Genomic DNA, 141513 nt, shown 5'->3' with positions numbered 1-141513 from the left:
CAGCGTCACACAAAAGCTCCTTTCAGGAGGTCGAAGGTATTTCAGAGGGTGAGCTGTCAGATTACAGACGGGAAACGTTTCAGATAAAACTCCATGAATAGTCCTACTATGCAGCCTGAGAAGAAAAAGCAACACGCAGAAGGTATTTCATATAAAACTGACTCCCTCTGGAAATGAAATATGGCAACATACATGTGATTAAACGCCTCGATCTCGCCTCGGATATGATACAGAAAGCTTTACAACACTTTGACGTGTGATCTATATCATGAATCATTGTGACAAGCGCTAGGCTTTGAGGTGAAATCTCCACCGTCTCCTTCAAACTCCAAGACATCATTAACATTTAGAGTTGTGCTGTGTGGACGAGCTCAAGCAGAACTAAACCTCTCCTCCGTGGAAGAGAGAGAGGCGTGCCAGCTGTGCTACAAATGAAGCTGGAGAATGGCTGATGTTTCTCGACTCCTTCAGCTCCTCTAATCCTGAGAGCTTTTGTCTGTGTCTAGGGTGGCACCCTGACGGGATTCAGACACAAAGGAGCACGGAGACGCGAGACAAAGCTCCAGAGAAGCCACGAGTCTGAGGAAGACCTGGCTAAATGGAGCATGAGTCGAAACGCTGTCTGTGCCATCATCTGTATGAATGTAGCTCCTGACGGAATTAAGGTGCAGTCGATCCTGGGATCTCAACACCAATCCGTACTTTATTTCCATGATAGGATTCTGATATGATAGGATAATCCATGACTGGATTCTGATTGGCTGTCAAAGTTTGTATCATTCATCAACTGGGAAAAAAAAATTCTATAAGTAATTCCAGTAAACGGTTATTATGGTTAAATAAAACTAAAATGAAAACAAATAAATAAATAAATGCTTTACTTGTAATAAAACAAGATAACCCTTTAAATGCATTATACAAATATTTGAATGCATGTTTATAGACATGCATTGCATGATCTCATGAATATTTGTAACACAGTTATAATACATTATCATTACACCTTTATAACGTATAATGCATTAAAACACGACAAACAAACCTTCAAATATTATAATGCATTTGGTTACAATGATATATGAAATGATATAATGCATTGCAACACGCATTATAAATATGTTTTTTAATGTAATACACATTAATGTTTTAAGTAATGTTTTACCATTAAGGTTAACTAAAATAAAATAAAATAAAATAAACTTTATTTGCGCTATTTGCCAAAGCAACTTTTTTCAGTTTAACTTGATGTACTAAAACGACTAAAACTGAAAAATAAAAAAAGTCTAAAAAGGATATTGACATGATAGAAAAAAATTAAGTAGAAAAATATTTATAAAATATAACAGTATCTCAGTGACAATATCATTATCAACTATTGAAACATTATGGTTATCATTCTCTTTATAGTTATTGCTCTTGGTTTCAAGAACTGATGTTGAACCTCCACTCACTGAACATTTCACTTTAAAAGTGTCACGAAACGAGCAAGAAGCAACGTAAAGATGAGCAGAAGTGCATGTTTTCCACTAGGTCTGGGTTGCTTGATATTCAACATGGGACTTGATTGGTTCCTTTGGAAGTCATTGGATTGTGAAGAGAAATGGGCATTGCATGCCAGCACACAGACCAGAATACAAGTGTGCTTAACATGAGCTACTGACTGGCACAATCTCTCTGGAGAAGCAAACAGGGCCATTCTGACTTTAACAACATGTTGTTTCATTTGAGCTTGGCAATCCTTTACCAAACAAATCAGGTTTGCTTTCAAACAACAGGAAAGGCTTCAGATGTACTAAAGTTACAGCCGAGCAGACGTGTCTACTAGTGAGTGCTCGGTGACTTCATACTGAGCCGTTTAGAGGAATAATGAGAGCATGACTGTGTACAGCATGTCAACCTCGTCTTTAATGTCTCAAACGACATTAAAAGACTCTGCAAAGCCACAAATGAAGCAGCTGTCTAACAAAACAGCATGTGTGGTTTAACCAGCTCCAAACTCCGGTTTATTCACAAACGAGAGACGTGGACTTCTCAAGAAGACCTTCATAGTGTACTTGAGGAGCTGAAATATAAACGCTTTAACATTGTTATGTTCAGAAGTGTCAGACTGCAATTAAAGTTCAAACATAATGCAAAGTTTGCTGTTAGAAAGCATGAAAAGAGTCTTATAGATAAAGAAGCAGCTGTAGATATTTGATGATGGGCGTTTAAGATGCATCTTTGTGAATCACATCATCTATGAAAGTAACCCACTGCTGTTTACTTCCTGTATGTGTGCAATCTAAATATTTCCCCAAAATGCAATAAAATATTTAGGTATACCGAAATCTGCGTTCACCTTAGTCAGCGTCCCACCCAAGAGCGTTTACAGAAATCACTTCACCTCGTGTTTATGATGCTTAACTTATTGACCTGATACCGATAACATTTAAAAAACCATTCCTTGGGTTAAGAGAGGAAGCCAGCGCTTTAGTTGGATTTGACTTTATTATTTACCTGAACCTCTTTGGGAAAGCTGTGCAACTCAAAACGGATGGTTTGTGTTCTCAAAAGAGCAGGATTTGACCTTTACATCATCCTTGAGAAGGAAAGAAAGATGGAAAGACACTATTTCTGAGTCCAAATAGTGCAATGCCTCGATGTTTGCTGCCTTCAAACTCAAGACATTTTTTGCAATGACATAAAATGACCATAAGTCCTCTATTTCAACATGTCCTGCTGAATGGCTGGTGACGTGGCCAACAATATTATGACATATATATATATATATATACAAAAATGATATTTATCACAACTATAGAACATTTAACATTAATGGTTAAGGAAATGCTTTTCACGTGTTTGTTAGACCTTGAGAACGAATGTAAACAACTTGTTTGTTCACAATAAACTCCACAGAGTTCAATTTAAAGCATCATGAAATCGGTTTTATTTTTTCCCCAAATTGTTTATTTTGCATTAAATTTTTTCTGGATTTTGTGTTTAATGATTGAATGCAAATTTAATACTAAAAACTGTGTCTAATGAAATAAATTAATAAAACTTTAATAATTTAACAAATCTTATTTTAAATGAAAATAGAAAATTTTATTTAAAACAAAACATTGCAGTTTTTTTTTTTAAATAAGATGCTGCACGAAAGAACAGTATAAATTAAAATATGCATAAAAAAAAAAAAACATTGGTAACTCTTTATTTTAAGAAGATTTTTGAGAAGTACCTTTTAATATACACAACAGTATTATAAAACCAAACTTTTATTTTGGTGGTCAGTCATCAAGATCTGTGCGTTCAGTGTGTTTTTCTCAGATGAAGGCGATGAAGTTCATGTCTCATATATGTGTGAGTGTGTTTGAGTTTGTGTCTCAGATGAAGCTAACAGCGTGCAGGCGTTGTGTATGTTCAACCGATTGTGGTGTGTGTGAAGAACACAACTGAACACACTGGTCAGAGACATCCAGCTAGTGCATGCTAACAAAGAAACAATGGAAAATACAAAAACACATTCTGTATGAGCGGCCCCTGAGCAATCGTCATGACACATCTCAAACAGCTGAGCTGAAACACTCACAGACGATGACATGCTGCTAAGCTAAAGACACAACACTCATGCACAACTATTATGCAACCAGCCTCCACTATCTCCAGTTTAAACCAGCTAAAGTTTGATGCAATGCATTCTGGGATCACCATGAAGAGTTACTGCTTTACAACATGAGTTATCGCAAAAAGCAACATGATTTTATCTCCAGCGTCTATAGGTACAGCTCTGTGTTATGTAGGCTGACTGTTCTCTCTCTGAGCTTGCTTCAGCTGGGCGTTTTATCACAAATAAACAGTCTTTGGTGTTTCTGGAGAATTGGGCGTACCAGTGCGCTGTGGGAACGCACAGATCTGGACTGTTAGCGGTCTGTGGCAGGGGTCTTAAGAAGTTCAACCCTCACTATCTGTAAAAACACTGCGCATGAGTCACAGCAGGCAGATGTTCGGCAGACAGTCAACACTATCAGGATGCAGATGTTTCGCTCAAAAACAGACAACTGAGAGTGTAAATACCAAGTATTGTGTAAGTGATCTCTGTGAGAGAGAGAGAGAGGAAGAGCTGCTGGACGCTGATAGACAGAAGCTCTGTAGTCTGTCTCTCTGCTATCACACTCATGCTTACTTTAGCTGGACAGCATGTTTGGACCAACCCTGAGTGCTCTATTACTCATCTCATACTCAAAAAAATAAAAATACAAAAAATGCACAAACAAAAAATATCAAACATGCAACCACCAATTCCAAACAAAAGCAAAAACAGCAATTAAATGAAAGCTACAAGAGTTAAAATTTTGGTGCATTTTGTCTATATTGTTTATTTAACAAATTGACTTTATTTAACAAATCGCAACATGCATCATGATTTTATTTAAACAGTGCACTGCGAGTTATGAAGTGTATGCGTAGATGATAATGTATTCTGTTATTTACAGTCCTAAAATAATACAGGACCATAAGTCTACACACAGTGCGGTCAGTAAAACTGACTGTTAAACTTTACAGTGTGTAGAAATGGTTACTGATCAGATATTTTAAATATTAATCACAAAATAGACTAAAATTACTTTTAACAGAATAATACCGTAAAAATACCATAGAAATGACCATAACATGAAAACAGATCTAAAACAAGACACATTCAATAAGCCCAAATATATATTTTTTTCAATTACACTGTTAGCAATCATTGAATATTAGCATTTGTATAATTCAAAAAAAAAATTAACTGAATTAAACTACGTTAAATGTAAATAAATATTTTTTATAAATAATACAAATTATTTGTTGTGTTATATTAAAATACCTGTTTGTTTATTTTTCTCTTTAATACTTCGCCGGGAACACATGATAGGTAAAAATTGTTAGCCTGAATGCACTGTAAGTCGCTTTGGATAAAAGCGTCTGATAAATCCATACATTTAATTTAATTTAGTTTAATTTTAATTATATATATATATATATATATATATATATATATATATATATATATATATATATATATATATATATATATATATATATATATATATATATAAAACCCCATTTAATTACCATAAAAAAATTTAATATTTAATTTTAATTAAAATATAGTAAATTAAATTAACTAAATTATAGAAAATGTTAATTCATATAAACACATATTTTTTAAATAATAATTCTTTCTATTATATATATATATATATATATATATATATATATATATATATATATATATATATATATATATTATGAAATGACCATATGTGTGTGAGTTTAGTAAACATATGAGACCAGTCTCAGTGTGTATTTGTTTCAGGGTTCAGTACCTGCGGCCAGACACACTGGCAGGAGCAGTCTGAAGATGAGTCCACACACCACCTCCGAGGCCATCCTCCTCCTCATATCACCACAGAAGTCAGAGCAGATGCTGAATGGAGAAGTGTTGGAGCAGAGTGTGGCCCCAGCTCATGATCCGCTGCGGCCCTCAGGAGCCCGACTCAGTTCAGTCTAGTCCTCATATAGTCCCCGGCTGTAGAATCCCGCAGATCTGATTCCTCTCTGAGCAGGATCCTCTCACCTGTTGACAGGAGAGATCATGCTGCTCTTCACATCACTGCATCACATTGACCAGCTGTGAACGCGCTCGTCGCGAGTCCTGTAGAGTTCCTCCGGAGCGCGTGACTCTTATATCCCCGTCCTGCGCGCGCTCCACAGCTGTGCCTCTCTGGCATCTGGACGCACCTCTTCTCCGAGGACCACCCTGCACAACTGACACATGACTCCACCATTCAGGAGTCTAGGGGAAGACGAGGGCAGGAGTTTGGAGGGGAAGGGGTGGAGGCTCGGGGCTTCAGCACAGAACAAGAAAACTATACATCAAACTTTTGGTGATAGTTTATCTGAGGCTGTATCAGTCAAATGTACATTTATATTTTATAGTATATATTTTCAATGACTAAAAATATGTTTTGGTGGCGTTTGTAAAGTAATATTTGATGTAAAGTTAAATCAGTCGTGTAAGAGACTGCAGCGCCACCTGCCGAGCGTCGAAGGAACACACGAGCAGAAACATTTTAAACTAAATTTATAGTGTATAAACTTGTGTATGTGTGTAACTTTTCCATTTCATTATAGCATTTCCATGCATTTAAAAAAACAACAACTTAATAAGTGGATTTGATGTGAGAGACAACAGCAGATGCACTTTTTCACTGGAGGAAGTGTTATTATGATTATAGACTCTATGTGTTTGAGTTAAAATCATCTTAATGCTGGATGTGTTTCAGGTTTAGTCTTCTCCAGATGTTCACTGATGGACTGGAGTGCTGTGGATTATTGTGACTCTCATTCTGACGGCACCCATTCACTGCAGAGACCCTGATGCAATGCTACATTGCTACAAATCAACTAGATCTCAGATGGCACACTTTCATTTATGGTTGTTAATAAGATTAATGTTAATAAGCCAGTGGCTCTGGAGAAGGGGATACTCTGAGGACACCGAGGGGCACTGATGGTTGTTTCTTCATGGTTTAACTATAGAGTAGAGTTGGCAGCTTTAACCGAATTCAGAAAGCCTTTCCAAAGCTGTGGAGCCGAAAGGGAGAGTTTTCTGGATCTGAACAGACACCTGGAGACCGTGGACGGATCGAATTGAGGCTGCGCTGAAGGGGACGATTAAACTCAACTGGATTTGCCAAAATTCAGCTGTAGAGCTCTTGCATGTGAATTTAAACAAAACAATTGGTTGACAGCTGAATCCATGGCTAAGAGATCCAGCATAATAGTGAAATCAAACATGTCTATTCAATGGAAACCAAATGCAGCAGTGCTTGAATAAAGCCCAGATGAGTATTGAAGGAGCCTGAAACCACACAGAATTAATAACTTCATTAATTAAGAGATAAAATAAAAGAAAACCTCTCTCAGATGAAGATGCACAAGACACAAGAATCTGCCAAAGACAGTTATTAGAAACCTGATAAGGCTCATTTTAATTGAATAATGACTGGACGGCATTTATTTAGGTGTATGTTTTTAATATTTGGCTAACTAGAGGATAACATCAAGATCAACACAGCAGGAAAACCGATCAAAACTGGCAGTGAACAACTCAAATCTCCACGCATTTATACAGTTATTAGATCTGCAGATCATCCAGTATTAAAACAATAAAACCCACACATAAAAAGGTAAAATACAGGTTAAAACTGCAGTGTGTCCAGAAACTTTCTATAGATCCACAAGGATTTGTTTCGGTGGAGAAGTGATGAATTTTAGACGACCTGATCTGAGAAATGATCAATTTCAGCTTCTGCATATGATCAAATTACCTATGAACTAGAGATTTATTATTATTATTATTCAATAGTTTTTACATGTATTCCAGCAGAAAGAAAAATCCTACATGTGTAAAACAAGATAAATGTTTACCTTTTTCTTCAAAATCTTTCAAAAGGCCAAAAAAAAAAAAAGAAGTATATATATATATATATATAATTTAATATATAATTTATATAGTTATACTAGTATATAATGTACAATACTTTTAAAAAAATTTGGAAACATTAATGTTTTTAAATGTTTAGATTTAGGCTACATTTATTTGATCAAAAAAATCAGAAAAAAGAGTAATATTGTGAAATATTATTCTAATGTAAATCATCTGTTTTCTGTGTGAATCTGTGTTAAAGTGTAATTTATTTCTGTGATCAAATCTGTATTTTCAGCATCAGTCCTCCAGTCTTCAGTGTCACATGATCTTCAGAAATCATTAATCATTTAACAGTTATTCCAAATTGTAATATTTCACAATATTACTGTTTTTACAGTTTGTTTTTAGATCAAATAAATACAGCCTTGATGAGGCTTCATTAAAAACATTTAATGACGTTAAGATATTTTCCAGGAATACGTTTGATTGATTAGCGAAGGGTTTGATCAGCGTTTGTTCACAGACAGCTAGGTAATCTTCAGCTCCATCTAAACTAACAGTTTAATTCCTGAGTGTTGATCTGATTAGCGGCGAGTATTTCACGACTGTAATATCTGCAGGAATCATAACCAGCTGCTCGTCTTCGATCCAAAGCAGATATTTCCATCTCCTAATGTAAAATCAATCGGGCTGAGCTTGGCATCATCAGCATCCTTGTGATTTCAAGGCATCTGAAGCCACGTCCAGTGTTTCACATGCCAACATTATTTCCACGGATCAAGCTATTTCATAAACTACAAGGTGGACAAAGTTAAATATGGTTCCAGTGATTACAATTAATCTGTGTTTAAACCAATGTTTCCAGTGACGTAACACAGAAATCAGAGGATGTTAACGGATGGAGGTGTTAAAAGGAGACTGCAGCTGTGATGTGGCAGGATTGTGTGCTCCGAGGTAAAAGGCTTGGGATGGGGTCAGAGGTCACTCAGGGGTCAGTGTCGTCACGGCCGTAGTTTATGGGCTGCAGCTGCTTGACCACATAGTCTGCGATCTGACGTGTCCCAGCGGCCACCACCCGTCTGGACATGAGGTCGAGCGGGCCTCCTAACACACACACACACACACACACACACACACACACAAACAGCACTGAACTAATGAAGACCAACTAATAAACACTTTGATAATACATCGGCATTTTAATGACATCTTAATTACAAAACCGAAGCATATGACACTGAATGTCCTGCCTGAACCTGGATTGATCTAAAGCCGGTCTGTGAAAGCAGGCCATTGCATTTGTTTTGATTAGTACATTAAATGCTTTTTCTGAGCAGACTTTCTGAAAAAAAGAGCAGAGGAAAGTTACTAAACTCAAGTAATCTAATGAAATGTGTCACAGATTACTCTTCAAAGCATGTACTTTCTAATCTGTAGAGAGAGACATTGTAAAAGTAATCTTCCAAACGCATATAAGACAAAAATTAATTTTTACCAATAAATAAATAATATATATATATATATATATATATTTAATTTTCATATATAGTTTTGTATTTTTTTTATTTTTTCATATATATTTTTTATCTTTTATTTTAGTTTTAGTATTAGATTTTATATTTATATTATTTTGCATATATATATACATATATGTGTGTATATTTATTTGATTTAATTTTGGTTCTTAATTTAGGTTTCATAGTTTATATTCTTCTTTTTCTTTTTTTTTTTTAAACATCTTTTTGATTTTATTTAGTTTAGTTTATTTTATAGCTGTGTCAGAGGCACTGTTATTTCAGGCACAGCGATGTCCTCTAACCCGCTGATTTCACAGTATGTCATCGTAACTATATGTGTGACCCAGTTCAATCATCACACAAATGTAAGATGACAATCTGGGCATGATTACAATAACATCACTGTAAACAAAACTACATCGGTTGGATAACGAAGAACATCTAGACTGTGAGGAAATCTTTGGCTTTATTTTAGGGCTTTTACGTGGAAGCGATATTCCTCTCCGGACCGCATGGTCATGACCTCACAGCCTCCCAACAAAGACTCTCTGTGTCGCCTCACACACAGGCATGCCATGAACCGTCCCACACACACACACACAGACACACACACACACACACACACACACACACACACACACACACACACACTTTCACAAACACATGCTTGTGGCAGACACACACACACACACTTGCTTTCACAAACACATGCTTGTGGCAGACACACTCACACACACACACACACACTTTCACAAACACATGCATGTGGCATGTTTATTTTATTTTTTATTATTTATTTTTTAATAAAATTTTTAATAAAATAATTATTTTTATTTTTTATTTTTTTATTTAATTTATTTTGGGGATTTAGATTTTTTTTTTTTTTTTTGGTATTTTATTGACTTATTTGTTTATTAGAATTTTTTTTTTTTTTAATTGATATACTTTATATTAGTATCTTATTTTATTCTATGCCAATTTTAGGTATTTATTTACCCATTCATTTATTATGTAGATCAGATTTAGAAACATACTAAATTATGATAATTTACTGATGTAATATGTAAAGGATTTATGCACAGTGGATTTACCAAACTTAAAATATAATTTATAAAATGTAAAAATCATGGTTAACATGATTAAATAGCTATAAAACGAACTAATTTTTAATGTTTTGCAGGTGCAACTTTTATTATAGCACTATTCATATGTATAAAGAACATTATGCTAACACTGAGCTATATTAACATCTTACGGTATAAACATAATTTTATGACTTTTATGACTTTATATACAAATACTAAACTCTGTAAGAAACACAGTGTAAATGTTTACATTCCCCTCATGTTTGGTGAGTTCCACTAAGCCCAACATCTTCAAGATCAACATTGGTAATGAAATAATAATCCCAAATCAATCAGTCAGGTTTAATATCCTACAGTATGGATTAAACAGGGTGTATTTTCTGCCTCCTCACACACTGGACACAGGTGTGACTGACCTGTGGTGTCCATGACGTGTCCGCCGGCCTCTCTGATGATGACCGCGGCCGCTGCGATGTCCCAGCAGTGCAGACCGTACTGGTAATAGGCCTCGGCCGCGCCGCTAGCGATGTGACAGAGCGCTAGCGTCGAGCTGCCGATGATCCTCACACTGCGGGTCAAAGGTGAAATCCTGACCTTTAGGTGCAGTAACACACTGAGGATACGAGCCACATCGCTAGCTCCTAACATTACAGCTGACACATCTACGCTGCACATAAGTGGATCAGACGAGGGGTTTTCAGACGTACCCGTGAGTAGGGGCGCTCAACATCTTCTTCATATTTCCTAAAAAGATGTCCAGGGTTGCAGGGTCTCTCTTGGCGCCGATCTCTGTGAGAATGAGGGCCTTCGACACGTCTGAGAAAATAACGTCACATGAGAGTCTGACATTTGTTTTAATTTGTGTCATGTGGACTTTAAATATTAAAGATAACACAGGTGAATAAACTGATTAAATCTATAAAGATATTATTTAAGTACACTACCACCAATCAAATGTTTAAGGGTTTGATACTTTTTTGATACATATTATTGTTATCCTTCTGGTAACTATTAATTTGTAAGTTAAATAGTTTGATTGTAGCATTATAAATGAAAACAATGATTACTGTTATTTGCAAAAAAATAATTTAAAACACGCTGACCTTTTTCTTTTGACACCTGTAGGCGCACACCGTTGCAAAAGGCTCCGTGTCCTCTCCTGGCCGTATACAGAGTCCCATCGAAACAGTGATAGATGACGCCGAGCTCCAGCTGAGGGGCAGAAGTGATTGAGCATCAACACATGACACCAGTCAAAGAACCCTGCACAGGTTTCTCAGTGTTTACCTCTCTCCTTACAGCGAAGCCGATGCTCACTGCCACCATGGGGAAACTGAAAATAAAGCATTGTGTGTGAGATCTCAGGAATATATTTCTATGATGACTGGAACACAATGAGATGGTGAAGGAACCTGTGCACAAAGTTACACGTCCCGTCGATGGGATCGATTATCCACGTAGGGTGGTCTGTCAGTTCACACTTCACTCCAGCAGCAGACGATTCCTCACCGATAAACCTGAGATTAAAATCAACATTACACCAACATCTGACACAGAGGATCATACGAGCAGTTATTACAGAAATCAGATCAATCAGTAAACACTTTACACACTCTCTGTAGTGGCCTTTTATGGAAAGGAAAGCTGAAAAGGAAAGTAGGTTAATGGGGCAGGGTTCATGAAATAAATCTGTGTAAAACACTTCTAAGGCGGTACAGTCATGCTGTTAGATCTTAATACTGAATGATTATCATATTCATGAGGTTTACATTGTACTTCAAAGTATCACAGTTGACTTCATTGTTACCATGGTATTACTTATTGAATTTGTTAATATTTTGAAAAAGGGGTATTTGTGCATGTGTTTGAGGGGTATTTGTGCGTGTGCGAGCGGTAGTTGTGTGTGTGTGTGAGGGGAATTTGTGCATGTGTGTGAGGGGTATTTGTGCATGTGTGTGAGGGGTATTTGTGTGTGTGTTTGAGGGGAATTTGTGCGTGTGAGCGAGGGGTATTTGTGCGTGTGTGCGAGGGGCATTTGTGCGTGTGTTTGAGGGGCATTTGTACGTGTGTTTGAGGGGTATTTGTGCGTGTGTGTGAGGGTTAGTTGTGTGTGTGTGTGAGGGGTATTTGTGCGTGTGTGAAGGGTATTTGTGCGTGTGTTTGAGGGGAATTTGTGCGTGTGCGCGAGGGGTATTTGTGAGTGTGTGCGAGGGGTATTTGTGCGTGTGTGTGAGGGGTATTTGTGCGTGTGCGAGCGGTAGTTGTGTGTGTGTGTGAGGGGAATTTGTGCATGTGTGTGAGGGGAATTTGTGCATGTGTGTGAGGGGTATTTGTGCGTGTGTGAGGGGTATTTGTGTGTGTGTTTGAGGGGAATTTGTGCGTGTGAGCGAGGGGTATTTGTGCGTGTGTTTGAGGGGTATTTGTGCGTGTGTTTGAGGGGTATTTGTGCGTGTGTGTGAGGGTTAGTTGTGTGTGTGTGTGAGGGGTATTTGTGCGTGTGTGAAGGGTATTTGTGCGTGTGTTTGAGGGGAATTTGTGCGTGTGCGCGAGGGGTATTTGTGAGTGTGTGCGAGGGGTATTTGTGCGTGTGTGTGAGGGGTATTTGTGCGTGTGTGAGGGGTATTTGTGCATGTGTGTGAGGGGTATTTGTGCGTGTGCGCGAGGGGTATTTGTGTGTGTGAGCGAGGGGTATTTGTGTGTGTGCGCGAGGGGTATTTGTGCGTGTGTGTGAGGGGTATTTGTGCATGTGTGAGGGGTATTTGTGCATGTGTGTGAGGGGTATTTGTGCATGTGTGTGAGGGGTATTTGTGCGTGTGCGCGAGGGGTATTTGTGTGTGTGTGTGGGGTATTTGTGCGTGTGTGTGAGGGGTATTTGTGTGTGTGCGCGAGGGGTATTTGTGCGTGTGTGTGAGGGGAATTTGTGCGTGTGCGCGAGGGGTATTTGTGTGTGTGCGCGAGGGGTATTTGTGCGTGTGCGCGAGGGGTATTTGTGCGTGTGTGCGAGGGCTATTTGTGCGTGTGTTTGAGGGGTATTTGTGCGTGTGGTTGAGGGGTATTTGTGCGTGTGTTTGAGGGGTATTTGTGCGTGTGTGCGAGGGGTATTTGTGCGTGTGTGAGGGGTATTTGTGCGTGTGCGCGAGGGGTATTTGTGCATGTGTGTGAGGGGTATTTGTGCATGTGTTTGAGGGGAATTTGTGTGTGTGTGAGGGGTATTTGTGCGTGTGTGCGAGGGCTATTTGTGCGTGTGTTTGAGGGGTATTTGTGCGTGTGGTTGAGGGGTATTTGTGTGTGTGTTTGAGGGGTATTTGTGCGTGTGTGTGAGGGGTATTTGTGTGTGTGCGAGGGGTATTTGTGCGTGTGTGTGAGGGGTATTTGTGCGTGCGTGAGGGGTATTTGTGCATGTGCGCGAGGGGTATTTGTGCGTGTGTGAGGGGTATTTGTGCATGTGTGCGAGCGGTATTTGTGCGTGTGTGTGAGGGGTATTTGTGCATGTGTGTGAGTGGTATTTGTGCGTGTGTGTGAGGGGTATTTGTGCGTGCGTGAGGGGTATTTGTGCGTGTGTGCGAGGGGTATTTGTGCGTGTGTGCGAGGGGTATTTGTGCGTGTGTGTGAGGGGTATTTGTGCGTGTGTGTGAGGGGTATTTGTGCGGTGTGAGGGGTATTTGTGCGTGTGTGAGGGGTATTTGTGCGTGTGTTTGAGGGGAATTTGTGCGTGTGCGCGAGGGGTATTTGTGCGTGTGTGCGAGGGGTATTTGTGCGTGTGTGTGAGTGGTATTTGTGTGTGTGTGCGAGTGCTATTTGTGCGTGCGCGAGGGGTATTTGTGCGTGTGTGCGAGGGGTATTTGTGCGTGTGTGCGAGGGGTATTTGTGTGTGTGTGCGAGTGCTATTTGTGCGTGTGTGAGGGGTATTTGTGCGTGTGTGCGAGGGGTATTTGTGCGTGTGTGAGGGGTATTTGTGCGTGTGTGCGAGGGGTATTTGTGCGTGTGTGCGAGGGGTATTTGTGCATGTGTGTGAGGGGTATTTGTGCGTGCGTGAGGGGTATTTGTGCGTGTGTGCGAGGGGTATTTGTGCGTGTGTTTGAGGGGTATTTGTGCATGTGCGAGCGGTAGTTGTGTGTGTGTGTGAGGGGAATTTGTGCGTGTGTGCGAGGGGTATTTGTGCGTGCGTGAGGGGTATTTGTGCGTGTGTGCGAGGGGTATTTGTGCGTGTGTTTGAGGGGTATTTGTGCGTGTGCGAGCGGTAGTTGTGTGTGTGTTTGAGGGGAATTTGTGCGTGTGTTTGAGGGGTATTTGTGCGTGTGTTTGAGGGGTATTTGTGCGTGTGTTTGAGGGGTATTTGTGTGTGTGTTTGAGGGGTATTTGTGCGTGTGTTTGAGGGGTATTTGTGCGTGTGTGTGAGGGGAATTTGTGCGTGTGCGCGAGGGGTATTTGTGCGTGTGTGCGAGGGGTATTTGTGCGTGTGTTTGAGGGGTATTTGTGCGTGTGCGAGCGGTAGTTGTGTGTGTGTTTGAGGGGAATTTGTGCGTGTGTTTGAGGGGTATTTGTGCGTGTGTTTGAGGGGTATTTGTGCGTGTGTTTGAGGGGTATTTGTGTGTGTGTTTGAGGGGTATTTGTGCGTGTGTGTGAGGGGAATTTGTGCGTGTGCGCGAGGGGTATTTGTGCGTGTGTGCGAGGGGTATTTGTGCATGTGTGTGAGTGGTATTTGTGCGTGTGTGAAGGGTATTTGTGCGTGTGTTTGAGGGGTATTTGTGCATGTGTGTGAGTGGTATTTGTGCGTGTGTGAGGGGAATTTGTGCATGTGTGTGAGGGGTATTTGTGCGTGCGTGAGGGGTATTTGTGCGTGTGTGCGAGGGGTATTTGTGCGTGTGTTTGAGGGGTATTTGTGCGTGTGCGAGCGGTAGTTGTGTGTGTGTTTGAGGGGAATTTGTGCGTGTGTTTGAGGGGTATTTGTGCGTGTGTTTGAGGGGTATTTGTGCGTGTGTTTGAGGGGTATTTGTGTGTGTGTTTGAGGGGTATTTGTGCGTGTGTGTGAGGGGAATTTGTGCGTGTGCGCGAGGGGTATTTGTGCGTGTGTGCGAGGGGTATTTGTGCATGTGTGTGAGTGGTATTTGTGCGTGTGTGAAGGGTATTTGTGCGTGTGTTTGAGGGGTATTTGTGCATGTGTGTGAGTGGTATTTGTGCGTGTGTGAAGGGTATTTGTGCGTGTGTGCGAGGGGTATTTGTGCGTGTGTGCGAGGGGTATTTGTGCGTGTGTGCGAGGGGTATTTGTGTGTGTGTGCGAGTGCTATTTGTGCGTGTGTGAGGGGTATTTGTGTGTGTGTGTGCGAGGGGTATTTGTGCGTGTGTGAGGGGTATTTGTGCGTGTGTGCGAGGGGTATTTGTGCGTGTGTGCGAGGGGTATTTGTGCATGTGCGTGAGGGGTATTTGTGCGTGCGTGAGGGGTATTTGTGCGTGTGTGCGAGGGGTATTTGTGCGTGTGTTTGAGGGGTATTTGTGCGTGTGCGAGCGGTAGTTGTGTGTGTGTGTGAGGGGAATTTGTGCGTGTGTGCAAGGGGTATTTCTGTGTGTGTGCAAGGGCTATTTGTGCGTGTGTTTGAGGGGTATTTGTGCGTGTGTTTGAGGGGTATTTGTGTGTGTGTTTGAGGGGTATTTGTGCGTGTGTGTGAGGGGTATTTGTGCGTGTGTGAGGGGTATTTGTGCGTGTGTTTGAGGGGTATTTGTGTGTGTGTTTGAGGGGTATTTGTGCGTGTGTGCGAGGGGTATTTGTGCGTGTGTGCGAGGGGTATTTGTGCGTGTTTGAGGGGTATTTGTTTATGTGTGTGAGGGTTAGTTGTGCTTGTGTGAGGGTTAGTTGTGCTTGTGTGAGGGGTATTTGTGCGTGTGTGAGGGTTAGTTGTGCGTGTGTGGGGGGTATTTGTGCGTGTGTTTGAGGGGTATTTGTGCGTGTGTGTGAGGGTTAGTTGTGCGTGTGTGAGGGTAAGTTGTGCGTGTGTGAGGGGTATTTGTGCGTCTGTTTGAGGGGTATTTGTGTGTGTGTTTGAGGGGTATTTGTGCGTGTGTGCGAGGGGTATTTGTGCGTGTGTGCGAGGGGTATTTGTGCGTGTTTGAGGGGTATTTGTTTATGTGTGTGAGGGTTAGTTGTGCGTGTGTGAGGGTTAGTTGTGCTTGTGTGAGGGGTATTTGTGCGTCTGTTTGAGGGGTATTTGTGCATGTGTTTGAGGGGTATTTGTGCAAGTGTGTGAGGGGTATTTGTGCATGTGTTTGAGGGGTATTTGTGCAAGTGTGTGAGGGTTAGTTGTGCGTGTGTAAGGGGTATTTGTGCGTGTGTTTGAGGGGTATTTGTGCAAGTGTGTGAGGGTTAGTTGTGCGTGTGCGAGGGGTATTTGTGCGTGTGTTTGAGGGGTATTTGTGCGTGTGTTTGAGGGTATTTGTGCGTGTGTGTGAGGGGTATTTGTGCGTGTGTTTGAGGGGTATTTGTGCGTGTGTGCGAGGGGTATTTGTGCGTGTGTGCGAGGGGTATTTGTGCGTGTGTGCGAGGGGTATTTGTGCGTGTGTTTGAGGGGTATTTGTGCGTGTGTTTGAGGGTATTTGTGCGTGTGTGTGAGGGGTATTTGTGCGTGTGTTTGAGGGGTATTTGTGCGTGTGTGTGAGGGGTATTTGTGCGTGTGTGCGAGGGGTATTTGTGCGTGTGTGCGAGGGCTATTTGTGCGTGTGTTTGAGGGGTATTTGTGCGTATGTGCGAGGGGTATTTGTGCGTGTGTTTGAGGGGTATTTGTGCGTGTGTGTGAGGGGTATTTGTGCGTGTGTTTGAGGGTATTTGTTCGTGTGTTTGAGGGGTATTTGTGCGTGTGTGCGAGGGGTATTTGTGCGTGTGTGCGAGGGGTATTTGTGCGTGTGTGCGAGGGCTATTTGTGTGTGTGCGCGAGGGGTATTTGTGCGTGTGTTTGAGGGGTATTTGTGCGTGTGTGTGAGGGGTATTTGTGCGTGTGTGCGAGGGGTATTTGTGCGTGTGTGCGAGGGGTATTTTTTGTGTGTGTGCGAGGGCTATTTGTGTGTGTGTTTGAGGGGTATTTGTGCATGTGGTTGAGGGGTATTTGTGTGTGTGTTTGAGGGGTATTTGTGCGTGTGTGTGAGGGGTATTTGTGCGTGTTTGAGGGGTATTTGTTTTTTGTGTGTGAGGGTTAGTTGTGCTTGTGTGAGGGGTATTTGTGCGTGTGTGAGGGGTATTTGTGCGTGTGTTTGAGGGGTATTTGTGCGTGTGTTTGAGGGGTATTTGTGCGTGTGTGTGAGGGGGATTTGTGCGAGTGTGTGAGGGGTATTTGTGCGTGTGTGTGTGCGAGGAGTATTTGTGCGTGTGTGTGTGTGAGGGGTATTTGTGCGTGTATGTGAGGAGTATTTGTGCGTGTGTGTGTGTGAGGGGTATTTGTGCGTGTGTGCGAGGAGTATTTGTGCGTGTGTGTGTGCGAGGGGTATTTGTGCATGTGTGAGGGGTATTTGTGCGTGTATGTGAGGAGTATTTGTGCGTGTGTGTTCGATGTATTGTCTAGCCCTGATATATGGCCTTGCTTACAATATCGCAATGTATCGCAACATATCACATCGCAACCCCTGTATCGTGATACCAATTGTATCGCCAGATTCTTGGCAAAACAGACCTAGTCTGTGAGGAGCATTAGTGCGTGCTTTAGGGGTATCTGTGTGTGTGTATGAGGCTATTTGTGCGTGTGTGTGTGTGTTTTTCTTCACCTGTGTGAGGGGTATTTCTCCCTGAGGGTGGAGATGATGAGCTCCTCCACCTGATGGTCTGCCTCCGTCACCAGGTCTGTTGGTGTGCTCTTGCTGCTCACCTGCTTCTCCTGCTTCACCGCTGACTGAACCACCTGATGGAGAAAACACAGACACTCATTAAAACTAACCACGCTAACACATGGTAATACTACGGTATTTTCTGGTGCTAGTACAGTGATTGTTTATATATATATATATATATATATATATATATATATATATATATATATATATTAGGAACATTAACTATTACCATGACCAGAAATCTTGCCTTAGCAGCTAATTAAAATAAAATCAGTTAAAGCTAACATTCTAAGATTACTGAAAATAGAATAAAAATATATTAAATCTGTGAGAAAAGACAATAAAATGCAAAAAAGACAACAAAAAGATCAACAAAATATTAATGCTAAATTAAAAACCCAAACAAATCAAATTAAAACTTAGCAGCTAATTGAAATTTACTATACAGCTACATAGAAATATAAAAACTAATAAATTGACAAAAGCACATAGCAAAATTACATAAAATATAAATAAAAAAGACAAAGATAATAAAAATATTTTAAAAATGAACAAAATGTTTAAATCTTGCCTTAGCCACTAACTAAAATAAAGTTTGCTTTTATGTACTAAATTAAGATTTCCAAAAATAAATCAACGGTATGTAGAAATTATTAAATGATAATAATAACAACAAATTCTTATCAAAAAAATTACTGTCTTAAACTAAAATGTAGATACAAATATATTTATATATAAAAAGATAATTCAAAAAGTTAATGAAAAATACATTTGCAGATAAATAGTACTTAAATAGCTCTAACCACGCGCAGTACTTTGTGTAAGGATTATGGAGTATGGAATTACTATAGTGCATGACACTGTATACATTTTATACAATATTATTTAAAGAGTGAATTTATAATGATCAATTATAATAAATATCAATCATAGAGCTAACAACAGTTTAATAATTATTATAACATGCTTTGTCCTAACGCGATTCCACAGGCTCCATCCTGAGCAAGATATGTAGCGATTAAACACAGCGACAACACGAAGAGGCCGATGGTACAGAGAGTGAAGATCAGTGCTGACTCATATATAACAGATGTGTTATATCATGCTGCAAGGATCTGTATAGAAGAACAGTGTGTCAACACAGCGATCCAGCATCAGACAGCGCTCTGTGTTGATCTGTTTGTGACGCCACGTTACGTCCGGTCGTGATCCAGCGTTAGTTTGTTAAGAATGAAGCGGTGGACGTTACCTGTCCGGCCCTGAGCGCGATCTGCACGGCCACATCCAAACAGTCGCTCCAGTCCTCCATCACGAGTCGCGTCTCATCCTCTCCGGTAACGGTGCTCCCACTGACGTCCGCTTCCGTCCTGACGGAGCGTGTTCACGGGCCGCGGCCTACAGCACACATCAATGACCTCTAATCGATCAAATCAATCACGGCGACCGGATCCGTGCCGCAGAGATCACCGGCGGCTGCTGAACTCAACACCGAGATGCGCTAATATAACGCGGATCATAAGCCGGTTTAATACAGCTTACCTCATTCTTTACGTTTTTAAAGTTCTGTAACATTTTAAAAAACCTTTACCGATAGTTTAATGTTTTAATATGTGTGTATATATTCATATATATATATAAATAATACAATAAAAAAATAAATAATAATAAAATAAATAAATATGCGGTTTAATACAATTACATAGTCACCCAGCAGAGGGCGCCAAAACCCTGAAATAGCGTCAGTTGAAAAAATAAAATAAATACATTTATACGTTTATATTTTTCAGAAACAAATGCCTTAAATACTTAAATTGACAATTAGATTAATTGAGGACCGAGATAAAAAATATATAAATCTCCAATAATTATTAAAAAAAAAAGTTTCTTAGGTATTGTTAAGTGCTTAAATTCAAAGCACAGCCTAATGAATCAAGATAAGAGTTAAACAGCATGCCATATTTTAGTTTCTGTTTACATACTTAAGTAATAATAACAACAATAATAAAGAGAGAGCAACAGTTAAGACAAACTTTTATTTACAGCATCAAGACAGTCACTTTGAAATGTGTTGCCATTAAAAATATTCTTTACAGTGACAAATCAATATACAGTTATATCTCTAACATGAGCTGAACACACAGAAAGACAGACACAGTTCTTCATAAACGTGTAAACGGGAGTGTTATTGACCGCAGCGGCTGCTCACAACATCAACGCACACATGGCTTTTTTTTAAATCAAGACTCGGAGATACTAAAAATAAAACTGATTAATTTACATTTAATTCTTCTTTTCCCTCAATATCGAAGAAAAACAACAACTTTAATTTTGTACAAACCTGGCAAAGAAGAAAACAAAAAGTTTTGACCCTTATCAGATATTTAAGCAAGGCACCAAAAAAAACTAAAAGAAAGAGAGAAATGCGAGAGAACCACAGCAAGGCTTCAGTAACAGAAGCATGAAAACACAGCAGCACACAGAGACGAGAGCACATCCTGAGCAGACATCAGTAGATGAACTCTCCAGGGACCTCCTGCAGGGCGCAGAACGGCTCCTCAAACTTGAAGCGTTTGGAGATGGCTTTCTGATCCGGGGTCCGGCCGTCTGTCTCAGAGGACTGGCGGCACCCACTGAGGGTGTAGGAGGCCATCACGATCAGCTCCTCCTCATCTTCATCTTCATCAGGGCTCTCGTCCGTCTGGAGCCAGCGGTGTCTGAGACAGTCTTCAGCCGTGGCTCGGCTCCTGAGGACAGCAGATCATCATCAGAACACATATGATCACAGACACTTACATATTAAATATTAAATGTTCTCTTGAAGGGATAGTTCATCCAAAAATGGAAATTCTGTTATCTCTTACTTATCCGCAAGTGTGTTCAGTTGAGCTCAAAAGAAGATGTTTTAAGAATTTTGGGAACCAAACAGTTGACGGTAGCCATTGACTTCCATAGTATGATTTTTTTTTTTTTTTTTATAGATGGGTGCCGTCAACTGTTTGGCCGTCAACATTCTTCAAAACATCATCTTCAGTGATCAGCAGAAAAAAAAAAAAAACGTACAGGTTTGGAACAACATGAGGGCGAGTGAAATTTTACATTTCAGGTGAACTACCCCTTTAAGAGAAAACCTGCCAATAATCTAAGAAATATTCTATGAGCTTTTTTTTTTTTTTACTGTGTGTGTGATAAAGACTTCTTAATGACATCATAATCCAAGATGTGTTATCATTTGAGGAAAAACATCAGTGGAGACATTAGTAAATACTAACAAAACTAATTAAAAGATTTAATACAGCAACAATAATAATACAAATTATAATAATATTCATCATAACTACTGTTCAAAAGTTTGGGGTTAGTAAGATTTTATCAATGCCTCTGAAAGAAGTCTCTCATGTTCAATCAAGGCTGCTATTAAAAATACAGCATAAACAGTAAAACAGTGAAATTTTACTCCAGTGTGAATAATCTGTTTTCTGTGTGAATCTGTGTTAAAGTGTAATGTATTTCTGTGATGCTCCGCTGTATTTTCAGCATCATTCCTCCAGTCTTCAGTGTCACATGATCTTCAGAAATCAGAATAATATGATGATTTACTGCTCAAGAAACATTTCTGATTATTATCAATGTTGAACACAGTTGTGCTGCTCAATATTTCTGTGGTATATTATATCTGTCCGGATGAATAGAGTTGAGTGTTTGTATGAGGGTCTCTGTCGGTCTTACTCCGGCTCTTTGATGAGCAGGCTCTTGATGAAGCTGATGGCGTCTCCGTCCAGACGCTGCAGCTCCTCCTCACTGTAGCTGATGTTGATCTGAGAGATGTTGAGGAAGGTCTCCTGCTTGTCGTCCCCCAGGAACGGAGAGATCCCCGTCAGCATCACGTACGCCAGGACACCGATGCTCCTGTCACACACACACACACCAAGAGCTCGTTTAGAGGAAATCACACCGAAACATGATCAGATGACCAGAGAAGGATTCACGGAGGAATAATGAGCTTCATGAGGAGGGAAAATAACTCACCACATGTCAGTCGCTGTGCTTATTGGCTCATAATTCAGGATTTCTGGTGCTGGAATGAGAAAATAAACTGGTTAAACAAGGTCAGTGTGTCCAAGTGTTTGACTGGCGGTGTGTGTGCAGCATTATCTGATCAGGGTCTGCAACTAACACTCGCCAAACACCAGTGAAGACCAGGATGCAAAACATCTAAATCCTGGAAAATGACCTTTAAAGTGGTTCAAATTAAGTTCTTAGCAATGCATATTAATAATAAAAAATTACATTTTGATATATGTACGATAGGAAATTTACAAAATGTTTTCATGGAACATGATCTTTACTTATTATCCTAATGATTTTTGGCATAAAAGAAAAATCAATCATTTTGACCCAGACAATGTATTTTTGGCTATTGCTACAAATACACCCCAGAGACTTAAGACTGGGTTTGTGCTCCAGAGACACAAATAAAGATGTAATTGGATGCCCTGCGTTCTGATGTGTGTGTATCGCACTCAATGCAATAATAAAGAGACACTTATAACATGCATTTAAAAAATACAATATATGCCCAAGTTTATAATGAGACACTAAAAACATTTCAAAAGAGCAGCAAAGCCGTTTTCAACCACAATAAAAGTTGTATGGTTTAATGTTTTAAATAAAATATCAATATCAACAGTACAATACTACTATTTAGTACGGTTTTAATTGATTTGTTTGCCTTCAAACATTAACCCATAGAGCTTTTATTATATATATATATGTTGGAGCTTGATCATCAGATAATGCACAGTGGGCTTGTTGTTTCAGTAAAGCGTGCTCATGGCAGCTGTGTTCATGTTGTTTCTGGTCTTACCCACATACTCCGGTGTGCCCATGATCTCCCTGAGCTCCTGACCGCTGCTGACCAGCCTGGACAGGCCGAAGTCCACCACCTTTATATCCCCGACAGGACACTCGCTGGTCAGGAGGATATTCTGAGGCTGGAGGAGAGAAACACGACAGACAATAAAGACACCGCTCACAGAAAGCTATAATCAGAACGGTGCTATAATGATATGTTCCTAATTCTGCAGAGTATAATCACACACTTGTAGCTCTGGTGAATAAAGCTAATGTATTCAGTCCAGTCCTTCAAACACCGCCCTCACACCTTTATACACCCAATCAGATCCTGACGTACTTTGAGGTCCAGATGCACCACGTTGTTCCTGTGAAGGAAGGAGACTCCCTCCAGGATCTGCTTCATCAGTCTCTTCACGTCTCGCTCACTGAAGGCCTCGTCTCGGTCTGCCACACACTGGGTAAAGATCTCTCCTCCGGCAGCGCTGGACACACACACACACACACACACACTCATCCTTCAAGAAATGGCTCACCCAAAATACTCACGGTGATATTTTTGTGTGAAACAGTAAAGGAGAGTTTCTGAAGAATCTCCACGCTGCTCTTTTCCATGCATTATATTGATCAAAACAGCCAGTAAAGACTTTTATAGAGTTACAAAAGATTTCCATTTCAAATAAATGAAAAATAAAAATAAAATATCCCTACACATCCTGTTCTTCTTCTAAATATGCAAGCGTTTCAGTTCAGTAAAGCGCATCAGTGCATGATTTCAACTTATGCTTAACAGCAGAATCCCTGGTGAAAAACTACATTACCCATGATGCTCTACAGAATCCACCAATCACAGAGCTGTAGAAATGAGGGCTAAGCTCTGCCCACTCCTATGTAGCACTGCAAAACATTTAAATACTTGAATATACATCTGCATATTCCGCAATAAACTTCAAATATAGTGTTTCTATAAATAAACAATCTACAAATTTAAATGATTGTTTTAAATATCTGCATTATTAAGTCCTTTGCAGTGGATCATGGGATTGTAGTTCTTCACTAAAGCCGTTAATACACAGTCGTGTGTCTTTGTTTTTTGGCTTATACCAGAGTCTGCAGTGACGTGATTCTCCCTGTAGCTGACTGGTTTGTTTAACGCTTTAACAAACATGCTTCTAAAGGCTCCTGTATTTGTGTGAGGTTTCGATTTACATGTTTTTGCAGCTTTGAGCATTGCAACCAATCACAGACGTGTTTGTTGAGTGTCTGAACGCAACATTTTTTATTTTATTTCCAGTCCGTTCAGAGTGAACCGTTTCACTATAACCAATATATAGACATACTGGTTTTACTGGTATTGGTAGAGACAACTGAAGTTTTGGTACTGGGACAACACTAATATTTAACGTGCAGAAAATCCCATTATATCAGGACACCTTTGCTCAAATCCCAATCCTTTAAAACCTCCAATTATGAGCAACAGTAACGCTGAAGCTCAAAACACCAGGCTTAACTGCCTCCATCATTAACACAGCATCATGTTTTTCAGAGATAAGCTCTGTGTGACGGTGGAGACGTGTGTTGAAGAATCAAAGTAACCTTCATCTTAAATGAAGATATACATCACAGATAAACATCACGCTGTCATTTTTGGGTCAACTGTCCCTTTAAGTACCAGTGTGTTTTAATATTACTACTTTAGCTTCAACTATTCTCAGGTGTTATTTTTTTTTCTTATCGCTCTCCATTTAACAAAATGTTTTTAAAAGTTTTAGTAAATTAAAATAAATGCTGTTTGGAACCCAGCTTTTCATTTTAGGTTTCCATTTTCCTTTTTTTGTATTGTTTTATATAATTTTATTTCATTTTTAGTTTTGTTGATGTTTCAGTACTTCAACATTTCTAATATTTACATTTTAAACATAACATTTACATTATATTACAGCTTTATTTCAATGACTAATGACTATTTTTAATAGTTTTAGTTAACCATGACCACATATAAACACACACACAAACCCCATTCTATTCGATCAGATCTAAAGCAATGCTCAGTGTTGATAAAACAGTACATCAGGACTGTCATGTGACCCTCGACGCCTCACAGCTGTTAAACATGTGCTTTCAGAGGCTCGTGTGTCTGCCAAACCCAAGGCTGCTCGGTGCTGGACGTCCAGCGGAGCCGAACCGATCCACAGCCGACAGAGAAATACACACATCCAGCCAGCAGAGAACTAGGTCATGTTTCGGGGCCGGATGAGGGTACGTCTGAGTGATCACATCACTAATGCAACGCAGGGGTCAGCCCACACTACTCCACAGTTTTCCTCTGGATGGCCTTCACATTAGAGATCAAACAGATCTACTCCCAGAAGCTCTTCACTGTCAACTAACAAAAACACACTGAGCCGGTTATATATATATATATAAAAAGGTAATGCTTAGAATAATACTTAGAAACACATTAAGAAGAAGTATGCCAGAACTAAAGCAGCTGTATGGTGAGAGAGCAGAGGCAGAGAGAGCAGAAAACACTCCTCCATTCGGGCTCTGATCTCACACCCCAGGAGCTGCAGTCGCTGTAATCTCCTACTGTGGAGGAGGAAACCGCTGAGGAGTGAGAGAACGGCAAACATAAACAGCATTACCGTCAGATCCACCATGTGCTGCCGGAGTCGGTGACTATTTTTGCGTTAATCATTTGTGATCCAGCTTCTCCTCCAGAAGAAGTGAGTGTAAGGTTTAATGAACCTTTGCAAATAGCTTTCCTAATAATGTGCTTATTAGCAAGTTTCACAATGAATGTGTCTAAAGTAAACAGTCCCTCATAGAGCGTCTTGGAAGAGAGGGGCGGAGTCAGCAGAGCTCATTAACATTTAAAGGAACATGTTACAAAACCGCACACTCTTAAAAGAGCTGTTTTTGACGGGGTAAAAAAGGTGTTGTTTTACACTACCATTGAGAATTTTTTACCAAACTGTGTTACAGGCTTTTCATTAAGACCCTAAAGAATCATATTAATAACTTTTGGAAAATAGGCATCTGATGACCTCTTTAAACCAGCAGTGTGGGCAGGGCTTTCCCAACCCTGGCTCTGGAGATTAAATCCACTGAGTGGTGGACGATCCCTCCCTCTCTCTCTCTCGCTCTCTCTCTCTCTCTCGGGGCCACGGTCCGGCCGCTCACGTGCTGCCGCTGAGAGCGATGACATTATGAACTCCCAGCTGGAGCTCGCGCCTCAATGAGCCTGGCCCGATCCAGCCCCCGGGGCCCCGACTCGCCCCAAACAGCCACAGAGCATGAATAAGCCCTCTATCATTCCATCCAAAACCACATCCCCTCCTTTAAAACGCCCCAGTGCCCCGAAATATCCCTGACCCAAGTAAAGATGGAAAGAAAAGAAAAAGCTGTCGGCTACAACTGGCTCTTTCTGGATTTCACACACTAGATCAGAGAGAGAGAGAGAGATGCATTACGCTCCACTTCCCCTCCATGGAAAGAGCACTTACAGAGCGCTGCTATCACACCAGACAGTGCTGACACGGAGAAAAGGGCTAATTTCAGGCACTTTACCCAGAGACACTTCTGCTTTTCTGCTTCTGTATCATGTTTTTGATCTAACCCCTAATAAGAGCTCAACAATCGGCTGAGGTTCAAAACGAGGTAGCGGTTAGAGAGAGATTGAACACTAATGCAGGACCCAAAAGAATACAGTCCTCCCAAGCAGACCCGAGATGATTAAAAATGATTTCAACTGTAGTGTTACACTACCATGTAAAAGTCTGGGGTCAATTAAAATTTACAGAAAAATTGGTGCTGAATTTTCAAGTAAGCTTTCTGAAAATTTGTATTGTTTAAAACCATGCTGCTTAATATTTTGGGGGATTGTTTGATAAATCGAAAGTTCAAAACTATTAAAAAAATAAATAATTAAACTAGTAGCAATTACTATTTGTAGGGTATGAAATCATTTGAAAACCCTGAAATCACAAATGACAAAAAATGCATGCAATTGGTGTGAACCCTGGTGACATTTTATTATTTTAATTATTTCTATTACTGAACTGTGTTATTATTTTGCTGAAGCTTTTGAAATATTGTGTTTGATAATGGGGGAGTCAGAAGGGTACATCGTCGGGTTACTGGCTTGTTAATGCAATCAATTCTGTAGACAAGATTACAGACTTTATTTGGTTTGCACGGTTTACTAAAAGTCTGCATCCATTTAGTCTGGCTCATGACGACCTTATGTGACCTCTCCGGACAGGTTTATAGACCCCAGGTGAATTCATCTGGAAAAAATGCTTATCCTGCTTATCGGGGTCAAAGTTGAACATTTGCTTGAGCAGCAGGTTCTTGGTTTTGTCTGTGGATGCTAATCTGCCGGTGTAATCTATTATCTGCCTAATGGCTCGTCCGACCCCCTGGGTCTTGGCAAGATGCGGTCAGAGCAGATTTACTGCACCATATGAAGGCAATCAGGAGCTCACTGACAACTGCCATCTAAAACAGGGCCGTGGATCGCTGCTAAAGTTATTACATTTCATCAATTACTCACTGATAAAAACTCAGTCCTGCCTACCTTGCAATTTGTGATGGCTGGACACTCCATACAACTAATCAATGACAGAAACACAACTGACCGGCCGGTTTGACACAGTTACGCTCGCTCTGTATACACCAGCTGCTCCAGTTATTTATATCTATTTATTTGGAAGCAGTTTGACTAATCTACTGCAGATTTAGGCTTTGCACAGCGTGTGTGAGCTAGCGTGCATCACAAATTATGTGGAGCCTTGCTGTTAGTGGGACGGGTTTGTATCGACTGCCGAAATTAGCTAGAGTTGTCACGATACCAAAGAGCTTGAACACGTGACAGCATGAGCACCAGTGCACTTAAATGAGTCTAATTAAAGCGTTGTCAAGAGAAACAAATAGTGTGTAAACTACTGGAGATGGCAACAACAACAGATGCATGAACTAGTTCAAACAAGCACAAAAACAGTTTAATCTGTCATACATACTGGAGAAAAACAGCAAAACATTGGTCAAAGGCGAGACTTTCCAACATGCATGTCGTTGTGCATGCTATCAAGTGGAGATTTGTGTTCGATTACATTACTTCACAAGTCAGATTACACTTATCACATGAATAGGAGATAGAGATGCACAATTATCCGAATTTCTTACTGTGATAACATACACTTAATCATTCAAAGCGGAAATTTAATCGTTCAAAGTCCTCATGTTGTTCTGCGTGTTTAAGATGCGTTTTTCTTTTTCCTTTCTACAGGTTATCTTAAGGGTTTTCCATTGTTTTAATATTAGTTTTAGTATACCAGAACAGTTAGGGTTGACGTGCATGTTTTTACTGTATTTAAAGAAACCAATCAGATGTGTAGTTGACATTTAAAGCTTAATACTAATAAAAGTATAGAGTGTTTGGCAAACAATGGTAGAAACATCATTCAGTTGTAATTACAATAATGAATTAATCGCAATTAAAATGTCAAGGGTATAATCAACAATTATGCTTTTTAAAAAACTGTGTCCATTAAGAATTAAGTCGAAGGAACTTAATTTCTGGCCAAGGCAAATATATTTTTGTTGCGTTACATGCATCTTTGTACATTACTCATCATATTTTTGCTAATAAAATGTATCTGTTTAATATTAACAAGATTGCCTCTATACTATTTTATTGGTGTTTTTCATTAAGAATAATAATGAATGCACCATTTTCAAGCATTCATTCATTCTTTAGTTTATAAATCATTGGGAAAATTTCTTCCCTGTAAGCATTTGGGTAAAAAACTGAAGCATAATTTGGACTTTTAATGAGTGCACAATGGAAATAACAAGAATAATCTTAGCAAGTGAAACTATTAACACCCGTCTTGGTTTCTAAAGTACATGAACAAACTGTAAAATGTTGGTTATGCATGCAATAAAAGTGGCAGAAAACCCCAAACGATTTTTAACAATGCATTCTGGAAATCCCCCTATTCTCTGATTCGGGCTCTGGCTTGCATGATTGGAGACAGCTGCCGGTGAAGGACAGCCGTGTGGGCAGATGATGAGCGATCTGAACTCAGCTGAACACATGCCATCGCTGGTGGGTGAGAGGAAACGAGAGTGACCTCGCTGCTCGTCCAAACCCAGTCGACTGATATAGATCGGCCTGCAGGGAGTCACCGGAGAACATGGGATTGGTGTTGACCAACGAACCCGTCGATACGGTCACGCACGCCACCAGATAATCAACTCTTCCTCATCACAGTCCATTCTTTCATGGCTTCTCTTCTGCTCTTCCTCAACACGACTCGTTGTAAATGTAGGCATCTCATCAGTTTCCATGGTTGGGAAGAGTCTATGGGCTCTGTGTGTGTGGAGGAGCAGATTAAAATTCCTGCGCTGACCCCTCTTCCCTCGCGAGGTCAGTCCATTCACGCCGGACACTGGGAACCGGGTCAACCGGGACAGAGGCAGCTGCACCAACCGACACGCTCCACCCGCTTTATACTGGAGGATCTGCATTATATTCCAATGCCAAAGTGCAAATGCTTTGACATCCGTGTAGGGATTCAATTCACATTCATAATAAACCTCAGGAATTAGCTGTCGCGAGTTTCTCTGAGATTCACAAATGTTCTGATTCGGGTTTTGTAACATTTTTGGTTGGTGAAACTGTTTTTTAGAACTGTTGTACAAGTTACCATGCATTACATTCACAATATATACTGATTAGGGATGTCAAAGATTAATCGAGGATCGGGCTGCGTGCGGCTCGAGCACAAAACACGTGCAAGTGGCCAACTATAAACCAGAACAAAGCACAAATGCATCTTTAAGCCCAAACGGCATCCAAATGCATGGCCACGATGTTACATTTTCCAGCTAACGAATTTTCCTTTTAAAACACAAAGCTTTTATACCACACTGGTCATAATCAGAGCTCATCACTTTTAAATAAACAATTGCTGGATTCAGAACAGCAATTAAAAGGCGTTGTAACCGATACGTTTCTGGTGCATTCAATTAGGTCACTAAACGGTGAAGCCACAACTAATAGCGCTTTTGCTGAATATATCTTACTACAAAAAAATAGTATTATTAATCTTTTTTTTTTTTTATGTGTCAGCTCTTTGATCGCGCTGGCGTCTTGCGCACACACATCCCACATATTGGGATCACACTGTGGAATTCAGTAATTTGTTCAGCCTTTAAACCCTGGTCACGTTTGGTTACAACTCCGTAAAGCTCTCTCCAAGATCATGCTGTGTTCACGTTTTTATACTTGATTTGTAAATACATGCCTATGATTTTGTTACTTGATATCAGGCGTCTGTGAGAACAAAACACAGGGGTAAAAAGAGACTATACATTTTTTTTAACCTGAATTATTTCAATGGGGGGAATAAACTTCACTGGTATCAGACTGAGATCAGTTTCAGCCAATACTGAAGCCTAGGTATCAGAAACCATATCAGAGGTGAACAAGGTGGATCCGAGCATCCCTACACATTGTGTCTAAAATGTAACTCACTCAATATTATTTTCATGTTGTTTGAACTGTAGTACAAGTTAAAATCACATTCGTGATCACACTCGTGCTGATATTCAGGAAACTGGCACTCTTGCGTTAATCACATCCTGTAAGAAACAAAACCTTTTCATAACTTTAATCACCAGTCTAACTATGTTCTAATAGGCTTCATCAGGCAGTGAATGCTTTTAGAAGTGTTTTTATTATTACAAAGCAAGTTAGGTACTTGTTAACATCAGCTAGCTGTAATATCACAGACGATAAATATTGCACATGCACACCCCTAATATTGAGTGCATTAAGAGGGGTGAAGGACTCCAGCAGCTGTACAGTAAAGATGAGGAGCACCAGAAGGGCCCGGAGATGCTTTGCCCATAGCCCAAAGTTCAATGTCAATGTCAGCATTTGGCTGCAAGGGAAACCCAATATTCCAGTGCACACGCATGCATTACCACAATAACTGTGTGTGTGTGTGTGTGTGTGGATGCTGATCATTGCTGGAATAGCGAGTGCTCACTGGGGCATGCTCAGTTTCTCTTTGTGGAGGTTTATAGATGGATTAGTGCTCTTTAGTTTTCACTCGCTCCGTGTACTCGGGTTCATCTCTTATTTCAGCATGCTCCGCTGATCTGAGCTCAGTCTCCATGTACTTCCTTACTTGGATACGATGGGATTTTACCTCGATATATTTGAGCCTGGATGTTTATTACAGATTAAGGAACGGCCCAATGTATACTCACCAGCCTGAAAACCAGTAATGCATTGACTGAATGATAATAGGGCTGCACTATTAAATCTAATTTCTAATCGCGATTACAGTTATTGATGCCACAATTACGTAATCGTTCAAAGTCCACGTTATGCATTTTTTATGTTATCTTAATGGTTTTTCCATTGTTTGAATTTTAGTTTTAGTATAACATTATAATACCATTCTTATTTTTACTTTAATTTAAAGAATCCGGTCCGTAATGTGAGGACGTTTCACTTTGCTTCTCACAGATATCTCTATCCTCGTGCAAATAGACCATTTTTACCCTAAAATGAGGGATAATTCAGTGGTTTTTGTGAGGTTAAATGAGTAATTATGCAGGATCAGCGTGACTAAGCCTTGTTTGTGTGATACTCACTACTCCAGGACGAGCACCATCTCGCTGGCCGTCTCGTAGACCTGGTGGAGATTGACCACTCGTGGACAGAGCGCTGCCAGCTCCAGCACAGCGATCTCGTGGAGGATCTCCGTCCGGCAGTCCTGACCCTTCCTCCTCTTCCTCATGTACTTCGCTGCATAGGTTTTCCCTGAGCTCTTCTCCACACACTTCCTCACCACAGCAAACTTTCCTCTGATGGGGAGACAGAACCAGAGGAAGAACGCTTTTTAGGGTGAGAAGACCTCAGACATCACACCAGATTGTGTAGGATCACACAGCATTCAGTGCATATTGAATAAGTCTGCATGTATCAGTCTCAGCAAACTATATCACTCTTTCACACAAACACACGTGACGCTCGCTGTGTTTTCAGAGTCTGCATCTCAATATCTGAGGACATGAGTCACATCAGCAGCTTTACAGCGTTTACTACCGTCAAACACACCCTGAAACTCACAGATCTTCACTAAAAACAGTGTTCACATGAATATTCACCAAGATTTGGCTGATTTTTACATCCCATAGAAGAGCATGGGTCACACACACACACACACACAGACAGAGAGAAAGGCCGGAGCCGGAGGCTTTGAGGGACGTGAAAGGGTGCAGCGGGGGGCGGGGGGCTGTGTCTAAAGATGGCACACTTGTTATCACTGCGTCTGAACGTGCTTTTGTCCCGCTGGGATATTTGCAGGATGAAATCATCAGCATGCCCAAACTGACCCTCTGTGTCCCACTTTCAGCTCTGAACTAAAAGCAGCAGGGGAACACGATGAGACAAAACTCCTCTAGCCCCCGACAGCGGAGGACACACGTCCCCTGAGGAGATTCTGTGAGTGATGAAGTACTGCACAGATTCAGGATGAACCGTGTCTCTTCTGCAGCACACCTGGAGGACTCGGTGTTATAGACAAACAGTCTATACGAGTTCAAAAAGATTTAATTACTATTTAATTCAATAAACTGAAGTGTAATAAAGCAATTTCAAACAAAACTTTTAATTTATGATCATCTATAATATGTTGGCAGAAAAAAAAAAGGCAGCTAACTGAAGATATATCGTAGGCCTATTCTAATATTGTTTACTCAAATGGCATTTAAAGAGAGAGACGTTATTTTTTTAATAATCATGTTTTTGTCACTATTTCTAAACAAGTTTATGATTAGGCATTATACACACCAGTGTTGGGTTAGTTACTTTCAAAAAGTGATTACTATCACTAATTACATCATCAATATTGTATTTAAATTACTCCGTCTGAAAAGTAACTTAGTTACTCAGTAAGTTTAAATCACTAATTAGACTACATCTTAAAATCCCTATAAACCTTAATAGAAATTAAACTTTATTCTTTCAAATTTAGTCAAACATAAAATACTTTAGCCTTTTAGCTTTAAAACAACTGGAATACTTTAATTTTATATATGCATGTATGTATGTATGTATGTATGTATATATATATTTACATTCAGCTGATGCTTTTCTCCAAAGCGACTTACATTTGCTATATTTGTCAGAGGTCGCACGCCTCTGGAGCAACTAGGGGTTAAGTGTCCTGCTCAGGGACACATTGCTGTCTCATAGTGGATTCGAACCCAGGTCTCTCACACCAAGGGCATGCGTCTTATCCACTGTGCCAACACCACCCCACTGTAACATTTTTATTGCAAAAAATGTAGTTTTCTTTGGTTGACAGACAGAAATACTAATCGTGTGTGATTTGTTATAAGGCAGCAGATTTAGCAGCTGACGCTGTGAGCACTGAACAATCTAATCACACCGCTGTGATCATATCAAATATAAAAAATATTATTTGGCTATTTTTGTCTTTTGGAAGCTGCATTTAAAATCCACTTGGCTCATAAATCTGTGTGCATTGTTTTTCTAATAATTCAACGGCCCATCGTCAATTATTCCTTACTTATTCTAGATGACACCCATGCCTAAAAAGACAGCTTTATGATGTTTAATACATTTTGCTGCTTTTAGCCTTAAGGATAACATAATCAGAGACTGTTTAGTTTTTATTTGAATGTGTTCATTTTGAAATGTGTTTCTATAGACATTTCTCATGTCTGTCAAATTTGTTGAGTTTGTGGAAAGTTGCTCATAGAGACCTAGACGGCAGAAAGTGCACCCTGTTTGTTTTATTTATTTTACAAAAGCACAATGTGTTGTTATTGTCAGTCTACACAAAAGCAGGCCCTTTTTTAGATTTGATTGATTTGTCTATTTTAAGGTTTCTCTGTGAATCAGGAAAAAACTGAAAGTGAAAGAGCTGGCGCACAGATAACTGCATATCAAATATTTGAATATTCAACTATGTGCACACCCACACTAAAGAGTGACCAAACAAATCCTAAAACAGATCCAAGAGTGATTTAAATACAGAAGGTGAGGTCTCAAATGAACCGTTAACAGTGTCTGCAACAAAAAGTACTGCAAGATTGGCAGAACAACTCGACCATAAACCAAATTGAAAGCAAGGTGTATCTGGTAAAACATCGGTGTTGGTCATTTCGATGGATGCATGCTCTGCTGGTAAACACATATTCATGCAGGAAAATGGAAACGGATGGGAAACAACTTTCCGCATTCCTTGTGAAAACTTGAGTCACATTCAGCCCGAAGCATTGCATCTGATGAATTCAAAGGACAGATGAAGAAAACTACTCTTTTGTTTTAATTGGCTTGTATGAATACTCAAATGGCTGATCAAGCTCATGTGAGAGTCACGGGTTCAGAAAAGGAAACCATCCCAATTTCTGTCCAGATCTTCTCAGATTTACTACACACAGCTGGGACTGCCTTCCTTCATTACTCAAAAAAATGTGTAGATTAACGGGGAAGTGAAAAAAAAAAAAACCTGTTCTGAACTGGCTCAATAAGATCCGGCTGTAAAATTAAGCAGCTCTGTAATCAGCGTCTTCACGACAGGAAGATTTTCATTTGGTCAAATGATACGCAAACAAAACCCATCTAACATGTGTCCCATGGATCAATCAATATCCTGATGTGACTGTGCAGGAAAGGATCAGTGACTGATTCAACATCAATTACAGAATCTCATTAAAGAGAAAGAAGAATCTTTTAGTTGTTTTCTGTGGCCAGTCTAAGGCACACCTGTGCAATAATGGTGTCGTCTAATCATCTTGATATGCCACACCTGTGAGGTGGATAGAGAAGTGCTCACCAACACAGATTTAGACAGATTTTTGAACAATATTTGAGAGAAATAGGCCTGTTGTGTACATAGAAAAAGTTATAGATCTTTGAGTTCAGCTCATGAGAAATGGGGGCAAAAACAAATGTTGCGTTTATAATTTTGTTCAGTGTATTATCAACCCTCATCTGTTCCTGCGTGTCACATGACTGACATCATGCAGAGACCAATGAGGTTTAATGTTACTGACATATGCCCAAATTTCAATATCGGTCAACAATATGGTTGTGCATCCCTAGATTAAGTTAGCTGCCTAACTACTATGACTAGAAAATATGAGCGTGCTGCTACAGTACTGTAAGTGTTCGAACAAAGCTTGTGAGTACATGACAGCAAGAGGTTGCTGGTGATTGAGTCACATGACTCAGAAGCAAGCATTCATGAAATCCCAGCGGTCTCGTAATCGTTCTGATTGAGACGGATTCAGAAACACTATAGCACCTTCCGCTCCTTTGAAAACCTAATAGGCTTTGACTGCCCTTGACTTCCACAGTGTGGTGTTAATCTGGTCCTGCTCCTCAGGATACGAATTCCACGAGGGAATGTGATACAGAAACAAATCTCCTCACATTACACCTGCCGCTCAGCCAGCCAAAGCATGGACGTCACAGGAGTCTGTAACTGGGCAATAAATCAATGACCATAATCATCACAATATACGTTTCCCTTGACAGGATGGTGCATATACCAGCATTGGTGAAAGTTACTTTATTAGTTACTTAATTATATAAAATACGTAATAACAATATTGTTTTACTCCATAAAAATGTAGCTAAGGCTGGCCACACACTTGATTTTACGGCCGATTTGTGCCCCGAACGATAATTTAGGAAAAAAATGGTATTGGCGCATTCAGTATGTGGGTTAATGACCTGAATCCCACTGTTAATGCAGGCAGCAAAACTAAATGCAATTGTTACATAACCATTTAAAAAGTGACAATGTATCATTACTGCTTAGCTTAACATATGAAAGTTGAAAATTCAACTATTAAAGCATGACATAAGATGGAAAAAAACTGTGAGTTTAATGTAATAATTAAATGTGTAATCTTAAAAAAAAAAAAAAAAGGATCAGCCATTTATATTAATGTGATTCAGAGATGAAGATCATAATATTGTTCACACAAGGGAGCCACAGGATATCAAATCCTGTAAGAGCTCAGTTTAAAGACTGAAAACGGTTCATTAAATTTACTAAAAAAATTAATTATAATTTCATAAAGTTTAATAAAGCCCAATATAATAAGTATGCAAAAACTGCAACCAACTGAAGAAAGGACACGATATTATTGGGCCATCTCACCCCGTCCTATCTTTAACTAATCACTACAACAGTTTGCAATACAAGCAGATGATCTACAAATGAAATTTTACAGACGATTCATGATGTGGTGCAGACGTTTTGTCAAAAATGACTTCTATTATTGTATGGAATTCAAAGCGCCGTGTGGTTAACCCAAGACTGACTTCTGAAGCTGCTGGAAGCACAGACGGTGATTTGGAGACTCTTTCGGTCATGTCAGCACATTTCCAGAGCCTCTGGACTCAGACAACACCCGAGCGCTATGTGCTTTTCACGTGTGGCTCTGGGGTTGACGGCAGGGTCACGGTTTATGTGAAGTAGTGGCCATATCAAGAGCAGATGGTCTGTGTGTTCGATTACCAGGTTTATATGGTCAAAGTTAGAAAGTTATTCAGAAATTCTGAGACTGTGAAGTTGCAGTTTGTCTAAAGAAGAGGGTTTAAAATGCATTTTTGCTTGTCGAATTAAAACCAGACTCTGGATAAAGAATACAGATGATGATGCAGTTTCTTTTTCTTTTTTAAATATGGAGTCTAGTTCTGATTGCACTAGATTTCAACAACAGTCCTCGCAGTGGTCTAAAATTTTAAATTATATTCATGCCTTTCTATTAAAACAACAACAAGATCGTCTTTGGATTTAAAATCTTGTATAACTTCTTATTTCATAAATATCACAATGTCTTTTTTTCCTTTCAGCTCTAGTCTCTGCATCATCTTTTCATTTCCAATTTGATCTCTGCACTCGATCGCATCCCCGCTGGTTTCTGTCACTCATGTTGACTCGATCTGGCAACTCTCTTTGAAAAGTGAATGATTTCTGGTGGCTTTGTTTCGTCAAATCACTGCAGGCCGCTTCTCATCAGGAGTGACAGTTTTAGAAAAGCAAAGTAAGTCTGGGTTGAACGAGAACATCGTAGCGGTCTTTCGGACACACTACAGCGCTTAAAAAATAGTCAGCGGTGAAAAAGGCTTAAAACTATTTTCCCCATGTCCTTTCTGCCACGCTACACTTAATGTGTTATATGAAGGAAGCAGCGCTTTATTTTCTTCCAAGTGAGCAAGTGTGTACTTTATCTAAACACCAGAGAAAGTGCTGCATTACTCATCAGCAGACATCTAGAGAGAGCACAGGTGATTAGTCTCCGACGGGTGACAAAGCTCTTAAAGACAGGGAATGAAAACAACATATGACTAAACAGTCCCATCAGCACACGCACGCTCACAGAAGAGTGAAAGCTTGTTCTGTTTGTTCTGTGTCTGGGACATGGAGGAATAATGAACTCTGACCTGTGACCCCGGTGCGGAGGGAGCGAGGGGCTCCTGTTCTCATGCTCCACAGAGACTGCTGAAATATCTAAGAAAGAGCATTACCTCACCTGAAAGCCTTTACACTGTTTATTTAGACCTGACTATGTCCTTTCAGCACCTCGCTTGTTAAACAGTGGTAATTATGCACCACAGAGATCTGGTTTTCATGACATGCCTTAATGCGGACAAATAAGTGACTTTACAAACATCAGAAAATATGGAAAATTACACACAATATACACGGAAAAGTTTAAAAAGAACAGCATTTATTAAAAATAGAAATTGTTTCTAACAATATAAGTTTTATCTTTTTTATTTTTATTTAACTTGTCCTTGCTGCACAAAAGTATATATATATATATATATATATATATATATATATATATATATATATATATATATATATATATATATATATATAAATTACTTTTACGGTAGTGGTAGCGGTAGTGTTTATTGTTACAAAGGATACGATTAAAAGGGCAGTGGTGTTGGGAATTAAAGTGCTTGCAGGATCATTAAGTTAAATGTATAATACATATAAAATGTATTTTGTAAAAAGACCATATTGTTAATAATAATTATATATATTATATATATATATATATATATATATATATATATATATATATATGACCCTGCTTTACAGGTTCACGGTTTAAAATTTACAATTGTAACATAAAATTAAATTACATTTTGATCTGAACAAAAAAATTATATCTGCTTAATATCGGTAAAAAAAATAAATAAAAAAAAATTAAAAAACAAAAAAAAAACAAAGTGCTTACATGATTCCTAAAGAAAATAAAACAATTGTAAAACAGTAAAATAAATACATTCGTCAAACCTTTTCAGTTGGATTTCAAAGGTTTTAAAGTTTGTATTTATATTCAGTGTGGAATCACCCAAACCCGACCGCCGCCTCGACACTCCCCACATGAGCATCTCTTCACACGGGACGCAGCGGGACCGAGGCGCGCCCTCAACGGTGGACATTACCACAAAAGCACAAATGACGGCACACTTCACTTCTGTACACCGAACCAGGAACAGTTCTTTCACCCTCCATTACTAGCAGCGATATTAACGCTAACATTAGTGGCGTGCCCTAAAGCTAGTATTCCCTGTCACGCTCACTTTCGTTCAGAGATGAAGACTGTCATCTAGCGGCCAGGATATAAACTCAAAACGAAACAGACATGTATCTTGCATGAATTTTTTTTTATATCGATATTCTGTTTTTGAGAATCGATACAGTATCGCCAAACAAAATATTGCGATACTCGCATGTATCGATTTTTTCTTACACCCCTAGTCAACCGTAGCAAATAATTGAGCTGGACAAACCAATTAATTACACAATTTCAAGAATTTTATCTGCAGTATATGTTCTGTAAAAAAAAAGGGTTCATATTAGCGCCATATTCGCCAATACCGATATATCGACAACAGGCACACAACAGCCGATAATATCTGCAAACCGATACATCGGTCGAGCTCTAAAACACACATACATTAATTTTTTTTTTTTTTAATTTATGCAAAGTTCTGTGAAAAACTACATTAAAAAACATATATATAAATGTCTATACAAGCCGCACAATTTGACTTATCAATAATGTCAAAGTTTAATATTTTAGTGCTTAGCTCCGTCTTAAAAAGTTTGCTAAAAAAGTTGCCAATGTGGCAGCGGTTGGTTAAAATGACATATTTAGACAAATTTACACAAACACTTGGCCCAGATCATCCCTGTCTTTCTGACACTCGAGCACTGAAAGGGCTTCAATAACAAACTTGGCTTTCACATGACATCGCCGTCACCCTACTGTCACCCGCTCTGTTCCCATGGTGCACAGCAGATGTTGATACTGGGTTTGTAGCCCTGTACGACTTGAATGGCATGACCATGATGGCATGGCACCCCACTCGGCTGTTAAAGCTGGAATTCTCTGGGAAAAAGAAAAAAAAGTGATTGGGAATACAAAGGGAAAAATATATAAAATCACACTGCACAGATCCGTCAATCAAGCAGCGGAACTCACCCAGAAATGAAAGACTGATGAAAGATGGGCGAGAAATTCCCAGCTGATGACATGCTGTTTAAGACAACAGTGAGACTATGGTGTCATCTGCTTTTACACCGCAAACACATCCCAAATATACCAGCTTAATTAAGGGTTCACAGAGCTCTGTACTGAAGCTGAACTGTGGAACAAGTGTGTGATCGAACAAACAGTCACAGCAGTTTTCATTTAAGCAAAGTCTGCCTTGAAATATTTTAATTTAGTGTCCTAAATGATTTGCTGATAAATTCAATCTGTTGTCTCTCGCATCAAAATCCAGCCACATATTTGTTTAGAGCTGTTTAAAAGAAGAAAAACTCAGCAACATCTTGAAAGGCTTGAGGGAAAGCACATTTTCAGCTAAATTTCATTTCTGAGTGAACTATTGCTTCAAATCTTTATTGTAAAATGCATAAGTGGGATGCATTTCAGTTTATTAAATGTAGGGTTTTAAATGACATCTTTCCTTTTTATCACCAGCAGAAGTGTTTATGGCACGCTGCCGTTACAGGATCTGTGACACGGCTTTAAGGAACTTCCCACTAAGATGCATGAGATAAAATGTCGCTCAAATGTTTGAAAAATTACACTTTTCATTTTACATGGCACTCTTCCCATCAAATATCTCAGGCCTAATCTGCAGCGTGCAGAAGCTGTTCCCATACACGCAAGGCAAAGACATATTTTGTTGATCTAGTGTGTTTGGCTGCCATCCACACACAGTGGTAGAGCACTGGTTCTGATCCGCTGGGTGTTCCCAAAACACAGTGGCAGAGGAATACAATTATCCACATTCGGAGCAGCCAATCACATCCCTGGAATCCTGAAATGGCTGAGAGATTGGGAAAACACTGGACATTACCTAGTCACCGATTTGTCTTTCTCTTGCTTTATTGTACTCAGATGTAATTGGCCTAAACGGCGCTGGCGAACGTCCAGATAGTTGCACTTTCAAACCTCTGCCCATTAGTCCTGATGCGTTTTACAAACTAACGGATCAGAAAGACTCACCTGGTCATGTTTGAGAGTTTGTCTTGTGACTAATACACTTCACAAGTGTCCAACTTGAGTTCAAACATCTGTCCATCACAACAAAGCTACATGTCTCAGTTCATCTCAACCAGCACTTTATTGATACTGGACAAATTAAACTGAGTTTTCTACTAGTTTTGCACGGGCATTAAACGCTACACAAGCTCCAAACTTTTTGTGCATGCACTGCACGCCCTCCTCAGTAAAAAAAAAAAAACAAGACTAAGCGCAGTGAAGTCAGAGCAGTGTTTATATAGTGCTGAAGTCCTACAGCGGTTTGGCAAAGGAACACCCGCCAACAATACAGTGCCCTGTATGACTTACTGATTTAAAAACCACTGAGCCCTGGCATCGACGCAGTGTGCCATCAAACGACTGTTTTCCAATCATGTGATCCAGCTTTAATGCACTGCATGCAAAGTTTATTGGGTGTTTCATTAAATGTGCAGATCCATGTATGTGAAAGCCATCTAAAAACACACTTTAAAGCCGTGTAGATGTTAAAAACTGTGATGCATGATTTAAAACTGACTGAACTGTATGCAGTGTAAGTGATAAATACATTCAATAGCCTATCCTCAAAGATTTGGGGCTAAAGCAAAGTCTGTTCATTAGAGCAATTGGAGATCAGAAAATTAGGATGATCTTTAAATATAGTTATTTTCATTAACAAATGAATCTGTTTGCATTGCAAATAAGGGTTTTCATGACTTTACACATTATCTTGAACGGATCCATATAAAATGCATCAATATCTGAAAGCCATCTAAATGACAAAGCAATGCAAAATAACACTCTGAAGCAGTGCAGATGTTCTAAACACTGTGATGCATGACTTTAACTGCTCACTTATTGATCAGCTAGCAATAAATGGATGCAATATCCATAACGCACAGGGAACATTGAATGTAAAATGTTTCCATGCACATACACAAAATCCAAAAGTTAATACAAGTAGGATAACATGCCAAAACATATACTGAGCGTGCTTTACTATGACCGCAGCACTTATTCAAAGACAAAACCTATGGCATGACTTCGAAAATACTATTTTATTTTTTATCTAAAACGATTCAGAGTGCACGGCACATACACACAACGCATATGAAGCGCATGCATCAGATAGAGAAGACATAAAACGCGTGGCACAGCTGACACACACACACACACACACACACACACACATACATACACACAGGTAAAGGTGCGCCTCACCTGCCCAGCTCTTTGCCGGGGATGACGTCATAGCGCTCGGTGAACGGCTCGCTCCTGATGTCGGTCCGGATCTCGCGCAGCAAACCGGAGCGGTTCGGACCGGATTCACACCGGATACTGCTCCTGGGCTCGGGACGCTCAGGAATCATAACGGCTGTTATAAACGTAAATTCGGTTCTTGCTGTAAGTTACCTACAGCCGCTTTTACCTGCAGCTGAGCTGATATCACAATAAAACCGCTCCTCTCGCTGAACTTTAATTTAACAATAACAACATGTAAACGTGTCTAAAATATAAACTGCTGATAGTTGCATCTTCGATTAAAACTCCTCGGAAGTGAGCAAACACGCTGTAGTTTATGATGACTGCTCTCTCCTCGACTCGTCTGCTTTCATCTGCACCGACTCAACTAAAGCCAAGCCGAGCTCAGACCTCAGTTGCCAGGACAACTGGCGTGATTGACACCGCTGTCCGCCAATCACAATCAAGCTTTTACCGGAGGGCGGAAGGAGGTGGTCCTTGACGGTGACTTTGACAAATAAGATGTGACCAATTAATTAATTATATAATTATATATTTGAGAAATAAGAGAGCGCGAAGTTGGGTTTTATTTTGAGAGGACAATGGAATCATATAATGTTTACAGGAACTTTTGACACTCAAATACAATCATCCTCTGCGATTTGCATTTATATTTAACATAAACATTTACCTAAAATTACAATTGTATATATATATATATATATATATATATATATATATATATATATATATATATATATATATATATATATATATATATGTGTGTGTGTGTGTGTGTGTGTGTGTGTGTGTGTATATATACATACAATATGTACATAAAAAGTACATAAAAGTAAAATATATAATATATTAAAATAAGAGTGTCCCTTTTCTGATGATATTGTAATAATAATAATAAGACTTTGCTCTTATTCTGAGCTTATTTAAAGATTTGCATCTTCAGTGAAGTGAAACATTCCCACACACATTGAAGAGATTCTCGCGAGGCCCTCTGGTGTTTGGACTGAGTAATGATGAGAGTGAACCAGAGACTGTAGTGAACATAATAAATACAACCTACTACCAAGAGATTGTTTATTGACATTTATGTACAACGATTGGGGAAAAGCAAAGTCTGTTCATGTAGAATAGATGATCAGGCTGATACAGAGTAATTCAGAATTTGTTCATAATTATATTTACATGTGTATTTTCATTAAAAACTGTATCAGTTTGCATTGCAAGTAAAGGGTTTTCATATGCAATTAATTCTTTGACACATTATCTTGAACTCATATACAAAAAGAATATAAAATACAAAACTGCCAACAAATAAAAATGATAAAAAATAGCTACATCGTTATATCATCAACTGAACAGTGCACAGCAAATGGTCAGATAGTCATTTCACAAGTTCTGTCAGTGATAAATAAAACAAGTTTGAGATGACATCCTACCAAAAAAACATTCAGAGTCATCGGGAACATATTTATTCCCTGGGGAATAATAAACAATAAATGCAACACAATGATGAACACCGTCATAAGAGCCGGCATGCATTAAACATCATGAACTAACTCTCTTTTGATGGCGAGGGGTGTTTGGCCAACCAAAAATACAAATATAAAGACATAAAAGCACCGCTTAAGATATTTCATACTGAATAATATATAAAAAAAAAAATCTGGGCATCTGGTTTTGTCATCTGTGGTTATGAACAGTAATTTTGTTAATATTAGGAGACAAAGCCTCTTTGCATTTCCAGTTTTACAGTTACGAGCGACAAACCAAATCATATTCCATGTCGCTATGTGCATCAATAAATTAAACAAATCAATTATTAAAAGGATTTATTTGAATCAGTAAAGACATATATCTATAATATACAAAGTGCATGTGGGGTCTGAGATTTGTTATCGTTGGGAATGCCCACAAATTTACAACAAAGTATGGTGCACCCCCTCCACCCCTGCCTTTTCCCCTACTGTTTTCATACTTGCTGAAGGCAATGACTGAATATTTTGAAATATTTTGACCAATAGCATGCAAGCATTGTACGTTTCAACCAATCGTGGTGTGCGAGGAGGAGGGATCTACAGACAACGGACATATAATGTATGAGGAGTGTAGAGAGATTGTCAAAAGGAAAAAAAATCCAAAACCCAGACATTGTAGGCAATTTAGAAAAACCATCCAAAATATGTCTGGAAAAAAAGAGGACTTGTGCGAATCTGGGAATGAATCCTATGATATGCCATTGCAGTGTCATCATTAAATGCGAACTAAAACAGCTTTGGCTTTAAGCATTTATGCTCTAAAACCAGAATCTGTTTTCAATGACATTTTCAACAGTATTACATGAGATTAAACGTCTTTACTATTCTACTGAAGAAAAAAAGTCGGCTACATTTCTGATGCCCTAAGGGGAAGAAAATTAATAGCACATTTTTATTTTTGTGTGAACTGTCCCTTTAAGGTTTGCTCGGGGGCTATGTTCAGAATAGCATACTATTCATACTATATCTGCAGTATCTTTAACATGCACAGCATTAATGTTATATGATGGTTTACATTTACCACAGTGCACATTACATATTTAGAGTATAGTATCCCATAATGCAATGTGCCTACTTACTGTAGTACCAAAACTAGACGTATTATGTGATCATTCACACATTAAAATGCAAAAATTGCCTTTGATGTCTTTGAAAAGTGGCCAAAACATAATGTTTAAACATGCAGTGTACTAATGAGGCCATGTGACAACTACATTGCATACTGCACTCGGAAGTGTTCATTTGTTGCATATGGTTCACATACTACAGAACTTAAAAACATATGTGGGCAGTATTAAGTACAGTGTATACTGTGCAGTATTCAGTAAGCAATATGTTAGTATTCCATTTCAAACATAGCCAGGCACTGAAAATCACACTTTACCACGTTTTAAGGGAATATCCAATCAGAAAGTAGATGTGCTGATGCCTAACCAATAGGATGATGGCAAGGACAAACATGAGTAGGATGCAGCAAGGTTTTAAATATTGCATACATGATTCTTTTGACCCCACACTCCCACAAAGTACTATATATGTAATATTTTAGTGCAGAAACATGCTATTTCAAGTTATTTTAAACAAAATTCTCAGGTGAAGTTTAAAATCTTTAAAAAGTCTCTCGTGGATCGAGAAAATGTTTTCACAGTAAAAAAAAAAAAAAAAAAAGTCTCACTTCTTCACTCCAGACCAAAGGTGCTGGTCTCCTCCACAGCGGTGAGGAGTTTCTCATACAGCACAGGGTTCGACGGATAGGGAGGCAGATCCAGACGGTTGAAGCATGTGTGCGCCCTGCAGCAGACGAAAATACAGGGGTCAGAGGTCAGGAGGAGGCTTCTATCATGACCTCAGACTAAATAAGTGAGATAAACTCTCCACTTCTGTGAGCTGCTTCGCTGTAAAGCACAAGTTTCCCCAGAAGAGCATGTGAAAATCTGTATCCTTTCCATCACATTGGCCTTATTTAGCTCTGGACACACAATGACAAACTCCTGACAGAGAAATATGAGCCTGTACTTTAGTGCTGACGGCGCCAGGCTTTGATCCGCAGACCCTTCTGTTTGCCAGATGAAAGTCAAACTAATTTCAAGGTGAACCACTGGATGCAAACTGAGCTTCTGAGGTGGTTTTCAGGAGGACACTTTGTCATCTCGGGTATCTTTATTTACAAGTCTAAACAGAAAGGCGGTTTCTTTGCTGTTGTGATTGAATTGCACCGTGTGGAAGATCCATGGCAGATAAACAAAACAGAATTTAAACAAGCTTATAGTCAACCACACAAAGGATCTGCTTGGGTGACGTTGTCCTAAATACATTCATTATTCTGCATTTTGCAGTCTGTGATTTTCATCTCACGTCACACACATTGGTATCGACTATCAAAGATAAATGGAAATGTAAGGATCTCAAAGCCCTGCTTTAATCTTGTTATTAAGTGAGTCATAATATTTATTCTATGACGCATATATCAATATGAGGAATATGAAATGAATGTGTTTTTAATATTCAGCCCAGGTCTTTGAGATCCTGAACCTTTCTGTGTAGCATCTCTAATCAAGCACATATGCAAGTCATCTATATGGTAATGTGCTCCAAAAAGTTGACAAGATCTTTCAGCAATATAGGCACATTTAAAATATCCTCTCTAGCAAAAAAATAAAAATAAAATAAAATAAATATTCACAACATTGCACTTTTTTGTCTCTAGAATGAGAATATCCCCTCCTTCTAATAGCATCTTTCAGTGACTAGCATTAGCAGCTAGCTGCTCATGGTTTAGCAATGCTAAGCTAAAGCTACTGAGTCCTGTTCCATACCAACTTCATGTTTTAGTAGAACATACCTCAATACACAAAAGAAAACTGTGCTAATTTTTTGGGGTCTTTTCGGGGTTATTAGAGTTGATGTATGTTGTCGAAAATAGCTAGAACTAAAACTGACATTTAAATAATAGGTTAAAAAAACGATATATTATTAATAATAATAATAAAGACAAATGTTAATCAATCCTTGGTAAATTATATATATATATATATATATATATATATATATATATATATATATATATATATATATATATATATATATATATATATATATATATATTTCAACTTCAGCTAGCATTAAGATGTCCCTCTTTATGAATTATCCTTCCTCAAGTACTGAAAGTTCATCCAGAGTTATATAAAGCTGTGTGTAGCATTACTCTGGGATGTGTGTGATTCTGCAGGTAGAAAGAGTGTTATCTATAACAGTATACCTTGGTAGAGAGGTAATCTTTCCCCACTTTTCAATGCAGAAGCGTCGCAGGCCGTTGCTCCCACGGAGCGCTGCGAAGCCCTCGTAGGGGACACTGGACGTCCCCGTCACAAACTGCAGCAGGCGCAACCTCTGTTCATTATTGAAGCGCTCCACCGCATCCCAGAAACAACGAATCACAACGTGCCCATCATGGTAACCTGGAGGGTGATGGAGAGACTGGTGAAGTTCAATTTAGAATCCACTGTGCAGTGCACAATGTGCAAGTTCAGTGAACAGTTGTACATTCGTTATTGAAGTGCATTATAGGTTTGAATAAGTTTACTCTACTGTATATGGTTTCCGATGCTACTACAAATGGCTGAACCCTCAAAAAGTGCAATATAAAGGGAGTGATTTCAGACATAGCTCTAGTGATCCTCAAGACCTTAGTGGCTTTTGCAACGGATAGTTATAGGAACTCAGTTATAGGTACTAGCCACCAGTGAAACATTTTTGACTAGGACCATATTCCTGGTTGCATTTGCACCGCCAGCCAAGAAGCATGGTAACAACGTCAACAACTGGAGGATGAAGGATGGAGAAATGCATGAAAACGTCCCTTCAGAGCCAAAGCCCTCTTTGATCACCTGGTACAGGTGTGTTTTATTGAAGCTGGAGCTAAACTCTGCAGGAAAGTGGCAATTCGGGAGCAGGAAACAAGCTTATTTAAATTAGCTAAAGTATAAGAAGAAAAGAGAATGCATATCTGAGTGTGCATAGGCTGTACATTAAAAGCCAACAGAAGACTCCAGAGATTCAACCGAGGTTATCTCGACACCGTGAAACCACAACACCGCAGGGTTATATGAAATTCTACAGAGGTCACGCTTTCAGTGTTATGATCTATAGTCTAAACAGATGGGATACTTGTTTTGACATTAGCTGTGGTCGGAAATCCTGTTGACCCTACATAATAATTCACAGAAGAGGACCTGAAAGAAAAGAGAGACCTCTCCACATGAACAAATGCTAAGCCTGAACAATCAAGCTTCTACTCACTAATGAAGACCACGTGAGCATTTCTCTTCAGTAATTAATGATTTATTGATAGTTTTCGCAAGTAAATTGACAATATTACCCAGCGGCTGCCATTCATTTTTAAAGACACAGCAAGCATTCGCTCACCTCCTCTGTATTCTGTGTGGGATCTCCAGTCGTTCAGATCAATCTCGGCTGTCCCTGCAATGACCAACTCCAGCTCACGAGCATCGAACACTGAAACCAGACGGGAGTCTACGACCTGCATCATAAAGGAACAGTTTCTATGACATTCAAATCACCTGAATCTGATTAGTAACTAAATGTTTAACTAAACCTTTGTGTTAGAGAAACTGCTATTCAGGCTAACGTACCTCATAGAAACCTCTTACAAGGGCCTCGGTCTGCTGCATGACCCCTCTCTCCACCCTCCATCTAGCCATGCGCTCGATGTATTCCTTCTTGTTCTTCTCCGTCACTTGGATATTGGAGCCTCCCGACTTCAGTTCCCGCTCTATCACCTGTAAAATGAAGTGAAAAGTTTTAAGTGGTGGTACACAGCTTTGTCGCAGCAGAATGTTTCCGAGAAATTAGTGACTAAGGGCCCTATCTTGCACCCAGCGCAATTGACTTTGTACACCGACGCATGTGTCATTCCTATTTTGCACCCGCACAAAGCGCGCTTTTCCCTCCACAGAGGCACGTCGCTAAACTAGTGAATGAACTTGCACTCCCTGGGCGGTTCAGCGCAAAAAAGGAGGTGTGTTCCGGCGCAAACAATCCCTGGTGCTATTTTGCTGTTCCATTAAACAATTGCGCCACTGACCAGAAAAAACCTAGTCTAAAGTCAGTGGCGCGTTGCGCGTTGTTCATTATGCTATTTTAAGGGCGCATGCTTGACCATAATGTATAGCGTGCACAACGCGCATACACTTTGCTCATGTAATCTACACAGATGCAACAGTTATTTTTGCAAATCATAAATTGTTATACAAAAAAAATATTAACACATGAGATGACGGAAATCATTGTGGTGTGCCACGAAGATGTGAACAAAATAGGCATAAATCTAGCTTACAAATTATTCAGGCTAATTATTCTCCCATCCCCATACAACACAACTTCTCTGTATTTCACTGCTCTTACAAGAACATCAGTCTCCTTGGCTGTGAACCGCTCCTGGCGTGCGCCTGGTAAATACGCCATAATAATAGCAATCTATAATGGAACTTGCGCACCTGCTTTTAAAGGGAATGTTGCATGACGCTCTGATTGGTTTATTTCACATTACGCCCAAACCACACCTATGAATAATGAAGCTACTTCAGACCAACCCACTTTAGATTTGCACCGGGCGCAAGAGCCATTTATCCCACCGGGAAAATAGCAACAGCGCCGAGACCCGCCCACAAAGTTACTTGCGCTTCGCGCTTTGACACTTGCGTTTCAGATCGTTAAAATAGGGCCCAAAGTATTAGAGCTAGGATTCATCCTGAGCCACTTTTTTTTATTGTTGCTGGGTGTAATTCTTAATGTTAAAATATTTATCCCAGATTCATGTAAGTAAGGGTTTAACTGGGGTTGGAGTTAAACTCTGCAGGACAGTGGGCCTACAGGAACAGGACTGGACACCCCTGAGGTAAACCATTGATGAGTTGATCTCTAGAGTGTAAACTAGTGTTTCCCAACTCTGGTCCTGGTGCTCCCATTGTGGTTGTACTGGGATTGAGAAACCCTGGTGTAAACAGTGTGACTTATTTTCCATTGGTGACCCCGACGTGCCACCTTTTACAGCATTTAGTACAATGTGGAAAACTGGTAGCTAGGTTTGGCTTGTTATATGTAATGGAGATGCCATCACACTCTTCTCCTCACCGAAGCAAAGTACCTGGGCTACCAGGTGGGTCGCGGCCTTATAAGACCTCAAGAGAAGAAGGTGGCAGCTCTCCTCTCCACGCCGTGACCTGCCTCCAAGACTCAAGAATCCTTTGGAGCCCTGAGACACAGGCAGCATTACAGCGGATAAAGACAGCCCTCACATCGGAACCTGTTCTCAGAGCCCCCGACTTCAACCTGTCCCAGGTCCGTGATGGTGAGGAACACCGGGTGATATACATAAACTGAAAGCTGACCCCAGACTGTCGAAAGGGTGGCGTTGGGCATCAAGTGGGCAGTCCTGGAGCTCCAATATCACCTCCTCGGCCGCCACTTCACCTTAGTGACCGACCAAGCTCCTCTGCAGTCGGTGGCCCGAGTGAAGGACATGAACGCCAGGGTGACTCGGTGGTTCCTCGCGCTCCAGGACTTCAACTTCAGAGGAAACAGAGGGTCAAGGAGTAGGGGAAAAAATATTCCCCTAAGGATTGGGACACCACTACCATGACGTCACACGCCATCATTCATCGTCTAGCTCTTACAATACACACATATACTGGTGTGCTGGTGTGTATTAGAGCCTTTCATTATCGTTCTGTATTAATGAGCTGCTTACTGACACACACACACACACACAACGGAAATTGCGCAGCTCACACATCCAGGAGAAAATAAACTTGTCAACACTGCCCCACGACTTTTATTAAATACAGTTTAAATACTGAATCGCTACATTATATTTTCCAGCAACGAGAGGATACAATCACTGTTTTTAAGTGAATTCACTCTAAAAAGATAAACGAACAGACGCGAATACACGCAACTTCCATTTCTCTCTCTCTCTCTATCTCTCTCTTTCGAATAGGCAATATTTGAGAAAATGGTTTAGCGATTTTAATTATTGGGGGGATTAGCCCCCTTCAGTGTCTACGGCAGTTATCGCCCTGATCAGACATATGCTGTGGCACTATCATGCAGTCTGTAATGATATGACGTTAGCAAATGTTAGTGATTTTTTGCAAATATGTCTTTGAGTAACATGACCGTTAATATGAACTCACAATTGAATGAATGTAACATAAAACAAATGGTTACTTTTCGTTAAAATCTTTATTTATGCTAAAAAAAGCTTACATTTATGTGTCTTTTTGTTTGCTGTAGCAGCCATGTTGCCGAGATAATTCATACCCCTTCGTTTGAAGTGTGGTCACGAAAAATCTTAGTTTGAAGGGCTATCTGGACCTTCCCCTTACCCCTTCCCCTCCAACCAAAAGAGAATCGAGACACCCCTACCCCTTCACGTGAACGCACGAAACGGAGGGGAAAGGGGAAGGGCTAAGGGGTAGAATTGGGATTGGGCCTTAATGGCTCACACTATGTGCAGTATGAGTTCCAAACCAAATCTCCAGGTGCTCTTTTGAGACCCGATGAAAAGCTTATGTGCATAACACTTTATACAATCGATTGCTTTGAAGCAAGCAGTTTTATGTTTTTTACCATGAAAAACACTTTAAGTTATAATTACAATGTCATATTCTGCTATAAAGCAGCTCTATATGTATAAAATATGTATAACTCAATATTTTAACATTGTAAAAACTGAATAATTGATCAAAGCCTACTGATTAATCTGTGAAATAATTGATGATTAGTCGATTAATCGTTCTAATATTTGTCAGATGAATCAATTATCAAAATAATAATTTGTTGCAGCCCCATAAGACACATGTAAAACCTCCTTCAAGGTGTTTCAAAGCAGACTGAATCATCCAGCACCTGTCCGAAGACCTCCTCGTTGACTGTAAACGTCAGATCCAGGATGTCCGTGATATCGTTGTCCTTCATCCACTGTAAGCTCTGGTGGAACTCCTCATCCAGGTATTCCAGATCACTCAGATCTGTCACTCTATGGACCACACAATACACATATCCAATCAAAGTCCATCATTCGAAACTCACTTTATGGTGTCAGAGAAGCTTTGAGACTCACAGTCTGAGCAGGGCCTTGTAGAACGGTCGAGTGAAGAAAGCATCCAACAGATACTGGTGGATCAGAGCCAGACCCAAAATACGGCCACTGAAACGAAACCTGTAAGAGTCCAGCAAAACATTTACCCATGTCTCAATGTACTGCACATGCTCCAATATGACACACATCCTGTTTTTGAACCAATTATAGTATTTTGAAATCCTTTACCTTCTGGATAGTGCTAGAATATCAGACATTGTGGCTTTGGCCAGCATTTAAATTCAATTAAAAGTTTTGAATCTGAAAGCTGACGTTTCACGAGACGTGTCCTCTGCTTGGATGAAGTTCAAGGCAAATGCTGAGAATTTGACTTTGTGTTTAGTTTTGTAACGCTATAATTTCGCTGACCAGAAGGCATGCGATTCCTCAACCACATGCCACATCAACTGGAGAACTACAGAGCTGAACTTCAAACACATTCCAAGTCCAAACAGCAGTAATTAGGGATAAAGAGAGATACTAAGGTAGAAAAAGTAAGATCACTCACCATTCCAGATGGTTCTCTACAAAGGCAGACATGGGGCTGATCTGTACTGTATACGTGTCGTTGGCCGAGTACTCAAACAGACCGTAGTAAGGGTTAAACAGCTCCTGAGACAACAGGAAGAAGAACTCCCGCGATGGGCCGCTGTAATCCAAACTATAGGAACATGAACACAATATTTTAGATCAGTTAAGATTCCACATTTTGGTTTGTATTTCTGGCAATAGCATGCATGTGAATGAGAACACAGTCGACTGACCCCTCCTCTCCTACAAAGGCGATGAAGAGCTTGTTTCTCTGGAGCTCTTTGCGTGAGTAGGCCATTACTTGATTAAAGGTGCCTTCCAGTAGATGTTCCCTTCTGATGATGAGCCTTAACAGCAACACATAAAATCAAATCAAAATAAAACTAAATCAAAATGTCAAATCTATCTATCTATCTATCTATCTATCTATCTATCTATCTATCTATCTATCTATCTATCTATCTATCTATCTATCTATCTATCTATCTATCTATCTATCTATCTGTCTGTCTGTCTGTCTGTCTGTCTGTCTGTCTGTCTTTCTGTCTGTCTGCCTGTCTGTCTGTCCGTCCGTCTGTCTGTCTGGCCGTCTGTCCGTCTGTCTGTCCGTGTGTCTGTCTGTGTGTCTGTCTGTGTGTCTGTGTGTCTGTCTGTCTGTCCGTCTGTCCGTCTGTCTGTCTATCTATCTGTGTGTCTGTCTGTCCGTCTGTCTGTCTGTCTGTCCGTCCGTCTGTCCGTCTGTCCGTCTGTTTGTCCGTCTGTCCGTCTATTTGTCTGTCTGTCTGTGAGTCTGTCTGTCTGTCTGTCTGTCTGTCTGTCCGTCCGTCTGTCCGTCTGTCCGTCTGTCTGTCTGTCTGTCTGTCTGTCTGTCTGTCTGTCTGTCCGTCTGTCCGTCTGTTTGTCCGTCTGTCCGTCTATTTGTCTGTCTGTCTGTCTGTCTGTCTGTCTGTCTGTCTGTCCGTCTGTCTGTCTGTCTGTCTGTCTGTCTGTCCGTCTATCTGTCTGTCTGTCTGTCTGTCTGTCTGTCCGTCTATCTGTCTCTCTGTCCGTCTATCTGTCTCTCTGTCCGTCTTTCCGTCTATTTGTCTGTCTGTCCGTCTGTCTGTCTGTCTGTCTGTCCGTCTATCTGTCTCTCTGTCCGTCTTTCCGTCTATTTGTCTGTCTGTCTGTCTGTCCGTCTGTCCGTCTCTCTGTCTGTTTGTCCGTCTGTCCGTCTATTTGTCTGTCTGTCTATCTGTCTGTCTGTGTGTCTGTGTGTCTGTCTGTGTGTCTGTCTGTCTGTCTGTCTGTCCGTCTGTTTGTCCGTCTGTCTGTCTATTTGTCTGTCTGTCTGTCTGTCTGTCTGTCCGTCTGTCCGTCTGTTTGTCCGTCTGTCCGTCTGTTTGTCCGTCTGTGTGTCTGTCTGTCTGTCTGTCTGTCTGTGTGTCTGTCTGTCCGTATGTCCGTCTGTCCGTCTATTTGTCTGTCTGTCTATTTGTCTGTCTGTCTGTCTGTTTGTCTGTGTGTCTGTCTGTCTGTCTGTCCATCTGTCTGTCTGTCTGTCTGTCTGTCCGTCTGTTTGTCCGTCTGTCTGTCTATTTGTCTATCTGTCTGTCTGTCTGTCTGTTTGTCTGTGTGTCTGTCTGTCTGTCTGTCCATCTGTCTGTCTGTCTGTCTGTCTGTCTGTCCGTCTGTTTGTCCGTCTGTCTGTCTATTTGTCTGTCTGTCTGTCTGTCTGTCTGTCTCTCTGTCTATCTATCTATCTATCTATCTATCTATCTATCTATCTACAATGTAATTTACAAACAAGAAAATGTGAGTGTAAACTAGTAAATTCAACAATGCATACTGCTACTAAAATCAGTTTTGCATATTTAACAAATATTGACATCCAGCATAACCATGCAGGTGGTAAAACAGACAGAATCAGTTCATCACAAGTAGCTTTTCCACAAGCTGATATTAATATACAAATACAAAATCAGTTTGATATAATCTATCACCCACAGACACACTTACTTGATTTTTCCCGGTCCCTGGCCGTAGCCTTTAGCCTCCAGCTTCCTGTAAAAGTTGCGAAGCTTTGCCTCGAAGTCTCTGCGGTATGGAGCAGGCGCTCTAGCCCTCTGCAAGCCTGTCAAAATACATACAACCACTGCATATAATTACACACTGGTCAACGTTTCCTTAATTGAAAATGTCATACAATATATTCAAATTAAATAAAAGTGGGCAGGAAGCCAAAGAAAAGCAACATTTAATACATTTCTGTAGTGTGAAACAACAAAGCATGTGGAGCAGGGATGCCAGCAGCAAGCTGTGAAATAATTTGACTTATACTCTGAGTTTCTCATCAAACACGAGCTATCACAAGAACCGTCCTAACGTGAGGAATGACCTCTGATTTGTTTAAACATGAGAGAAGTGGTAGACTGGCCAGATCGCAAGCGCACAGAAGCGCACAACTCGCTGCGTTAAAGGGAAAAACGTTGCTGAGTTTTGGCAAGCGATGCTAAACACAAGAGACCGGCTCATGTTTCCACAGACACTTAAACAGAGTTTTTAAAGAAAGTCTTAGGAGTCAGTATGGGGATGTTTGCTACTGAGCTAGAGAAAATGTTTTATAAGATCCTACGATAAACAACACAGTAAGATTGTGAATTCAGCATTCAAATACTTGTCCATTTGTAGCTTTTAATCCACGTCTTTTAGCTTTGATGCACTCTATCTGCTTGTATTAATCTAAAAGTTGACAAAATAACTTTTAGCGCTTGTATAGTCTTTCTTTTTGGTGAAAACAGACCAAAACTGATTCCTCATCTTGAATACACAGCTGATTTTTGTTTGCTGCAGATCTAGAACTAGCAGTAGTTTCAAAGCTAAACTATGAGAATCGTTTTTTTAATAAGCCTAAACAAACCCAATGATTAAAGTCTTGCGTTTAAACAGTAATATGATCATACCCGGTGAACTCTGAGGCGAGGATCCAGGAGAGCAGCGCGGAGAGAAACTGAGGCCGGGGTGGAAGGAGTGAGAGGGAATATACGACATGATCTCCTCATCAAACAGACTGAAGGACAGAGAGGAGGGAAAATATTAGAATGCATGCAAAAACATATTTATATTTATTATTTTAATATTGTATAATTAAGAAAAAAGAAACGTGTCAAAGATTACTATAATTTTTTTTTTTAAAAGAACAGCTAAATAAAGTATATTAATAAAAAAAGAACATTCGGTTTACTTCAGACTGTTAGTAAATTGTCTCTGTACCTCAACAGCATGACCAGGTCAGCATCACATGACAGCTTGTCAACGCCCTGAGGACCTTCAGTTCTGATGTAATGGATTTTCTCCCTGAGAGAAAGCATGCATGCAGCACGTAAACATTCACACATCTCGCATTTCCACTTTCCACACTGAGTAGCTTTTAAAAGGTCTGAACTAATGGAGTGCTAATTGTTTTTAAGAGTAACAGTAAAGCACTTCACTAGTTTAATAGAATGATGGTGCACATTCGGGAATGCTTTTAAGATGATGACTGTAGCGCTGCATTAGTGCCACTATGTTAAATGCTGATTCACTGACACAAGCTTTGTTTTTTTACATGCATTAAGAATGTTTCATGCATCTTTATTGTGTCAGACTGCAACTCTATTTGAGTTTAACACTCCAATTCTAGTCAAACTCGGTTATATTTTAGTACTTATATACTATTATAGTATTTATTCATATTTTGAACTGGCTTTTATTTTTATGTTTTTTTAAGCTTTTTATTTTAATTGTAGTTTTAAGTTTTAGTCATTTTAGTACTTCAACAAACTTATTTTATTTAATTAGTTGCAAAGGATAGTTTTCATTGCTGTTTAAACTCCTATTTAGCTTTACTATATTTATATTTCAGTTTTATTTTTATTTTATTTCAGTTAGAAGCCATCATTTCTAATTTTCATTTTTATTTTTATTTTCAATTAATATTAACATTTTATTTTATATCAGCTTTATTTTGTTTAATTTTGACATGCTTTTTATTATAATATAATATAATATAATATAATATAATATAATATAATATAATATAATATAATATAATATAATATAATATGATTAAAATTAAAATTAAAAAAATGTCAGCTTTATTTCTGTTTTTAGTTAAAGAAATCCTAGTAACTTTAATATTTATATGTAATTTATTTAATCTTTATTTAAAATAACAACTATTATTTTTCATTCGTTTTGGATGACAATAAAAGCACTGGTTCCACTAAAATGAGTCATAATGGATTTATGTATCTCAGTAGTCCCAGGTCTGTTACCATGCTTCAGTTTTCTTTGGCATTAAACAGCATGTCATGTTCTGCTCGCCGTCATTTAGCATGACATATATAAGTAAAAGAAGTGTGCTTAAGGAGCTGTAACCCAATAATGCAGCCCCTGATGATGAGAGACGGCTGACCTGAGAGTGTGATCCCTGGCGAGGCTCGGCTGTCGCTCCTGTAGCAGCTCCAGTATGTTCGGCTGACGCAGGAAAGCCACGATCTTATCATTGTAAGCTGGGGGTCAAGAAAACAGACGGAAGCATGATAAAGAATGACTGAATGTCATATTGAACGCACTAGACTGTACTATAGAGACTCCAAAATAGGTAGAGCACAAACAGTAATATGGTCAAAAAGCAGAGTAAAAACAGTAATACTGTAAAAAAAAAATAATATCAGTTGAAAGTAGTACAGTATATTTTCTGTTTCCAGGATTCACAGAAAAGCTCAAAAGAACTGCATTTATATGACAGAGAAATCTTTTTTAATATTATAAATGTCTTCACTCTCCCATCAATGTAATGTGTCACTGATGAATGAAGGGTATTTTTAGTGTAGTTGTTTTCTCTGATTGTGTAGGTGTAGGTACTGACGGACCTAGAGGCACTGAATCAGGCTGTTTGTGACTCCTGACGGCTGATATTAAACCGTTTCCAGCTCTGCTGACCAGAGACCCTCCTCTGCTGCGGGACACTTCTGACGCCTGAGACACGACACACAACAAAACATCAGCAAAACTACAGTCAGGGCTTGACATACGAGAGCATTTGTGTGTGTGTGTCTCTATATGTGTCTGTGTGTGTGTGTCTGACAGTTTGCTCTTGTTTTTGTATCATATCAGGACACAACTCTGTATAATGACATGGGTATGACACAGGTATTACAAGGAGAGGGAGACTTATGAGGACATAACCCATGTCCCCATTTTTCAAAACACTTATAAATCATACAGAATGAGTTTTTTTGAGAAAGTAGAAAAATGCACAAAGTTTCCTGTGAGGGTTAGGGTTAGGTGTAGGGTTGGTGAAGGGCCATAGAATATACAGTTTGTACAGAATAAAAACCATTACACCTATGGGATGAACACACTTTACACAAAAACAAACGTGTGTGTGTGTGTGTGTTTGAGTGTGAGTGTGTGTAAGAGAGTGTGTGTGTGTTTGTGTGTGTGTGTGTGTGTGTGTGCCGCACCTCTCCAGCGCTGTAGCTGCGCAGTCTCTGTAAGTGTTGTCTGTGTGTGCGTGCGTGTGTGTGTGTGTGTTTGAGTGTGTGTGTGTGTGTGTGTGCCGCACCTCTCCAGCGCTGTAGCTGCGCAGTCTCTGTAAGTGTTGTCTGTGTGTGCGTGCGTGTGTGTGTGTGTGTGTGTGCCGCACCTCTCCAGCGCTGTAGCTGCGCAGTCTCTGTAAGTGTTGTCTGTGTGTGCGTGCATGTGTGTGTGTGTGAGTGTGTGTGTGTGTGTGTGCCGCACCTCTCCAGCGCTGTAGCTGCGCAGTCTCTGTAAGTGTTGTCTGTGTGTGCGTGCTTGTGTGTGTGAGTGTGTGTGTGTGTGTGTGCCGCACCTCTCCAGCGCTGTAGCTGCGCAGTCTCTGTAAGTGTTTTCTGTGTGTGCGTGCGTGTGTGTGTGTGTGTTTGAGTGTGAGTGTGTGTGTGTGTGTGTGTGTGTGTGCCGCACCTCTCCAGCGCTGTAGCTGCGCAGTCTCTGTAAGTGTTGTCTGTGTGTGCGTGCGTGTGTGTGTGAGTGTGTGTGTGTGTGTGTGCCGCACCTCTCCAGCGCTGTAGCTGCGCAGTCTCTGTAAGTGTTTTCTGTGTGTGCGTGCGTGTGTGTGTGTGTGTTTGAGTGTGAGTGTGTTTGAGTGTGTGTGTGTGTGTGTGTGCCGCACCTCTCCAGCGCTGTAGCTGCGCAGTCTCTGTAAGTGTTGTCTGTGTGTGAGGTGATTCGGCAGACGTCCGTTCTGAAGGGGAATCCTGGGGTCGATGAAGGTCGTCGCTCGACTGTTGTGGTCCACAAAGAACGACTACCACAGCAAAAGATCACACACACAAAAGAAAAAAACTTTTTATTATGTTCGTTTTACTTTTGTTTTGCTTTAGTTTAATTTTATTTAATCTAATATTTACATTTTATTTTATGTTAGCTTTATTTTAGTTTTAGTGTTTTGTGCTTTTGTCATTTTTCTTTTTTTGTTCCATTTTTGTAAAAAAATAAATATATTTAGCTTTAATTTATTTGTATTTCAGTTTGAGTTTTAGAAATGTCATAATGTGTTTGATTTCTTTTTAAAACATTTCTATTTAGCTTTAACATATTTTTACTTCAGTTGTAGTTTTAGTAACCTTATTAGATGGAACTTATGTCCTTTTTATTTATTCAGTTTTATTTTATATATATATAAATATGTGTGTGTGTTTGGAGCTCACCTTGCCCTGCGGGTCTGTCTTGATCTCCCAGCCTCTCGGCAGCTCCAGCTGAGTATCGGCGAATTTGTTGAGGAAAGTGACGAAGTCGCGGTTGTGTTGATATCGCTCAAAGTTGCGCGCATCTCGCCGTATTTTCAGAATCATGTGCTTCAGGCAGGTGCTGTTAGTAAACATCCGATACGCACCCTGAGGAGAAACAAGACAGATGAGTGTGTGTGTGTGTGTGTGTGTGTGTCTGTCTGTGTGTGTATCTCCTCTCTACCTTCTCTGAAAATGTCTTCACTGCTAAAACATCATACTACCACAACAAAATCTCTTCTTAGTCCAACTCCACCTCCTCCTTCATCGACTATTACAGCCAACAACTTTGCAGTTTTCTTCACAAATAAGACAAGAACCATTAGTGACAAATTCTCCACACCGCAGACTGAGGACAACTTCACAATGACCGATGCACACTTTCTCTCCTCCTTCTCTCCACTCTCAGAGACGGACGTTTCCAAACTTAACCTGTCCAATCATCCTACTACTTGTCCACTTGATCCGATCCCCACTCACCTCCTTCAAGCGATCTCTTCTTCAGTCATACCTTCACTTTCTCACATTATCAACTCCTCTCTTCACTCTGGAACATTTCCCTCAGCATTTAAGCAGGCTCGGGTAAGCCCACTGCTCAAGAAACCATCTCTAAATCCAGCGCTTCTTGAAAACTACAGACCGGTATCCCTTATTCCATTCATTGCAAAGACACTTGAGCGAGCTGTGTTCAACCAGCTTTCTATGTTCCTTGTACAGAACAACCTCCTGGCCTCAAAAGTGGCCACTCCACTGTGGGTTAAGTCCTACCTCTCTGACAGATCCTTCAGTGTGTCTTGGAGGGGTGATGTTACTAAGTCACAACAACTTGCTACTGGGGTTCCTCAAGGCTCAGTACTTGGACCACTTCTCTTCTCAATCTGCATGATGTAATTAGGATCTGTCATTTAGAAACATGGCTTTTCTTATCACTGCTACGCTGATGACACCCAACTCTACTTCTCATTTCAGCCTGATGACCCGACGGTAGCTGCTCGCATTTCAGCCTGTCTGAGTGACATCTCTAGTTGGATGAATGACCATCACCTTCAGCTTAACCTTACGAAGACAGAACTCCTGGTGATTCCAGCTAACCCATTGCTTCATCACAACTTCTCTATACAGCTGGGCTCATCAACTATTACTCCTTCGAGGACAGCCAGAAACCTAGGAGTTGTGATGGATCATCAGTTAAGCTTCAATGACCACATTGCTACAACGACCCGGTCCTGCAGGTTTGCCTTATACAACATTAGGAAGATTAGACCCTTCCTGTCAGAGCAAGCCACACAACTTCTTGTCCAAGCTCTTGTTCTCTCCAGACTGGACTATTGTAATGCTCTCCTGGCTCTTCAAGGTACTGATGCTTGCCTACAAGAGGACCACTGTCACGGCACCAGTATACCTAAACTCACTGGTTAAATCTTATGTGCTCTCCAGAAGTTTGCGCTCTGAAAGTGAACGACGCCTTGTGGTTCCATCCCAAAGAAGTTCAAAATCACTCTCACGGACCTTTTCCTGGACTGTGCCCAGCTGGTGGAATGACCTCCCAATCTCAATTCGTACAGCTGAGTCTTTACTCATTGTCAAGAAACATCTAAAGCCTCATCTTTTTCGTTAGTACTTGACCAACTAATACTAGCACTTACCTTTTCTTCGTGCGTGTGTGTGTGTGTTTGAGAGAGAGAGAGTGAGAGAGAGAGAGAGAGGGAGAGAATGTGTGTGTGTGTGTGTGTGTGTGTGTGTGTCTGGCAGTTTGCTCTTGTTTTTGTATCATATCAGGACACAACTCTGTATAATGACATGGGTATGACACAGGTATTACAAGGAGAGGGTGACTTATAAGGACATAACCCATGTCCCCATTTTTCAAAACACTTATAAATCATACAGAATGAGTTTTTTTTTTGAGAAAGTAAAAATGCACAAAGTTTCCTGTGAGGGTTAGGGTTAGGTGTAGGGTTGGTGAAGGGCCATAGAATATACAGTTTCTACAGAATAAAAACCATTACACCTATGGGATGAACACACTTTACACAAAAACAAACGTGTGTGTGTGTGTGAGAGAGAGAGAGAGACCGAGAGAGAGAGAGAGAGAGTGTGTGTGTGTGTGTGTGTGTGCATGTGCATAAGTAATAAGAGTGTACAGTTTCATAGGATTTAGTATTTATAAAACCCATAATAACAAATATCAACACACAGAGACCACATTTATATAATTTGCTCATATTAATTAATTAAGGTCCACATTCTGGTTAGGCATTTATTCTGAAAATAAATAAATAAATAAATTTTTATTTTATTTAAAAAATCTGCATATGCCAAATTATTTTACTGCCATTTATACTCTTGTGGAAACAGCAAATATCGGTGAAATAAATGACCTGAGAAGCAATTTAATCTGCTTTTAAAATGCTTTATTATTTGAATAATTTTGGACAGTAATCTAATAATTTCCTTAAATCTCTTTACTGTTCATAAAATCATGATGAAATGGAAGTGGCGAAGGACCTTTTCTTTGTTATTGTGATGTAAATCTGATTGTAACAGATTATTTAAAAAAAAAAGAAACAAAAAGAAAAAATGTAGGACGGGTTTTGGATCTGTGCATTGGATGTTGATTGGATGTTGGGATGTGGGCGTGGCTCTAAAAGAGCCTAAAGAGGTGGAGTTAAAGAGACTTATGATATTTAGATTAAACATTATGAGATCAAATCATATTTAAAAAAAAATTAACATACAGTACACGTGGATGAACTGCACGTCTTTCAAACTTTAACAAATGTTTTATTAAATGTATAAAACATTTATTAAATGTTATTTTGACCATTTTATTTTTTATATGTTTTGTTCCAAATATTTTGTTGCAAAGGTTTTTACTCAGCCAAAAATTCTGTCATATTTGGGTTTTAGGACCAGAATATAGTCTCAGTCTGATTATGAGAATCAGATTACAGCATATTCTTGTGAATGTGCATCTGATCTGATACAGTAAGTAATCTGCTGTTATCAAACCGACCACACACACAGAGGGACTTCAGTATAATCATGCATTTTCAATCAATGCCATGTATTTTTGCAAACCAGAATAACGAGCACAACACAGACACAGAAAAAACAACAACAACAACAAAAAAACATTTGTCCCATATTACAAAGAGGTGCACAGGCACTCGAACACAAACATCCGCTCCCAAACATCCACTCCTGTCTCTGCACGCTTTATCTTTGACTTGTTAATGTCTGCTATCTGTCTGATTTGCTATTGCAGGGCAGCAGGAGAGCTTATGCGATCAATAAAGAAGGAATCTACAAATAGTTCAATCAATATCAGCCTTCAACTAAAGTGCGATCTGCTTGAACGGTGTCCGCTCTCGAGCGCTGAACTGACTAAAGTAACCTCCTCACAGCACTCTTCTGTCTACAGACACTGAAGCAAATGTGTTCAGCTCAGATACAAACGGTCTGAATCTGCTTTCTGCAGGACAAACCACAAGAACACACATTAAACCGTCTCAATGTGACTTACGTAGTTAGCGTGGAGGACAGTGAAGAATTCTGGGTGGGTCACAAACTTCACGGCCGGAGACTGAAGCATCAGCGTGACGCTCTGATTACTGACAGGAGACGAAGGACCTTCCCTTCGCTGATCTACAAACATTACAGACACAAATAATGTCGTATTTAACGCAATAGTTTAGCCAAAAATGAACATTTGGTGAAAATGTAGTGAACCCTCAGCAATTGGTCCTCTGCAGTGAATGGGTGCCGTCAGAATGAGAGTCTGATAAAAACATCCCAATAATCCACAGCACTCCAGTCCATCAGTGAACATCTGGAGAAGACAAAACCTGAAACACATCCAGCATTAAGATGATTTTAACTCAAACACATAGAGTCTATAATCCATAATAACACTTCCTCCAGTGAAAAAGTGCATCTGCTGTCGTCTCTCACAGATTAGTTTAGATCTGTTTAAACACTGCTTGATCTGTGCAGATTTCTCTCCTGATTCAGACCAGAACACTGTTTCACTGGAGGAAGTGTTATTATGGATTATTTGAGTTAAAATCATCTTAATGCTGGATGTGTTTCATCTTTTGTCTTCTCCAGATGTTCACTGATGGACTGGAGTGCTGTGGATTATTGGGATGTTTTTATCAGACTCTCATTCTGACGGCACCCATTCACTGCAGAGCATCCATTGATGAGACACTGATGCAGTGCTACATTTCTCCAAATATGATGAAGAAACAAATTCACCCTACTCATCCAAAAGGCCTGAGGATTAACACATATTCAGCAATTTTAGCATTTCTGGGTGAACTAATCCTTTCAGCTTGGAACAGTGAAGAATTACTAATAAATAAATGCATTCAAGTTGGAGCATATAAAATGGCTTATTCCTGGTCCAGTGGTTTCTATGAGTATTTCACCTTCTGGTTGAATTATAAATGGAAAAACATAAAGATCTATGACACCTGTTCTCTTGCAGCTTGTCTGCTAACACCTCAGCTTCTCAAAACTCAGTTTATTCTCATCAAACAGCATCTGAATGAAAGAACCACCTGCAGCTTGTGCTGTGGACTCATCTGTGTCTCCACCGCCGTTTCTGTCAGGTTCACGAGCAGCCGGTTCATCTTCTGTGGCCATCGTCCTCTGGATGTTCTGATACCTGTGACAGAACAAAACCTGATGCTCAAACTCTCATCGTTCTTCATTTATACAGGACGCAAGAAAACTTATGAAAAACTTCATGTTGTTTTTTCCAACCTTTGTAGTTTTATATTTTTATTTTTATTTTTGCATTGTGACATTGAGGTCAGAGCAGTGAAGAGTCTTTGTTTGCCTAAAGTAATATTCATAATTTTAGGAAAGACTCATTTTCTTTTTGACCATTTTCTACCATTCAAAGGGTTAAAGCTTGAGGTCAAATTAATTCATTTTTTTAAATAAAATAAAATATCTGCTCTGCTCACCAACGCTGCATTTATGTGCTCAAAAATACAGCATAAAAAAGTTATATTGTGAATTATAATTACAGTTTAAAACAGCTATTTTCAATCTTAATCTCTGTTAAAATGTAATTTATTTCTGTGATGCGATTTTCAGCGTCATTACTGATATCATATTCTAATATGATGATTTACTGCTCAAGAAACATTTCTGATTATTATCAATGTTGAACACAGTTGTGCTGCTCAATATTTCTGTGAAACTGTGATACATTTTATTTTTCAGGATTCACAGATGAACAGAAAGTTCAGAAGTGTCCTGTAGGGGGCAGCATCAGCTCAAATATACTTGAAGCAGTTTTTCATCTAATCTGGTCAGTTGACTAGCATCACAACAAAACATCACAAAGCGTCTATACAGGCGGCTTCAAAAGGAGCCCTACTTAAAATAATGTTTCAACTACACTGATTAAAGTCTGCTAGAAAAGACTGATACAGAAAATATTCTACAGGGTTATATATAAGCATGTTAAATCACTAGAGTACTAGAGTAATGAGTGTAGGAGAGAGTGTATGGGGATGGATCTCGCTGTACCTCCGGTTGAGCTGCTCCATCTGGTGAGTGGAGCCGGATCTCCGGATGCTGCTGCATTTGGCTGCATGGATGGGCCTCTGCCACGTGGTGGTGCGGTTCACATGGTCCACGTAGAAAACACGGCCATGACTGTCTATCCTGGCCTCCCAGTCTGTTTATATACAAGAAGCATAGAAACACATGCAGTCAGACTGAGTAGAGACAATTCATGCAACTTAAATCAGAGGTTGTGAATATATCATATATCATGTTCTAAATACACAGTATGTAATGCATGGAATATTTAATAATTTGAAATGAATTTGAATTGGCAGCCCCTCTGTGAATTTTTAATTAAAGAAAAATTCTTCCAGTCATTTCAGTTCCAGCATCTTGTGTGAAATAGACATTTCATCTGAATGGAAGCAGCTATCGAGTCTGGCATTAAGATTATGCAGGAAAACTCACTTGTATGTTGAAGAATAAAGAAGCATAGCTTTAAACACACATAACACAAGCTCTAACAAACACACACACACACACACACACACACATACATACACACCTGGGTGTTGTATGGTCATAAATAAGATATGGTTATACTTCAGGCCTTGGCAAACGAGAGCTCTCCGAGAGGAATAGGATTTGATGTATTAGTCTCTCTGGTGCGGCGTGTCTTTCTGAGCGACGTTTGCCAAACCACATTAATAAACACAAATCAATCAACAGATGTCGATCTACATCACAAGTCCCTTGTGACCCATTCATTTATCCTCATTATCCACTGGAGAAACTGGACGGGTTTGTTGCATATTTCAACAAAGAGAGATGGATGAAAAACATGTTTTTTTTTTCCTGAAATATATAAATATATTAGTATTCTGGAGAGGATAGTATTGTACATCGATATCATTTAAGCTCTCTGCAGTATTTCATATTGTCAGAGGTTTTTGGGTATATTTAAACATTTTTAATCTGTTTCTATTTTACTGTAAAATGCAACCGATGAATAGTTGAACCAACACCTGCAAAACCAGAATCAGCTTTATTGCCAGGTATGTTTACACATACGAGGAATTTGTTTTCGTGACAGAAGCTCCGCAGTACAACAGAATGACAGCGACAGAACATAAAACACATAATAAAAGAATAAAAATACAAATATGTAGACAGTGAATGACAATATACAAATGACAATTGTAGGCAGGTATATTACAAAGTGAAGTTATGTATGTACATATATATTGTGTGCAAAATTAAGTGTATACTAAGTATGTGTGTTAGATAAATAAAGTGTGTGTGCATATAAATATAAAGTGTAGTGTGTTCGCCATTATTATCAGCTGTTCAGAAGATGGATTGCCTGAGGGAAGAAACTGGTCCTATGTCTGGTCGTTCTAGTGCTCAGTGCTCTGTAGCGTCGACCAGATGGCAACAGTTCAAAGAGGGAGTGTGCTGGATGTGAGGGGTCCAGAGTGATTTTGACAGCCCTTTTTCTCACTCTGGATAAGTACAGTTCTTGAATAGATGGGAGAGTTGAACCGATGATTCGCTCAGCAGTCCGGACTACTCTCTGTAGTCTTCTGAGGTCAGATTTAGAAGCTGAGCTGAACCAGACAGTTACTGAAGTGCAGAGGATGGATTCAATGATGGTGGAGTAGAACTGTTTCAGCAGCTCCTGTGGCAGGTTAAACTTCCTCAGCTGACGGAGAAAGTACAACCTCTGCTGGGCCTTTTTTACGATGGAGTCAATGTGAATGTCCCACTTCAGGTCCTGAGAGATAGTGGTTCCCAGGAACCTGAATGACTCCACTGCAGTCACAGTGCTGTTCATGATGGTGAGTGGGGGGAGTGCAGGGGGGTTTCTCCTGAAGTCCACGATCATCTCCACTGTTTTGAGGGTGTTAAGCTCCAGGTTGTTGAGAGTGCACCAGACAGCCAGCTCTTTTACCTCCTGTCTGTAAGCAGACTCGTCACCGTCCTGAATGAGGCCGATGAGTGTGGTGTCGTCTGCAAACTTCAGGAGCTTGACAGAGGGGTCCTTAGATGTGCAATCATTAGTGTACAGGGAGAAGAGCAGTGGGGAGAGAACGCAGCCCTGGGGAGCTCCGGTGCTGATTGTACGGGTGCTGGATGTGTATTTTCCCAGCCTCACTAGCTGCTGCCTGTCTGTCAGGAAGCTGTTGATCCACTGACAGATGGAGGTGGGCACGGAGAGCTGATTTAGTTTGGGCAGGAGGAGGTTTGGGATGATCGTGTTGAATGCCGAGCTGAAGTCCACAAACAGGATCCTCACATAAGTCCCCGGTCTGTCTAGGTGTTGCAGAACATAATGCAGTCCAATGTTTACTGCATCGTCCACAGACCTGTTTGCTCTGTAGGCAAACTGAAGAGGATCCAGCAAGGGCCCAGTGATGTCCTTCAGGTGGGCCAGCACCAGTTTTTCAAATGACTTCATGACTACAGACGTTAGAGCCACAGGCCTGTAGTCATTTAATCCTGTAATTTTGGGTTTCTTAGGGATGGGGATGATGGTGGAACGTTTGAGGCATGATGGGACTTCGCACAGCTCCAGCGATCTGTTGAAGATCTGTGTGAAGATGGGGGCCAGCTGGTCAGCACAGGATTTCAGACAGGCTGGTGTAACACAATCTGGGCCTGGTGCTTTTTTCCTTTTTTGCTTCCGGAAGACCTGGCGCACCGCATCCTCGCTGATCTGAATTGCAGGTGTGGGGGAGAGGGGGGATGCAGGAGGTGTGAATGGTGAGAGTGCTTGATTGGAGAGGTGTTCAGGATGGGTTGCAGGAGCTGTTAACGGTGTGAACGGTAGTTTGGAGAGGCATTCAGGGCTGGTTGCAGGAGTTGTGAAGGGTGTGAATGGTTGTGTGGGGAGGCGTTCAGGGCAGGTGATGGGTGTTCTTTCAAACCTGCAGTAAAACTCGTTCAGATCGTCTGCCAGTCGTTGATTCTCTACAGTGCTGGGGGGTGGTGTCTTGTAATTGGTGATCTTCTTTAGACTTTTCCACACTGATGCGGAGTCGTTGGAAGTGAACTGAGTCCTTATATTTTCAGAATAATTCCTCTTTGCCACTTTGATCTCCTTTTCCAATGTGTATTTAGCCTGTTTATACAAGACATTGTCCCCCTTCACGTAAGCATCTTCTTTGGCCTGACGGAGCTGTCTGAGTTTTGCAGTGAACCACGGTTTGTCATTATTGTAAATTAGTTGAGTCTTTGTAGGAATACACATATCCTCACAGAAACTGATATATGATGTTACGGTCTCTGTGAGTTCATCCAGATCGGTGGCAGCAGCTTCAAAAACACTCCAATCAGTGAGGTCAAAACAAGATTGTAAATCCTGCTCTGCTTCATTAGTCCATCTTTTTACAGTCCTTGATACAGGTTTAGCTGATTTTAGTTTCTGCCTGTAGGACGGTATAAGATGAACCAGAAGGTGATCAGAACGTCCCAAAGCTGCTCGTGGAACAGAATGAAATGCATCCTTTATTGTGGTGTAGCAGTGATCCAATATATTACTGTCTCTTGTGGGACATGTAACATGCTGTCTGTATTTTGGCAGTTCACGGGACAGATTGGCTTTATTAAAGTCCCCGAGAATGATTAAAACAGAGTCCGGGTGTTGTTGTTCTGTCTCTGTGATCTGATCAGCGAGTTTCTGTAAAGCTGAGCTCACATGAGCTTGCGGATGGATGTAAACACTGACCAGAATGAACGAGTGAAACTCCCGCGGCGAATAGAACGGCTTGCAGTTAATGAAGAGTGTTTCGAGATTTGAGCAGCACGTCTTCTTTAACACAGTTACATCTGTACACCACCGTTCATTGATGTAAAAGCATGTCCCGCCGCCGCGCGATTTCCCCGTGGATTCTGATTCGCGATCCGCTCTAAACAGCTGAAAGCCCGGCAGATGGAGCGCGCTGTCCGGTATGGTGTCATTCAGCCAGGTTTCCGTGAAACACAGAGCAGCAGAGTGTGTGAAATCCTTATTAGTCCGAGAAAGCAGAAGGAGTTCGTCCGTTTTGTTGGGTAGAGAGCGGAGATTTGCCAGATGGATGCTAGGCAACGGCGTTCGAAATCCGCGCTTCCTGAGTCTGACGAGCGCTCCCGCTCGCTTCCCCCGTCTGCGCGTCCTGAAGCGCTTGATCAGCGCCGCCGCTCCTCCGATAACAACGTTCACTAAAACATCTGAATAATTGAAATCCGGAAAAACATCTTGTGGTGCGTTCTGCCGAATGTTCAGCAGTTCTTCCCTGGTGAAACTGATGGCAGGAATATAACTAAAGACAGGACAAACTAACAAAAACACAAAAACATATGCGGAGCTCGTCACGGAGGCAGCCATCCTGTATCGGCGCCAGCGATACAGGAGGATTATGACAATTTGATGAAAATCTATGGCATAAATCAGTGTTTCTTAACTGGTAGAGTGAGGGTTTTCCTGACAATGTCACAATAAAAAAAAAAAAATAATAATAATAATAAAAATAATAAAAATATACATATTTTATTTAATACAAATATTTAAGTTAATAATATAATTAAAATAATATATATTAAATTACATATATCTGATTACAAAAATATGACTTTAATAAATCACAATGTTTTATTTATGTATTTCTTTATTTATAGTTAGATATGCATTTCTGGTATTTTATTGTGTACAAATGTAACCCCTTTTAACATTTTATGTGTTTCTATTTTACAGTAAACTCAAAGCTCAGCACCATTTCAACAAGTGCGACAGATTTTTTCTTTCCTGACTGTATTTTGTATTCTCAAAATGTGAAATTTTTAAGGGTAAATTATTATAATAATGAAGTTATTTTGCAATTGGTGCACTGCAAACAACCATTTCCTTTTTTTTTTCTTTTTTTTAATTCCTGCATGCTATTAACTTTATATGTCATTATTCTAAGCATTTTTCTCAAATGTATTGATGTCTTAGCTTTACATTATTTCAAGCTATTTAACAAAGATTTGAGAATTACTGTCTTTGAAAGTAGCATTCATTGTGTAGCTGTAATTTAAAACATATGAAGTTGCTTTCCTTTCTCAGCCTCTTTGTGGCCTGTGTCACTATGACAACTGTGAAGAAAGCCCTAGAGAGATCAGATCAGACCATCACTTCATCTCTAGAGACACTCATTTATATCAACCTGGAAATCCCTCTTCAATCCCTCTACAGATCAATTCTGACGCCAAAAGCTTGTCTTCTTTCCATTTTTGAAAGCTCTCCTCCTGCCTATGGAATAAATGCTGCTTGACTGGGAAGCATTATCATATTGCATCTTATCATATATCCAACACTTCTGTTAGAAAGGAGAGAGTGAGGAAAGTCACTGCGATGGACAATGATATGAATGATGAGATGCAATGAGTGAGAATTTTTAAACATGGTCTGTTCATGTTCTTAACACACACACACACACACACACACACACACACACACACACACACACATTCCTTTGTGAATGAGGGTAGCAGGTTAATGGCATAAGCGAGGGTCAGGTGTGACTCAGGAAAGCTTACTTTGTGGTAATGGTTCATCAACACTTGGGTAATGATGGGGATCAGGCCGCAAAGCAGGAAGCTGAGTGATTGCATGATGACGGCATTGCACATGACAACTGCCTACAGACAAAATCAAACACAGGCCCATGACTTATGACAATCTACAGTATTGTTCAAAATAATAGCAGTACAATGTGACTAACCAGAATAATCAAGGTTTTTCGTATATTTTTTTATTGCTACGTGGCAAACAAGTTACCAGTAGGTTCAGTAGATTCTCAGAAAACAAATGAGACCCAGCATTCATGATATGCACGCTCTTAAGGCTGTGCAATTGGGCAATTAGTTGAATTAGTTGAAAGGGATGTGTTCAAAAAAATAGCAGTGTGGCATTCAATCACTGAGGTCATCAATTTTGTGAAGAAACAGGTGTGAATCAGGTGGCCCCTATTTAAGGATGAAGCCAACACTTGTTGAACATGCATTTGAAAGCTGAGGAAAATGGGTCGTTCAAGACATTGTTCAGAAGAACAGCGTACTTTGATTAAAAAGTTGATTAGAGAGGGGAAAACCTATAAAGAGGTGCAAAAAATGATAGGCTGTTCAGCTAAAATGATCTCCAATGCCTTAAAATGGAGAGCAAAACCAGAGAGACGTGGAAGAAAACGGAAGACAACCATCAAAATGGATAGAAGAATAACCAGAATGGCAAAGGCTCAGCCAATGATCACCTCCAGGATGATCAAAGACAGTCTGGAGTTACCTGTAAGTACTGTGACAGTTAGAAGACGTCTGTGTGAAGCTAATCTATTTTCAAGAATCCCCCGCAAAGTCCCTCTGTTAAAAAAAAGGCATGTGCAGAAGAGGTTACAATTTGCCAAAGAACACATCAACTGGCCTAAAGAGAAATGGAGGAACATTTTGTGGACTGATGAGAGTAAAATTGTTCTTTTTGGGTCCAAGGGCCACAGGCAGTGTGTGAGACGACCCCCAAACTCTGAATTCAAGCCACAGTACACCGTGAAGACAGTGAAGCATGGAGGTGCAAGCATCATGATATGGGCATGTTTCTCCTACTATGGTGTTGGGCCTATTTATCGCAGACCAGGGATCATGGATCAGTTTGCATATGTTAAAATACTTGAAGAGGTCATGTTGCCCTATGCTGAAGAGGACATGCCCTTGAAATGGTTGTTTCAACAAGACAATGACCCAAAACACACTAGTAAACGGGCAAAGTCTTGGTTCCAAACCAACAAAATTAATGTTATGGAGTGGCCAGCCCAATCTCCAGACCTTAATCCAATTGAGAACTTGTGGGGTGATATCAAAAATGCTGTTTCTGAAGCAAAACCAAGAAATGTGAATGAATTGTGGAATGTTGTTAAAGAATCATGGAGTGGAATAACAGCTGAGAGGTGCCACAAGTTGGTTGACTCCATGCCACACAGATGTCAAGCAGTTTTAAAAAACTGTGGTCATACAACTAAATATTAGTTTAGTGATTCACAGGATTGCTAAATCCCAGAAAAAAAAAAAAATGTTTGTACAAAATAGTTTTGAGTTTGTACAGTCAAAGGTAGACACTGCTATTTTTTTGAACACACCCCTTTCAACTAATTGCCCAATTGCACAGCCTTAAGAGCGTGCATATCATGAATGCTGGGTCTTGTTTGTTTTCTGACAATCTACTGAACCTACTGGTAACTTGTTTGCCACGTAGCAATAAAAAATATACTAAAAACCTTGATTATTCTGGTTAGTCACATTGTACTGCTATTATTTTGAACAATACTGTACATATGCCATAAATCAGTGGATCTCAACTGGTGGGCTGAGAATTGTCCTTCCAATGTCACACAAAACATATATTCCAAGCAATTTTTATTTAAAAATAATTAAAAATATATATTAAATTACAATATGCAGTATAATATAAAATACAAGCAATTTTTATTTAAAAATAATTAAAAATATATATTAAATTACAATATGCTGTATAATATAAATACATCTTTTTTATTATTCATTTAATTAATGTTTTTTTTTTTGTTTGATACACAATTTTGGAACTTTATTGTGTTAAAAATCTAGATCACAAGTTGAGAACCACAGCAATTGATAATATATAGGCAGAATTCAGGGAAACAATTGTCAAAAAGTTGCACAATTTACCTGAATTGACCCTATATATGTAATATCTCCAAAACATGTCCACTGAGATATCATATCTGGTGACTGTGCATTAAATGTGGTGAAAGGTGAAAGACTAATTAGAAGGTAATTATTGGATCTCAACAGGAAGAGATCATTTTCAGCAGACCTGAGGTTCAGCAGTAATCTAAACTACTAAAAAGTATAAGTGGTGTGGCTTTCTTTTAATGATGATATTATTTTTCAGTGACAAATCCAACACAACAACTTAAACATATAAAGCTGGATGAAAAAGTGTGTTGAGTATTATGATTGTGTTTCCAGTACCATACGACTAGTTATATTTCTGTAGTATGCAGTATGTAAATTGTGTTCAGTATAAAAGCAGTCAGTATGCTCCTAGATGACCAGTTGCATACAGTTATATACACTATAACAAAACAAACTGCATAGAAAACTGTATCCCACAATGACATTTAACACAATAACATACAAAATAGCCATTTCACTTTCACTAATTACAATTACAATTATATAATAGGTGAATTAACCATGCCATGTAATGAGGAATTGTGACAACCATCTAGCATACTTCTCTTTACATTATATTGTCTAGTAACACTGTAAACCATAGGTCTTCATCCCTGCTCCTGGAGACCCGTAGGAACTTTTAAACAGAACACCCCTAAAGTCAGAGTTCACACTCGGAAACTTAGAGTAAATGCTACAACCTTCAGAATCCTCAGTGTATCAACATAAATGAATCAGTAGTAATATCCTGTTGATTAGCACTTCAGTTTGTCTGTGTCTCAATAAACTCTCCTAACTACCTTAACTGTTTGCATCTTTGGATATTACTACCAAGGGTATCATTGGTTGTTCCCTCATATAGATCACGCAATCACTATTCAATCCATTAATCTAAGTTCTTGTTAAAGAGACTCAAGAAGGAATAATAAGGTTGAAATCTATAAAGTTTACTAAATGATAAAACAGAGAGACATTTAAAAAAAAAAGAGGAATAAAGAGGGAGGTTTATATCCAGGGATTCCAATGCAATGCACTTGTACGTAATGATTAGGGCCTAAGGATTTGGGATTATTTTCATAAATCATAGTTGATTAATTTGTTGTATATTTTCTCAATTAATCGGTTAGTTGTTTGGTCTATAATATGTCAGAAAAATGTGGATCAGTGTTTCCCCAAAAGCCCAGGAATGGTCCTTAAATGTCTCGTTTTGTCCACAACTCAAAGATATTCAGTTGACTGTCACAGAGGAGATAAGACACTAGAACATATTCACATTTAACAAGCTGGAATCAAATATTTTTAATAATATATATATTTTATACATATATTTTATCAATGACACAGACTGCAATGACACAGACAGCTTCATTGCAGAAGGACATCCTTTTGGTCACGTGGTTCACGTGAGATGATTGACAGCTTTACAAACTAATGATATTGCACTGATGTCATAGCTGACGCGAATTAATAAGAGGAGAGAAATCGCTAGCTCTGTTAGCTGTCTTCAGATCGCATAAATCAGTGTAAAATTAATAGAAATGTTATTCTGTATGACGAAATATTTTTAACATGTCATAAAATTATTATCTCTTCAAATGTGCGCACCATTGGACTATAGCCCTGGCGGATCGTGGATATTGTATTGTATTATTATTATTATTATTATTATTAATTGCCGGATATCCATTTTTGAATCTTGATGCAGTCTGTTGCGTGTCGTTCATTTTGAACGAATCTTTAATATGACTCAGGGCTATCGAGTTGTCTCAGAGAGTGATTCGTTCATTTTGTGTTGACTGCACATGCGCATTACACAACATATGGGTTATGAATCGACAGGTGAGGTCCGAGTCTTTTATTCTTCATGTCAGTCCCATAGAGACGGGAAGAGAAAAGATTAGTTCATTTTGCTGAACAAGATTCAAAGATCCGAGTCAGTAAAATGATCCGAACTTCCCACTACTACTGGCAAACCGCAAGCAATTGGTCAACACTGACAATTGACTTCGTCTTTAACAACAAACAACCTATGAAACTAATAGCCTAATGAACAATATGAAACTAAAACGACATAAGCTTAATTTAAAATGTCATAGGAACTGTAGGCTATTTAGAGGTGGATAAACTCAATTTAGAGGTGGATAAACGCACTTTGGAGGTGGGTAAATGCTATTTCCGAATTTTGGGAGGTGCGTAAACGGCGTTTACGTGCGTTTAGCCTCCACTACATCCCTGCTACTGACCTTATTGTGTATCAGTCACTCCTATCTTCTTTCTCTGCTAATGTCTCCTCTGCTAAAATGACATACTACCATAACAAAATTAACAATTCATCTAACTCTTGCATGCTTTTTAAAACATTTTCCTCTCTTCTTTGTCCTCCCTCTTCCCCTCCTGATTCATATCTAATAGCTGACGACTTTGCAACGTTTTTCATTAATAAAATTAAACACATTAGTGCACAATTTTCCACACCACAATCAGTCAAGCTCATATCACCAGCAAACTTACACTCATTTACATCCTTCTCTTCACTCTCTGTGGCAAAAGTCTCAAAACTCATCCTTTCTAATAACCCTACAACTTGCCCGCTTGATCCTATTCCATCTCATCTCCTTCAAGCCATTTCTCCTGAAGTTGTACCTGCACTCACTCATTCACATCATCAACACTTCCCTCCACACTGGTGTTTTTCCCTCATCATTTAGACAGGCACGTATAACTCTTATATCTCTTTTAGAGAACTACAGACCAGTTTCCCTTCTTCCTTTTATTGCAAAAACACTTGAACGAGCTGTGTTCAAACAAGTCTCTACATTTCTCACACACAACAATCTCCTTGACAGCAACCAATCTGGCTTCAGAAGTGGACATTCAACTGAGACTGCCTTGCTCTCAGTTGTTGAAGCTGGCAAGAGCAGAATCCAAATCTTCAATACTTATCTTACTTGTTCGGTCCACTGCTTTTGACACGGTTAACCACCAGATCTTCCTATCAACCCTACTGGCAAATGGCATCTCAGGAACCACACTTCAATGGTTTGAGTCTTACCTATAAGATAGGTCCTTCAAAGTATCTTGGAGAGGTGAGGTGTCCAAGTCTCAACATCTAACTACTGGAGTGCCTCAGGGCTCAGTTCTTGGACCACTTCTCTTCTCTGTCTACATGGGATCATTAGGTTCTGTCATTCAGAAACATGGCTTTTCATACCAATGCTATGCTGATGACACTCAACTCTACCTCTCATTCCATCCTGATGATCCGACGGTAGCTATTCGCATCTCAGCTTGTCTAACAGACATTTCTTCCTGGATGAAGGACCATCACCTTCAACTCAACCTTGCCAAGACAGAACTGCTTGTGATTCCAGCAAACTCATCGTTCCATCACAATTTCACCATCAAGTTAGGCACATCAACCATAACTCCTTCAAAAACAGCTATTCTGTCCAGGCTGGACTATTGCAATGCCCTCTTGGCAGGTCTTCCAGCCAGTTCTATCAAACCTTTACAATTAATTCAGAACGCGGCAGCAAGATAAATTTTTAATGAGCCAAAAGAATACACGTCACATGTCTGTTTATCAATTTGCACTGACTTCCAATAGCTGTTTGTATGTGTAAAGACCTCTATCTAGCTTGCTCTATTCTTTTATTTTTTATTCTATCTGTTTTCTTTTTATTTATTAAATTATTTAAAATCCCATGCTAGTTGTACTGTGTTAACCTAACTGAGATTTGTTATAGCACTTATATATCATTGCTCTTTTTGTTGTTTTTGATTGCTTCCATTGTCTTCATCTGTAAGTCGCTTTGGATAAAAGCGTCTGCTAAATGAATAAATGTAAATGTAAATGTACTATTCCAACCTCTATCAGTGGACATGATACTTTGGCATTATCTATGCAAAATATCACTTTTTATCTGTGATTATTTACTGTTACTCCTAACAATGTATGTGTTTTCAACAAGTGTACTGCAACACGGTCAACTCAGGTGACATAATTCCCAGCTCTAACATAATTTCCAAGCAAAATGGGATGTGATGTTAATTTCAACCTGCTTCAACAAACCCAGCCATGATTTTAAAGTCATACCGAACACCTTGATTAGCTTGTTCAGATGTGACTGATTAGGGTTGGATTTAAACTAGACAGGACAGTGGGTCTCCAGCAGCAGAGCTGAAAGATCTCTGTAGTAAAAGCATTATTTTAACAGTCCATTCTGAACTTAACTCCGCTCATTTAGCTGGATGCTAACACTAAAGTAACTGAATGTATGAACTGCTGAGTTTAGCTTCAACCCCTATCAAACACACCTTGATCAAGCTAATCAGGGTCTTAATAGGTATACTAGAAACTTCTAAGCAGGTGTGTTGAGGCAAGTTGGAGCTAAACTCTGCATGAAAGTGCCAAGTTTGGACACTCTTAAGGTGGGCATACACTGTGTGATTTCGGCGCAATTTCGGCAAGGTACCAACTCACACTGTACGAGTAGATCGCTTGCGATGTAAAGCCAAAGATTTTTCACGATTTTTATGCGCTCAATGTACGGTCAGATCGTCGAGTTGAGATTAGACTGCTCACACTATATGTGAGGAATCAACCGAATCAACACGTAGGATCCCTCAAAACCCAGATGTTTGTGGCGGTTTCTAAATAAACATGCTTTCCTGGGATAAACGCACTGCTTTGGTGATATGCGCAATTCTGTGTGCTGAAATGTCAAAAGAAAAAAAAAGGTGTAGGCATATCTAGACGCGCAGGTGGCTAGGAGGCCATGGCCAATATGGTTTATCCATTTTGCAACGTGAAATGGAGGTAAGCAGGCGTTTTCTTCCCTCTTTTTTTTATTTTTCTTTGCTATAACTCCACAAGTTTTCCATCCATCACTTCAGTCCACGCTACACGCCGTGTCACCATGGTTTCGTTTATGGTTTCACGCATGCGCAGTGAGGGAAATGCGGAAAATCGATTTGTAGCCCTGCTTCAATAGTGCGATACCTCACGAGAGGCGACTACATTTCTGACATGTCAGAAATCCATCCAACCAACCAATTGCCAGTCGGGAGAGGTTAATCGCCTCTCATTTCCCCTTGTACACTGCACGAACACTGCACGACAAACGACGTACGAAAATGCTGAAAATCGGCCCGACCCAAAAAAGAGTCGCACGAGTCAGAATTCGGCTCAAAATCGGATGAAAATCGCACAGTGTATGCCCGGCCTTAGATTAGCGCAGGGGTGGCCAATGACAGTCCAGGAGAGTTTAGTTCCAACCTTGATAAAAACCTAGCTTTATATTAACCCTTAGACTTTGAGTAGCTTGTTCAGGTGAGTTTGATCAGGGTTGAATCTGAACTCTGCAGGACTGTGGCTCTTGAGGACCAAGCCATGCTTGGAATAGTGGGATGCTAAGATGAGATAAAATTAATCAAATACTCATCTTCTTTGACAATGAAATATTAACAATCCCTGTGCACTTGAGTAACTGCCTCCAAGCAACAAATTGTAGCAAACATCTAAGATTATACCAAGACCTTTCCGCAATGAGTAATTTGGAGAAGTCTGCTCACCTGATGACCTAAAACTAGGCCCAGGTACTGGTGACATCTCCACCTCCCCTTCTCTCTGCGGACTTTCTTCTGATGATGACGCCCTCCAATGAACTGACCTGTCTCCTGGCTCCCTTATATCTGGACTCTGTATCGAGTCCGAGATGGACTCAAAAGCGCTGTTCTCCTCCTCCTCTTCCTCCTGCGAGGAGAAAACGGTGCTCTCCGACAGGCGGGTGCTGTCAACCGAAGAGAGGCGTGTATGGCTGCAAAGGTGGTTACGCCCCTCGTAACCTGAGTTACTGTAGCAGGAAGTGCTGTAACAGGATGTGCTGTAACAGGAAGTGCTGTAGCAGGAGTTGTCACACAGTTCGCACTCACTCTCTCGAGGTTCCCTCCTGCTTCCGACTCCACCACCCACTTCCATGTGTTCGCTTTCCAGTCGTACTGTGGAAGGTGAGGGTCTTTCGCCCTCCAAAAGTTGGTTGAGTTCAGACAGGCGCTCGATGGAGAGGCTACGTGGTAGAGTACGCCTGCAACAAGGTCTAGGACACTCGGGCACGATGGATGGAGACTGTGCTTCAGACACCTCGTCTTCTTCCTCTTTGTCCTCTTGGGGTTTCACAGTGACTTCTTCTGAAGATTCTGGGTCAAGTATCTCGTCTTCATCTTGGCTGTCATTGTGGCACTGAGCTGATGGCAAGCTGTGCAGTAGATGATGAATGCGGATGTAGTGAGAACGTGGCGTCTCTGGTTCCTCACAGGCCGAGGTGATGACCGTCTCTAACTCGGACACGGGAAGTGAACAGGGCCGGCTCTTGCGCTTCAAGGCACTTCGCATCCTTGGCGAACAGGGTTCTTCATCATTCTCGTCTCTTTCCACACTCGTGTCAACCTGCTCTGAGCTTGTGCCTCCTTCAACATCTGCATGCTCTGCAGCTGGTCCCATTCCAGTCGGTTCACCTGTGTCTTCAGCCTCATGGTTCTCCAGTACCTCTAAAAGAGTCTCAGCCACAGTTTCCTCCTGCATCTCCTCGGACTCTGTTTTTCCGGGTTCTTGCTCCGCAGTTTCTCCTTGAGTGGCATCACTCAATTGTGTTTCTCCTTGAGCTGTTACAAGCTCATCAGCTGATCCTTCTGCTTCTGGTTGGGTATCCTTACTGGGCTCAGCTAGAGAGGTAAGCAGTAAGGCATCATGGGTCTCTACCTCTGGAGGACTTTCGGCAGGCGCCTCCAGAATATCAGGTCCCAAACTCAATGCGTCCTCCAGAGGCAGATCAGGAGCAGGTGGTAGATCCTCGTTGGGCTCCTGCTCAAGCTGCTGGTCAGGGGTCATATCAAAGACTGGCATTACATTGAAGGACACCTCCTCATCATCTACCAACAAGAATAAACAATCTGTTAATATGGATAAACAGACCAGCTATGAAATAATACAAGATACTGTACTTTTAGCAAAAATCTGTCAAGAAATTCCAACCTAAGCTCTCAGAAGGATGTTACTATTTCTTACAATGTGTATGAATTTGTACAATGTGAATTGTACAAAAACATAGAATATTTAGAAAAAGATATAAGCATGAAGGTCCAATCCCTACAAATTAGAATCCTAATATCTAATGTGAATTAACAACCAATCTGGCAAAAATGTAAAATACTTAAAAATTCCCATGAGGTTGTGATTGAAAGGAATTTAAAAGGATTTGCTCTTCCCAAAATAAAAATCTGACAAGAAACTATCTCAGTGTTTGTACTGGGGTTTGAAGATAACAGAGGCATGAGTAAACATGCTGCAGACCTGGATGAATCGATGAGGTTATCTCGAAACGAAACTGCAGCTGGCCGCTAACATGATCTGTTGGAAGCCGTCGGCCTAAAGTGTAACTCACCACACGGTCCCTGTTTACACATGAGAAACAAGGATTCTTGACATTTTAAATCCCACAGGCAATTTACCATGAAATAAACCAAATGGCAAAAAAAAAAAAAAAAAAAAACTCACTGCAGGACCATATTCATGTGTTTTCAGTCTTTTAAATGCATGGACAATACCTTCTTGTTAACGTTAAAAATAAATTGATATATTTAGGCATATGAAAACTGAATCCCTGGAAGAAAAAATGATGCACAAATTGACAAAAAATTTGAAAAATAAGTCAAGAACAAGAGTGAAATCACAGTCCTCAGCAGGTTCACAGTCAGATAAAATGTGAATGATTAGACCTACCCGATAGCATGTTTCTCCAGCAGCCTCTGCACAGGCACAACTAACTTTCCCAGGAAGCGTTTGATGATGGGTCTGCTCTTGGCAAATTTATCTTTAACCTCTATCTCCAAAACGTCCGTCGGCAGGGACACAAAGTTAAATCGCTGTACAGAAATAAAAAAAGAGCGCTCAGTTTCTACATTAACAGATTGGTGTTAACTGCTGGCTTTCTGTTGGTTTTTGTCTCTTTGTACTGCATGATTTCCATGTTATTTCATTAAAATTTGTTACCTCAAGGGAATTTGATGGTTCAGTAACACATGGACTGGAAATATGTTATTAAAATATTGTTTCATTCCTGACCTTCCCAAATTGCTAATCCTTTATTAGATTCATAAAAATGGTTATTTGTTGAAATTCATTAAAAAAATAAATTTAAATACTTAAAAAAAAGAATCCTAGTAAAAAACTTATAAATATAAATAATAATAATAATAATAATAATAATAATAATAATAATAATAATAATAATAATAAATTAAAATAGATTCTTGTTTTTATCTTTATTGTGCTCATTGGTTTATCAGAAAATAAGAACTTTTTTATTTGATGAAACATTAAAAAAACGTTTTAAATTAAAATTCTGGTGAATGTAAATTAAATGTAAAAGAAAAAAATAAATTAAAAATTTCTATTTAAAATTTTAATCAAAATGTATCATACATCTTGGCTTATCAGAATTTAAAAACTGCATTAAATTCATAAAAATAAAAACAATACAAATAAAATTAAAACAGTTTCAGGTATTTTTATTGACTTTATTGTGATATGTGGCTTTATCCTGACATTTATTCTGATGAAATTCATTAACATTTTTTTTTTTTTTACTTTAAAAATGTTACAATACTTGGTAATACATAAATTAAATTCATATAAAAAAATAAATAAATAAAATAACAGATTCAGCTATTGTTATTGGCTTCATTGTAGCCATTGGCTTATCAGAATATACTGTAAGTGTGTGTGTGATTCAGAATATTCATTGTGTTCTGGGATGCTGCATCCTGGCCGCAGTCCATCAGAAAACTGCAGCGGTGACGGAGTCTATATGAAAGCACAAGATTGGCTTGTTTTGTTCCCTGTGTGGTTAACCAGAGTATCACAAGTATTTTTCCATAAGGTGCTTTCAGACATTTACCATGGTGGAACTTCATCTGTGAGGACTTCTATATCTCCAGAATGAAGAAACGGGCAGCTAACATTATAATGGACCCCTTTCATCCCAGACACAACCTATCTGCACTTCTGTCTTCAGATCTCTGTGCACTATAACATCTAAGTGTAATGCATTAAAACTCCATGATCACGAGAAGAAGGAGACGGGAACCGGCGGACAATCAAAATGAAAGCTTTAATAATAAAATAAACAGAAAACATTGCAGGCAGCCCCTCACGGACGACTGCAGCGAACAAACAAAATCAAAACACAAACTAAAATCCAGGCCTGGTCCTTTCCCGTCTTGTTGAGGGATATAAAAAGTAACATTCACAGGCAAAACTCAAACCTTGTGTGTGATTATTAGTGAACGAGACAGTGTTGGTAGGTTTCAACATAGTGGTGATCCAGAAAGGCATTAGTGGAGATGACAGAAAATGGCTTTGGACATAAGAAGAAACACCCACAATAGCCACAAAAACCCTGAGCTCTGTTCTCCAGGCCAACTCCAGATTTCACATTCACTCTCAGTGGAAAGACTTCTCTATATCATCATCAGGAAAAGATCTGGGTCATCGCTAGCCAGATAATATCATCTGGGCAAACATATTTCCACTCATCAAGACACGAATGGCTGCCGGGAGCTGCAGTAATTAATCACATCTGGACGAGATGGGTTGGGCGATGTATTGCATATTCATGATGTTTGCAATAATATTTTTGTAACATTTAAAACCTGAACAGCAAAAAAGACAACAGATTTGGGAAGTGAAATTAATTTCCAATTTGTTACATTTCTTTGGGGATATCCCATGAGGCATTTTACAATATTCCATAAAATATATATATTGTAAAAATACTGTTGTTTATATTGGTACATATAAATAAACTATGAAGAAAAACGTTTATATTTATACATCAACACACAGAGGAGATTCCAAAAGGCTGGACAGGACAAGCCATGCATGGAGTTTGTTACAGATCTTGTTAAAGTATTCCTATGGCACAGACCCGGTTATGTTCCCATGGTCTTGTCCACGTGATCTTTTCAGAGGAGTTCCTCTGGAGGATATTTCTGTGTGGCGCCAGGATGGCAGCGCTTAGCTTGGCAAGTGTGGTTTATCGTTCTCATTGCATGATATCGATACAGCATTGAGTGAACCTATTAAAGAGAACGTCTCCGGTTACTCATGTAACCCATGTTCTCTGAACAGGGAATGAGGTGCTTCCGAACCCCTCACTTCTTCATTAGTATATCCATCAGCCAGTGCATTGGTGTGATTCCATATGGGCTTCAGACAATCGCCGTCCCCAAGGGGCATTCCCACTGTGTCATAGCCATGTGGTGTCTTGTTCCCTGTTTGTTATCCACGACCCATTTTCCAAGGAAATTAAAAAACAAAATGAATAAAACATATGCAGTCATTGAGATTATTACCCATTAGTTAGAAAAAACAACAACAAAGCAAACTAACTACATTAAATTCAAACCAATGTATGAACCAATGAACTATTCTGTGGAAACTCTGAGACTCCTGCAGTAAACATGCAGCAAGGCACCATGGGAAACTCAGCAGGTCATGTTTCATCTAGCAGACGGTAAATGGTGCTATTAACCCCCAAAGGGCCGCCGGTGAAAACCTTCTGTGGCTCACGTTTGCTCTCTACTGGATTTCAGCCAGTTCAGCCAAGCATGTGAAGAGAAATGAGCCCATATTTCACCCGCTGACTTACTGCCGACTGCCTGACTTACAGCGAGCTGAGTATTTCACACAAGCTACAGAATGAGACACCAGCTATCTGAAACCGCTAGCAGAGGATGAGAAAGCCCAGTACAGCTGAAAGAGGTGAAGTATGGCAGCACAACCCTGTTCATTCACTCACAATACAGTCTGGAACAGAATATTACCACATGGCATTGTAGAGTATGTAAGTATTTTTGAAAAGGATCCCTTATGAGCTATCTATTTTTTCCCCACATTTATTTTGCATTCTCAAAATGTGAAGAAGAAACTATGTGAGGTGGAGAAACTAAACAAATGCATACAAAAGCACATAATAATTGGATGGGTGATGCTTTAACAAAATGCAAACTTGTAAACGTTTGAGTCATTCGTGCATGTATGAAGTTTTATATCTATTTTGTCTATGGCTTTATTATTCATACGATAGTAGTTTTTTTTTAGTCTGCATATGACTGAATATCATTAATTAAAGCTGAAGGGAGATGAGTAGCTGTTGTCAGACTGATGTTGGGAGTCTCTACACAGAGGGAGGTGAAGCAAACAAGACTTGTGTTCAGGTTTATTAGGACAAGAGTGAATGAGCTACAGTGAAGACGCTCAGGAGATAGTGCTGTATGGATTAACAGCCTGTCACAAAGTGTGTGTGTGTGTGTGTGTGTGTGCGCTGAAGCTGTCAAAGACACTGCAAAAAGAGACCCAATATTTATTAGTGGCTTTCTCACTGAGAGAGCAATGCATTTCACCACTGCTTCAATCTAAGGGACAGTTCACCAAAAAATGGAAAATCTGTCATCATCTGCTTGCCTTCATGTCGTTTCAAACATGTATGAGTTTCTTCTAATGAAGAGAAGACAGTCTGAAGAATGTTGGATAGCCAACAGTTTAAACAATAGTATTTTTTTCCCTACTATGGAAGTCAATGGCTACCGTCAACTGTTTGGTTCCCAACATTCTTCAAAAGAGCTTCATTTGTGCTCAACAGAAGAAAGAAACTCATACAGGTTTGAAATAACACAAGGGTGAATAAATGATGACAGAATCTCCATTTTTGGGTGAACTGTCCCATTAACAAGTAGAAATACAGCTATTGTGTGGTTTATGTATTTACTTTTTTAGATTTAAATGTTTCTGATCGCACAACTGAATCCATTATGCATCAAAATGATTGATTATGGTTATATCTATAGTTATAATGGTGAATACAACATCCGGGGAGTGAGTGTGAATGAGTGCCATGATTAAATCCTTAACCTGATAACTGTCACTCACGTTTTTGAAGATAGACTTGAATGTGCATGATACAAACCAAATTTTTTATATTTCATGACTGAAAACATTTTGTAACGTGATTTTGATGTACCATTTACATGGTAATGCAATGTCTGATTTTAAAATGGGTTTTGAAGGATGAATTTTGAGATTTTATGTTTTCAAGTGATATATAACTTCTGATGATTTCTAAAATGTGATAGAGAAAAAGGCAACGAGGAAGTCTTATTTTTAAACAAAGGTCAACACTCTTTTTGTAATGTAGATTTCTGAGGGTGCACTCTTGTCATAAATTGATCTATTACTTTTCCTACATAATTTTTAACAAAAAATATTGGTATAATATATATTTGGGAGTCTTAGACCTTTCCAACGATATATAGTTTGTCAAGATTAGATTAAATTTGATTGTAATATAGTATAGTCAACGGGACGGGGTGACATTTAACAGGTTAAACACTATGTAATTTCCATGAATGTTGTAAATATTTGTCATAATTTCATATATTAAAAGCTTCACCGCACTGATTTTAGAGGTGATGCCAGCTCTGTTTGTGCGGTTGTGTTTCATGAAATGTCCCAAACGCAGCTCCAGACTCAAACTCAAAGGTGATTTAGATGTCCCATGCCTTTAAATGATCCGTCCTATCAAACATGAAGGAGGCTCACCTCTCTCTTCCAGACGGGGTTGACCGTGTTGCAGATGATGCCTGAGCGTTTCTCCTGACCGTGGTGAGGCAGCGCAGGGAAGATGCTGTGCTTTCCAGGCTGGATGGAGATCTTCAGATACGGGTCAGGATTGAAGAACATTCCCTTCTTCAGAGCCACTGCCTGAACGTCTGAAAAAGAGCAGAGCAAAGGAAAACTAAAACTTAAACTTACTTATGTAGTGTAATTATTGCCATTGTCATTTTATTAAAATTATCTATTATATTATTATTATAATTTGCAAATTCTAATATATATATATATATACTTTGTTTATTACTTCAATAATCATTTAGAGTTTATGGTGAAATGACAACACCAATATCAGTGAGTCAAAACACTATACATGTGTATGTAGGTATATTTACATACTGATATTAAGATAAATTATTACATTAAAAAAATAAAAAAATCGAATTACACACACACACACACACACACACACATTTATGTTTGATGATTATAATTATAATAATACATTAAAACAAATAAATAAATAAATTGTAATTACTCCATTATGTAAATTAATTATACTAAATGTATTCTTAAATGTTATAATACTAATTATATACACAGTATATTTAAATAGCTGCAACACTATATTATTACATTATAAATATAAATGCTGTTTATTTTTATTTATTTATTTATATATTCAAATGTAACAACAGATTTAGTACTACTGCTCATAATAATTCAGGCTATACAGTACATCCCCAGAAAGTTACCCCTTTCCTGTTAATATTCAACTGCATATATGTTCTAACTTTAGTGTTTCCTGGTGTCCTTGTAATATTAAAACATAATTTATAGAAAAACAGGGGAAGCGAGAGGCTTAAAGGCTAGAGTCTGGGAATATGAAGAGAAAAGCAGGAAGTGTCAGAATCCCACCGGAGCTCATTATCTCCTCCAGTATCCAGACAGCAGACAGAGATGGATACTGACTATCAGCTTAATGCGTTTTTAACACTTTAGATGGAGCGTCTGAGTGTGTGATGCCATTTAGAGGCACGAGACCTCCGATATTCACTGAAAAGATGTGAAATGATTGCACTTTTATCAGGTTTCTTCTCAAACAACCATGCCAAGCTAACAGAACAAGAGGATGTTCCCTCGGTTTCAGGTTTTTGCAGGTCATCTGCCCACAAGCCATCACTTTGAGCTAAAAGAAACTGTTCTTCATCTCTCAAGGGGTTTTTCCGCTCACTGACGAGATTCGCTGGCAGCTGGACCTCCTTCAAAGCTGCTAATGTGTTTGTAGAAACATGTTCAAGCAGACCTTATGCTCACGGCAGAAGATGGAGCTATGAATAAAACATACAGCGCTGAGGGAGTCCTGAAGAGAACAGACAATAGTTTGGCCATCGCTTCAGATATAACTTAAGAGAAAAGAGAGGGTTTGAAGGGACAAGATTCATCCTTTGATCATTAATCATTTAAATCATGTTTGGGTTGTGACATTGGATTCAAACTGTTTAATTCAGAAGTTACAGAAGCGCTGCACTATATTTCAAAGCGGTTTCTCCAATTTCTCAAGAATCGCTGCAAAAAGAACCTAAAAACCTTGTTATTTCTGCAGGTTTCATTGAAACGGCTGACGTCCACAGTTAGTGTGAAACACAAGAGGATTCATGGGAAACTGTCGCTCAGTGCAACACAGAGACAAAACAGAAAAAGGTTATAAAGGTTTTATGAAGCCCAGAGACTTCAGTGAAAGAGAGAGAGACATTTCTGAGGCTTCACACACACACACACACACACACACACACACACACACATAGCCAGCACTGCCTTACCTGACAGAGAGAAGCTGATGAGTCTCCTGCTGCCCAGAGTCTGAGGAAGCTCCTGACTGATGACAGGCTTCAGCGCCTATCAGAGAGAACCACAGCGGTCAGCTGATCACATGACTGGAGGACAGGAAGAGCTGCTGATAACAGGAAGTGACTTTACAAAGGCCACACCCCTTTCTTTCTTTCCTCTTCTGTTGTTTCAGCAGTGTCTGATATACTGTGCTTAAAGCCCATTACAGACGCCCCGCTCATGGCACCAATCAATAGCACACATTCATTAGGACTGCATTGATTCAGCATCCAGGAAGTGGAAGGGATGGAGGAGAGGGAGAGGCTCATGGGACGGCACTTCTCAGAAGAGGAAAAACTCAAGCTCTACTGCTCATAGGGAACACTGGCTCCAGGGTTATTACTGTAAACTAAAGAACAAATAATTGACTTAAATATACTTTTGTCAACTGAAGAAAAACTACTGCAATATACAAGATCAAAATCAAATTCAAAATCATCCTTCTTCAGAAATAAAGGAAATTAGCTGGGTTTGTGTGCAGTAAGAAATACCACCAGCAGATGGCAATAGATGTGATGTGATGATGCAAAAAAATAAAAAAATAAAATAAAATAAAATAAAATAAAATAAAATAAAATAAAATAAAATAAAATAAAATAAAAAGAACTATTATACTTTATTTGACACAGTAAAATGATCTTGGGGTCTAGGGTTATTATCACAGGTAAAACTATCAAAATATTTTTTTGTTCATTGAAATAAAATAATAAAATAAAACAATAAAAAATTAGAAATGTTGTCTTAGCAACTACCTGAAATATGTTTAATTGTATGCACTAATACTAGAAACTGACATAAATAAAAACTAAAACTGAATTAAATAACCTGAAATAAAAATAAATTACAACTAATAAATAATGAAAGAAATGAAACTAATAAAAATGCTTTAAAAATAAATACATTTTAAAGATAATACTGAAAATATAAAAATAAAAGCTAATTTAAAATATTATTAAAATTATACTACCCTACAACTGATACTAAAACAAAACTATTGTGTAGCCCCAAACAAAACATGAGGGGTAAAGTAAAATTGGAAATAGTATTTAAATAAAACAAATTACCTAATGTAAACTAATAATTCCTGTTCTAGCACTTCAGTCTTTATAATTTTGTGTTTAGTCTGTTTAGTTCTTTATAAATTCAACAGTCCATTCATTAATGAGGTGAGGACCAAAGACTTTCACTTCTTTTCAGCAGGCGACGTGCACAGAATGATTGATTTAAAACACAACACAACAAACATTTAGTGCAGAAACAGCTTTTCCAATCTTTGTAATTTGCGTCTACAGTACATGCAGTCCTTCCAGAAAACTGCCCATAAATGAGTCCAAACATACTTTAGAGTGAACAGAGACAAACAGCAGGCAGACAGAAAAGCAGAGCAGGTGTTTGGAGCAGTTCACACCCAAATGAGATGCAAATCCTGTCCTCCTGAACGCAGCTTTACCCAGATTACTCAGATTAATCAGATCTGCGGGAGACTCAACTGTGCTGCAGCAGGACTTTGGGATCCAGACCGGGTTATTACACAAAAGGTGGAGTTTTGAACAGCAAATCCTACTTCAGGCTGCAGATCGATCTGTTTGTTAGAGTTTCACGGTGATGCTGTTTGTTTTGAGTAATTATTAGATTTGTATTTGATGAAGAAAATTTGTTTCCAGGGTATCTATGTGGTTGCTTAGGTTGTTTTAAAACTGTTGCTAGGTGGTTGCTAGGGTGTTAAAAGAGCCCAATCACAAGTCTCTATGACATTCAGGTCTCTATTAAGAAATCTCTGTTTAACTTACAAAAGATACAGAATGAAATCTGTGATGTTATGTTATGTTATGTCTAAACCTGCCACAGAGCCATATGCATATATATGTAAAAAAAAAAAAAAAAAAAAAAAAAAAAGATTTTAATGACTAAAAAAGGAAAATAAAATTGTCAACAAATTAATTTTATTTTTTAATACATGGTAAAATATAGAGTTTTTTTTTATGAAAAGTCTTTTAATAAGGTAAATCCAACACACATGGAACACTTGACAATTTAACATAAACGTGAATGGACACCGACTAAGGGAAAACTGAGAGTTTTTGTAGCAAACAAAGGAACAGATGAGATAATTAAACACAGGTGAATGAAAGGACAATTAGGAGTTAAAGTAAAACTAGGTCACAGGTGAACTGAAAACACAATGAAAATCAGACCAAAAACTAAACATAACCATAACATAACTCCCCCCTCCCGGAAGGCGCATCCTGCGGCGTAACAGTACCATCAGGAAAGGAGGGGCCGGGCGCCCTGAAGGCTGGTGCAGGATTGGATCAGGGTGGTGACAAGGAGGGCCTCCAGCGTAGGAGCCATGGTGGAGCAGGGAGTTCAGGTTCAGATCAGGAGACTCAGGAGGCCATGGCAGATCCTCTCTTGCCTTGGCTGGCTTTGCCACGGGAATATGGACCCCACCCCCCCCAAAAAAAACATTTATTGGGGAAATCTAGGAATCCCAAGGCTCTGGTGGGTGCTCTACAGGTGTGTGGGTGGCTAAAACAGGGTGCTCAGGAGACGAAGGCGGACTGGACGGGACCAGCGGAGGTGAAGGAGACAAAGGAGGGCTGGACGGGACCAGTGGAGGTGAAAGAGATGAAGGAGAAGAAGGAGGTCTGGATAGGATGAGCGGAGACGAAGGAGATGAAAGAGGGCTGGATGGGACCAGCGGAGACGAAGGAGATGAAAGAGGGCTGGATGGGACCAGCGGAGGTGGGGGAGACGAAGGAGATGGAGGAGTGCCCTAGAGTGGATTCTGGGATGAGGATGGGTGCCGCGACCCCTGGGGACAGCACCATTTTCATTATTGCTGAGAGACATGCTGGAATGGACTCTGAAGTGAGCTTTGGGGCTGGAGCCGACACTGGGCTTAACTGGGGACTTCCCTGAAGCGCTTACGAGGTGCTGGCACTGGAGTAAGTGTCATATAGATGTCCGGCGGGCTTGACTTCCGAGAGGCCGGCCATCTTGACTGCTCAGAGGCTGGTGCTCCTGGGCTGTGGACTCCAGCGGAGCTTTGGAGGACTGTGGGGACTTTGGGGTTATGCAGGCAGAAGGAGCCATTGGAGAGGTATGTGGAGGTTCTCTGCATGGAGTGAGTTGGGGAGATGCGGCACATTCCTGCGGGAGTTTTTTTTTTCTTCCTCAACCTCAAAATCAGAACCATTTAAGAACAGTTTGAGATTAATCAACTCAAAGGAAAGTTACCAGTCGGAAGCTCACAGCGGTTTATCTTGTCATCTAATCCCAATAGGAAGCACGCAACTAGAGTGGCATCATGCCAGCTCACTCGATAGTGAGCTCAAGAAACCCCTCCACATATCACTCCTATCCCTGCTGTAAACCCCACAACGCAAGTGCTATGAAGGAGACGTCACGATGGAGATCAAAGAAAAAAGTATTTTAATAAATGTAACAAATACATGGGCCAATTGCCAACTTAACATAAATGAGAAGGGACACAGACTAGGGGAAAACTGAGAATATTTGTAGGGGAGCAAACAAAGGAAGTGATGAGATATTTAACCAAACACAGGTGAACAAAATTACAATTATGGTAGTGACTTCAATGTAAAAAGTGGTAAGTGCTGTTTCCACCTGATTTACCCAAAAACAGTTTGTTTTGTCTATATAATTGTATGTAATTTGCAATGTTAAATAATATTTTTGACTTAATAAAACCAGTTTGTTTAGCTAATAGACTTTCTAGGCCTTTTTTAAGTATTCAGTTCCAATGGTATACATATGAACACAAACTCAATTCTGGATATTAAATCGAATGATGTGTATGTAATCTGAATTAATCAGTCCCGGTGTGAAAGGAGCAAACCAAATCTATGATGCTGTTCAGTCATCAGAACACATGAAAACACTGACAGGAGAGTGATTTGTGTGTGTGTGTGTGTGTGTGCGTGCTTGTGAGTGTGTGAAAGCATGAGGGTGTGTATGCTACACTTGAGAGTGACGCTAATGCTATAAGCAGCCAGTGAATAGGAAAACAGCTGAAGGAGAGAGAGAGAGAGGCTGCAGGATGCTGAATGCATGCTAATGTCTGTGTGACACGTGAGAGGAGAGCAGTGGGACACACATTTACACCTGATTTACAACGTAAAAGTGGTGCAGACATTTCTAACCTAATGTGCGAGGCTTCCACTTTCATGCACATCTTGTTATTAAGCAAACTGATATTACATTATTTTAATGTATTGTTATAAAAGTAAACACACTGGTTTGAAGCACCAATAGTTTTACTGTTTATTACACTTTATTATTCTTCTATTTATTTATGGCTAATGAATCCAAAGTCTTGAAAATAGCTTACTTATGCGTTTCAAAATAAGGTGGATACATTCAATGATTTAATTGTGCCGTCACTCATAACCAATACATCAACATTTATATTAAATATAGAAAAATATACTGTGAAATGAAAAAGGTTGAAATGAAAATACTGATGCTCATTACTACGCGTTTTTATATTGGTGCATGCTAATTAAAATGATTAAGATAGTGTTAAACCTTTGTTATATATTTGTTTTCCTACTGTTTTACTTTTTGCATGAAATATTTAATTAAATTTCATGGCATATACAATTTTCATATAAGCGGAGAAGAAGGAGGGCTGGAAGCGGAGAAGTATAAATAAATTATAGCTAACAAAATTATATCACCTACTACAACACACACATTCACTTACACAACAGTTCTTAAAAAACAAAAGCATCACCGAATCAAAAAAACATGCCCACGAAAGCTATTTTTATTCACACTCCCAAATGAGCTCTTTTCACTCGACTCACACATATCGCATTACTCTGAAATTGCACTATGCACAAAACAAACTATTTAGAAAGCGCTCGACCATCCATCACGACTGACTGAACTACACTGTTCCCTTTTCTCATCCAAACATAAACTCAAAGCTCGCCTTCGTCTGCATCAGTTTGACATGACAGCTTCCACCTGGCCAGCGGAGGAACGAACGCCATCTTTCTGCTGACTGCATCAACAAAGTCATTCGATACTAGAGGACAAAGTGAACAATAGCACAGAAATCTGCTGCCCGTCCTGTTCCAGCTCCGTAGAGAAGACATCTTTACTTGAAAAGGTCTCTCTCTGACCGTTTAAAGGTCCGTGAGCAGATGACCTTCAGAATCACAAAGCTGCACATCTGCATTGCTCCCAAAATCCCCAAAATCCCAACAGAGGTGGGATTTCTGTATTTGGCTTGTGTTTTATTTACAGTGCGTTTCTGCTGAGTTTGTAAGTCTTTTTAAAATGATTAAAAGAGCTATTTGTGGCTAGTGAAATCAGACTACACTGGTCATGTTCAACACTTAATGTTTTCTTGACATTATTTCTGAGAAAAATGCTTTAGTTGGTTAAAAAAGTTAAATATGTTAAATTTCTAAATTATTAAATTATTGTTAAATATATAAGAAGAAAACATGAAGAAATTACTCTTGCTAATATAACACTGATATTGTTTTAATCTTTAAATCTGAAATGTTAAAAGTAAAAAACATTTTATTTTTACATTTGACACATTTATTTTAAGGATCAGGGCTCAGCTACACTGAAAAAAAAAAAATAAATAAAAAAATCTAAAATTACATTTTACTCAGAAACTACTAGTAAATTTCACACGTAATTACAAAGAATTACATAAAATTAAATGTTACATTTTGAAGCCTAAAATAGTATTTTCGTGTAAAACGTACAACAACAATCTTTGTTTTATTTACAGCTTTAAAAATCATTTTATAAAGTGTACAACAATCCCTTTAAGTCATAGAACGCTATTATATTACTTTTGTATTATCAGTAAGAATAAGCTGCAAGTGGCTGCAGGTGTGTTAAGAGGTCTGAATTGGAGTGCTGACCAATTAAAAGCATTCATGGATAAAACTGCTGAATATATGCAAATAAGCAGAAACGAGGCAAAAATGAATGCGAAGTAAACACTCAGACTACAGCTCGACTGCAGCAGCCAGAGATCTCACGTGTGATCGTCTCATGTGTTTCCCGCAGTGTCATTCATAATCACAGAATCACAGAAAACAGCTTCTGTCATAACAGCTGAAAGCAGCTACCTTCACCCATCCAGGTCTCCAGGTGAGAGCGTCCTCCCTCTTCCCCCTCGCCGTCCGACCGGGCGACATCAGTCCACGCTCAGCTCGCCCCGGGTGATAATTCAGAAACAGAGCCCTCGCTAACGGAGAACCTCCATAAAGACGAGCCAGCCCCGCTTTGCCATCCATCAGCACGTCCGCAGCTCTTCTGTGCTATCCACCGAAAAACCCTTTTCCGCCTCTGCTTCCGCCGAGGTTATTTTTAAACAGCTCGCCCGAGAAAGGGCACTGGTGTTGAGATCAAGTTTTCTGGCTCTCAGCATTTCTGGAGACCACGCCAGCACAAAGGCAGTGGGGCTGCGGAAACTCAATCTCTGGCTTTGGCTTAGTGCTAACAAAGGGTTATTTAGGGGTGCTTCTGCTGAAAGTCGTGATCATTAACAGCTGATCTTCACACCAGATCACATCTGCGTTCTGTCATCGATCCGTCCATATGGAGGTATTTGAACGCTTGTCTGTTGTACTTGGGTGGAATGACCTTTAATCCATTCAACATCTTAATCTAATTTCTGAATGCCGAGAGAAGGACAAACCATTGACCAGAACGCAAGATAAGAACAGCCAAAGCACTTATTATCATCCTGTAATCCTTGTCATATCACTTCAGAGCACTGGATATCAGTGAAAAACCAAATGTGAACATGTGCTACTTCTCAGCTTTTTCTATCAAATACACAATCTATGTTCATAGCTTTATCTTTTAAGTCAATTAGATGAGCTATAAATGCCACATGGGGAGATAAAGAAGTCTATTTCATGCTTTTAATAGATCTTTGAAACATAGGCACTGGTAAAACATCTACAATAGTATGATGAAATATTAGAGATATGTTGATTTGCAAAAAACATTTAACCAATTTAGTTAGCATTTACCTGCAGGAGCGAACTAGCCTCAACTGAACCCAAGACAGATCTAACTCCTGAAACTGACTAATCTCATTTTAAGAGCTCGATTCAGCCATATTTCATGATAATGCACTAAATGCAAACTGCATCTATAGCCAACCATAAAACAGTTACATAGTTAAAAGCAGCAGTCCAGATGTTGTCGGTGACCTCTGCCCTCTGTAGTATTTCATCATCACTGTGACATCAGACACGCTGGAGGGGTTTGTTTAATGCTGAGTTTACATGGGCATCTTCCCTGATCACGTGACCTTATGTGTCACAACAGATTTAACCTCAAACACCAAAGCCAAGGGTGTGTGTGTGTGTGTGTGTGTGTGTTTACTCACATTGGCAGAGGGGTTTCGCACCGTCACGCTCGGCGTCGTGGCTCTAAGCGCTCCACTCAAACCATGATAGTATTTGAAGCACACCTTGGTCTCAGCTGCACGAGAGAGAGAGAGAGAAACAGAGGAACAGAAGGACAAGGTCAAGACATCCTCGACTTACACGCTGATCCACGACTGAGGACCAAATCTCCTCTCTCTCAAACTCAGTGCAGAAATCAGAAGTTGGTGTTGTTATATTAAATACATAATCACACCAATTACCCATTATTACAATTACAAAATAACATACAATTGATGAATAAATAAATTGTCTTCAGTATATGTGATTTTGGTCTTCAAGTCCTCCAAGTCTTCAAGTCCTCCAACTCTTTTTTTTGTGAGAAATGGAAAAGAATGCATTAAATTGATCAGAAGTGTCTTTATGTTTCAAATAATGATCTCCGAATCCTGAAAAAATAAACTGTATCACGTTTTCCACAGAAATATTGAGCAGCACAACTGTGTTCAACACTGATAATAATCAGAAATGTTTCTTGAGCAGTAAATCATCATATTATTCTGATTTCTGAAGATCATGTGACACTGAAGACTGGAGGAATGATGCTGGAAATACAGCGGAGCATCACAGAAATACATTACACTTTAACACAGATTCACAGAAAACAGATGATTCACACTGGAGTAATATTACACTGTTTTACTGTATTTTTGTTCAAATAAATGCATCTTTGGTGAGCAGAAGAGAGTTTTGATCACTTGTGTACCATTATTATATTTATATACTGTATCATGATATTTCAATGGGACTCCAAAATGCTTCAAAGAACACCATGGTATAAAAATGGTACATAATCCAAGCAACTATTGAGAAGTTTGGATGGATATCGTACTCCGATCGGTGAAATGAAAGCTGACAGCTTGTTAAAGTCAGTGTCAAAGTGAACAGGATTTCATGATACGTCTCCTCGAGTGCGTTTCAGATTTCAATTTCATTTCTCAAAGCTTTTATGAACAGTGTGTGTGGCATATGCTAGCAAAACACAAGGCATTAGATCAGCTATTGTCATGTACAGTATGAAGAGCGATGTGATGTCAGAGGAATCCAGAGGTGTGTGTGTGTGTGAGTGTGTGTGTTGATGGATGTGTGTGTGATAGTGTGTGTGTGTGTGTGTGTGTGTGCAGATAGACCGTGTTCCTCCAGGTGAGCTGCTGAACTAAATATGTCTGGCTTGGTTTCACCTGAATAATGCAGAGAAATTTTTTTGGTAGTGGCTTCAAAAAGTATTTTTGACCCTTAAGTCTCATTCCTAAAATGTTTGGATGATATTACATCACATGTCAAAATATTAAAGCAAATGTCATTTTTTAAAGATTGCACTAAAATCTATTCATTTAAAAATTGTACTGAAATAAACAATTCTTTTTCATTAACTGTACAATTAATAGTAATAATAACATCTATTTAAATCAATTTCCTTAACCAAGAGCTATCAAGGTTAATATCAGTGAAGACCATAATAATATTATAATATTCTTCTATTAGATAAAAAGTGGCAATTAGAGCTAATCAACATTATATCTGATTTAATGTATTTCATAAACCTTTTAAGCATTTAATAGCCCTAAACTGTTGAGGAAGAAGTCAGCCTATTTATAGATGCCTCATGTACATTTTTCATTACAATATTTGTATTTAATTTTTAATGTTTGTGTTAGTTCTTATTAAGTGCCAAAAATGAATGCATTATTTTTCCCAGCCCAAGTTTGTATCATTATTTGTGGTACAAGCTGCAAAAATCATCAAAATTAAACAAACCCTTTCGTTTTAATTTCAAAATGAGTTACACAGTACATAAATAGTTAAACTGAATTTCACCTCATCAGATAAGATTCAACATATTACTGTAGTTGCTCTGAATTTGCCAAGTGTATGATGTATTATGTAAATGTGATTGATTTAAATGATAACTGTGTCTTTCATCTCATCCAGACTTCACATAAATACTAGATTCATCATTTTTGTTAGGAATTCAGTTCTAAGGTTTTAAGTGAACAGTGTGTCTCTGAGAAAACACATAATGAGACGGAGGAGACCGTCATGGAGGATATAAAGGCAGATGGCGCGCTGAACATCTGAATCTGGCAGGTTCTGAGATATGGAAAGAGATGCATGGAATGAGAAAACAGATTTATATAATCACGCCAACCGGCATGAAGGAGTCGAGCTGGAAGACTCCCTGATCAAAGACGAAGACAGAACTGAAAATGTGCAGACGGTGAGAAATATCCACTTCAGAAACTGCAGAAATACAGCGACCGTGTGAATCCTGAAGATGAGGAATCCATCGGACTCCCGACTGCTTCAGTGGCTGTGGTGAAATCGGACTTGATTGCTTTTTTGGCAACATCAGCGATTAGCAGAGGAATATGTCAAACCCGAACCCTGAGGCGACTCTGTACAAGAGCACTAATGGAAGAAAGAGACAAACAGACAGGATGAAACAGGAAGAGGAATACTGACCCTCCATGAAGTACAAGCTGGCATCGATTCTCCACACGATCTGGCCTTTGTGGGAGCCGCTCACACCACGACTCTTATAGTCCAGAAAGTTTTCTGACAGAACCTCGTCTGTAAAAGACAAAGAAAGAGATGATGCTGAACTACAGACACAGAGAGCTAGTGGTTTTCTCCTGTTCTGCATCTGTTTCAGGAACAAATACATTACAAAGGTTGTTAGGAACTTATCTTATTATGTCAATGCATTGTTTGGAGAACCATTTTTAAGAATATACATACAGTATATATATAGTACAGACCAAAAGTTTGGAAACATTACTATTTTTAATGTTTTTGAAAGAAGTTTCTTCTGCTCATCAAGCCTGCATTTATTTGATCAGAAATACAGAAAAAACTGTAAAAGCTGAATTTTCAGGATCAATATCACATGATCCTTTAGAAATCATTCTAATGATGATTCATTATCAAAGTTGGAAACAGTTCTGCTGCTTAATATTTTTTCAGAACATGTGATACTTTTTTAGGATACTTTGATGAATAAAAAGTAAAAAAAAAAGAAAAAAAAAAAAGAAGCTATGTTTTTAAATTATAAATATTTTGTAATAACAATATACACTTCTGGTCAGTAATTTGGGGTCAATTTTTTTTCTTTCTTTAAAAAATAAATAAAATCAATACTTTTATTCAGCAATGATGTGTTAAATTGATAAAAAGTGATAGTAAAGAATACATATATTATTAGAATTTTTTTTTTTAAATAAATGCAGTTCTTTTTAACCTTTTATTGATCAAATATATTCGACAGCAGAACTGTGTCCAACACTCATAATAAATCAGAATATTAGAATGATTTCTAAATGATCATGTGATCGACTGATGTTACATGTGACACTGAAGCTGGAGGAATGATGCTGAAAATTCAGCTTTGCACCACCGGAAAAATTTTTTTTTTTTTTTTTTAAGTATATTCAAATAGAAAACTATTATTTTAAGTTGTAATAATATTTCACAATATTACTGTTTTTTTTTTCCTGTATTTTTGATCAAATAAATGCAGGCTTGATGAGCAGAAGAAACTTCTTTCAAAAACATGAAAAATAGTAATGTTTCCAAACTTTTGGTCTGTTCTGTATATATATATATATATATATATATATATATATATGTGTGTGTGTGTGTGTGTGTGTGTGTGTGTGTCCTCTGTTATTAAGAGTTATTAAGCAAATGAAAAAGACACTATCAGTTTTTAGATTACAGACTATTTATTTAAAGAAAACTTTGCATAAAGATATTATCAACTGCGTTATGACAGATATTACAGAATTATTTGATATACTGCTTTATATAATATGTGTGTAAACATGGCCATAAATGGATATTGAGACCACACGTAATGAAAAAAGAAGTGTAATATTATTAAAACAATAATAATAATAATAATAATAATAATAATAATAATAATAATAATAATAATAATAATATAATTAAATAATTAATATAAATAATGTGAAATATAATTTTTTTATGAATGTTTTAATACATTTTTAAATGTGATTAATACTATGATGCTGAGTTGCTGCTCAGTTATCAATTATTGTTAGTGCTCAATAATTAATAATGGATTATTTGATGAATATAAAGTTCTGAAGAACAGCATTTATTTGAAACAGAAACATTATGAATGTCTTTATTGTCACTTTTGATCAATTTTATGTGCCTTTTCTGAATAAAAGTGTTTATTTATTTACATTTTTAAAAATCTTACCTACACCCAAACCTTTGTCATATATTATGGTTTCCAATTTATCAACTGTGTTCAACATTGATAATAATCAGAAATGTTTCTTGAGCAGTAAATGATCATATTATTCTGATTTCTGAAGATCATGTGACACTGAAGACTGGAGGAATGATGCTGAAAATACAGCGGAGCATCACAGAAATACATTACACTTTAACACAGATTCACACAGAAAACAGATGATTCACACTGGAGTAATATTTAACATTTTCCACAGTATTTTTGATCTAATAAATGCAGCCTTGGTGAGCAGAAGGTTCAAAACATTTATAAATATGAATTATTAATACTGGCATTACATCGTGCATTGATCAACCAATCAAAACCCAGGATCTAATACCATCCAGTGAGAAACCCACATCTGTTATCTATGAACGAAGTCAAAGGTCATCTTCTCACCGATGAGGTACATGCCGATCCAGTCTCCGGCGTCCACTTCCTCTCTGATGTCCCAGCAGATGAGCATGTCTTCTGATTGGCCGATGCAGTAGAGGGAGGAGCTGACGGTCAGCGTGGAGCGGCTCTGTAAGGACACCAGGTCCGTGTCGCTGGTGGATCGAGCCGAGCTGAAGCGTGTCTCGCTCTTACACCGACGCCGGCTCTGAGAGCTCCGTGACGGCGAGGCCATGGCCGCCAGACCCAGAAACCTGCTCTGGTACAGGTTCTGCAGGAGATAACGCCACACACACAGTCACATGCATCCTCACTATCTGAAACCAAGTGAAGCCGTCTAACCGTTTCATAAAAGGGTTAACATTCTTTCAATTTCTTCTTCTGCTGCTATGTATATTTGATTTGAAAAACTTGACACAAATTCACAAGTCTTAGTGTTCAAAAGCAGTCAAACTACTTTAACCTTGCGCTTCATCATGTACCCTGGTGCCTGATGTCCACATTATTGGTCACTCTGTCCCATAAAGGGTTAAAAAAATCAAGTTGAGTTTTATATCACTGATAAAAATGACATTTTGATGAGTTAAAATAATGTCAAACATAAATAGCCAAGGCTTACCAATTGCCCATATAATAACTCTATCTCCATATGTTTCTAGCTTCATTTCTATAATAATACTGAAGTATACATATAGTGTGAGGCAGAAATTAAACATTTCAAAAACTGGCACGAGAAATATTTTATAATTTACATCAGAAAATAACACTACAAATATTTATTGAAGCTCTAAACCCATTCTGAAATGAATGCAGAATCTGCAAATGAATGCAATTTCAATGCATTTTAACTAAAGTTTAAGGTTGCGATAGCACAATTGTGGCAACATCAGCATGAAAAAATTCCCAATCGTGTGGATTTCTCTTGAAATGACTGGATTTGACTCTGAAGACCACACATTTACTCATAAATAAACCATTTTTTTCCTGCTATTATCGTAATAATTGGGCTATTCAAAAGTAAACTGCATGATAATTCTGGTAAACGTCATATATCTCATGCTGTCCAAGCTATTCAGAATAATAAGTGGCCCTGAAATGTATTATTGATATTTGTTGTTTGTGGACATGTAACACAGATCTATGAGCAATAATCAGGAAATACAGTGCTTTCCAGAAGATGGAAGAGAAAAGATCATGCAGTGAATGAAGAGGAATATGCAACACCCAAAACAATTAGCATTTCATTACTTCCTTTAACTGGAATGTGAATGAATATGGATCTATTATGATGTGTATGGTTTATTATCCAGTCAGGGTATTAATAAATCTACCGAGAAGCTTAAACATCATATGCACAATAACAAGGTTTTCATGATTCGTTTACACAGGGTTTCTGACGGTTTTGTTTTTAAAAATGTAATTATTAAAAGACATTTATTAAGATCAATTAAAGAACAATAACATTGACTGTTCCTATCTGTTCACTTCAAAAAAGTTAAGCTCTTCCTTAATATTTTTGTCTTGTTTTCCAGAGCAAATGTCAAAGGATTCATAAATCAAGATACATTTTGACATAATGTGAGAAACAAAATGACATAAGAAGTCTTGTTTTATGAGAAATTGATAAAAAAAAAAAATGAAACGAGAACAAATATGTCAATTAGTTCAAACAGAAAAAAGAAAAGTGAATTCAAAGGGAAAACACATAAACTCACATCCTTTTATTCATTTTTCAGAAAACAACTTAGCTTTATATGCTCAATTAGCATCTTCGAGTAAATGTATCTTGGTTTAATCATCTTTAGATATTTGTAATAGAAAACAAAACAGAAATACAGAGGACGAGATTCATTTCAGCAATGCATGCAGGCATTTAATCCCATCTTTAAGACCGTTTTAGGCCTTCATTTGTGAAAGGGTGAATTAAGACTTTTTAATTCCTGCAGAAAGCCTGGTTAGAGTTTTATACACAAGATCATCAACCATCTTTGACTTCTTTTGACACACAAGCCCAACATCACTATGCCCTAAAGAGTTCAGCATTATCAGAAAGGTGTGATGTAACACTACACAGCTGTCAACATATCTCTGACACACACAGACCTTAAAATAGTGAAGCCTCTGGAGCTGCTCCACGGTAAACGGAGATAGAGAGTGTCACAGAAAGCAAGAAGACTTCAAAACAAGCCCAAAATGACACAACACTTATCTCCTCTGAGGCAAACTCTCCCTTCACAGCTGGAAAGAACAGCGCCTTCTTTACCCTCAGAACACATTTGGGTCCATTTGACCCGGAACAGACATATAATAATATTTGCTAATTCTATTTTATTTTTGTATAATATATAACCATTAAAAAAAATAAAAAAAATAACAACATTTAAGTCTGGTCATTTTTGACAAGGGTCCGTCCCAATTGGTGTTAAAAACAGTTTTTGTAAAATTATCTATGAAGCAACATTAGACGAACCACCGCAATGTGAAAAATTTACCACTCTTTTTATTCTGAATGTGAAAGCTCTTGCAAGTAAAATTAATTCATTTGGTTTGTGTTTCAGAGTAATATTTATGTTGAGAAATAAGTATGACAATTGGTCAAAATAACAAATGTTTTCATTCTGGGTTATTCCACCAAATATTGATTTTGTAACTCTTTAAAACATTGCTTTTGTGTTTTCTAAAAATTAATATAAACATGTCTGAAAACGTGGCATATTTTTAGTTATTTTGACCAATTACATTTCATGCTCTTTATTAAAACATTATTATTTAAAATTAGGAAGAAACGTCATCAGTAAATTACAGAATAAATGAAACGAAAAATACAGTATAGAGTTTTCACATTTACTCAGTTGCTGGTCAGATTGCTTATAATATGGTTTTAGTTATACAATATTAAGTTATTTTATAAAATAACGATCCTTCAGGTCCAAACTGACCTGGAATGTAGAAATCATACACAGATTTTCGATGCATTACGAGGGTATACTTGAGTTGAGTTGCTAAGCTGGTTTATTAAGACTTGGAAAAACCCATTAAAATAATCAATCCATCCACATTGAAATGATTCATTAAAGTTAGGACAGATCGACAAGGTGTCTGTCAGTGGTTTAAGATTTACTAAACAACATCCATGACATAACAGTCCATAGGTTCACATAAAAGCTTTAAAGTAAGAGTTTTGGTCATGATGAGTGAAGGCAGTGAAGATGATGGTGGTAGTGATGAAGGAGGAGTCAGAAGCTGAACGAATGAAGAAGAGCACTGACCTTTACACTACACAGGTGTAGCAGCATAATGATTCACGACTCAAAGCACATCAAACCCTGAGGAGAAGGTCAGGAGTTACTGAAACGGCATAAAACAAACCCACTGAGCACCAGTCAGTCCTTCACTCTCAGTGCTGCTGCAGAGACACAGCTTCAGATCAACATTAAACACTGTAATAATAATAATCAAAATCAAAGCTGCATCGTCAAATAAGAAAGTGCATTAGAATCAGAAACAAACAGTGAAAATACATCTCTTCACAAATATAACAATACACACCCCAAGCATTATCCAGATTACAGTAGAGCATCAGAGAAGGTCTCGTGGGAGACTGAAACAGGGAAAAGAGTGAACCAATCCTCTTTCTTGTGCCCTCATGCACATCAGGATTAATCAGGATTTACACTACCGTTCAAAAGTTGAACATTTGGTAATGTTTCTGAAAGAAGTCTTTTCTGCTGCATTTATTTGATCAAAAATACAACAAAAAAGTAAATATATATTTCATTTATGCATTTAGCAGACGTTTTTATCCAAAGCGACATACAGTGCATTCAGGCTAACAACTTTTACCTATCATGTGTTCCCGGGGAATCAAACCCACAACCTTGAAAGCACAATGCTCTACCAATCGAGCAACAGGAACACACACGCACACACACACACACACACACACACACACACACACACACACCCACGCGCGCACGCACGCACGCACGCACGCACGCACGCACGCACACACACACACACACACACACACACACACACACACACACACACACACACACACACACACACACACACTCTTTGAAATAGACTTTGTTTGTGACAGCGTATTTGCAACCTTGCCTAATAAAATCTTTCATGTATTAAAATTAAATAAATTTGACCGGTAGTGTATCTGCACACAAACATCAATTTCCATGAAACACAGGCAGAACTCTGAAACATAAATTAGTTATTTTGTTTTATGATAATTTAGTTTTTGATGACCATATATTCTGAACATTCATGCCTGAATTTGCATGTTCCCACCTGTAAGTTAAAGAAGGTAAACGACAGCCACATCACACATTTATTGCAGAACATTATAGGGGACTTCAGTGGAATCTGCCAATGCTCTTTGTTTAAAGGTGCTAATAAAACCAATGATTTCAATAAACCTGATTATTTCTGACACGTAAAACCTGTGAAACATGACAGTAAATCAGTGAAATCGACTGACTGCTGCCTCTGTGATGGATGTTATTGAGCTGAATGATTATCATGTGATTAACACTGCTCTTCCCTCAATCTCAGTATTACTGCAACTGTCCAGAAAACACTGTTCACCAAAAAAAAAAAAAAAAAAAAAAAAAAAAACACACCCACACATGATAATAGAGAAAAGAAAACAAATATATTATTATTATTTACAGTTACACTTTAGTATAGAGTACACTTCTCACTATTAATTAGTTGCTTATTAGCATTAACATTATAAACAACAGCATAAACATAACCAGGCATTGCTAAATGATTCAATCTTTTCCGTGATGTTTTGTGAAATTACACTGAAAAAAAAAAAAAAAAAAACAGGTGTAGAAACTGACAGGAGGACTAATCGACAAGAAAAGAGCTCACAGCAATCATTTCACTGCGACTAGAGCTCAATCTTATACCCTTAAATAGACTGGATTTCTTTAAAAGCCTATTTTAACCAGTCAGGATGGGTTAAATATGTGTAAGTCCCGTAGGTTAGTGATTAACTTCATGTGCTGCAGTGCTTTTCCCTGAGCTGAGCATGAGCTGCTTTTATAAATTATCCTCATCTCCTGTATAATTAATATTTCTTTAAGCGGATGAACTGTTCGTGTGTTCTCTGATGGTCATATTTCAAGCCAAAATCTAAATAAGATTATAAGTAATTGCAATATTTATGATCATGGTTATTAAGCACATTAAACCACAATTTCAAAGAAGTGTCCAGAAGTTTGAGTTTCCAAGTCTCAGAGATTTCTAATCACTGTAACATGCAAGTATAAAATGAGAATTAGAAAAAAAAAGCATTTGAATAAATATGATTTTTTTTTTCATTTATTTGGGAAATAAATATGAAAAGAGTCTTACAATGCAAAAAAATAAATAAAAAAATAATAAATAAAATAAAATAATAATAATTCTTCCAAAATGTACTTAATCATCTTTAAAATATATGTATTTGTTGTTGTTGTTCTTCTTCTTTTTATTTAGGAAATTATTTAAAGAAACAAAGTGACAATAAATAAACAATAGCTAAATAAAATGTTAAAAAATTATTATGTACTTTAAAAAGTATTTATTTTTATTATTTTTACTTGATTTTTTTACTATTTCTGTTACTGGTGCATCGTATGCAGTAATATTTATTCAGTCATGTAAAATATTGTAATTTAACTGAGCCAGTTTTGGAACAGTAAGCACATTTTAGATTTGCAGATAATTATTATTATAATTATTATTTATTTATTTTTTCATGATGTTACATGTAAAGTTGATGATTTAAAGCATGTATTCTTTTACAAACAGGCATGGGTTGTGAAACACAATCATTCTCATATCTTCATCTAGGCAGTCTGAATATAAATTTCCATGCGAAACCAGAGACAATCCAGTAGGGATTTGACAACAAAGATCCGCAGAGGACAAGAGAAAGACGATGAAGATATTATTATGTTAAGCATATCTACACAAGCCCCCGGTGACCTCTGCATCTGTGAGAAGAAGCAAGACTAAGGACAAAAAAGGCTTTTGTGGGTTTGTGATTTCTCAGCCATGTGTACAACTGAACATGAATGAAAACACACGGACGATTCACCAGAGACCAAAGGATCTCCACATAACAAACATGAATTGTGACCTTAATACTCCACACTATTTTTTTTCCATCAAGCCACAACAAAATCTCTGAGTCTTTGGAATCCTGTGCATGTGGGCTATTATAGCAATTATGAACAGCAATAAGAGAGCAGAGTGAAATCAAACAGGGTCACGGTGACGAGAGGTATGTTGGGAGAGCCCTGAGCGCAGGAGTGCGTAGTGAAGCATGACGCCAGCATATATAGGTCAGCTCCACTCATAAGAAGAGCTTATGAAGTTATCATACGCTCCCTCTGGCACGCTGTGCGTTTCCCATTAGCTTCCATCATGAGCTTTCAGAGAAGACAAAGTATTTTCATTAGTTCAGAGTCCGCTGTGGCTTTCTGTAGAGAATGTAGAGTCATGCAGCTAACATAAATGATAGCATCTGCAATTCTCAATAAGACACAACGTCAGAATATTCTCTAAATCTAAACCTAAATATATATGCAAAAAATGTTTAAAGATTCTTAAAACAAGATACACTGAGAAGCCAAATTATAAGACAAAAGAGGTCTTGAATTATTGTAAGTTAAGTGAGGTTATAATTAAAACATGAACAGATCTAACAATGAGATCAGAAAAGGGAAAACATTTCATAGCTCACTGATAATTGTTCTTGTTTTAAGCATAAAACTTTATTTTCACTTTGAGGATGTCAAGAATATTAATAATAATAATAATATAACAAAATAAATATTTTTTATTTACTATTACATTAAAGATATGATAATTTGTATTTATTTATTGGTGATTGCAATCTTTTTTTTTTAGGCTGTGGTTTAGTCTCTAATAAAACACTTTTCTATAAATGTCTGCGGTGCCCATTTAGATCGTTAGGTTAATGTGTGTGTGTGTTTGATGAGGAAATGCATTTACCAAGCCACCGCCGTCCCAGAGTGGCCAGGGTTTAATACCAGCACGTCTCGGGCCTGTTTGGTGAACCTCATGAGTAACCCTGACCATCAGTCCTAACCTCACATCCAATAAAGACCAAACCCACTGCCTCGTGAACCTCATAAAGCCTTCTCATAATCAACAGTGTGGCATCAGGTCCATACTGTAGTGCAGCAATAAACAAATCTTCTATTTTTGACTAAAAGGCATCATTCTGGTCTGGCACACAGCTAATAACGGTGAAGTCCTTACATCTTACCACAGTTCACACCATCAAGATGAATTCAAAACACCCTTTTTTTATAAACATTAGGCCTGGTTATTGAAATATGGCATTAGTTCATCAATCCAGCACATCTGAAGTGCTTGTGATATATAACAGACAGCATCATGTTCAAATGCATGTCAGCATCACTCCGTCATGCGCTTCGTGATTTTAGGGAAGAGAGGAAAGCTCAATGACAGAGAGAGAGAGAGAAAGAGAGAGAGAGAGAGAGAGAGAGAGAGAGAGAGAGAGAGAGAGAGAGAGAGAGAGAGAGAGAGAGAGAGAGAGAGAGAGCACCAGTCGCACGGGGTAAAGAATTGCATTAAAATAAACCACATACAGATGAAACACAATCGAGCTTGATCAAGCGACGTCTCTAAACGACCGATTGACGTCTGCGGTGCGCTAACGGGTTCTTCAATGCACACCTCCATACACGGACAGTAAAGCGCGAGCTCAAACACACCTACCTGGGACAGCACGAGCTGTCTGTGAATCATACTCCAACTCCAGCTGCGATGCTAAAAGCCAAACGCGATAATCCCGAGCAGAAAGATCCTGTGAAATCCATCTCGAGCAGCAGAACACGGAGCGCACTCTCTCCCGCATCAGCACCGCGGACAGCAGCCAATCACCAGCCGGCATTTCTTCAGCCTCCTGCCTGACTCCTCCCACAAAACATCATCTCTTATATTTGCTGCCAAGAGGATCTGTGCCTGGAAGTCCTGAAAAAACATATTTTCTTCCCCAAAGAGAGTACATTTATACTCAAATCGGCATTATTATTATTATTATTATTATTATTATTATTATTAAATACATTCACTATAATCTGTTAGAATTAATAATGTACTGTTTGTTAATATTTAATGCCATCAATTGACTTTTGTAGTAATAGTGATAATAATGTTAATTAACTAGTTTAATTTACAAAAAAAAAAACACAATTTTGAATGTAAATTCTGTTCATGCACAGATCTCCTGTTGAAAAAACTACACATTGTTTAAAATGTTAACATTTTCTGCATCATGACAGGAATAACAAAGATCTTATTCGGATATGCAGTGGTCTCCGCTTTAAATAAGCTACTGTTATTGTACAGATGGACTATTGCTGAAAAAAAAAGTGCACCGTGGCACTTCAACCTCTATATCGCCACCTGTGGTTGAAACATAACATTGCATAATATTGCAGTTTTACGTCAGCACAGATGAATCTGATGGTTTGAGGAATTCCACCAATCAGGGGTAAGCTAGGAGTCCTCTGATATAATTTCTTGTGACTGTAGTGAAATTTCTCGGAGCATAAGTGCTTATGAGATTCTTTGTATTTCATAATCAGTAAGGACAGATTAAAAAAGTTAATAAAACTAACAATTCAGAAAACAATGTGGTGTAATATCTAAAATGTGAAGAAGGCAGAGCTGCCATAATGTGGTTACTGAGGAACTATAACTAAAAAGTGCAACATAGACCTCTAGTGGCCATAAAACACTGGCATGCATCATGACAGAACTGCAGGTGTGATATAATAATCAATAATCGACTGCATTCATAGTACTACATTCATACTGAACAACCCAAAGCAATTTACGTTGTACACATTTAAGATGCAAGTGTATAATCACAAAGATTCTGCCTTTATTTTAAATAAATCTATAGATTGTTGTGTGCCCACTACATTTGGACAGTGACAGTCTTACCAATGTAGATGGCAAAACTGAGCTACTAATTGCAAAAAGTTCTATCACACCCTCATGGTGTCAGATTGATCTTTTTGCTGTTTTTCTATACAGAAGAGTTGTTGTTTGCTTCTACTCTATGAACCTTTCCTGTTTGCACATACTTAGTTATACAAAAGCTAAACTTACCACGAAGTAAAAAAATCCTGAATCGCATTAACCTGAGAAACTACATGCCATTGGATACAAGCCAGTTCTGCTTAAGACCAAAAAGAAAATGTTAAATATTAACCCCTCACTGCACACTCTATGCCCAGGACTATCTTTAGAAAATAGATTCATTTTATGGATACCTCTGTGAAAGTGAAATGCATGCACAATATTTTTTTAAATCACAGATCACAACTTGTGTTGAGAATTCAAAATATTTTTGAGAGTTCAAATCTTAAAGTAACGGCTCACTCCTAAAACATAAATTCAGTCATCAACCTCTAACCTCCTTGACAGTAGAAACTTGGGAGAGGTTTTCAACTCATATAACCAGAGCAGAATTTGTTAGTAGCTACAATATGTCTAGGTCTTTTCAATCAATTTAATTATTTTAATATTTATGGAGCCTTAGACACAGCCAAACAGCATCTGAATTCCGAGCAGTTCAGAGAATTTGAGCTTCAAAAGTTTTTGTATTCCATTCGACTGTAGATAAAACTTTTTTTCTTTTATAAATGAAAACGTCACAAAATGTACTCAACGTTAAAATATCGATCACATAATGTAAATAAGTAGTCAGGTGATTTCATCAGCCACAACTTTTCTGCTTTTCTCCAGCATTGCTCCAGCAATCAGTTCTTATGGTCCTGCAGTTAGACCTTACTCATTCTCGTGCGCGCTCCCGCTCCGCGCCTCCGCCTAAAGGTTTCGATCAGAGTAATCAACGCGAGAGACTCGAGAGAGGAGGAGCAGAGAGGACAAACTACTGACCTGATCAGGATGTCAAGTTCAGGTCAGTTTCATCTGTATATATGCTATTATATTTTTGGATTTGTTTACCTAGTTAAGCAGGGGCTGAATTTCAGCGCGGGATTGCGCATAACATTCCGTCCAGGTTTCACTTTCAGAATATGTGAAATTCCCGGAAACACTGTAGCATATACAGATTGAAGCCAAACAGATTATAACTGCAGTTCAGTAATTTTAAAACTTTCTGTGAGACATAATTTCACAAACAGTGTGAGTAATTCACCAATACATCGTCCTCTCTCTCTCTCTCTCTCTCTATGAGAAAAATGCTAATTAATATAAGATAATAGATACTATAGCATATTCAATATTAAGATTTTTCTATAAATGCACTGATTTAAATATATATTGAAATATATTGATTTTGAAACCACACACTGCAGCACAGACATCTCCTGTTTTCCTAAACCACGTGACCCTGAAGTGGTAGGATATAATGAAAGCAAAAGTACAGTGACAGTGAAAGTATTTGGGGAAAACTTGGGGGATTTCTCATGCATGTGGGGTATAAAGCATCTATGCTTCTTCCATTCCATCAGACCATTAACAGATCTGAACAAAAACATCGGACATTTCGACAGACTAAGGCAACTACAGGTACAGTACTTTGATTGTTTTGCCATGCTGTGAGAGCAGTTAAAGTTAAAGTGCAGCTTTAAATAGAAATGATTGTATACATTATTTTGCTATATAAGCTACCTTGCTTTTGAGCTTTGAGAGTTTTAATCTGCAACCCTCTTATTTTAAAACACAATGCAGCAGCTGCCTACAATCTTAGACAGCTACAAAAAGGGAATGAGTAGTTTGTTATGCTTCAATTGTTGATCTGTCCTCAGCCTAAAAAAAAAAAGCTCCACTCTTTACTAAAATGGTCAACCAGTTTAAATGAAAGTGTTAATTTGCACTGCCTGTCATACCTGTCAACCCTCACATTTTTCCTGGGATTCTCCCAGGTTTAACCTTTCTATCTTGCTATCATCTTATTGAAATATTTACAAAAAAAAAAAAAAGAAGCTGGATGGAAATGCCAATATGTGCATAGATTTTTAAAAATGGGAATAAAAAGTGCATTTTTTAAATCTGATAAGAAGATATTACTTATTACTTATTATCATTTATTGAATAAATTCCTTGATGTGCATCAAGAAAAAGAAATTAGATTTTTTTCTCAACAGCCAATGTCAAATGTTTTTTAAATAATTCGGAAATATCTAAGTGAAAGACTATCATCAATTTGATTTTGTATAATTATCTCCCAGAAGTGACGCGATTGTGAGTCATCCAGCTCCAAAAAAAGTGGATCCACTGGATCCAAGCATCCTCTCTCATGATCTCGAAGCGCGCTCCGGTGCTTCTTCAGTTCATTAGGAGGATGATAAATCTCTTGGCTCTTCAGGCCATGAACAGCCGCCTCTGAGCATTCCTCTCGCGAAAGGAAATCGGTCAAGGAACTGCTCGAAGTGGTTACTCGCGCGGTGGACAGGTTACAGCTTGACTGGCCACACGAACAAGAGACCTCCAAACGTAGCAAGCTGGAGGGTAGGTTTCTGACCTCCATGATGAGCTGTCGAAGTCATGGAGCAAACCGTATACTTCCCGCATCTTTGGGCCCTTGACGTTGACTTTTTCAGCTATCGTGGATGCAAAGTTGCGGGGGTATTCGGAGATGCCTCGGGTTGAAGAGACACTTGTGAGCGATCTCTCGCCCGAATCTGCATCCTCAGTTAAGAAACCTACTCTCTGTTCCTCGTCCAAGAAGAGAGTCGGGCTATTACAGCAAATACTTCCTGATTCCCAAGAAGGGTGGGGGAGTGCACCCAATCTTGGATCTTTGAGGCTGCAAACCGTACATACAAAGTGCTCTAGTGAAATATGTTAACCATCAAGACTGTCATGTCACAATTTCGGCATCTAGGCCGTGTCGTCGCAGACTGCTAATGACAGATACCTCCGTGATGGCCTGGGGAGCGGTCTTGGATGGCCACCCAGCTCAATGGGAATGGGGGGGTCAACAGCTCAATTGGCACATCAATTGCCTCGAGCTGATGATGGCCTGATTCCTCCATCATTTGAGGGGCTGTCATGTCCTAGTACGGGTAGACAACACCAGGTTACATTCCAGGACGTTTGAACAGACAGTACCGACTGGGGAATGGAAACTCCACCCAGAGGTAATGAAACAGATTTGGAGAAAATTTTACGAAGCAGAGGTGGATCTCTTCGCCTCCCATCAGACAGCACAATGTCCCCTCTACTTCTCTCTGAGTCACCCACCCCACTGGGGTCTGGATGCGATAAGGCACACATGGCCCAAAATGTGCCTCCAGTTTATTTGCTCACGGGATCCTTGCCAGAGTTCGCCAACAAAAGTCTTGCCTCTTACTGATAGCGCCACGTTGGCTGAACAGAGTGTGATTCTCTGAGATAATATCGTTCCTCGACAGCTCGCCATGGGCGATTCCGGAGAGGAGGGACATTCTGTCTCAGGCAGGGGGAACGATATTCCATCCCAGGCCCGACCTGTGTAATCTTCATGTTTGGCCCCTGAAGGGTAACAACTGAGGAACACAGGGCTTTCGCCGGATGTTATTGATGCCATTCTTAGTGCTAGGGCTTCCTCCACCAGACAGAGTTATGCCAGTAAATTGGGTGTATTTGACAGGTGGTGTGTGGTACACAATGAAGATCCAGTCAACTGCTAGATTGCTTCAGTTCTGGACTTCATGCAAGAGAAATTGTCAACAGGCACATGCCCTTCCACTCTTAAGGTTTATGTGGCCACTCTTTCGGCTTGCCACACCTTGATTGACGGGATGACACTCAGGAGACACCCTCTCCTCTCTCGCTTCCTTCGTGGGGCCAGACAACTGATGCCTACAGTGAAAACCAAGATGCTTTCTTGGGACTTAGCTATAGTTCACTAGGGTCTGGTTGAAACACCCTTTGAAACTTTAGAATCAGCGTCTGATAAAACTTCTGACTCTAAAATGGTTTTCTCATGGCAAAAGGGGTGCCCCGTTACAACAGATCTATGATGCGGCAGGTTGGTCCTCTCTGCACACATTCATAAGATTTTATAGTTTGGATGTTCATGCTACTCCGGGCTCTTATGTCCTTGAGTCAACATCACAAGCTAATGTCTGAGGCCTTCTTGTGGTTTTGTAGCACACCTGCACAACCTTAGGGGTCCAGGCATTTTTTCAAGCACGGCAGCGTGGGTATTCTCATTACCATTGCATTGAGTAGTGCATTCGACTGAAGCTTTCTAAAGGGAACGTTCCCGGTTACTTAACTGTAACCTTGTTCCCTGAGAAAGCAGAACGAGATGCTGCCCTGCGTTGCCATGCTGAAGATGTCCCAGGACTGCTCTTCAGACAAAATGTCCTGTTGATGCACCTGTAGCTTATCTATTTATAGCCCTGTGTTGCGGGCGCGCCCCGATGAAGTCATCAACCGAGGCTATATTACCACCAAGTCAATTCTATCAATGTGTTACACACATTATTCACAATAATAAGATGTTTCCCAATGCGCTGAGAAGCACAGCATCTTGTTCCGCTTTCTCGGGGAACAAGGTTTCAGTCAAGCAACCGGGATTGTTATTGCATGTGTCTTCTGCACTCTGAGTCTCAATTCATTTATTATTGAGCTTTCTCCACTTGCAGAAACTATATATATATATATATATATATATACTTTTCCCAGGTTCTCAAAAAGTGATGATTTCATCCTCCTGAACACATGTGATGGATATGGTGCTGTAATCAAACATGTTTTGTTCAATGTTCTAATTTGTACACAGGTTAAATTCACAACGGTGTTCAACACCAAAACACAACCTCTACTTGAGTAGGGATTTACTCACATTAAACACACAAAGATAAATAAGTGTAGCAAGAAACAGGTGAGAACAATCAGACAGGGGAACAGAAAACTAGAACACAAGAAAGAACTACTAACAAAAAGATTTTTGACTGACTGTTATCATGTGCTGATATTGAGAAGAACCATACACTTGCGTAATATTGCTAATCCTTGGCTAACTGGCTCACTCAAATTTTTCTTTATCTCAAGGTTAAATATCTTTGAATTTGTTTTGAGTTTTGAATTCAAATTAAATAAAATGGTAATACTTGCAGTTTCTTCAAAACTTTGTTACTGAAGTCTACAGCACTGTTTTATCAAGAACACTCAATATCATTCATATATCTTATTTTTGTGTTTTCTTACAGTTGAAATCAGACAGTTCCACTTAATTGAGTAAGTTTAATCCAGTCTATATTTACAAAGTATTACTTTTATTAAAGGTTAATTATGGTGTATTATTGATATGATGTTGTTGTGAATTACAAATTAAATGTTTTTTTTTCTCTTTCCTTATCTTCAAATTGGCAGTGTTATGGATTTGCAGTCTATGGAGACAGTTGTTGAGTCTCTAAATGAGGGAATAGTCTCTATCTGTAACATCTACAAGTCTCTCTTGGATGCACGAGTTGATCCCACCACTGGCATGTGCTGTAATTATGAACAAATCAGGAAGCATATTATCCATGCTGAGCGTTTCCTGGAAAAATCAGAGACAATGATTAAGGAAAAACTTAAATATTTAGAAGAATGCATGGAGCGACTTATTAAAGAAAAAGGAAAAGCTGAGCAGCAGAACAAAGAAAAAAGCAATGCAAAGGAAAAGTTACACATAGAGAAGAACTCTGCTGAAGAATCATTAAAGAATTCTAAAGCAGCTTTGGAACAGGCTGAAAAAATGGTAGCATTGACAAAAGATGAGCTACAAAGGCAGCAAGCTAGAAAGAACACTGGTACAGGTGTAACAATTGGAGGTGCTGTACTGGCTGCAATACCAATCTTCGGATGGATTCCTAGTGAGAAATCCTCTCTTATCCACTTCTAGAACTTCTTTTATCATCTTTTCAATATTAATCAATATTTGTGGCTGATAGGATTCTTGCTTTCCACTAGGTATAGTAATGCTATCTGTGGGAACCAGCGAAATTGTTAAGGCTTCAAACGCCATCAGCGATGCTGAAAATGAGCTAAAAAAACATGAGTCCCAGGTGAATGAGAAGAGCATGAAGGTGTCTGATTACCAATCCAAGATTGCTGCCATACAGAAGGAGACTGAAGAGACAGTTAAGTTGATAAATACACTGGAGAAGGAGAATGAAGAGTTGAAGCAGCATCTACACTTCACAGCTGATATTCAGGAAACGGTCAGGAGAGCTGTGACCCTTCTGACTGTTCTTAGTGGAAGAGTCACTGTATTGGAGAAACAGACTAAGAGCTTCATCATCTGGGAGCCTGTGATAAAGGCCATGGAAGATGTGATGGAGGCAGCAGAAAAGGTTGTAAAGAATCAGTTCCTTCGTAGTCAGGGTTTACAAGAATTCATAAATACTTTGAGGGATAATGTTAGAGAAATACTGGCTTTATGCAACTCTACCAATAATTCTGAACTTGACAGCTATTACTAATCATCATCTAATTAATACCTAGAAACCACCTTAAATATGCAAGAGGGGCAAAAGACTGAGACATTAAAATACAAAACATGAGATATTTGATAAAAAAAAAAAAGCATGGCATAACAACAAACAACTCCAAAAGTGTTATAGTTAATCAACAGTGCATGTTTAAGTCTTTCACACACACACACACACACAAATGAAACAATTATAGCTTCTAATAATTAACTAATTATGATTAATTGCTACTATTGCTACTATTAATTCATTTAATCAATCAATCAATCAATCAATCACCTTTATTTATATAGTGCTTTAAACAAAATACATTGCGTCAAAGCACTGAACAACATTCATTAGGAAAACAGTGTCTCAATAATGCAAAATTATAGTTAAAGGCAGTTCATCATTGAATTCAGTTATGTCATCTCTGTTCAGTTAAATAGTGTCTGTTTTTATTTGCAATCAAGTCAATGATATCACTGTAGATGAAGTGACCCCAACTAAGCAAGCCAGAGGCGACAGCGGCAAGGAACCGAAACTCCATCGGTGACAGAATGGAGAAAAAAACCTTGGGAGAAACCAGGCTCAGTTGGGGGGTCAGTTCTCCTCTGACCAGACGAAAACCAGTAGTTCAATTTAAAACAGCACAAACTGTACAATGTAAAATAAACCTATTAGTAATAAGAATAACAATGCCGAACAAAATTAACAACAGACTTGAAAAGGACTGCAATGCCTCTTTTGGTCTGAATAATCATTTAGATAATTAAAAAAAAAACACTGCTAAATGACCTAGATAACATTCATTATGTTCGCAAATTATTGTGCGCATATAAAAATGCAGCGGGTTTGCTTAATAACACATTATTCTAAGTTTTATAAATCCTATACTTGAATACCTATAATATTTTTGCTAAACTAAGCAAAAACATTTTGAAAAGAAAACTGTAATCCATCCAAATTCCTAAAGGGTATGTTTTCTGTCAATCAAAAACAAATACAGCACTGTATTGTATTTTTTGCATGTTCAGTGTGCAGTAAAGTGCAAAGCAGTTTGTTATAGCACTCATGCTTGTCAAATTACATTTATTTACAGATATATAGTGCTTTATACAAAACAGATGGTTTCAAAGCAACTTCACAGTAATAAACTGTGTCAATTCATGGATAATAAACAACTTAATTTTCTGCTTCAATAGTGTCATTATTCAGAACATTTTAGTTCAATGTTGATTCAGTTCAGCTATAAAGCATGTGCACAGATACTGTAAGAGTATGGACAGTATGCATATTCATTACATATTTCTTCTATAAATAAAAATTCTAGAAGGGATTGTCTCTCTCTTAAACCACTGAATTTTGATTTAACATGTAAGTCAAAAACAATTTTTTACTTTTGCATTTGGGCAGTTATATCAGGACCATTTCATAATTTGGTCTGTACCTACTTTACCCAAAGGCTCATAAATCCTAAAATAAAACTCAAAACTCCACAAAACTAAGTCAACTCATGCATCATATGAATCTAAACAAGCATGGAAAACTTTAATGGAAAATGGACAAAAATTTGCACAAACAGTGCTTATATATTAAAAATATATAAGGTGGAGAGCTGGTGGCTACAGGGGAATTAGGCAGGGGAAAATAAAAACAGAAGTTAAAAACATCCAAAAGAAGTGAGTAACTCCTAGGTATCGCTCCGATCCAGACGAGGACGCTGCCTCATCTGAATCAAATCCCCTCAGACCCTGCTTACCTCTTCGTGACCCGCAATTCCTCTTGCCCCTGCCCTTAGGCGGGGGAGGAGCGTGAGCCGCGACACTAGCCTTCTGCGCCCGTCTTCGATCCTCAGATCTAGATGGCCCAGGACCCCTTTGCTGTTCGTGCTCGGACCTGGACCTTCGTGGAATGAAGGATTTAAAGGCAGCTGAGCGCCCTTGCCTCCCTGAAGTTTTCGACCACCATCTCGACGGAGGTACCGAAAAGTTCAGAAGGCGAGACCGGAGCATCAAGAAGAAACCACCTTTCTTCCCTCCCGATGTCTGCCAGGTTCACCCACAGATGTCTCTCCATTACCACCATGGCCGCCATAGACCTACCCATGGTGGAGGCGGCCTGCTTGGTAGCCCGGAGAGAGAGGTCTGTGGTGAGGTGCAGCTCGGCTACCTGGTCAGCTGAAAGGCCCTCTCCTGTATCCAGGTCCTTCAGCAAGTCAGCCTGGTAAGCCTGAAGCACTGCCATTGTATGCAATGAAGCCACAGCCTGACCTGGTGATGCGTATGATTTACCATTTAAGCGTTATGTATCCTGGTGGGGCTTTAATGGCAAAGAGGGAGATTTAAGAGAGGATGTTTCCCCCACAGAGAGATAGCTAGCCAGCATCTCTTCTACAGGGGGTATAAGCATAATATATAAGCTCGATATAAGCATAACTTGTATACTGAAACCAATGGATGCGAGAGGAAAACGGCCTCTTTCATTTCTTTTCGACTTCTGCATGCAAGTCAGGCAAGAATGGAAGGCTCACCTGGGCTGGAGGGCTATGGTCAGACAAATAACGCTCATCGAGGCAACCTCGCGACGTTACCTTTCTGGCACGCTTCCATGGCAAGCCTAATTTTGCCGTGGCGCAATTCATAACCTCTAACATCTCCCCATACGCAGGGCAGGAGGATTGAGAAGACTCAGCCTCAGCTTCTTCGCCACTCTCAGACATCTCCTGCTCTTTCTGGGTAGAACCCAGCAGAGCACTAACTTCAGTATCAGAATGGGTTAATGACAACGCATCTTCCTCCTGAAGTTCACTCTCGTTTGCCGCCGGAGAGTGTGAAATGAAAAGTCCCTCTCTACATTCCTCAGCGAGATCCACCTGTGATTCCCATGAACTCATCCTCCTCCGTGCCTCGGCAACGGCGGGTCCTGAACCGCGGGAACCAGATAGCTGTCCCTCTTTCCTCGAAAAAGGAGGCAAATGAAAGTGGAGCTTTTTCACAAAAAAACGCTTGCAGCGCACGCAGATTGCCCCCTCAAGGACATCCACGCGCGTACTCTTCGCTCAAACAAGAGACGCAAAGAGTGTGTGTGTCATCAGGTGTCAAATAACACTGACATGGATGCACACACTGTTTAAACGCCTTGCTAGTGGATGCCATGATAACAATTATAGATCGCTCTTACCGTTTCGGTCGTTTCTCAGATGCACGCTTCAAACAAAACAGTCAATGAAGACGAAGAAGATAAGTGACGGGTCCTACGGGAGCGTATTTATAGTCGCGCCGGTAGTGACGTCAGAGGCTGTCGCCGGCCAACACGTTAGCGTTTTTCTAAGTATGCTTCAGACACGGGTCACGATGAGGTGTTTCCCATAGTGTTCCCTAAGAGGGCGCAGTTTGAAGTTCCCTTGACAGAGAATCAAAGTTAAATGAATAATAATAAATCAAAGTTATGGCCAATATGCATTTGTCAGATTACAATCTAACATTTGAGCCCTGCAGAGTGACAGTGTGGTTTAGAGCACTGTTGTTATGCTTTAATTAAATAGATCATGTCTATTTGATTTTAAATTTAGTCAAAGGTGCACTATGGCACTTCAACCTCTCTATCACCATCTGTGGTTAGAACATAATATTGCGGTTTTACATCAGTATGGATAAATTGTCCCAGGTAACGCATGTAACCATGGTTCCTCGAGGGGAAGAGATGCTGTGTCAAACGCTATGGGGATTGTCATCTGCGTGACCATGCTCTGAATCACATGTGTAATCAGCAAAATGGAAAGGCAAGATGTCATAGGTGGGTGACGTCATCGACCAGGAAGTTTAAAAGCATGTGCGGCAGTGCCGGGTTAGCCTCTGGGAATGAAGCAGGGAGTATGGTTTCGAGACGCAGTGTTTTGTTCCCTTGAGGAACCATGGTTACATGCATAACTTGAGACGTTGCTTTTCAGGAACTCGAGCTGCATCTAATGCTATGGGGATCAAGGTGCCCATGCCACCAGACTTCCAAGTCCCAGCCAAGTGTGCATCCGAAGACCACAGCTAAGGCTAGAGAATAGAAGAGCCCGGAGTGATAGCATATTAAAGCCATAGAACCTCACAAAGGTCACAAAGGGCTTGGACCGTCCCGCAGCGTTGCAGATGTCCTGAATCGATACATTTACATTTACATTTAATCATTTAACAGACGTTTTTATCCAAAGCGACTTACAAATGAGAACAATAGAAGCAGTCAGGTCAACAAGAGAACAACAACAGTATACAAGTGCCATGGCAAGTCTCTGTTAGTCTAGTATAGAACACATAGCCAGGTTTTTTTTTGTATAAATGAAAAGACAAGAAAAGGAAAAGTGCTAGTGTTAGTTGGTTAAGTACAGGTGAAAAAGATGAGTCTTTAGATGTTTCTTGAAAATGAGTCAAGAATCAGCTGTACGAATTGAGATTGGGAGGTCATTCCACCAGCTGGGCACAGTCCAGGAAAAGGTCCGTGAGAGTGATTTTGAACTTCTTTGGGATGGAACCACAAGGCGTCGTTCACTTTCAGAGCGCAAACTTCTGGAGGGAACATAAGTTTTAACCAATGAGTTTAGGTAAGTTGGTGCCGTGCCAGTGGTCGTCTTGTAGGCTAGCATCAGTACCTTGAATTTGATGCGAGCGGCTACTGGTAGCCAGTGTAACCTGATGAGGAGAGGAGTAACGTGAGCCTTTTGAAGACAACCCTCGCTGCTGCATTCTGGATCAATTGCAGAGGCTTGACAGTACATACAGGAAGGCCTACCAGGAGAGCATTACAATAGCCTGAGTTTAGAGCGATGTTCACGGAGAACCTTGGACAGCCAGGGGGCAGATGGGGCGGTGCAGTGGTCAAAGTTGTCCAAGCAAGATGTTAAAGTGGAGCAAAGAGTGTCTGTGGCGCTGTTCGTGTCCAGAGCAGAAAACTGAGAGAGTGCAGGAAGCGAGGATGAAACCACAGGAGATAGGCGAGATGGAGAGAGGGAGTGTAGGTTTCGTGGAAAGGTGACTTGCGTTGGAGTGTGAGGCACTTCAGGAGTAAGTGTGAGGTTAGCAGTAATGAGGAAGTGGTCTGAGGTGTGCAGTGGAGCAACTGAAGAGGTGTCACAGAGCAACAGTGCGTGTAAATGAGGTCCAGTTGGTTGCCTGATTTGTGAGTCACTGTAGTAGACACTAGCTTGAGATCAAATGAGGAGAGCAGAGTTTTGAAGTCAGTAGCCTGGGGTTTATCTAGGTGGATGTTGAAGTCACCAAGCAGTACCAGAGGAGTACCATCTTCTGGGAAGTTTGATAGCAGCACATCCAACTCCTCCAAGAAGTTTCCCAATTGACCTGGGGGACGATAAATGACCACAAAGTGGATTTTAACAGGGTGGGTTACAGTAATGGCATGTGATTCAAATGAACCAGTACCTGTAGGTGATGGCTGAAGATCAAATTTCCATTCTTTTGATATAAGGAGATCCGTACCTCCACCCCTCCCAGTGGTACGAGGAGTGTGGGAACAAGTGAAATTAGTGGAGAGGGCTGCAGGGGTGGCAGTATCTTCAGGTTTGATCCAAGTCTCAGTCAGTGCCATGAGGTTGAGACCGGAATGAGTAGCAATAGAAGAAATGAAGTCTGCTTTGTTAACTGCAGACTGGCAGTTCCAGAGACCAACTGGAATAGAGAGCGTAGTAGTAGAGGTCAGAGGGACATGGTGTAGGTTTGTCAGACAAGCCTTCCTGTGACGTACATAGCGTGCTCTCCGAGTGTTAGTAGTGATAGTAGAGATCTGAAAGCACATAGTGACTACAAGTGTAAGAAATATTTGAGAACAAGTTATACAAAAAGTAAAGGAGGGGAAGAGCAATACTCAAGTGCCCTGTCGATGTCCTTGCTCGGTGGAGTCGCGCAGGTAGAGTCGATTGTCTTTACACTCATCAGTCTTCACACAAGGAGGATTCACACGAGGGCTGCTGCGACCGCTGCCGCGGTGAAACCTTGTGGTTTTTTATTTGCCTGATTACCTGTGATTGAAGTCAGCTGGCCACGCCTCACTATTTAGCAGATCGAAACCGGGCAGTCTCGCGATAGGCAAACGCAAAACCAAGCGCCACTTTCAGCACGTATTTACTTGGGGTAAGACACACACAATTTAAACCAAAAAAAACCTTTCCTAGCAGTGACGATTACACAGTAGTCTAATGAGAAAACAAGACAAAACACTCACACGCTGCTGTCCTTCTCTGTAACTCGACTGTTTCTTCTGATACACCTGCTATGAAGGCCTTGGAGGCCACCATACCCCGTGTGGAATGAGCCTTGTCTCTGATTGGAGATCCTCTCAGAAAACTCTTAATTTAGCATTAAAACTTTTACATAGGAGTCTTAGCTTAAGAGCAATTCGGGACCGATCTGAGAGTAACTCTGAGTAAGGAAAAGACAAAAAACTTTCATCTTAGTGAGGAGGCGGGGTTGACCCCAGTGCAATGTATGACACAAAATCTTTTGAGACTGTGATTGGTTGGTTGTCCAAGAAGGAAAAAAAGAGTGAATTTAAGTAAAGGGTCTATTCTAATTCTCACTTTGAATTTACTTATTTATTTATTTGACTGTTCTCTCTCTCTCTCTTACACACACACACACACACACACACGCACACACACACACACACACACTGTATATAAATCATTTTTTTTATTTACCATGCTTTTAATTTCCTATGAGGTATTTGATTGGCTTAGAATGATAAAAATTGTTTCACTCTTTCCAATTACAGTGATTGAAGTGGCGGTTTGAATGTTGGTTTTAATGTATCAAACTTGGGATCAAAACCAAGAAGGACGAGAAAGACAAACAGTGTTTACTGTTAGCCCAGTTAGTGGATGAACACAAGGCCATTCTTAAAGGAAAATTCGGGAGTGTATAGCACAAACTATTAAGGGTTCATTCCCCCTGCTTGTGCGCACCTATACGCCTGCTATATTCATGAATGCTGTTTTTTGAGGGAATGTCCAGTGGAAACTAAATGAACTGCGACACAATAAGATGTTCTGAAAGTGCTGTAATTGTTTGTGTGATCACTCTGCTTACAGAAGGTTGTGACAGACCCAAATCATCACTATTGCATTGTTGCATTTTCCCAGTTGCCAAATATCGTAATGTAGTGATTACTTTAATTTCTGGCGCTATGGCATTTCTGCGCTGTGTCGGAGATGTTAGCACGTCTCTAATAAGATCAGCCACAAACATGATCGCTGCGCAATCTAGGCAAGGCAAGGCGAGGCAAGTTTATATTTATATTATATATAAATGCCTGCCCACTGCTCCGGGTTTGTGGTCACAGTGTGTGTGTGTGTGTGTGTGTGTGTGTGTGTGTGTGTGTTCACTGCTATGTGTGTGTGTTCACTGCTATGTGTGTGTACACTTTGGATGGGTTAAATGCAGAGCACGAATTCTGAGTATGGGTCATGGGGATTCTTTGTATGAAACAATAGCTAAAACAATTCAGAGTTATATACAGTAGACGGTGAAACAAAAAGTGTTACAACCAACCATACTGAGTAAGACAAGAACGCTGTTTTGAACATTGATCATTTAAATCTACTTGCTCTATAACTGAATTTCATTATTTTGAACTAAAATTTATTTATATACTTTATTTATTTATTTTTACTTTATTTTGTAAAGCTTAAGGAGTTAAATTAATGATTTTTGTAACTTTTTCCACTCTATATAAGTACCAAATGTGCAGCACATCTCATTTAATGTGTTAAAATGGCAGTTGCTGAATATGATACTTATAAAAGGTTAAGTGCCAGAACAGAGTAGCACGGCTCAGTTCATATTATGCTATTATTCACTTTCCTTGCTATAACAGACTTTAATAGAATTCACTGACACCCTCACTCGCAGGCATTTGAGCTCAGTGAATGTTCATTATGACAGTCAAAGAATAGGCTTACTACTAGTTTAGATGTTGTATATCTTTGACTTTGACTGAACTGTCTAATCCATGGAAATAGCAGTCAGATGCAGTGCATTTTATATTATTCAGCATTATATAAGAAAAGTGAAGTCATTTCCCATCAACATGTTATTTCTCATGAATTATTGAGCACAGGAGGATGGAGTCAGTGAATGCCCCCCCCCCCCCCAAAAAAAAAGTAAGTTTAGGCAAACACTGACCATGACTTAATGTTTTGTTTTTCTTTAAGTCATTCAAGCGTTCAGACATTTGTTGGGCAGACTATAGTAAGACTTTAATTTGTTGGAGAATTTTACTTTTATCACAATAATATATTGTGACTGTAGTAAAATATCTTGGAGCAGAAGTGCTTATGAGAATCTTTCCTATTTTCATTTAAATCAATAAGGACATATGAAAAAGTAAATAAAACAAACAATTCAGAGAACAATGTGATGTAATATCTAACCTGAAGACGTAGAGCTGCAATAAATAAAAAAGTGCAACATAGACCTCTAGTGGCCATATTAGACTATTACAGCTTAAGAAAGAAAATGCAGTTGTAAAGTATATATTCTTACCTGCTACAGTTACACACATATGTATTTTTTATTATAAAATTCAATTATACACTCTACCCTAGTTCTCTACCGGTAAACTAATATACAAAAGCTAAAAGATACTAACATGTACTTTTACAACACTAGCTTCAAGGTACTAATATGAACCATTAAGGGTTAAATAGGTTAAGTAGGTATTGGGTGAAATCTTTCATGTCCACAGAACCCTCATCAGTAGGGCTTACATGGCCAGAGATCCACCTCAGTTTTAGGAAATGAAAGCGGATGTTATCTTTTTAAACAATATGTATCTACATTAGACTATTTACATATGAATGTCTAATATCATTCATGTTCATGAGGGATTCTCCGCTGATTGTTCAGAATGCTGGTTACAATAGATCTGTTTTCTTCCCAGCTAATGCTGTAACACATGAATCCCTCTTGATTAAGAGCATCAAAACAGCATTTATTGTTTGAATTCTGTGATGAAATGAACAGCATTTTAAAGCTGAGCCTTTTTTGTCAGAAGTAAAAAGCACAAAGCTCTTTTATGATTACTGGATGAGAGGTGTGCTATAAATAGTGTTTGGTGAAAGGAAAAACTGTTGACCTGGCAACCCTTTGCCCTACGGGTGCCAACGAACACAATCTGTGTTAACGGCGCTATTTGTGAGGCTACCTGAATGCATTATTGTGTTAACTTCAACAACCCAAAATTGTACTCAAGAGATATTTTCTTCACTCTAGTTGTCGTCTGACACGTTTCCATGCCCTCTTTTGATTGACAGGATAATCAGCCCTGATCATCATACCGAAACATCGGTGCATCCCTAATATTTTCCAGTCTGAAAAGCAGTCACAATGTAATGTCAAGCTGTGAAACCTCTCAAATGGAGACAGAACGAGTCAAGGTTAAAAAATAAAAATAAAACCCTGACAGGAAGACAAATGACAGGCGGTCATGTCGTAGGTGACCAGAAACAGTGGGCTACTTGTCCCCTCCCTGCTGTCAGATACATGAGATTGTGTGTGGAGTGACGCCAGATTTTACCCACTACTCCACTAGAGAGCAGTCTGGTCATTCAAGGCTCTCTCTGTGTGTTTCTTTCTTCCTTTTCTTCAGCTCATCATTTCTCTCTCCTCATCAAACTCTTTAGTAATGCAAAAGAGTGATGTCTTTTCCACAAGTGCTGCTGGACCAGAACAGAACTGCTTCTGTAAAAACGGGAGCCGGTATCAACATCGTTACCGGCTCAGAATATTACATCATCAAGCGTGTGTTTTCAATATAACATCACAGTCCCTGCTGTGTGCGTGTAAAAAGCAGAATCAATCCGAATGGCGTACAGAATTTCCCTGCAAAGGGTTTCCTCTCACATCAAAGACACAATGACTGGAAATTTTGTCATATAGTGCTTCAGAAGAGACGACTTCAAAAACAGCTGGGCCGAACCTGCCTCCACTCCTTCGGCGTCCCGCCGGTGTTCGAGCGCGGCCGTGTCCTTGCCGGGTCACGCTGCAGGACATCAACACGAAACGGGCATCCTGTGAATTTGATGCGTTTGATACACGAAGGATCCACACTGAGGTTTAGTTGTTGGAGCACACCATTAGTCTGTTCCCTTTCCATGAAGCTTGTCCCAGTTAAAGCATCCCACCCACTAAGGTGCAAAGGTACCAGAATTTATTTGCATGCAAAATAATTATGTGGAGTCAAGTCACGCTGGCTTTTTTAAATTAAATTACAGGAGATGTGATGTTTTCAGAGCTCTCTTATACACAAATACCGTAGATGCCAACCTCTTATTATCTGGAGACCAGCACTGATCAATCACACCCCTGAGAAACACACACAAGAGCAGGATACACATGGAGCAGTTTTGGATCACAATCTTGACGTGTATGAGATTACATTTAGCAAGACAAAAAACTAAAATGTTCGAATAGTTTGGGGTTTGTAATTTTTTTATATATATAACTTGTACAGCAAGGATGCTGAAGATCATGTGACACTGAAGACTGGAGGAATGATGCTGAAAATACAGCGGAGCATCACATAAATACATTACACTTTAACACAGATTCACACAGAACACAGATGATTTACACTGGAGTAATATTTCACAATATTGCTGTTTTTACAGTATTTTTGATTAAATAAAAGCAGACTTGGTGAGCAGAAGATACTTAATTAAACAGTTAAAAAATCTTACAAAAAAAACACTGAATGGCTGGCTTATTTCCTTACACTCTGAAGAGAGGGCGATGTATGATCTCTCCACATCTGGAGAGAACAGCTGGAGCAGATCTGAAATCAGCATCCCTCTCTCTGCTCCATCCACACACAGCCCTGGAGTAAAAGTGCAGCTGATTCAACACTGACCATCAGACCAGTGTGCTGTGAGTAATGATTATGAATAGTGATCATAGCACTGCCTCTTTCTGTCAATATTCAATCCACCCACCCATCCATCACCTCCATCTGGCCTTAGCCTACAGCACGTGAAATCATCTGCACTCACTAAAGAAATTCTGGTTCTGAAGTCTACAATACTGAAACATCTGGTATCTTTCCATCCATCCATCCATCCTATATGTACTGTATATATATAATGAATTTTTTTTACAGTGAAAACAGAAGGGCAACGGGAGAGCAGCGGCAGTCAAAACACGCCAGCGTTCACGTTAAAAAGTGTTTGTTTTTTTGCGACAGAGAATTTTTTTCCTTTAAGGAGCTCAGTGTAGCTTTTGAAAATTGATGCACAAGGGTTTATTTATAAACATATACTGAAGTGGTGCATACTCTGTCAAAATTATTTTATGAAGTTAAATAAAACATATTGAAGCATGTTAAAATAGTAACAATTGTGTTTTCAGTGTACAGCGGGTGGTTAAGTTTCACTGCAGGTGCTACAAAATAAGATGCACGATAATGTGCCGTTTAGCGAATTGCCCCATAAACTACGTCTGAATCATCATGGCGCTCACATAAAATAATAAAGAAGCATGTTTGCATGTGCATACATCCACCAGAGGAAAATCCACACCAGCAAAAGCCTCCCACATACAGATGCACTCAGGCTGAGCGTGAGCAGCGCATCTCTCCCTGCAGGTCCAATTTCATGCTCTCAGCATTAGAATAATTTGTTTGGCAGGAGAAGCACACACACACACACACACACACACGGTGCAGTTTGATGCACAACCTGTTTGATCTTCATTAGTGGCTCTGAGGGGCAGGCCGCTCTTCATTCGCTGAACTGTGGCCGCGGGAAACGGCTGTACATCACCAGACGTGGATCGCTGAAGTCTGCAGATTGGTCAGAATGGATCTCTGTGTCTGTGTGGGATGCTGGCGGGGGGTTCAGCGGGGGCTTTATGAGCTGCGGCCTCCTCATCTAACATGCTGGACACACTCCTTCACGCACACGGCTGACGAATGGCTCTGTGCACCCTCCCAGCTGCTTTAATATTGATTATAGACCGGACCATCGAGCGCGACGGCCTGTGGGAGACGCTGGGAGCACAAGTGAAGGATAAGAGGAGTCCTCGCAGCAGGATCGCAGTCTCTGCAGCCTCTTCATTTGATTTTTATTTACAGCCGTAGTATCGTTTTTCACATAGGCTATCTTAGATACTTTATTTAGTCTCATTATATTGCAAATGTTATTCAGGCCTACTTACGATCATAATTATTCAGATTGATAGACCATGCCTGGAATATGCAATGGGGAAAACAACACAGAACTACTTTAACATCATTTAAGTATAAGGAATAAAACAACCAATCTATCGATCTATCTATCTACGAATGAATATTAAGGTCATAAAGTACAATAAGTTGAGTTGAAGGTTTGTCTTGGCTGTGCTGATTCTTATTTGACTGGATTTATTGTATATCCGTTTCATTTGTGAAATTCTGCAGACATACACCTCCTCTCTCCCCCTCATTCTCATGTATGTCAAGATGTATTTACCCTCATCCTAAAATGATGCTTCTGCATGTGTAATCTGCAACCTGGCAAATTTAAGCCATTTAGCAGTCGACAAAGTCCTCAGCATATTCGGCCATTTTTTTATACATATGATTATTGGTGGGACACTGCAAAGGAAAAGAAGACCCTTTCTCATTATACAGCTTGTCTAAAACAGATGGGTCGGCGTGTTGGCAGAATAAGCAACACAATGTTTCATCTGACACCTCCATTTTTTGGGGGGATGTCACAGGTGAGGAAGTGTGACAGGTGAGAATAATTGGGTTTTTACTTGCTGTCATTTTGAGTGTGCCTTGAAATATCAGTCCTCGCTTGGAATTATGGGTTGAGATGGAATTTCTAGCATACATTTGACAAATTCTGCTCATTTGTATTTTCATTCCTTAGACAGAAATGCCTTTTGACTGCCGTATACTGGGGAAAACAGCATTTATTGGCCATGGGAAGGGTATAGGGGTCTCATATATGTCATGGTCCACAAATAGATGTCAAGCTTCTCTCATACTGTATGATTTAGTCTCACGGGCACAAATACAAGAACGGAGCAGCGAAATGTTTTTTGATATTTTAACATTTGAGAGGTTACTCTACAATAAAATAGACTGCAAGATTCAGAATTCAAAGCTAAATACCCAGTTTATCCAATTAACTGTTGGTGTCCTGGTACATTTATTGCCTTTTTTCCTTATGACATTTTTTTGTATTCATCATAAACTGGGTACCAACAAAGCTTAAATACTCAGAATTCATCCTGTGAAGACTGCTTGAAATTGGACATTGTGTTACCATGGAAATGGCACCTTTTAGCAGGCTCCTTGATCCTTGATCACCCCTTCTATGTTTAGATGGAACAGATAGTGTACCTTGTAGTTCACATTTAGAAAGTGAGTGCAGCAAGTGTTCGCGCACCTGTGCATTTATCAGACATCGGACTTCTCCTCTTTAGTAACTGCATCATCTGATCCTTCATCTCTCTGGATGTGAAATAGTCCATTATAACATCATTTATGTCACTGAGATCACCAAGATTGACGATATTAATAAATATCCATAGTTTAAACAAGACTGGTGGGAAATATGCATTGATACACCTATAGTATATATGTCATGTGGTTTATTTTGATAGGTTAACTGTTTCTGTGTTGATAAGAGAAAACACCTACGCAGCCTGTTCTTAACATTGCTTGCTGCAACAAATTGCTATTTTTCTGCACAAAACAAGTGAATTTTGCCAAGATATTTTCAGAGATGATAGACAAGATGAATAACAATATATGAATACTGAATACTATAGAATAAAAACTGAATGAAACCCTAATAATAAAAAAAAAAAAAGATATTCTACCTATTTTCCTAATTTCCTGAAAATGTCCCAGCTGGCGAGACATCCGACGCGTTTTCGCAGATTGCATCACATTTTAGAAGAAATTATGACATAAATGTATTAATATGTGACAATAGAATGCATCAATAAATAAATATATAAATAAATACATAAATAAATAAACCATTTTGTGTGGGTGGCACCCGGTAGCTATATCTGGTATAGCAGCTAAACAATATTTTTGTGAAGTCAAGTTCAAATTTGGAAAAAAAAACAATTTTCTAGCAACTTTTGGCAAATTATCCAAATTATATATTAAAAGTTTTATTTTGTATAAAATAAAATGTGGTGTGACATGCATTATCATAGAATGCAATCAAGAAGGAGTTCTGAAAAACTAATGTCTGTGCATCAATCATAAGAGCATTAGAAGTTTATTTTTAATGGCGTGCCTGAATGACTGAAAGATCAAATTTCTGTCTGTTCTTCACTTTACACAACAGCATGTTTTTCACAATATCTTTTACTGAAAAATACGACAGTGCCAAGGATTTTTCCAAAGAGGCAATGCAGGTAAATTTATTTGTAATCTTTGTGAACAACAAAGAGTTTAACACTATTAAGACACCAAATGTATCATTGTTTGAGTGTTGCTCATATAAACAGTACATACCTGTATCAGAAATGTCTGCTTTAGTTGAATATTTTAATTATGTGAGTTTTTGTTACCATTGCTAGTGTTACCTCTTCACACAATGTGTTGCTATTGCTTTACTCTCATCACTAAGCGTGAAAGGTGCAACCAAAATACATGTCTAACCATTGGCAAATTAATGGTGGTTGAATTGTTTCAAACATATACATGGCTCTATCACAGCACTTGACATCTCGAGTATCAAAACACATGACATCACAGCAGTGGCCATTTACTTGTGTTTCTGCAAGAGGAAAAGCCTATTGAAATTGAGAGAAAATAAGTATGGTTAATGGAATGTGATGATTTTTACAAATATTGGACATTTTTGGTGCCAAAAAAACTGCCAGCTTCATAGACTAACTCCAAAGAAACATAATAAAAAATCTGAAACTGCATTTCATGACCCCTTTAATATTGTATTCCAAAATATTGCCTTCAAGAGACTGAGGTCGGTCCAGTTTCAATCCACGCAGTCAAATGTCAGATATAATCCAACAACACAGCAGAAATATGCCCATGTCTTGCACCCTGGGCTTAACAGATGGAGAGCTGAGATGGTGGCTGACTCATTCAAAACAGCCCCTCAGACCAGACTCTGACCCACGAGATGCCATGCCTTAAAACACTATCTGGCTTCTGGCTTTGTTTTCTTAATTTTATTAGCTTCAATTCCCCACATCATTCCAATTGTCCAGTTCTAGTAAATGTTGAGAAAACAACAGAGCAGCGATATGTCATTCAGTGTTGGCCTATTGAACAGATGGAGCAACCTTCCCTCTTCCCAACATCCCAGCCAATCAGGAGAGACATCAGTCATGTCCCAGCTCGCAGGTCATGCTCATTAGTTAATTATACTTCCTGTGAATATTCACCTGCTACACGCGCTCCGTGGTCACTTGTCCTGCCCACTCCAGTTAAATCAAAGCCAGAGGACTCCGGCCGTCCCGCTTCCTCTGCACTGAGCTGATGGGAATGTTAAACACACGCAAATATAAATACATTTTAAATGACTCTGAAGTCGATTTATTGGAAGTTTGTGGCCAGTTGTTTTGGCGGAGAAATAGCCTGGTGTGGTTTAATAGCATCTCAATTTATTGGGACTTTAGTAATGTTAGTGAATGCAATTCAGAATAATAACTATATAGAACTCAATATAGAATTTTAATAGTCTCTGAATATATTCTGGTGTTTGGCTGTGCAGAATTGTTGCCAACATTATAGGGTGTTCTTCTGGGTGGTGCTAGGGTGTTGTTAAGTGGTTGACAGGATATTTCTGGAGTATTCCGGGTTGTTGCCAGATTGTTGATATGTGCTGTTGATAGGATGTTATAGGTGGTTGCCAGGGCAATACAGTGTGGTTGCTAGGATATTTCTAGAGTGTTCTGGGCGGTTGTCAAAATGTTGCTACTGTATGTGGTTGCTAGGGTGTTCTTGGTGGTTGCTATAATGTTTCTAGGCTATGCTATGTGATTGTTACTCTGTGTTTGCTATGTTGATATGTTTTGACTGCATTTCAGACAAGATGCATGATTTTATATGTTATACACGTCTGTTTGAAAAATAAAGAAAGCAAACCCCTAGCCCTAGAGTTTGAGCAATAATTATAGTGATTCTTATCTTAGAAGAAACTGAGTGTTTAGTTATGGAGGCAAAGAGAAAACACTGCAGCAGAATGTGCCAGAAACACATATGAGGTTGCATGCATAATCTCCCAAATCACACATCCAGAGTCTGTCGACATACACATGCGCTCCGATACTCACTTTAAGAATCAGATGGAAATATTATGACAGCAGACTAAAATGCTTTCCAGTAAGTATGATTAGATCAGCGTTTTTTTTTTATTTTTTAGCACATATATACCATTTATCCAGTTTGGCTAAAACCATTGCCGATAATCCATTTGTTGGCAAATTAACTATCAAGTGCATAATTTATCATGTTAGGACAGTACAGTGCTCCAGGATTATTGATTCTAAGGCGTGAGCTGGTTTCTTTCTGAGCATAAGGCATGTACTGTAGAAGCATTATGAGTAATTGCAGTGCAGCCCCGGTTGGTCAGGAGGCCACAAAGGACTCGCGGCAGAGTTTAAGATGAATTATTGCTGTTAAGAGAATCATACACATTAGGGGAAATCTGCCCTGACAACACAAGGGACAGATGATACGGTCTCGGAGTCTGAAAGTGCCTTAAAATGTGTTCAGTGACAGAATACAAACACCTCACACTCTCAGAAGGTCAGAAGGTCACCAGACAAAATAGCATGCTTTGTTACATTAAATTAGAGAATATAAAAAGGATGCTGGCAAGACTACATTCAATGCTGTTTGTTTACAACATCTACAACACACAAATACACTAAAATGATGTGTGCTTTGTGCATTGATGTATGAGAAGAAATTGTGCAAATGAAAGGTTATTACACTTATTATTCCTAAGAGACATGATTTTAATAATGTAGAGGGCCTGTCTGAGCTAAAATAATCATAATGAAAATGTAGCAACATATATGTAAAATAGCAACTGCAACAAATATTCTCTTTGAAGAGTTAAAAATGAAACACTCTGCATGCAGAGAGAGAGAGAGAGAGAGAGAGAGAAGGTTGAGGGGCAGCATTTTAATCAATTCAATCACTGCAAAGTGGCACACAATTATGTTAATTGCTAAGGATCATGTTATTTACAACAATATCACCTAATTATTAGCACACTTCCAGAGAGGGTTAGTTTGACCCAGATAGACCTACTGTACATTTATAGGCATTATTTAATTTATCTTATAGTTTTCTTGTACATGCTCTTTGGGAACTTTTGCACAGTTGCTACACTCTATAAAAGTTTATTAAGCATTTTCTTGTTGTTGTATATATATATATATATATATATATATATATATATATATATATATATATATATATATATATATATATATATATGTATATATATATATATATATATATATATATATATGTATATATATATATATATATATATATATATATATATATATATATATATATATATATATATATATAAAATGCGAATGCACTTCAATTAGTTAAAGGCTGTCTGTTACAAGAAGCTAATATAATTTCCGTGGTTTTCATGGCAACACAATTGTAAAAGAGGCTATAATTGTACACAGAAAAGGTTAGAAAGTAATTCTTCACATGCAAATCATGTTACATTCACTTAAAATTGTGAGTATTTTAACATTCACGGATTGACCTTTTAATGTTATTGTCTCACTGCTACCCAGATTTGTGCTTTAAGTCAAACTTAAATTCTTGAGTTAATTAACATTATGCTAGCAGTGTTAATTTGTACTGAACAAGGAACATTTATTTAAATGTGATACAGATACAAGACCCATCAGAATTGGGTGCTAAATCAACAAAGACCGCACATGCAAATAAACGACACTTAATTAATGAACCACTTTAGAGTGAACGAGGAAGATACGTTGCTCACTTTAATACCACATTCTCCACCACATCCTCCAGCTTTAAGAATAAAATCAAAAGAGAACCAATTATACATCTCTGGTGAACACTTGCGGAGACAGGGGCTATATTTAAGCACAAGGGCTTTGATCGAAGGGGAAGAAGGATTAAACAAAGACAGAGCCAGAATATATCTGAGTGAGTGATGGGGAGGAAAGAGGGCACAACACTGGAGCTTTAGACTCAGGACGCCATGAGAAAGTGAGAGGATGGGGAAAATACCATCATCTATGTCATGGAAAACATACATGGACACATTTTTCTGCCTATTTTATATTTATTTTAGTCTAATCTTTTTCTAATCTTGACAAAACACAAAATGTTGGAAATGTTGCATATTTGGACTTTTATAATAAAAGTGATGCTATGACAAAATAGATTGGAGATTGAATAAAACATTTGTCATTTTATATTTTAAACCAAATTTCACAGGAATCAATTTTTTTGAGACATCAACTTCAAAAAAGTAAAACTTGAATAGACGTGGCTTTGATTTTCTAGTCATTTTAGAGTCCAATTTAGTTCATATAAATATATTATTTATGTATTTTGTATATAACAAAAAAATGTTCAGTGCAGTGCATTAATGCTCAAAACTAGCAAAGTTAAAACTTTAATTCTAAGGTGAACATAAATAGAATACTTATTACAGTAATAATACACTTTAAAATAATACACTCAAGTGTGAACTGAATGTAATTTTTCAGACACTCAAGTGCATGCTAAATGCAATTAAAGGAACATGTATTATAGTTTTAATTTACATTAAATGCAATAAGCTGAATTTTGAAGTGCTTTAATTGATCCACTTAATTGAATAAATCATTTCATGACTGCGTCTTTTGTCTCCTGTTTGCACTTAAACATACCAAACAAAGCAAACTGGAATCAGTACAAGAGATCAATTCACTAAAGGCTGACTAATGGGGTAAGATGAGACAATTTTTACTCCTGTGGTCATCAAGATAAGGGAAAATAAGGGATTCTGAATGCACCAATGAATTCATCATTGTCTTCTCAGTGGATGATGTGTAAATACAGGAGCACTGCGTTCACCCTCCGTTCTGCTTGTTAAACACATTAGCAGTAAGAGCAGCTCAGGCTTGATCCTGCCTCGACTGGAGAGCGTCTCAATCGGACCCAACAGCAGGGGTCGGTCTACGTCTCATCACCTGACATATAGATAGCAGGATCTCCAGATCTCTCAAACAAGCATTGAGACGTGATCGCTTTACTAGGACTTTCAAATCTATCCATTTGAGTCTATCCAGCATTGTAATTATGCATCAATCTCGCACGTTTTTCAGTGTCATTAACCTTGGCAATCTCCTTCTCAGCACAACGCCATCTGTTAATTCCTTCAAAGTTGTGGTGGCGCTCAACACGCGATCGCTCTCTTCTCGAGTGCTCCGGAGAAATGATGGCGCTCCCAAGGGAGGGTTCTGGAGGGGATGAAAGCAGCGAGAAGCTACACATCCTTGGACCAGTTAATGAACTATCACTATCTAGAACATAGAAATGGATTAGCTGCGAACGCTATCTCCCTCCCCACCACCCAACCATTAGTCACTTACTGATGCATTAGCGACGCGTCAGTTAGCTAACATCATCAGCCGAGTAAGCCATCAAAGGTAACACTTCACACGTCCCCTCGAGTTAAATCAAAATCTCACAACAACTTGTTTAATTCTGTAGAGCCTGAGTGACTTTGGATAATGTGCTCTTGATTCCTCCAAGTTTATATTCATTCTGCTTCTAACTGCAATTACAGCTAAGCCTTTAATGGATGTAATGTGCAGGTGGGCTTTGGCTTCCTTGTCTATTAATGCATACACCAAAGCACAAGGAGTCAATTAAGACGTTTAAGAATGAAGTGTTTACAAGAATAAGAACAGATGTGCTTAATAGATTTCTATGAACGTGCAAAATAAATAAATTAACAAATAAATAAATAAATAACAGATAGAAATGTTTCAGTGATGCGGAGTTATTTTAGTACATTGAGTTAAAAGTGGTGTCTATTCTTATTGAGCAGCACTTTGTTGACAGAATATGGTTTCTGAGATTCAGAACAGCTGATAGGACATCTGAAGATAACGTTTTTCATATGTGTACGTGTACGTGTTCTGGAAGCAGAACTAGACTTTGGGGCTGTTTACTCAACACATATCACAACATCGAGGACAAACGAATGGGTCCCTCCAGACAGAAAACACAAAGATATTATTTAACATCTGAAGCGATTGGTGATGAATAAAGCTCGCAGGCCTGTGTGTCTCGTGTGCTTATCAGAGCGCAGCCAATCAAAGTCAGTTTCCAGTGTCTTAAATGATTATTCAACCACTTGAGAACTTCACACATTCACATTATATAGGGTGAATGTTTATGAAAAGCTGCAATTCTGAATATTCTTAAAGAGACAGTTCACCCAGTTCATCCTCATGTCATTCCAAACATTTATGATATTTTTCTTGTAAGCCAAAATCATAGAAATGAAAAGAACCAAAGACTTAAACTACTTCAGTCTGTGTGCGTTGAATTTATTTAATAAACAAGTTTCATAATTTGAGTTTAATTACTGAAATAAATTAACTTTCCCATAACATTCTAATTTATTGAAATACATGTGTATATTTCTTTAAAGCTTGACAAAAGATTATTAAAACATCATAATTTCAAATTGACTTTTAATTTGATCATATTAAAAATAGCACTTTTTTAAGTGTAAGATTAAAATATATGATCAAGTACAGCTTTTTAAGATTTTGAATACTCTATAGGTTAACTTTCAATACAATTAAGTGTGCTTCTAATTCACTAGTGCATGTTTTCACGCTGCTTTTCTCCACACAGTGAAAGGGAATGGAGACTGTTAAACAAAAACACACTATAACAGTATCATAAAAACGATGGCTTCTTCACACAAAGCTGTGTATGACATCAGAAATCCTAGAATATAGTGTTTGTGCCTCATGCATTCCTTACTTTATACGTTGTTTTTGGAAGTCGGCAGCCCTTGGCCACCATTCACTTTCATTATATGGAAAAGAGCAACATGAACATTCTGCCAAACTTCTCTTTTTGTGTTCCACAGGGGACAGAAAGCCAGAAGTAAATGACATTTTCATTTTTATATATTTTAAGGGCTGATGTTGTTGGATACTAGACTTTTCTTTCTTTCTTTCTTTCTTTCTTTCTTTCTTTCTTTCTTTCTTTCTTTCTTTCTTTCTTTCTTTCTTTCTTTCTTTCTTTCTTTCTTTCACATATTACATCAAGTACACAAGAGAAATAGCACAGCTCTGATTCATTATTTCCATCCCTCCCTTTAGAGCCGGACAGGTGAGCTGTATTTATGCAAAGTACGCCATTGTTTACCTGAACATTTACATGCGTTGCACCATGGGAGCTGCTCTCTCCTCAGTCCTGCGTGTCAAGACTCTTGTGGATCTGATAAATGAATGGGAATACCGTACCATTACTCACCTGATTCAGTCCCACAGCTCTGCTGCCATTAATCCAGCTCCTACAGTCACGGTGATGCCGAGGCCTTAAATATACTTATGCAAAACAACAAGCCTCGTGGTACAGAAAAAAAAAGCAGTTGAGCCTTTAGAAAAAAAGAGAACAAGTTAGTCATATCAGATTCAGGAGCCACAAGAAGCAGCCAGGCAAAGATGATAGGGACATCTATGACTTTTTGCACACGTTTACACTTGTGATTCTATTCTTGAAACAAAAAGGTGTTAAAAAGACTGCAATAGAGAAACTGATGCTCTGTTGTCGTGCACTTAGATGCTTGAATGCACTGACAGTTTGATGATATGAATGTGCAATTGAAGTAATAAAGATCTCCATTCAGTGCTATTGCATTGTTCTAAGGTATTCACACAATGATAGCAGACTTCAACGACCGTTATTTAGCAGACAGTTATGAGCGAGAAACCTGCCCGCACAAGGCTATCCCTGCATAATGCATTATGGTTAATGGGTGCCGGTGGAAAACATTCCAGATTGACTCCGATTACTCGGGTCATGAGAGGCAGGAGGCCTAATCAGTGCAATTGATCTATCTATCTATCTATCTATCTATCTATCTATCTATCTATCTATCTATCTATCTATCTATCTATCTATCTATCTATCTATCTATCTATCTATCTTCACTGTTTGCCCTCAAGAGCATCCAACTCTTTGACAAGGTCATGATGAACAAAATAGTGCTCTAAACATTGGGAGAATTCGACTTCAGTGCTCGACTCTGAACTCCCCACAGAGATTTAAAACTCCCAACCCGAGCCATGCATCCGTGACTGAGAGCAGAGGAAATCATTTAAGACTATTATTAGAAATCCACCATGCATAAAGTCTGGGGATGAAGTGTAGGTTGGCCACGAGGCATCAGTTCACGTCGCTCTAAAAATCACAAAAGCAGGAGCACCTGACAATCAATAAAGGCCTGTGTTTGCTGTTAATGGCTGCTTGAAGCTTCACAAGCAACACTAGAGTCTGCCTTTGTCTGTCTGAAGTATTGTGACAGGAAAGCTGACTCAGGAAGTGGATTGTAAAAGAAATCCAATGGAAGATTCTGGCATGTGTCCTGGAAATCTCTGTCTGTCAGGATTAAACCATTTCACTTCTAGAGAAACAATCAGAACATGCAAAGTAATAATTACACTGTAAAAAATAAGTGTAATTTTAACTGTAAAATTTTGTAAAAACGCTATGGAAAAAAACTGATAATAGGTTAACAGTAAGTTCCCGTACTATATACAGGGAAAAACTGTAAAAGATCTAACAAAGCATTTCATGTAAATTTACAGTAAAATTCTGTTAATTATACAGCTTTTAGAAGTAAAAAAAGAACAAATCAATGTATAATTTACAGTCTAAAACTGTAAACTGATATTCCCAGAATTCCCTGCGTGACACTCCACGTTTGAAAGTATTTTGTTTAAATAATCATGTTTTTAAATAGTTCTTGTTATCAGTTATGTACATTTGAGCTTTATGTTACATCTTCTGTTGCTTAATGAAAGTTTTTTGCATTATTTAAGTATCACGTGTGTTACCATGATGGTGTTTTGTGTTTCCATAAATGTGCACCTTCTATATGTTAATATATACTTCTGCTTGTGGTGAAGCTACTTGTGATGAGCTTTGATACTTCATGTGGCTTTCTCTTATACAGTACCATCTTTATTATTATGGTGGTTGTCAGTATTTTCAAGGTACAAAACAGATTTAATTTTGTGTGTTGTTGAATTTACTGGTTTATATTCACATTTTCTTGTTTGTAAATTACAGCTTTATATTGTAAAATTAACAGTTTTTGACGTAAATGTGTTTACAGTTTTCTGTATTTTTACAAAATTATTCTGGCAACCACAGCTGCCAAAAAGTTTTTGTAAAAACAACAATAATTTTTTTACAGTGTATAATTTATTTAAATATTTGTAATAAAAAAAAAAAAAAAAATGTGTATATATATATATATATATATATATATATATATATATATATATATATATATATATATATATATATATATATATATTGGGGTGTAATGGTTCACAAAATTCACGGTTCGGTTCGATACGATTCACTGGTGTCAAGGTTCGGTTCGGACGGTTCGGTACGTTTTAGATACAGCCAAAAGAAAAAATTGGCAGATAAATTTCCTTGATTTTTAAAAATGTTTTATTTTTTTATTTTTTACATTGAACAATGATGGAGCTATTCTTTACCCATCTTCCATGGTGTTTTCTTAGCAGCATACTGTATAAAACAAAAACAGCTCCTTATATAAAAAAAATGAAAATTTTATATTGTTGTAGTAGTTATGAACAAATACAAAGATGTAACTTTTTATATGGAACTCTATAACTCTTTATATTGAGTGTGTTTTTACTCAATTGCTTCTCTAGGGCTTATGTTTTTTGGAACAAAACAGGAATTACGGTCTGGCTGAAATGGGCTCGTGAAGGAATATTGTAACGGGGCTTAATTACATTAAGCATGTTCTTAAAACCTGCGTTTTCCACTACAGAGTAAGGCGCTCGTTCACTCAGTACGCGCTGAAGGCTCGTTGCAAAATGGCTAAAGGATCTTTCACACAGGACGCGGTATTTGGAGTTTTCAAAACTGCCCGTGCATACGTTCTATTTATAACAGTTCTTCAATCTAATAACGTGCAGGCCGTTAATTGTATCATACTGCTCAGGAAATTCCGACACAGTACAGTCCTAATCCATTTTGATTTCCGTGCTTGTTTGGATGCCCCGATCGATTGGTAAAGTGCACCCAAACACCAGACCTGTTGGTTATTGGAGGGTCTTCTATTTCTGGTCTGTTAAACGCATTGGCCACAGCGTACCGTGCATGAGTGAGCGCGCGCCTGACTGAGTAGCCTAACATAAACATTGCAGTTGGTGTTTTTTTCTTCTTCGGGGGTGTCAGGGGCTTTGCCTGTTATGTCGTTTGAGTTATTGGGCTACCTTGTTGAACGCATATCATTATATTTCACAATTTTTATTTATTTTCCAAATATAATTAATTAGTCCAACGAACCGTTCCGTACATAATGCGTACCGCGTACCGAACCGAAAGCCTCGTACCGAACGGTTCAATACGAATACGCATATCGTTACACCCCTGATATATATGTATTATTATTTTACACCGACTTTTGGCTATGTTATGAAGGAACAGGCTCGTTTGAAAGTTATTAAACATTATTACATGGCTTGGTTGAATTCCAATGTGCACATTGACACTAAAACCTAATCTATTAGGCCTGTCGTCTGCTATATTTGCTTCTTATGTATTAAATCCAGGCAATTGGTTGATAAAAAAAAATTATTAAAATTAAGATACAATTTATACAAAACGAAATTCACTTCAAAAAAGTATTTCTGCTAAACAAAACCTAATTAAGTGGTCAAAATCATGTCTGACCCGCTCCATGTCTCTCGATATTGTGCATCTTATCTTACTCGTGCGGTTCACTTTTCATAATCAACATAAATTAAAAAATAACATTATAATATTTTAACAAATATTAAACTAAATAAGCTTATTTAATAGCTACAATATGTATAGTAGACCTAGAATCTCTATTTGTACAAATTGCTGCACATTCATTTCATTCTGAATTTTGCACACATAAGTTGAAAGACATTTGTTTGTGCATGCATGTAAAACATATCTGCAACTTTTATCAAGTTCACTGATAATTATGCGTGCATTTATGAATTATTATCTTAATCTATAATGAAACAAGGACGAAACATATGCTTTGTTTGTTTAGAATGGAATGGATCGCAAATAGATCCGAATGAAGAAATGAACCAAAATGTTTTTTTTCCGTCTATTTGAAAGTTAGGCTAATAAACATGTTGCATTCGGCGGCCTGATTATGTCATTTTTTACGTTACATAGCCTGCCTCCAGTTTTCCTCACCTTGACTAATTAAGAGGCGATACTTGACCGGCATATCATCAAAATGTCCGGAAAAGGAAACCTCTGCCGGTCACTTTGACCGGCACCATTTTTTTCTAGCGGAAACTCTGATATATATATATATATATATATATATATATATATATATATATATATATATATATATATATATATATATATATACTACAGATAATAATAATAATAATAATAATAATAATAATAATAATAATAATAATAATAATAATAATTATTATTATTATTATTATTATTATACTTTTTAGATTCAATATTATTATTAATTTATATTCATATAATTTAATATTTTTTTATATATATATTTTTTGTCTATAAAAATAATAATATTAACTTTAATTTATTTTTACTTTTGCAGCCACAGTTTTGGGGTGATGAAACTCCAGGTCAAGGTTGTGAATCAGCATGGCATGCATCCTTCATTGAAAATGCATTCACAGAATGCACTACAATGAGAAAACAAATACAGTATATATATATATATATATATATGCATTCAGAACAAAAAATTTTGGTGATGCACTGAAATTTCAGCAAATTATAAATATTGTTTAAATTGTTTAACTTTAATTCATAAACAAAGAAACAAAGAAACAAACAAACAAATGTGGTGCTTTAGCAAACATTATCTCAAAAAAAAAGAAAAGAAAGAAAGAAAGAAAGAAAAAAAAGAAGCTAAATTTGTGTTAATGTCAGACCTTGTAATCAACAGATGTGTAACAAGCATGTTATATTTACACAGAAACATATTCAGTGCTTATATTAGCAACGATTTATGTTAATGAATCTATAAGTGCACCTTCTGGTCAGTTCCTTTCTCTGTATAGACATCTCACTAGATTTAGGAACAAAGCCATTGACTTGGCTCTGTCAAGTACCTAAGATATATCAAGTACTAAAAGCTATTATTATTATATGCACATTTCCAGCACCTTCACAGTATGCTTAGGGAAATTAGCCACCTTGGTGTTTAAAGAAAATTGAAGCTGTACCAGACTCCTTTTATAACAAATGTGGTAGCTGTAGCGGTATTACCGCATTGCAGAGAGAAATGAAGGGAGAGGAAGAAAGAAAGAGAAAAAGAGAGAGTGAGCCAGATCTACAGGGAACTCAGGCTGTAGTAATGTGGACATAATTATATTTGGCATAGCCCATGGTTTGTGCTATTAATGTTCTGTGTGTGTTTTTGTGTGTGTTTGTGAGGTCTGCTTCCTCATTACGATCACAGCACCCCTGACAGTTTCATTAAAGGTGTAGATTTCTGCTGTCAAGTGGAATAAAGTATTTATAAACAAAGCTGTGAAGCTGCTCTCTCGTTGTCTGTGTGTATTCAGACTCTTAGTCGGCTCAAAGAGCGCCTCGTCCTGCTTTATCTGATCTGCTGATTGGGGGCCGTGTGGGTGCGAGAGTCCCTTCTAATTTCAGGAACATATCTGTCTTTGTAATAGTTAAGTGTGATATCGATCCACCTTCGTACATAGTCCCTGACGCCTGGCTTGGGCTGAATGAGCTCTGAATGAGGCTGGTTTTTAGGGACTGGATTTTTCCTTTGCAGGAAAACCCGGACCGTCTTTATGAGCCGCCTTTCACTCATGATGACAGGCCATTTTAAGACACTTCCAGTCTTTTCTAAGTGAATGTCTGTATGCAAAAAGGCACAAATCATTGTGAAAGGTTTCTGACAGTTTCCAGGAACCCACTTTTATAGACTTAAAATGGGCAGAAGGAAAAATTCAGAGCTAAACTTTTCTAAAATCTTCATGCAATTACAAAAATAAAAAAAATAAATAAAAAAATGATTTAAAGTAAAATGTAAAATGACCAAGTTATTTATTCTTCACAGTGGCAAAAATAAAATAAAATAATCTTTAATAAGTCATTTTTGTTATGGTCTTTGTAAAAACAAACAAACAAACTAATAAATAAATATCAAGAATACCACT

General features: G+C 38.8%; 5 protein-coding genes across 7 annotated transcripts in view; 1 reads left to right on the top strand and 4 right to left on the bottom strand.

Moving 5' to 3' along the window:
• LOC127946279 (piezo-type mechanosensitive ion channel component 2) overlaps positions 1-5788 on the bottom strand; it is a 118149-nt gene extending 112361 nt beyond the window's left edge. For both annotated transcript variants that reach the window (XM_052542744.1, XM_052542745.1), the window contains exon 1: positions 5349-5788. In XM_052542744.1, coding sequence (XP_052398704.1) covers positions 5349-5424 — 76 coding nt within the window. In that variant the 5' untranslated portion in view covers positions 5425-5788. The remainder of the gene's footprint in view (positions 1-5348) is intronic.
• A 1252-nt stretch (positions 5789-7040) lies between these two features.
• impa2 (inositol monophosphatase 2) lies at positions 7041-19359 on the bottom strand. Its single transcript, XM_052542743.1, has 8 exons — positions 19120-19359; positions 17805-17938; positions 11471-11575; positions 11346-11391; positions 11162-11270; positions 10766-10874; positions 10475-10626; positions 7041-8560 (listed from the first exon to the last, which is right to left on the bottom strand). The coding sequence occupies exons 1-8, from the start codon at positions 19177-19179 to the stop codon at positions 8442-8444; spliced, it is 834 nt and encodes a 277-aa protein (XP_052398703.1). The 5' UTR covers positions 19180-19359; the 3' UTR covers positions 7041-8441.
• Positions 19360-19884: 525 nt separating this feature from the next.
• Positions 19885-42031, bottom strand: stk17a (serine/threonine kinase 17a). The gene is made up of 7 exons (XM_052542742.1): positions 41565-42031; positions 31395-31607; positions 23062-23206; positions 22735-22861; positions 21897-21945; positions 21597-21776; positions 19885-20614 (listed from the first exon to the last, which is right to left on the bottom strand). The coding sequence occupies exons 1-7, from the start codon at positions 41711-41713 to the stop codon at positions 20377-20379; spliced, it is 1101 nt and encodes a 366-aa protein (XP_052398702.1). The 5' UTR covers positions 41714-42031; the 3' UTR covers positions 19885-20376.
• Positions 42032-42666: 635 nt separating this feature from the next.
• Positions 42667-106460, bottom strand: LOC127946276 (E3 ubiquitin-protein ligase HECW1). 2 transcript variants are annotated; one of them, XM_052542740.1, is made up of 29 exons: positions 106326-106460; positions 101816-101894; positions 98553-98817; positions 96356-96463; positions 93835-93929; positions 86369-86444; positions 84534-84703; positions 79656-79798; positions 79227-79327; positions 77450-78805; positions 69710-69811; positions 64175-64325; positions 63193-63299; positions 62154-62275; positions 58550-58735; positions 58012-58146; positions 56729-56834; positions 56269-56365; positions 55086-55169; positions 54776-54882; positions 53832-53946; positions 52067-52180; positions 51811-51963; positions 51285-51383; positions 51071-51200; positions 47794-47940; positions 47567-47681; positions 46401-46599; positions 42667-44932 (listed from the first exon to the last, which is right to left on the bottom strand). In XM_052542740.1, the coding sequence occupies exons 2-29, from the start codon at positions 101840-101842 to the stop codon at positions 44821-44823; spliced, it is 4722 nt and encodes a 1573-aa protein (XP_052398700.1). In that variant the 5' UTR covers positions 101843-101894; positions 106326-106460; the 3' UTR covers positions 42667-44820. The 2 variants fall into 2 exon arrangements, with proteins under 2 accessions (XP_052398700.1, XP_052398701.1); XM_052542741.1 differs by lacking the exon at positions 69710-69811.
• Positions 106461-112778: 6318 nt separating this feature from the next.
• On the top strand, positions 112779-115195 carry LOC127946275 (uncharacterized). Its single transcript, XM_052542739.1, has 3 exons — positions 112779-112817; positions 112953-113437; positions 113541-115195. Exons 2-3 carry the CDS (start codon positions 112957-112959, stop codon positions 114044-114046), a joined length of 987 nt encoding a protein of 328 aa, XP_052398699.1. The 5' UTR covers positions 112779-112817; positions 112953-112956; the 3' UTR covers positions 114047-115195.
• Positions 115196-141513: the final 26318 nt, after the last annotated feature.

This window comes from Carassius gibelio, chromosome A24 (assembly GCF_023724105.1).
Source record: "Carassius gibelio isolate Cgi1373 ecotype wild population from Czech Republic chromosome A24, carGib1.2-hapl.c, whole genome shotgun sequence".
NCBI classification, from domain to species: Eukaryota; Metazoa; Chordata; class Actinopteri; order Cypriniformes; family Cyprinidae; genus Carassius; species Carassius gibelio.
The sequence above is the reverse complement of the archived record's forward strand: the minus strand, read 5'-3'. Positions and strand labels throughout refer to the sequence as shown.

What these genes read in the sequence shown, in the direction of transcription:
- impa2 (XM_052542743.1), bottom strand. Translation starts at nt 19,179, where the DNA reads ATGGAGGACTGGAGCGACTGTTTGGATGTGGCCGTGCAGATCGCGCTC. An exon ending in ACGTGTAACTTTGTGCACAG is followed by an intron (nt 11,392 to 11,470) that starts GTTCCTTCACCA and finishes CTTTATTTTCAG; the next exon opens with TTTCCCCATGGTGGCAGTGA. An exon ending in TTGAGCGCCCCTACTCACGG is followed by an intron (nt 10,627 to 10,765) that starts GTACGTCTGAAA and finishes TTTGACCCGCAG; the next exon opens with TGTGAGGATCATCGGCAGCT.
- stk17a (XM_052542742.1), bottom strand. Translation starts at nt 41,713, where the DNA reads ATGATTCCTGAGCGTCCCGAGCCCAGGAGCAGTATCCGGTGTGAATCC. An exon ending in GGGCACACCGGAGTATGTGG is followed by an intron (nt 21,946 to 22,734) that starts GTAAGACCAGAA and finishes TTCTCATTCCAG; the next exon opens with CACCAGAAATCCTGAATTAT. An exon ending in AGCACAGCGACTGACATGTG is followed by an intron (nt 21,777 to 21,896) that starts GTGAGTTATTTT and finishes TGTGTGTGACAG; the next exon opens with GAGCATCGGTGTCCTGGCGT.
- LOC127946276 (XM_052542740.1), bottom strand. Translation starts at nt 101,842, where the DNA reads ATGCTGCTACACCTGTGTAGTGTAAAG. An exon ending in CATCAGCTTCTCTCTGTCAG is followed by an intron (nt 84,704 to 86,368) that starts GTAAGGCAGTGC and finishes GCTCTTTTTCAG; the next exon opens with ACGTTCAGGCAGTGGCTCTG. An exon ending in GTAGAGAACCATCTGGAATG is followed by an intron (nt 51,384 to 51,810) that starts GTGAGTGATCTT and finishes GGACTCTTACAG; the next exon opens with GTTTCGTTTCAGTGGCCGTA.
- LOC127946275 (XM_052542739.1), top strand. Translation starts at nt 112,957, where the DNA reads ATGGATTTGCAGTCTATGGAGACAGTTGTTGAGTCTCTAAATGAGGGA. An exon ending in AATCTTCGGATGGATTCCTA is followed by an intron (nt 113,438 to 113,540) that starts GTGAGAAATCCT and finishes CACTAGGTATAG; the next exon opens with TAATGCTATCTGTGGGAACC.